The sequence below is a fragment of the Ostrinia furnacalis genome, unplaced genomic scaffold (assembly GCF_004193835.3).
Source record: "Ostrinia furnacalis isolate ACB-3 unplaced genomic scaffold, ASM419383v2 OfSCF1534, whole genome shotgun sequence".
Lineage (NCBI taxonomy): Eukaryota > Metazoa > Arthropoda > Insecta > Lepidoptera > Crambidae > Ostrinia > Ostrinia furnacalis.
Genome location: NW_021131773.1, coordinates 622,889 through 767,067, shown reverse-complemented (window position 1 = coordinate 767,067; position 144,179 = coordinate 622,889). Strand labels below are relative to the sequence as shown.

At 37.3% G+C, this 144,179-nt stretch overlaps 5 protein-coding genes across 8 annotated transcripts; 2 read left to right on the top strand and 3 right to left on the bottom strand.

Moving 5' to 3' along the window:
* Positions 1 to 2,394: 2,394 nt before the first annotated feature.
* sim (bHLH transcription factor single-minded) lies at positions 2,395 to 49,048 on the bottom strand. 2 transcript variants are annotated; one of them, XM_028304834.1, is made up of 9 exons: positions 48,695 to 49,048; positions 18,005 to 18,223; positions 16,153 to 16,328; positions 15,553 to 15,674; positions 14,492 to 14,612; positions 11,373 to 11,551; positions 4,759 to 4,865; positions 4,026 to 4,173; positions 2,395 to 3,453 (listed from the first exon to the last, which is right to left on the bottom strand). In XM_028304834.1, the coding sequence occupies exons 2-9, from the start codon at positions 18,177 to 18,179 to the stop codon at positions 2,838 to 2,840; spliced, it is 1,644 nt and encodes a 547-aa protein (XP_028160635.1). In that variant the 5' UTR covers positions 18,180 to 18,223; positions 48,695 to 49,048; the 3' UTR covers positions 2,395 to 2,837. The 2 variants fall into 2 exon arrangements, with proteins under 2 accessions (XP_028160635.1, XP_028160634.1); XM_028304833.1 differs by lacking the exon at positions 48,695 to 49,048 and adding an exon at positions 20,086 to 20,174.
* A 7,829-nt stretch (positions 49,049 to 56,877) lies between these two features.
* Positions 56,878 to 57,850, bottom strand: Rpb8 (DNA-directed RNA polymerases I, II, and III subunit Rpb8). Its single transcript, XM_028304826.1, has 2 exons — positions 57,454 to 57,850; positions 56,878 to 57,102 (listed from the first exon to the last, which is right to left on the bottom strand). Exons 1-2 carry the CDS (start codon positions 57,744 to 57,746, stop codon positions 56,943 to 56,945), a joined length of 453 nt encoding a protein of 150 aa, XP_028160627.1. The 5' UTR covers positions 57,747 to 57,850; the 3' UTR covers positions 56,878 to 56,942.
* A 239-nt stretch (positions 57,851 to 58,089) lies between these two features.
* On the top strand, positions 58,090 to 61,029 carry Nop60B (dyskerin pseudouridine synthase 1 Nop60B). The gene has a single exon (XM_028304822.1). The coding sequence runs from the start codon at positions 58,300 to 58,302 to the stop codon at positions 59,830 to 59,832; it is 1,533 nt and encodes a 510-aa protein (XP_028160623.1). The 5' UTR covers positions 58,090 to 58,299; the 3' UTR covers positions 59,833 to 61,029.
* Positions 61,030 to 61,581: 552 nt separating this feature from the next.
* On the top strand, positions 61,582 to 65,938 carry LOC114353033 (gastrula zinc finger protein XlCGF46.1). Its single transcript, XM_028304841.1, has 4 exons — positions 61,582 to 62,607; positions 63,187 to 63,320; positions 64,405 to 64,519; positions 65,646 to 65,938. Exons 1-4 carry the CDS (start codon positions 61,708 to 61,710, stop codon positions 65,919 to 65,921), a joined length of 1,425 nt encoding a protein of 474 aa, XP_028160642.1. The 5' UTR covers positions 61,582 to 61,707; the 3' UTR covers positions 65,922 to 65,938.
* A 6,200-nt stretch (positions 65,939 to 72,138) lies between these two features.
* LOC114353010 (uncharacterized) lies at positions 72,139 to 142,049 on the bottom strand. 3 transcript variants are annotated; one of them, XM_028304801.1, is made up of 6 exons: positions 141,875 to 142,049; positions 126,606 to 127,025; positions 90,620 to 91,009; positions 88,943 to 89,167; positions 86,502 to 86,726; positions 72,139 to 72,388 (listed from the first exon to the last, which is right to left on the bottom strand). In XM_028304801.1, exons 2-6 carry the CDS (start codon positions 127,016 to 127,018, stop codon positions 72,196 to 72,198), a joined length of 1,446 nt encoding a protein of 481 aa, XP_028160602.1. In that variant the 5' UTR covers positions 127,019 to 127,025; positions 141,875 to 142,049; the 3' UTR covers positions 72,139 to 72,195. The 3 variants fall into 3 exon arrangements, with proteins under 3 accessions (XP_028160602.1, XP_028160605.1, XP_028160604.1); XM_028304804.1 differs by lacking the exon at positions 86,502 to 86,726; XM_028304803.1 differs by lacking the exon at positions 88,943 to 89,167.
* Positions 142,050 to 144,179: the final 2,130 nt, after the last annotated feature.

The following is a 144,179-nucleotide window of genomic DNA, read 5'->3' as shown; positions in this document are numbered from 1 at the left end:
ACATATTATAAATTCGATTAAAATGTATCAAGTTTGAATGTTAGCAAATTAATGTAAATCGCTATTTTTGAGATGACTATTGTTTCTATGATACAGGGTGTATCAAAATTAGCACATCACACTGACACCAGAGGTAAATGAGCTTAAGACGCATCTAACAAGTATAATTAAGTCCATTTTGAAAAATAACTAATCTCCTATTAATATTATAAATGCGAAAGTTTGTATGGATGTCTGGATGTTTGTTACTCTTTCACGCAAAAACTACTGAACGTATTTTGATGAAACTTTACAGTATTGTTGTTTATGGCCGAGGATAACATAATAGGCTATAGTTTATGACGATCTGTGACAAACTAAATTTCACACGGGTGAAGCCATGGGCAAAAGTTAGTCATATTTAAAAACTCATCAAACTTTACTACGGAAATGAATAAATAAAATTGGTCAAATCTTAAAACTTATTAAACTTTTCTATGGACATATAAAGCTTGTTCGATGCGTCTTAGACTCGGCTACCTCCAGTGTCAGTGTGACGTGCTAATATTGGGACACCTGTCACCGTATTTAAGTACCTTTTTTATAAATGAATGACTGAATGAATGAATGGCTATCGGCATAGTAACTTTCATTCAAAGGTATTATTTGTTTAATTAAAAAGAAACTCACTTGAATCTGTAATGTCTCTTGACACTATTCGGAAATGAATAAGTTCTTGTTTTATTTTGAAAAGAATTCAAATTCAAAGCAACTAGCAGTTGGCTGAAAAACATTATTTCAGGGTTTTTGAGATATTTGTGCTTTGTGAATGGTGTCATTTACGGAACGAAAATTTTTCAGATGTTTATTTACAGAAAAGTTGGAAAATGTCTATGAAAAAGGTGAAAAAAGTTCAAACAAGCGTTTCAGTCAAATATATTATTATTTATTAAAATAGCGCATCTTCAAAATACACATTACGCACTATTTTGTTACAAATATTTCATTAATAATAAAAAATCTTATTTTATATTATCTACAATAATAAAGCTGTAGGTAAATACTAAGTTTCTTCATATTATTATGTACAATATTTACATTTCAAGTGTTTTCTTAAGTAGTATAACGCTAGCAGAGTATGAAGAACTTCGTCGTGGGATGCCAAACATTATGTGTTCGATTTGTAGCTCAAAATTAGAAAGTGAGAAAAGTAATTTTGAAGCAGTTTTATGGGATTATTCCGCTTTGTTCACCTGGGTGAAGAAAGTGAAATTTTTAGTGTCCTCATTTCACCTCCGCACCATTACTTACACCCAACTTTATTTTCCAGGTGAACAGATGCGATGACCTGGGTGAATTAATTCCTAGGTGAACAAAGGCGACCGTTTTAGTCGAATCAATTCACCGGGTGATTTCACCGGGTGATGTCACCTGGGTGATATCACCTGGGTGAAACGGTTCCAAAGTGAAATGAGGACACTAAAAATTCAACTTTCTTCACCCAGGTGAACAAAGTGGAATAAACCGTTTTATATGCTATTACCAGGCCTGTTCATCTCCGCGAGTTTGCATCGAAAACAAAACACGCGCGACTACCCCTCCTGAGATACCAAATCGACAGGACAATCACGAGCGAGTATTGACGCACGCACGTATTCTTCACCCATTTGCATTGTAAAGACAATAAACCATATTATGTAAAAACGGTGGTGCAATTAATACTCTGCAGTATTTTTAACTGCCTGAATAATATTAGAAACACAAAATATAATTCATGCTTATTCATGTATTTCCTCCGCCATTTTTCGCAGTTTGGCACTTCACGTCACACATCATTTTATAGTTCAAAAATACTGAACTGTCCTGTGCATGACATTGACAGTGGGGCGCCACCGTCAATACCGAATCGCTAGTTCCGATTTTTACCATGTTGGAAACCATATAGTTGAACGATGGTAGCGCCCCCCTGTCATTGAGTTTGGCGGGACAGTTCAGCGTGGGTCATCTATACCGAAGTCAGCCCTATGTCTTCGGCGCAGTACCGATCACTGACGTTTGTCAACAAAATGGTGCTCGACTCTTGAGACAAGCTAAATTACACCATATTGTTAACGACATTGAGCATAATTTTTTTTAAATACCTTCGCGAAGAAAATCTTCTGTACGAAGTACTTATTATTATTCTGTGCTATTACATTCATTTGGAAATTGCAGCCTCTACTAGAAAATAAGCTGTTCATATAGACTTGTCATACGGTTAGATCAATCTGCTGGCGTTTTCGTACGTTTTAAGATACTAATAAATACTCTACTTAACTAATACATAGGCAAGTAAAAAATTATAGGAATAATATACGGAACTTAAACAGTTGCCTGTCCATCAGTTTGTTATTTATTTATTTATTATTTATTTTAGTTACAAACTCGCACATATTACAAGAAACATAAAGATACGATTTTGCCTGATGTGCCATAGACATTTTAACTTAAAATTATTCGATTAAATTGTTGCTTTCAGCCTCTAACTGACTCCATAAAATATTAAAGCAAAGTTTCTTTTACTACTAAGGAATAAATTGTTCGTAGAGTTAGTATCCTTTGGTTCTAAGCTCTAGGTTTTTTTTACCGAAATAGGGAAAAAAATATTTTAGCTCACCAGTGCCTTATTGGCTGTCTTTTTTTAATGCCTTCGCCATGACATCAGCTGCACGACATCAGTCAAGGTAAAAAAACGTCTATGGTTATATAACCACGCAGCATATTTTTTCGTGCCAAAATTGTCTAACGTCAAATTTTCCACGCCAAGATGGCGCAGCCCTGGTGGCAAATTCTACCCATTGTCGCAAACTAAACGCGTCTCAATGCACAAACTCGTTGACCCCACCGCCGTGGTGGTGGAACTGCTGCGTGTTGTCAACTATCACGCTCGTGTACGCACCTTCTTGCACCGTCGGGCTCGGCGTCATTTTGCCGAAGTTCCCGCCAAAATTGCCGTCAATCGGGCGGCCATTTTGATTTTGGCCGTTGTGCCCGTAGAACGATATTAGATTCGTATAGCTGTACTGCTGATTCGCGATCTCTGAGCTCTCGATTGAGCTACAGGATGACGAGCTAGCGGAATACGGTCGTTGATTTTGAGGATAGTTTACGTAGTTGTTTGGCAATATCTCTGGGTCTGGATAATTTTCGTAGAAGAGTTCTTGGTAGGAACCGTTTTGTTGGTTGAATTCTTCGTGCGATTCGTACGTTGGGATGACTGGGAGCGCATACTCTGGGTACGTATAACCACTAGAAGAATCGCCGCTGAAATCGCTTTCGTTCAACGTGACGTGGTTGAGTTTGTCAGTCTGTCGTATGTGGGGCATTTGTGGGGACGTAGTGGTGGTGGGGACGTGGGACGGCGCGGGGACTTCGTGGTTCAGCTTCGGCGGGCCTTGGTCGATGTTTAATATTAAATGCTTCTCTTCGATGTCGCTGTAAGGGAAATGACCGTTGTAATTAAGGACAATCAAAGTCGAAGTCTGATTTCGGGATTAACTAAAACTAAATAAGTAAGTTTTCTGGTTTTTCCGATTCAGGCCGCTGCCAACCGGTCATTATGGAAATCATTGGGGGAGGCCTATGTTTAATATAGGTATGGAGGCAGTAGACTTCCTGTGGCTGAAATGTTGATGATATCGGCTGAGAGTGGCGGAAGAATTAAGTCCTATTTGTCAGTCAATTCTTACCTTACCTCCGAACTCTTGATTTATTTTGTTGCAGGTCCAATGACAGTTTAACTTTCCCCCGGGACAAACTTGGCCTTCACTGGTTGGGCTTTTGGCGGTCAAGCTGTAGATCCTGGCCACACAGGAGTTGCAGCGGGGGGAACGAGAGGTGGGAATCTTATCTTATCTTGTTCTGGGCCACGCATGAGTGCAGTGCACTTCGACCCATTGGGATCTTTTGTGCTTTCCTTTACCTTTATTTCTTCTCATCCGCAAAAATCCTATCCAAGAGGCGAATCAAGCGGGAGAGGTGGGAATAGTTCCGTAGTCAATTCTTACCTGAGCACATAGTTGACGGACACAATACAGTGTGGGCGCGAAGACCGTGAATTATGGACGATGGTGGCGTAACTCTGCATCCACACCCAGCCTCCCGACTTGGTCAGGAAGCGGTAGTAGCGCGACGTCACCTGCCCTTTGGTCAGCACTGCAAGGGACACGCTTATGTCAAAAGTCAAAGTCAAAAATCTTTACTTGAAATAGAATAATAAAAATAGTGATATAAAAAAAGAAAAAAAACTAATAAAAATAATCTCGATAGCTTTGCCCCTATTTAGAGTTTGTTTACTTTATCTCAGAAACTACTGGTCTGATTTGAAAAAATATTTTTGTTTTGAATAGCCCATTTATCGAGGAAGGCTTTAGGCTACATAACATCACCCTACAGCCAATAGGGGCGGAGCAGTAAAGAAAAATGTTGAAAAAACGGGAAATACGCGTACGAAGGCGCGGGCACAGCTAGTAAAATATAAATGTAATAAATTATAAGGAGTGGAGTGGAGGCCACGTACCGGAAAACGCAGCGTGGGACGTCCACCCACAAGGTGGACCAACGACCTGATAAAGTAGCTTGCTACATATATAGTGATCTGTGCTGATAAAGGTAGTAGGAAGGCGCTGGATGCAGGCCGTTACCAACCGGGCGATGTGGAAGTCATTGGGGGAGGCCTATGTTCAGCAGTGGACGTCCTGTGGCTGAAATGATGATGATGATGATAAATTACAAACTTACAAGTGCAGTGAGAGTATCGCATGTGAAGCACGTCGGTCCCGTGGATGTAGTGGTACAGGGTCTTCTCGATCAGATCCTGCGGTTCGTACCCCGTGAGAGACGCCACTCTGTTGACAAACAACAACTTTTATAACATCTTTTGCTATAAAAAAGTACATAACAGTAATTAGATTAAATTAAGTTTTTTTCATTGCGGATTTGTTCGTTCGTTCGTTTCAGCCGAAAGACGTCCACTGCTGGACAAAGGCCTCCCCTAAGGATTTCCACAAAGACCGGTCCTGCGCGGTAACTTTACGGTTTAAAATCGGTTAAAATTACGTAAGTTGTAATGAATAGAATCTAATTAAAACTAACGTAAAGAGACTAATTATGATTTTTATGAAATAATCCTTCAGATTTCACCTCGATGATATCCAACTATATCAATACAACTACACTTTGTTCTTCAGTGTAGCGCAAAAAAGGTCAGTCGCCAACGCTTCACATTATTTTTCTTTCTAAAAAAATGCTGACACAAGCACTTTAAAAACAAACGACACTCGATACGTCGCTATAATTTGCTATCGGATCACATGGCCAATTACCTCCGCCCCAACTTAAAAAAAACGCTCTTATTCTATTGTTTCTGGTAAAAAGTGTTGACGCGGCGTGACGTCACTTCCGTCAATTACGCGGGGATAGGGCATAGAGCCAGGGTTGTCGACAGTGATATGCTAAAATCCCCAAAAGCATTGTCGAAATTCCCCACATTAATTTAGAGAAAGGAAAATTAGAATTTTATAAAAAAAGATCACTACTAATACCAAAACGAGATATGAACAATAACATTTGGTTACAATTACATGCTAAATCCTAAAAAAATGAAATTTTTGAGTAATGAATTGTAAAAATCAATCAAAACTAGCAGAAACTTGATATTATACTCCCATAATATTTGTGTTCATAACTTAAAATCCCCGCATTTTCCCCAAATTGAAGCTCTCATACATTCCCCAATCATCTTCACTTTCCCCACAGTTTGAGGAATTCCCCACATACTGGCAACCCTGCGTAGCCCTCAACCCTCAAGGTGGTGGCACGGAAAACTGCAAATAAGGGCGAATTCGAGGGCTTTTTAATGGGACGCTTTTGTTTTTTAATTGACATATTTTTTTCTTTGTTCGGGAGATGTTTTTGAAGTGAAGCTTTTGCTTGGCAGATTTTGATGTCAGACTTTTTTTTATAGAACATTACTTGAATACCTACGGTATAATGTTGGAGACATATTAACTTATGTAGAACATCTTGTTACTTATCTGGAAAGTGGAAAAGCACGTAAGAATGTATGCGCCCCTATACTCAGTGCAAAGCTACATAGGTTTTCACTTTGAAAAACTTTTGGTAATTTTTCCCATCTATGATGATGACGAATAAAGTGATTTTGATTTGATTTGTAATAAGTCTAATAAACTACGATCAAACAGTACGTACTTATTCAGTCGAATTCGGTTAAAAAGCGTACGATTTTACGATTTTTTCAGACAGTTTACAACGCCGGTTGCTCGTCTGGTGTTTATGGGGTGATAGCTTGACGTAACTTGACGAAACCGTGCGGCCGCTGGACTAATTATGATGAACCCACTCTTAGCACAAGCTTTAGTACCACGAGAGTTTACCAGGACTATTAGTAATCAATTTTTACAATATAAATTCATCAAATAAATTGATCGTACAAATAGAATACAAATTGTTATGATTACACCAGCCACAAAAGTGCCTCTTTCATTTAGCAATCGAAGGCAGTGACAGAGTCACACTTTGTATAGACAAGTCTTAGTTATAACAACTTTCTATTGGTGGTACGAAATTCGCCGAGTCAACTACTTTTTTTTATAAAAAAAAATATCAAAAACATCGATTACGAATGAAAATGAAATTGTTATGATTAGATCAGTGCCTCTCTCACGTAGGATCGAAGGTAGCGTCACACAGCTGACGGCTGCTGACGCGCGCGGAAGCAAATCGCTGACGAACGCTCTTTGGCACGTACGCCTTTGGCCAGGGCTGACGGATTTGTTTTTTAAACTCTCACATAGATAGTTTTGCCAAAAGTTTGCAAGCTTTTAGACACTTAAATCTTTTTTAAAAGCAATGAAAAATGTATTTTGACAATTCGTGCATTTGGATTTTTAAAATATTTTTTGGAGATTTCGTTGTTGCTTCTGAGAGGTAGTGTACCAAATTTTAGCTACGGCTAAACAAACAAACTCCTTGTCCCCCGCACGTAGCCTTTTAATTTTAAGAAACTTCTGTATAATAATATTCGTTTCATTTCGCTATCTTAGGGCTGATTCTTCAATAGTCAGATATCTTTTAACTGAAGAATAAGCTTGTCATTTTGACATATTTCCCATACTGAAACTGTCAATGTGCCAAACTTATTCTTCAGTTAAAAGTTATCCGACGATTGAAAAATCGGCCCTAAATTGTAAAAGGAAAAACTGTCATTACATCTATCGCTAAGAAGTCGTGACGTTATTAAAATTTGATAAAACAGAGGGAAATGGCAATTTTCTCATTTTGGTTGGATGTTTTTGTGCCACTCGATTTTTCAGTCATACTCGTATAGTTTAGAGATTTAAAAAATTAAATTTAAATTATTGTTCTAGCCCAAACAAATTATACAACATTAAAGCTTTCATTGTCTAAACATAAAAAATCATTTAAATCATTATATTGATAAATATTTCAGTATTTTTCCAAGTTTTCGGCCAACCCTACCCACGGAGAATGCGCAAAGGCATCAAAACATACAGCAGCAACACAGATTATCCAAAGCAGTACAACAAAGAGATTGTGTTTCAAAATATCGCCACCTGGCGGACATCTGGGCGAATTTGATATCGTCTATATTTGGCGGTAGGAGATTGCAAGCTTGCAACCTTTTTGGTCATAGATGAATCAGTTTTTCTTTTTAAAAACTTAGCTTAGATAGCTTGAGTCAGTCTGAGGTATGGGATATGGGAGCGACTCAGGAAGTTTTTGTGACGTCAAACTCGGGACTTCTGACTTAAAGCTCTGTGACGTCATGTTATTATGTCAGCTCTCCCGTGTCGCTCCCATACTAGGCCTATAAAATGTTTTTCCGAAATTCACCACCTACGGGTATGAAAAGGGGCTCCAAAGTTTAACGTGCGCTACTAGCGTACTGATCAACAGCCCGACCCAACTATCGGCCAACTAAAAGTCGGTGGTCTGTGCCTAGGCTAAGTGCGCACTTCCATGTTCTAACTGAGGGCCTAGTGTGAGTTTTCATCAAACGCGCGCGCACTAGTGAGCGCTTCAAAAAATGACATTAAATGTATGACGGATTGTATAGCGGGAAACGTTCAAAAACTAAAATTTTCATACATTTTTTAAACGCGCTCACTAGTGATTTAAACTCACACTCAGCCCACTGATTAAAAGCCCATCCAAACTATCGGTCGAAAAAAAGTCTGGAGGTAGGTATTCGCTAATGTACTTTAGATGTCGTGGGCAAAAGCCTAAATAGAAGATTTCGGATATAGCAAACTAACATTTAAACTTAAGTAGGCTTTGTAATTTAAGCGTTTACTTAAATAGTTTTTGGGTATAGTAGCTCAAAGCTAAAATTTAAACTAGGTAAGTGCCACCCCCTACGTACGGGTATGACGCCCGTATTCACAAACGATGCTCGCTTAAGTGAAGCAGAAAATCGAACGCATAGCGTTGAATAGAGCTTTGTGATTGGTTCATTCATATGTCACCTTGCGAGTTCACGTGCACTGTGAGACTTCATAGTAATGTTTGTGAATACGGGCATGAAACGGGTATCCAAAGCTTACCTTTTGTAAATAGTTTTTGGGTATAGAGTAACCATTACTTAAACTTAAGTAGGCTTTGTAATTTAAGCGTAGGTGAGTAAAGTCGTCGCGAGTTCCCTGAAGCGCTGAGGTCGCGCTGATTGCCGTGAACTAATAAACGTGAACTTGGCTTGGTGCGGGTCCGTTTTACTGGACGGCACGAGAAAATGGCGGATATAATAGTACGACAAAATGCGGGACTATTCGTACATTTCGTTCATACCGCTGCAACTCCTGTGTAGTCAGGATCTGCAGCTTGATTAGCAATAAAAATCCAAACAGTAACTAAATACCAAATTTGTTTCAGGGCAAGTTGATTGGACTGCCATTGAACCCCCAAAGAAATAGGTAAAAAATGAGCACAATAAAAAGTTTCTTCAATAATTTATTTTTTGTATAGTACTCAGCCCTCAAGCAGTTCCTCTCTGTGGTCTTTTGGCAATTGAATTGGGGGTAAGATAGCCATTTCCTCTGTAGTTGAGGATTGAGGATCATCACTTTCCTTGAAGTGATATGACGTCTGTCTGTCCCCCAATGATTTCCACATCGCCCGGTTGGTAGCGGCCTGCATGCAGCGCCTTCCTGCTATCTTTATGAGGTCGTCGGTCCTACGTCATCTGTATGTTGCAGTAAGACAGTGGAAACGGGCCACAGGACTCGCGACCAGTATTGTTCGTGGACTGGGCTTTCTCGGAATGCTATATAAATTGTTATCGACTGTATTTGTTAGTGATGTTAGGTGTAGTAAAGGAAATGTATCGATGATAGCACATATTTATCAACACCACCTGTCTTATACCCAAAAGTGTGTGAGTGGGCAAAATTTTCAGCTCCGTTTGGTTGGTGGTCTAGTTTCACCCATTTTTATATGTGCACTTTATCAAGACTCACACATTGTATTGTACGTCCATATCCTAAGGAGGTAAACCACAAAGCTGCAAAAAGGAAAACATTTGTCCTTTGCAAAGATTCAAAGATTCAAAGATTATTTATTCACCGAGATAATGTGGTACAATAAAATATGTGGTCTTAAATTAAAAAGAGGTGCAGCTTATCTCACCAGCGTAGCTGGCATGTGAATTTGTGCATAAAAAATCATTTTTGCATTGCAACTTATTAGCTGCTCCCGACGCCATTTGGTTAAGCAACTTTATACATTTAACGAAAAAAAGCGTTTTAATCAAGCATTGAACTGAATCATTCAATTGTTCATGATTTATTAATTTTCAAGCTTTGTTTATTATCGACTGCTGTATCGATATCGATAAACTCCCCGCCCTTGAGCGTAAAATCGTTTCGTTGCGAGCAGTAAACCGCGCGCGTATTAACTGCACAGAAATTATTTATTACTAACGATTGTAGCGTTTGGACGGCCTTTGACTTGTTCGGTGTTTTTGAGATCAATAAATTGTTTGCATGGTTTTTGACCTTGTATTTTTAATCTCCCTATCATCATCATCATCATCATCATCATCATCTCAGACATAGGACGTCCACTGCTGAACATAGGCCTACCCCAATGCTTTCCATGTTGATCGATTGGTAGGGGCCTGCATCCAGCGCGTCCCTGCTACCTTTAGTACCTTTATGATGTTGTCGGTCTACCTTGTGGGTGGACGTCTCACGCTGCGTTTTCCGGTACGCTATCCTCCTATAGATATTCTGATTAATTTCGTTGCGGGTCCAATGACAGTTCAACTTTCACCTGGGACAAACTTGGCCTTCACTGGTTGGGTTTTATTGGCGGTCAAGCTGTAGATGCTGGCTATTTAAGGGGGTCCTGCACAGAATCCTTAAAATTGTCATATTTTTAAATCACGAGTGCTCTGCGATTAGTGACTTAAATACATCAAAGTAACTTGTGTAGGGTAGCCCAATCCTTGATCTAGGTCGCCGCCTTTTCGAAATTTTGAATAAATACATAAAAAATTGGTAAACNATAGAATGGAAAGACGCTACGTTAACAGCCTATTTGAATTGAACGTCTAGGAATAATACTCTTTTACGAAACTTTTTTAACGCCTTTGTTCATCAGAAGAATCAATATTAGTTAGGATTTTTATTGTGTAAGAATTTTCGCAGCAATACCAACAAAAAATCAAATCCTTCCTTTTTCCTAATTAAAGTATTATAAACTCACGTTTTGTTTAGCAAAATTAGTGAAATACGTGTTTTTACTCTGTATTGAGTCTCTTTTGTCTCTACTCTGTAAAGTAGTTTGTGTGCGATCGTGTTAGTTCGTTGCGCCACCGCTATCTCGGCTAGCAAATCGTAATTTTTCGTCGGCGCTGCACCCCCTTAATGCATCTGGGGAGGCCTACAGTGACTGAAATGATGTTGGAAACTTACCTAGCTCCAGGAAAATAAGCCACACGTTGTACGAGGACCGACGGATTAGCAAGCTGAAGTGGCAATGGGCAGGGCACATAGTACGCAGAACTGACGGACGGCCGATGGGGCAGAAAGGTTCTGGAATGGAGGCCGCGTACCGGAAAACGCAGCGTGGGACTTCCACCTACAAGGTGGACCGAGGAAGCGCTGGACGCAGGCCGCTACCAATCGATCAACATGGAAAGCATTGGGGGAGGCCTATGTTCAGCAGTGGACGTCCTATGTCTGAAATGATGATGATGATGTTGTGCGAGGCCCTATTTACTCCATTCAATTATAATACATCACGCATACGGAAACCGCTCACCGCTAGATGGTGTTGTATGCTTTTAACTGGCGGTGGTATAGTTTTTGACTTACCTAGCGTCCAGGAATATGAGCCGCATGTCCAGCGACGCCCTGAACATGAACATGTTGGAGTGCAGCTTTAGTTCTGTCACGGCGGAGGGCGGCAGCGAGTGTCCTACTGCCACCAGTCCCAAAGGCGCCGAGCCCTCGCCGAAGCGGCGCGCTCGGAGGTACCCCGAGCAGTGGATCACCTGCGCAAATATACATCACTGTCAGGTCATTTAGTCTCCAATGCAGTAGCACGATTACCTAAAGATAATTTAATATCAATAAAATGATAATAATCTATTAGGGCCCTGCCACACTGCGTTTTCAAAGCGGAGCGGCCACGCAGCGAACACGCCGCGTGTGTGCGGCGAAGACGTCGTGGATACACTCGAGTTAAAGAACTACGAGTAAGTAAGTTGCTGATTTCTGTCCTATGTTTGTGTGATTATTCTTCTGTGTATCAAAATTGTTTGCTTCCCTAATATAAATAAATAATAAAAAAAAGTAAATGAGACGACGCAATATAGATATTGACCATAAATTACATAGAACAGAGTAGGTACAACACTATTGGAGACATTGTACTACGTACAGCCCCCCTAGACAAAACGCACTTTTTGATCGAATCGAAAATCGAATCCGTCAAAACTCCATACAAAAAAGGGGCTTTTCGACCACTTTTCGACTGGTTTGCGATTATAATTGGCACTTTGTCTAGACCCACAGAAGTTTTACTTCGCGAAGGTATTTAAAAAAATGTATGCTCAATGTCATTAATAATATCACAGATATGGAATAATATGGTGTAATTTAGCCTGTCTCAAGAGTCAAGCACCATTTAGTTGACAAACGTCAGTGATCACTCGTTCGTTCGGCACTGCGCCGAAGCTATAGGGCTGACTTCGGTAAAATAATGTGACGTGAGGTGCCAAACTGCGGAAAATGGTGGAGGAAATACATGATTTAGCATGAATTATCATGAATAATATTAACTACTTATTTGCCTCTCAGTGTCTTGAGGCAACTTAAAAAAGTACATTCTGTGTTTTTATTATTATTTATTCAGTTAAATACTGCACAGTATTCAGTACACCATTTTCTTTATTTTCTTCCATCATACACAAGAATACGCGTGCGTGAGTCAATGTTCGCTCGTATGTGAGGCCTTGTCGAATAGTATCCTGTAGGTGGGCCATCGTGCGTGTTTTGTTTTCGATGTAAACTCGCGGAGATGAACAGGCCTGCTATTACACCATTAAACATCGCTCTGCTCGACTACTACAGGAACCGACTCAGTTAGAAGTTTTGTTTCAGTGAATAGTGACCCCCAGTTAAGAAAAGACACTAATTTACTTACACAACCCTTAAGTGTCATTATCAAAATCACCACAACCTCTTTCCATTCCGAATTATTGAATGGATCAACACTCATTTCCCTTTATTTGCACGCATCAACAACGAAAGCATATTGTTTGAATGTTTACATGGACCATAGAGCATGCACCCCAACTCTTCGCGCCCCAATCATAGACAATGCGGACATAGAGTAGGGTAATTACGCGGGAACAAGCCTGCGGATGTATTGCGTGTGTTCGAAGCGATTAGTTGCCATTAATTTAGATTTTCCCTAAATTTTGGGAATTTTTTTACAACGGGTCATCGTCAATTCGTGCGGAAATACAACTCAGTCAAGTTAACTGCGCACCTGGTGGCTGTGACGTCACATCGACGCTCTGGTACGGACAGGGCGAACGCGGGCAGGTGTGCGGGTGAATTCAAAAATACTCATTTCAGATTAGACCTTAAGCTCAAAATTTTAATCAAGCTCAAATCCCCTACTAATAAATAAATGCGAAAGTTTGTCTGTCACGCTTTCACGCCTAAAGCACTGAACCGATTTTGATGAAATTTGGTAATGTTATATAGTTTGAGCCGCTGGAAAGGACAGTGTAGGATAGTTTTTAAGACAGACCGAATTTCACGCGGGTGAAGCCGCGGGCAAAAGCTAGATACGAGGTGGTTTTTATTAAATTTCATTATTTAGACCAATTACAGGTTTTACAGGCATGGGCAGGGCATATAGTACGTAGAACTGACGGCCACGTACCGGAAAACGTAGCGTGAGACGTCCACCCACAAGGTGGACCGACGACATCGTAAACGCAGGCCGCTACCATCCGAGCAACATGGAAAGCATTGGGGGAAGCCTACGTTCAGCAGTGGACGTCCTGTGGCTGAGATGATGATGATAATGACAGGTTTCACTCCATTTGACTGAAGAGTTCACATTTGAGTGTAATTTTAAGTCTAATTTGCTTGGACTTCTAATGATTGATAGCGATTGGTCCCAGTCGCCATCGTCACGTAATACCCCCCGAATTACCATAGAGCAGGGAATGCAGGGATTCGGTTGAGTGTTAAGGTCTCGTATTAAACAAACGTATACGCGCCTGCTCTAATAGGATTTGTGTGAGTATTATTATAATTGCGAGCTGTGATTATTGGAATAAATAAAGTGCTTTTTTTGTTCTGTTTGTCGTGGGATATGGGTGAAAATGAAATTGTTCCATTTTTCTCCGACCTACCCTATGTAGATAATTGGGTAATGAGGCCTTTCCTTTTAGCGCTTGCCAGTTGACGCCACTATAGCGTAACGTCACTGTCACTAGGACAATAACTCGCGGCTCCGTTTCTTTGGGTTCCGGTTCTCACCTTTAGTAACCTTTAGTACATAACCCACTGGCCGTCCCCATCGACCAGTGGGTATGCGCAAAGCATTTCCTGACGTTAAAAAAAAAAGAAAACATAACCCTCCTTCTGGCGCAGTCGGGTAAAAAGGTCACTGTCACTTGCTAGTTTCGAAGACAGTGGCGCAAGCTGGTGAGCGCTGCAGCGTTAAGAGAAATATCGCTTTTGCACTCACCAGGATGGCCCCACTGCAGAGTAGGGCGATTGAACTAATTCAATCGCCAGTGGTGCCAACTGCTAAGTATAAAAACGATAGCCCTCATATTAACACTTAATAGACGCATGCCAGGCCTTTTCTTCTCTTGTGTGTGTGGTGTACAATAAAGGGTGTTCTATCTATCTATCTACTTAGCACTAGACTGAGACGGAGATGATGTCTATTAAAGCTAGCTTACCTTGTACCCTGCGGTGGTCAGACCCGCGTTTCTCTTGGCGAGGACACACTTCATCCTGATGAAGAAGGCTCTCTCGCACTCGATGTCCACCGTCGGGCCCCACGTGCCCCCCACTGGGTATCTGCGTGAAAATATAACATTAGGTTTGTCGTGAAGTAAATAAATAGATACATGGTAACTTCGAACTCTTCCTATGCTAGAAAAATCCTTTTAGAGCCTCCAATATTTCGAAACTGTTGCAAGCGCAATAAATCTAGGAGTAACTGAAGATCTCACGTTTGACTGATGGTAGCAATCCCGTAAATTATTATTCTAATATTAGTAATCCTATGTTTTTTTTCATTCATTTCGTTGCGGGTCCAATGACAGTTTAACTTTCCCCGGGACAAACTTGGCCTTCACTGGTTAGGTTTTGGCGGTCAAGCTGTAGATCCTGGCTACACAGGAGTTGCAGCAGTGGGTACGAAAGGTAGGAATAGTCCCGTTGCAGTTTGCAAGGCGTAAGCTGAGCTTTGCATTTTGTGTGATCACCAAAAGTAGAGTCAGACAAATCGCGAAAATGTTTGTCTGGAATTTTACACCAAAACAAAATACTAAGTCAAAAATCTGTCAAACTCCATACAAAAAACACTGGTTATGGTTATAATTACGGTTAAAATAAGGTGGTGCAACTCAGCTTAAGAATTAAACACGTGGCTGCTACCAGTACAAGAGATGAAGTGTGATAGATGCGCAGTGGACTTGCGCCTCAGACCTATTACCAAAAGGCGGTAACTAAATAAACTGTCACCTACACTATACACGTGCACTCACAAATGCAAAGCTCAGCTTAGGCCTCGCGAACTGTGTCACGCATGAGTGCAATGCTGCAGACGTCTATGCGCGCCACAGTGACCAAAAAAGTGCCTAAGCACAGAAATTTCAAAATCAAAGCTCGAAAACCATCAATAATCGTGGAACATGCGGTGGTGATTCGGATAGACCTAGTGAAGTAGTGATGCTCTACCTCTGGGTTTCGGCTTGATACTACTTTTTGCGACACCCTGTTAGTTCCAACTCACCCAAGGCCGGCGTGCTGATGGCCCAAGTAAGAATGTGGGTGCTGCAGACTGAGAACGGCGCTCATCTCCTCGTGGTCGGCCTGGTGGATGTACTCGTAGATCGAGTTGCCGGTCAGCTCCACCTGGTGGAAGCATGGAAGCTGTTAAGTCAATGTCCAGGACACAAGATTTTTTGGACGAAAGACCGTAGTGCGGGCGGTCGGGAAGAACTTGGATGCGGGCAGCGCAGACTGGTCTTTATGGAAATCCTTGGGAGGCTTTTGTCCAGCAGTGGATGTCATTTGGCTGAAACGAATGTTTGGCTTTACCATTAAGCCTAATAGTGCCTCTTTTCTAGGGTCGAAACCGTCTACCCGCTTCTACCTTAAGTTTGGACACTAGAAATAAGACATTCCAAGTTCTAAATCTATGTAGTTATGACGAAGTACCGCGGCGTCAGTGCCCTGTGTGAAAAAATATTGTAAATCTAATGTGTGTGAAATCACACGGTCGAGAATCTATAGAGAGAGATGTCAGTAGAGATTTCTCGCAACTCTAAGTTAGCCACTGGTCTACCAGCTCCCTCTAGGTCTTTTTAGCTGCAATCTAAACAGGCCTTACCTGACTCAACCCCAGATGCACCGAGGCCGTCTCACTGATGTACATGATCTTCCCATCCGGCGCCACCACGAAGATGAACCCGTCCAGGGTCTGGAGCAGGTGGGAACCCAGCTCCCTGATGGACAATTCCCGGGGCTGAGGTGGCGGGGGCGCCGCGCCCCACGCGTCGCCTAGACCTGGAAGGGATGGTGGGTTAGTGACGTCATAACACTTGCACAATGTTGGTTATCCTTGGACCTTAATATAGATGACCCACGCTGAACTGTCCCACCAAACTCAATGAGAGGGGGGCGCTACCATCGTTCAACTATACAGGGTGGAAACGATAAGTGATCTCACTCGATTATTTCTAAACTATACAAGATATCGAAAAACTGGTTACTGATTCTGAAAGTGTTCCACAAGCTCTTTCAAACGGTACCAATAATAGGTTACAGAATAAACTGGAACTATCCCAAAATTCAATGTTTCCAGCTTCCATACTAAATGTATGCCGACGACACATTATTAGAAGTGTAATTTATTTTTTGTTAATTAATAAACTTAAAATGTCGGTTAAATAAACTCGTAACTTGCATCTTATTTAAAATTATTAGTGAAAAACATAAGTTTCAGGCTATACTTAGCTAGTGCCATGACTGTGATAGTACTAAATGTATGGAAGACGGAAACATTGAATTTTAGGATAGATCCAGTTTATTCTGTAACTTGATATTGATACCGTTGGATAGAGCTCGTGAAGCACTTTTAGGATCAGTAACCAGTTTTACGACATCTTGTGTAGTTTTTAAAATTATGTAACTTTACCAAATGTATGGAAGCTGAAAACACTGAATTTTCGGATAGTTCCAGTGTATTCTGAAACCTATTATTAGCACCGTTTGAAAGAGCTCGTGAAGCACTTTCAGGATCAGTAACCAGTTTTTCGATATCTTGTATAGTTTAGAAATAATCGGGTGAGATCACTTATCGTTTCCACCCTGTATAGTTTCCAACATGGCAAAAATCGGAACTAGCGATCCGGTATTGACGGTGGCGCCCCACTGTCAATGTCATGCATAGGACAGTTCAGTATTTTGGAACTATAGTATACAACCCGATCGAATTAACTGCGCACCTGGCAGCCGTGACGTCACATCGACGCTCTGGTACGGATGGTGCGAGCGCGGAGAGGTGTGTGAAGGAGAGTCACATTCTAGCAAGGTATGCAGTTAATTGGTCGAATTACATCCAGGTCAGCGTCAAGATAATAAATATTGAGATGTGCAGGAAGACCTGCCCATAGATAGTTCAGCGGAGCTCTCTCCTTCATCAAGGTAAAGCGTCATAGAGAGAGATTAAGGAGTGCATGTCAACCTAGAGTAGTCGGACTTCTAAAGCTAGTAAGGGCCTAAGGGCTTACCATCATGGAAAACTTCTTCAGGTAGCTTGTAAAGCCCATGAAACCAAGAAGTTTGTCCAACTCCTGTGGAGTTCTGTATTCTCCTCGTACGTTGAGTTCTTACTCTTTCATTCATAAGACAGACAGAGAGCGATAGACTGTAACTGTCTTGGACTTACCATCATCACGGAATACTTTGTAGCTTCTCCTAAAAGCTCGCGTTCTTTCTTCTAGGTCTCTGGGAGACTGGTGAAGTAATAATAAACGTCGGAAAGACTAGCTGTGCCGAGAAAGAGCGCGAGCTACCTGCTCGCTCGTCTAAGAGACCAGATCGATGGAAAAGTCTGTCTTGGACTTACCTCGGATTTATATTTAGGGAAGACTTGTAGCATGATTTGTAGCTCGTGTTCTTTCGTCTAAAAGACCCATGTAGGTAGAGCGAAGTGTGTTTCGTTGCTTTCGCTAACTTACCGTCAGGGAAGACCTGTCGCATTTTGAGATAGCTGGTAGTAAGCCGGATGACGGACGCCTTGTCCAGCTGCGAGGTGATGGCGGCCGGCAGCGGCAGCAGCTTGGCCAGCTCCAGGAACTCGGCGTTCTCCTTCTCTCTCCTGGAGCGCGCTGCGTTCTTGCTCTTCTCCTTCATAATGGAGACCGCGTCAAGGAACGGCCGCGCTTCTTTGCGGCTTGCTGCGGAGACGATGGATTCTTTAGTGGTTTAAATAATATTAACGTTGATAATTGGCATACAAGACAATAAAGTACAAAATAAAGTCGCGCCACGATGGCACGCCACCATAGTCGAACGGTGAAGGCGTAGGTCATCATCAACGTCATTTAAGCCATAGGACATCCACTGCTGAAAATAGGCCTTTCTCAATGATTTTCATAATGACCGGTTGGTAGCGGCCTGCATCCAGCGCCTATAAGGTCATCGGTTCACTTTGTGGGTGTACGTTCTACGATGCACTTTACCGATCACGTCACAATCTCATGTGAAAGGATCTATGATGGAGTGAGCCTAAAACACGCAGTTTCACTCGCGTCAATGTTAGTCTGTACCGATAGGTTTCATACTTATTTACTAGTTGACAAAAGAACCCAAAACACTGACCTACGGTAATATAAAAAATAAACTAAGAAAATTATGCATTCAAATAGTAAAAAAATGCACTAACGAAGTCTATGCATATTCATAAACGCTGTAGACGCTGTAGTGCCTTGCTGCCTTCGCCACGCTCCGTGAAAAATTAAAAATCTAGGGCTGGTTTAGGAAAAAAAAGAAAAATGAGGCCATAGGCTTAGGCATAAAAAAAACTCTCACAGATATCGCTTGGCTAGGCTTGGTAGGTACTCTCATTGATGACGCTTGGGCCACGGGCTGTCTTTTTAAAATTCGTCTTTAATTTTTATAGCTGCGAAAATGGATACCTACGTGAGAATAAAATTTTCCTGCTCTATCCTTTTCAATTCAGATTTAATTTGTCCTAAATTCCCGTTTTCTCGCTTTTAAAAACACTTGACATGCAACGCGCAAGCCATTAAGAGGAAAAAATAGTAAAATGTGCAAAAATAATAAAGAAACTGCTGTCGCATTCTTTTCAAGAAAGCAAGTTAACTTTTTTGTCGCAATCCGCGAGAGCAAAAGAACAAATAAACTTTTTTGTAAAAAAAAAATTTTTTCTCTCGTAGCCCTGAAGTTAGGGCGGGAAAACAACATCGAATGAATAATTCACGGCATAATACATACAAATGACCTTCCCGGATTGTATTGGCTGGAGTGGAGGGAGAAAAAACACCTTGATCTAAACTTACACAAGTCTAAAAATAACTTTTTTAATACTTGAGTAACTTTGAATAGTTAAAAGTTGTCCTGAAATCAGGTAACTTTAAGTTTCTGTTTTAGAAGATAAAAAAGATAATGTCCAGATGCATTCAATGTGTTTATGTAGTTACCCGAAGTGATTGTATCAATAAAATTGAAATGTGTTTTTCATTTTTTCAGGAACGCGGTATACTCGTTCTACAGTCAGGCAGAAATTTTAGATTTTTACTTAGGATTTTTTTTCTACAATGGAAAAATTAATTAAGTAACGAAAACAAAAAAAATATGCACGGTGTCTTCTCATTTTTATGATTAGGTTAACAGATTTTTTTTTTATTTTTACTTGGGTATTTCCGGACTTTTTTTTCTAGGTAAAAATAAATTTCAAATGAATTTTAATAGAAACCTAATAAAAGACCTTCTTTTTTGAAGTCGGGTAAAAACATCAGAATCAATAGGGCTTGCGCAATAAAATACAAGATTTGCCGCGACATTCCGAGCGAGGGCGCGTGATTGGCATTCGTGGAGCCGTTCGCAATTCGAATTTGAATCGCGTTCGATTATTTTTGTTTTATGGCGACGCGTACGTAAATAGAAGTCCTAGTGGCCAGTACTGCAATATTAACTTTTAAATAAAAATAGTTTTTTATATTCTTCAGGGTTATAGGCTGCTTTAAAATTTAATAAAAATTAATTGGGCAAATATTTATGCATTTATTTTACTTACGAAAATCCATGTCAAAAGACGTTTTGCTAAATATTTTGCGGCACGGGTATTTCATTATCACTTCTTAATAACTTCTTCGTAACTTCGAAATAAAAAAAAGAGAATTGCACACCTTGCACCGAACAGGTTCAAATGAGCACTGGCTGTACGCAACATCTTTCCTGTGTCCGTTTCCGAAAAAAAAAACATAACGACAGGTACCGAACACAATAGAATCTGTGAAACCATTTTTATTTGCCGGTGGCAAAAATCGGAACTACAATCAGCCGGTACAAATTTTAAAATCCAGGTAGACAGTGACGCCCTCAGTTAGATGTATGACTGGTATCAACATAAAGGGCCCGTATTATTGTGACACATTGACACAACTATTGATTTGTTCCTATTGTGAATAGATAAACTCAACGGTTGTCTGTTTATCTCATTGGATTAACGGACATCGTATTAACTCGTCAGATTTGCACAATACGTGCCTAAGTATATTGGTATAAGACCCACACTTGGAATAAGTAATAATAAATGGAAGAGATCAATTGAAATAAAACTTGTTGGTTTCAGGTTGTAAAACAAATAGGCAGTTGTTAAAAATAAAATATGGTCATTGACTAATAAAACTTTTGAATGAGACTGGCTACTTTTATTACGCAAGCCAATTAAAAAAAAAAAAGAACCACAGATAGTGTTAGCTAATTCTCGTGTAAAAAAAGAACAACAAAAGAAAACAAAATGATGAGACGAAAATAAATAACTTTTTAAAGACATTTCCAATTCAGCCTTCCAAGCCAGCCAAGTAATAATCCGTAGTCTTGTTTATGTAAACAATTGGAAGGTAACTCTAGTCTCCGACTTTTACTTTTTCACGCTTAAAACAAGCAATGAGCTGATTTAGATGAAATGGTAGGTCATAGAGATATTTTGAGACCCATGAAATAATAAGGATAGTTTTATCCCGATTTTTGGGAGTTCACGTGCATAAAGCCTCAAGCAAAAGCTGTAAATAACATGGAAATACCCCCATGGAAGTATGGAAGACCTATTCAAATAATTCAATATCAATAAAACGTCTCGACATTTGTATAAAACATAAAATGTGATTAAATCCATCAAAGGGCATTCATATTTAAATTTTAATTAATGCGTGGTCACATTCGATGTTGCAACAAAAGGATCGATTCATCGCGACGACTTTTCACACTTTTGAATATTATCGCGGCCATCTTGCGCGCAAAAAGGCGCGAAAAAAAGATGAGCACTTCTTTGACAGTTGAATTTATCTTAGGGCGCTCCCCCACTATGCAGGTTGCTGAGTAAGAACTCTAGCTCGCATATTTGACGCAGTTTTTCATAGTGTTTGCATAGCAACTGTGGAAAATTGCTAATAATCAAATTGCCTTTCCAATTGTTTTTTGATTAGGCTGGGTTGCACCATCTTACTTTAACTTTAAAATACGTCAAAAATCTGTCAAACTCCATATAAAAGATACCGGTTAAGGTTAATAGTCACGGTTAAAATAAGGTGGTGCAACTCAGTCTTAGTTGACAATCAAATTCTACAATCGTTAAGTAAGTGTATTTCAGCAAAGACTGTTAGTATTAGCAGGCCTGTTCATCTACGCGAGTTTACATCGAATACAAAACACGCACGATAGCCCACCTACAGGATACTATTCGACAAGGCCTCACATACGAGCGAACATTGACTCACGCACGCGTATTCTTGTGTATGATGAAAGAAAATAAAGAAAATGGTGTACTAAATACTGTGCACTGTGCAGTATTTAACTGCCTATAGTCCGATTTTTAATTCGACGGAATTCTGACAGCTGTCATTTTTTGACAATTCAGATGTAATAAGCCTTTTTTGCTTTGAATTATTAATAAATAATATGAAATGAAATTTCATCAAGTACAATTTACAAGAATGAACTATTTTTTGTTTTGTGAACTCAATGAACACTAATTATTATGTACATTTTAGAGATTAAATAGAAAAAAAAACGTGTTTTTAACGTAGTAAAACAACATATAATATATTATTATCATAAACGAAAATATGTATTGATCATCAATCATCATTATCGTCATCATAATCAACTTGGATTATAAAATTGGCATCTTGTTAAGTTGATTATTTTATGAAGCTAAGATTTTATTAACAGAAGGATTTTCATAAAAAAGGTTTGTAACCCATGGATTATTGGCCAGGGAGACCAGTAATAGAAAAATAATTTCCCAATTTTTTTTGTAACTTCAAAAGTATGATAATAAAAATTCAAATAACTATTTTGAAATGATCGGTACATTTTTAAGCCTTAGTTTTTCAAGTTAAACCTTAAATTCAAGAAAGGATTATTTTTTAATTTATGAAAATGCTCTCCATTCTTAGTGGGAATGTTTCAATGTTGACAACACTTCTGAAATGTCAAAATTCCGTCGAATTAAAAATCAGAGTTTAAATAATAATAAAAACACAGAATGTACTTTTTTTTAATTACCTCAAGACACTGAGAGGTAAATAAGTAGTTAATATTATTCATGATAATTTATGCTAAATTCATGTATTTCCTCCGCCATTTTCCGCAGTTTGGCACCTCACGTCACATCATTTTACCGAAGTCAGCCCTATAGCTTCGGCGCAGTGCCGATCACTGACGTTTGTCAACAAAATGGTGCTTGACTCTTGAGACAGGCTAAATTACACCATATTGTTAATGACATTGAGCATACATTTTTTTAAATACCTTCGCGAAGTAAAACTTCTGTACGTAGTACTTATTATTATTCTGTGGTATTAGTCCAAAGCTTAATTTTAAATTCCAAGCTTAGATTTTTTTAAAGACGAATGACAGGTGCGGGAGCACCCTTAAAATGTTTTATTATGCCGCTGCAGCGCTGTTATGATTTTTGTCTCTATAATAGACTAGCTTTCCGCCCGCGGCTTCGCCCGCGTGGAATTTTGTCTGTCACAGAAAAACTTTATCGCGCGCGTCCCTGTTTCAAAAACCGGGATAAAAACTATCCTATGTTCTTTCCCGGGACTCAAACTATCTCTATGCCAAATTTCATCAAAATCGGTTGCGAGGTTTAAGCGGGAAAGCGTAACAGACAGACAGACAGACAGACAGACAGACAGACAGACAGACAGACAGAGTTACTTTCGCATTTATAATATTAGTTGGGATTGGGATAGTGCTCCAAGAAATGGCTACATACATTTATTTTTATTACAGTCGCCTGGACGATTACTTTATTTTATTTGTCGGGGCAATGAACCTAACGAACTTTATACCTAACGGCATACATAATAAAGTTAGGTATTTGATATGAACGCGTCAAATAACTGCAATCAATGCAAAATGAACACGCTGCATAATTTTGTCGTGATATCTAATTCAATAAACAACAATACAAAATCCGACGCCAGACTGTCTGCCGTTTTCAAACCATTCATTAAAGTCCGGCAAAGGCGTCGCAAATTAGAATGCCTACCTCAAAGGAGTTGACAATCATTTTAAAGCTTTGTTTTTTTTCTCTCCAGTCGTGGGAGTATTTTTTTTGGGCATAGACAATGAAAGCAACAATGAGGTTGTAAAGTTGTTGTGTCAATTATGCAGTTTTTTTGAGACAGGTACACGAGAATGCTAATAGGGGAATGTTCTCATAGGGAAGGACACATTCTTGCTTAGGGCCTAATCATAACAAAATCCTACAAGCTATGAAAAGTGACACTGTTTTACTGTTTCACGAAATAAAGACTTGGATTGAGAAGCATAGTTGTACTGAAAGAAAGAAAATATAAAAAAAATGGTTTCAAAGCTCAAAGATAATTGAATTTTATAATTTCATAAATAGTCCTACAAATCTGGTGTTATTTCGAGTTAATTCAAATTAAATTAGAATTCAAAATGTACAGGTAAGCTTACAAAGAGAAAAGCTCTGGCCTATTTATTGTCCCGGAGCAGTGGTAGGGTTATAATTACTGGGACATGTAAAAGAAAAGTGCTTTTTAAAAGCCTACTTGCAAAAATAAAATGAGTTTTTTTTTAGAAAAAAAATACAAAATTTGAAGTTTTCAGCCATTATCTAAACTCGGCATTTAAGTTTTGATTCTCGTGTTCGCGAACGTGTTAACTGTGTTAGGAGTTAAAGATTAGTAACGACAACATAATAAATAAAACTGAGTTTACTCCTCAAATGTATCTTAATTCCGGTATTCCCCTGTCTTTTGTGAGTTCCCCTTCATGACAAGCGGCCACCGGGCGCGCCCGGATCCACGCACGTGTGTGGGGTAGTGTTACAGCTTGAAAAAACATACTTCTTCTGGCGCAGTCGGGTAAACGGTCGAGATAAATCACTAGATGCTTTGATTGTTGCGTGAGCCGAGGATTTGGAAATCTTCATCTAAGGCTAAGTTGCTGCATGTAACTTTAACGGTAACTATGACGATAATCGGTGATTTTTTTATGAATTTTGACAGATTTTTGACGTTTGTTAATGTTATAGTAAGATGGTGCAACCTAGCCTAAATCTTTCCCATTCTTTTTAAAAGTCAAGGCTCTGCGCGCGTGTACTGCACTACTGCATCATCATCATCATTTCAGCCACAGGACGTCCACTGCTGAACATAGGCCTCCCCCAATACTTTCCACGTTGATCGATTGGTAGCGGCCTGCGTCCAGCGCTTCCCTGCTACCTTTACGATGTCGTCGACGTTGCGTTTTCCGGTACACTACTGCATAGGTCAGTCTAATTATGACTGAGTTGGGCTTTTATGTTTTTCCGGGAAAGTTTTCAATTTTTCTCCTAATCAAAACTTCCTTCGTGCGAATTTTAGTTCTTTTGGTAATCACATTAATGTCACAAATCACAATTAGGAGTTAAGATAACAAATTGCAAAAAAATTGCGTCTGAAAAATAAAAAGTGTAAAAACCATCCTTCATCTGTTTAACACTTTCACTACCTGCGAAGTGGATTACGTGATTTTTTTACTTCCGTTTTTATGGTCTACAGAATTACAGATGTAATCGCATAATCTGTCCGTCTGTAATCGGTTAAACCGAGCTCACCTGAAAAGGTTTAAGAGATTAAGCCGAAATCTGGTTGGAGACATGCCCTTGCGTTTGTCATTTAAAAATACATGTATTTTTAGTCGATTTCTTTTTGAGTTTTAGCTAAATAACGTTGGTTTAAATTTAGATAGCCAAATTTAAGTAACAACAATACAGAGAGATTTTTGTAGTTACAGTTCTTTCCGGATTTGGAGGGTCTGGGTGATTCCCAGGGATATCATCATCATCATCATCATTGCAGCCGTACCGTACGACGTCCACGCTGAACGTAGACCTCCCCCAATGATTTCCATAGTGACCGGTTGGTAGCAGGCTGATCCAGTGCCATCCAGATATCTTTATGAGGTTGTCAGTCCACCTTGTGGGTGGACGTCCTACGCTGCGTTTTCCAGTACGTGGCCTCCACTCTAGTACTTGCTGCCCTATCGGCCATCAGCTATGCTTACTATGCCCAGCCTGCCCATTGCCACTTCAGTTTGCAAATCCGTCGGGCTATGTCTGCGACTTCAGTTCGTTTACGGATCTCTTCATTTCTCAAAACCCTTTGGAGAAAATAAAAAAACAATTCATGGGTAATTGGATTTTAATAAGACTAAAATATTACACGGCAATTTGAAATGCAAAATAACTTTTCATTCATACTCGTGGGAACGAGTGAACTGTCAATTTTCGCGCCCAAACAATATGACGTCTATTGTTTTTTTCTTTACAAAGGAGGCGGGTACTATTGTCTATGGCCGCAAAGGACGCGCGTGTCTGTGCGTCGTTTAGCTGTGTTTTTTTTTTATGACGTAGTGGACACCTGTGGCGTCATTCACAAAAGTTGTAGTAAGCAAATTGGTGATTTGCGAAGTTTACGTGAGAAAATATGTTGTTATAGTGACTGGTTGTGTAAATTATCTTTTCTTTTTCAAATCAGACAGATTCACGATCGAATAAATAACGAATTTAAACAATTTTGTGGAATAAGAAAGAATAGTATTTCGAAAAAGAAAATGAATAATATACTTACCTCGCTATTTTAAACTATGAAGTAATGTTATTGTATGTACTTACCTAGTTATTGAGAAGTTATTGCAGTTTAATACGAGTATTGCAAGATGGCTCACGTAATGTTAGTTAGTTATCAGTTTGTGTTGTTACTTCAATGCGTAATAAATATTATTTAGTAATTTTAATCAAAAGATGTACTATAAACTTTCTACACCGCTTTGCGTTGCGTCAAACAAAAATAATGTGCTAGTTTGACCCTAGATCATGTTGTACAGGCCAAGAGACTCCAATATGCTTACTATTACACGAGAGCTGCTTTCATCATCATCATTTCAGCCATAGAACTTGATATAATCTACCACATTGGTTCCCAAACTTATTTGAGACGCGCCCCCTTTCGACCATACAAAATATTCCGCCGCTTCCCCTCCTCTAGTCAAGATTATTTATTGGTCGTATCGAGCAGTCTGGAATGCATTCGATCGCAGGTTTTTTATACTTAAGTACACAGATGGCCCGCGCCCCCTTTAAAGGTCTTTGCGCCTCCACTGGGGGGCGCGCCCCCCACTTTGGGAACCAATGGGTCACCTTGTATAATTCGCGTCATTTTGATCCCATTGCATGAGTCACGTTTCTTTCCCATAAAAGCCTAAATAAGGACAATGCATCAAGTTGTTTTTGTACATATAAAAGTCAAGCTCAACTGCGAGCTACAAAAGCTACAAAACAAATTTTTGGTTCGTTGCTCACACATTCCTCTAAGCGTAAAGCCAATTGCTCGCACGTGACCAAACTGACTCACGCCCGAAGGAAATCCTGTGCCATTCATGGATTCTGCCCAAAATCCTTTCTCACGACCAGTGTTAGGACCTTTTTTCGCACCTTGTAAAAGTTTTGCGTCTACATTATCTGTGGGACAGTTAAAAACAAACGCGACGCGCATTGTGAAGAGTTTTTATTAATGTATCATTGTAGTCTATGGTTTGATGTAATGAATCTGTGGTGAGAGCCCATTGGCGGGATACTGTCGTCGCGGGAACTCATTTTTTTTTTGTTTTGTACGCGTAATTGCATTATCTTTACAATTAAGTAAATGACTTGCGAAAATATAGCGCTACCTTTTGAAATATTAATGCTTATGTATAACGATTGTAATAAGATTTTGTATTAAAGATTATGGCGCGTTATTTGAATGAAACGACAATAAATAAATAAATAACCCTATTCAAGTCGTAAAAATCTAAGGTTGAGTTGCACCAAATTACTTTAACCGTAACTATAACAATAATCGGTGTTTTTGTATGGAGTTTGACAGATTTTTGACGTTTGTTAAAATTACTTAATGTAAGGCTGGGTTGCACCATCCTACTTTAACTTTGACAAACGTCAAAAATCTGTCAAACTCCATACAAAAAACACCGGATATCGTTAAAGTTACGGTCAAAGTTAGGTGGCGCAACTCAGCCTAAGTACCCATATAAGTTAATTTCAATTCAGGCTGAAAATGAGAAAAAAATCAGCTGATGTTTTAAAAATAGAACATTTCCGACTAATCACCTTCGCGATTACGTATTTTTTCAAAATCCGAACGTTCCGGCGCACGCAGCCAGATGTTAGCGGCGTTAGGATTACACGGCCCATAATTCATGCTTTGGGCTAAACATCGTAATCGCTTAATCCTTGCAACGGAACGTAAAAACCATGGAAGTATTAGAAAAACACAGCTTGATGGAAGCCCTTCCTGAGTTACTGGCTGTAAGCGCACCTATGTCCTTGCCTGTGTTTTCTTAAATAACAAACGGTGACGTTTATTAGTGAAGAGATTTGTGGGTATTAAAACGTATTTTTTTCTTCGAAGAAAATAGAAGATTGTAGAGAAACGTTTATGCCCATATTCACCATCGATTCCTAATTTTTAAGTGACCCCTATGAAAACAAAATTCCTGTTATGTGTTACCATAGGGGTCACTTAGAAATTAGGGATTGATGGTGAAACAACTTTTGGTTTCTATAAATAAATAATTAAACCTTCAGATCCTTACATTAAATTAACGAATCCTTTATTTTTACGACAAAAGGTAGTTTTGAATAACTTTTACTTACTTACATAATCTGTTTACCTATAAACCAAATTCAATGAAAATTTAAAGAGCTTTTATGTTAGTTTTAAGATGTCTCAAAGAAGTTTCCCCTACTTTCATCTCCCCGGATTGCCTGGCAGAAATCGCTTCGCAATAAGACCATCTAATAAACTGTTTCTATTCGGTATTCCTTATGTGTCTATCTATCTAAAATGTAATAAAACAATAATTTGTTGTGAAAATATTAATCGAATTAGATCATAAGTTTGCAAGCGGTCGGCCTTGGCGCTATCTATACGTGAGGTATTTCAAAACAAAAACTTAAGATATGACAAATGAAGGCTAATTTTACGAATGAGCACTCAACCCCAAGGTTTATAATTTCATATACCGTGTAATGGCTATGCTCACGTGACATTGGCAAACGTGGAAAAACAATAGCCATAGAGGAGAAGAAGAAGAATTTTACAAATGTCATTCGAAAAAGATTGTTGAAGAGAAGATTCGAAAGTGTTTCTACATTTAAATGATTTGTACTGTTACTGTACTTTTTAAATAAAGGAAAAAATCTTTTATTTTCTTCCAGCAACTGGGTCCACCTTCAATCAACAAAAATCTACTCTAGAATTTTAGAGTGGGTTCAGTTGCCGGAAGAAAAAATATAAAAAAACCCAATCCCGCGACTAGGCCCGTGGACCAAGCTAAAAGTGGGCCAAGTCACTGGAAGAGTTAATTATAGTTGTTGCAATTCACAAAGGTGAATGAGCTTTACATGTGTGCTTGCTACTGTTCGTTTTCCAAAAGTTTTGCTATCGTTATGTGCATGGATACGTACACACAGAAGTAAAGGTCACTCGCCTTCGTGACTTGAAAGAAGAACTAAGGCTGAGTTGCACCACCCAACTTTAACAGTAACTATGACAATAACCGGTGTGTTTTGTACGGGGTTTGACATATTTCTGACCTTTGTTAAAGTCAAAGTAAGATGTTGCAACCCAGCCTATGTGTATACGTGATTACATCACTTGCTATACCTACAAAGTTGCGCGAACGTGCGCGTATTCTAAACATCACGCGAAAGCACTGAAGGCAGCCTTACAAGAACAATGTTATTTAAAATAAAGATATTTAAATATTGGATTAGATAGGCCATTAGTTATTCAACTAGTTCGTTCGTTCCTTTCAACCAAATGCCGTCTACTGCTGGACAAAGGTCTGTCACTGATTATTCACGAAATCTCAGAAACTTTAACACCTACAAACTTGAAATTTAGCAGGTAGGTTCCTATAGGATGTAGACATCCGCTAATTTTACGATACTCCACCCCTTAGGATATAAAACGGGGTCCAGGCCTGCGAAGTCGGGAGTAGATTAAGTAGCTTATTCTGATCACGAATCAGTAAAAAAAATTGACTTCGAAAAAAAAATTTAACTCGAACTTTAACTTAAGTTAGTCAAAGATTAATACCTATTTACACTACCTATTTTACGTGGCTTCCTTCAGTGGGCTATCCGACATGATAAGCGAGCGATCCGCGTAGCTCGATGGTGCCGCAGTGTAAAGGTATTGCAGTATTGCGAGCCACAGTACAGTTGATGTCCACGGAAAATATTCGCTAAAAATTCCACTTTCGTTTGTAATTTTTTTTGGTGGATATGCGTTTATATAGGTCATAATAGATCACTTAAATAAATATGGCGAGTATTAAAATCAACACCCTGTATATGGCCACTCATAGAGCAACATTGTAACGCGTACGTGTGCGAGCTGTAAACATCGTGTAGTTGGCGCTATATTAAAATAAATGGCGTGTTATTACCGTGCTTACAGCTTCTGTAACGATCGGCTTAGTAAACTTGTTAATATACCAGGTTGAGGTTTACTTACATTGTAAACGGTGAATTATAATCCCACTTCTCGTACCCACCACTGTATGGCCATCAGTATCTAAACTTCTAGACCCACCACTTCAACTTTATTGCCGGATCTACAGCTTGGCCATATATCTCGCCGCGGTAATGACTCATAGAGCGTCTCTTGATGCAGGGAAAAGTTAAAGGCACCCGACCACGTGGAAGATCATCAATGAGATGGACAGACTAAATAAATACCGTAACTACAAAAAAGTGCTCGGTTATCGAATGTACTCGGAAAGCTATAGTCCGCGAGGAATGGCGCCGTATTGCAAAGATCGCTCATCGTGATTTACAATGATGACCACGACCACTGGCAAGAGTGCACCGACTGCGAAGAAGAAGACAGTTTGGCCGTCAATTAAACCCTACCAGTGAAGGTTCTGGAGTCTAAACTAAAGCTCTTAGCTAAACTTAAGCTCTTACTTAAATAACTCAGAACCACCAAAGTAGAGTCCAATATCTAACCATTGTTGCCAAACTTGGCCTACCCTGCACTGGTTGAGTTTTTATTGGTGATCAAGCTGTAGAACCTGGTTACACAGGAGTTGCAGCGGTGGGAACGAGAGGTGGGAATAGTCCCGTTTATTCTTTCTTTCCTTATTAACCACTGCTGCGAAGACGTTTTTCTTTCATAATGTTGAGAAATGTAAAATTTACTCTTGTAGGTTGAACCAATACAAACCCATCAGACTTGAAAAGAAAAAAAATTACTCCGTAATTACCTTTACTCTTTACCGCCATGTTACAAAAATAAAGTAAATTGTTATTTACTCATTTTTATTTGTTTTTACATACTTAGCCTTTCGTGCTACGTCCTAGTGATGTTGGGAAGCAAGATATCGACACGACACTATCGACAGCTCAGTGCCTTCAATACCTCAGTGTCGTGCCTTCGGTAGTGCCTTCGGCGGTTCGCTACATTCCTTATTAAGAATCTTCCAGTGACTTGACCCACGGGCTAAGTCGCTGGATTGAGTTTTCAAATACTATTTGTTCCAGTAACTGGGCCCACCTTCAATGTTTTTATGAATTTAAACACCATATCGACAAAAATCAATCTACTACCACAGAATAATAATAAGTACTACGTACAGAAGTTTTACTTCGCGAAGGTATTTAAAAAAATGTATGCTCAATGTCATTAACAATATGGTGTAATTTAGCCTGTCTCAAGAGTCAAGCACCATTTTGTTGACAAACGTCAGTGATCGGCACTGCGCCGAAGCTATAGGGCTGACTTCGGTAAAATGATGTAACGTGAGGTGCCAAACTGCGGAAAATGGCGGAGGAAATACATGATTTAGCATGAATCATGAATAATATTAACTAATTATTTACCTCTCAGTGTCTTGAGGCAACTTAAAAAAGTACATTCTGTGTTTTTATTATTATTTAGGCAGTTAAATACTGCACAGTATTTAGTACACCATTTTCATTATTTTCTTCCATCATACACAAGAATACGCGTGCGTAAGTCAATGTTCGCTCGTATGTGAGGCCTTGTCGAATAGTATCCTGTAGATGGGCCATCGTGCGTGTTTTGTTTTCGATGTAAACTCGCGGAGATGAAGAGGCCTGCTACTACTCTAGAATTCTAGAGTGGGTCCAGTTACTGGACGAAAAAGTATTTAAAAATTAAATCCAGCGACTTGGCCCGTGGGCTTGCTAAAAGTGGGCCAAGATACTGGAAGTCTCCCCTATAATATGACCAAATATGGAGATAACTGGTTCAAATCACCCCTCATGTCTGTGAACAGGCGCTGCATGAATGAATGAATCAAAACTGTCACGTATTATGTTTCTTTGTCTTGTAGTGCAGTTTTTATGTCGATATCGATAGTCGAACTTCGACAGTTCGCCAACACTTCGCACTTTACCCATTTTACTCGTAATTGGCGGTTACATTGTAGTCCGCATGTAGCTCGTGTAAATACGCTTGGAAATGGCGCTAAAAGGCAAAATATTGTTGTGAACTGTGTGCGAATGTTATTGGCCTGGCTAGTTGATTCAGCTTTCAAGAAATGGAGAGGGGGCACGGTTGTAGACCCCCCAAAACGTCTTTAACTGCGTTTGTTCGTTAGTTTTAGCTGGACAAAGGCATAAAAAAACTACGACATTAATAGGTTCAGCTTCAGCTTCCCCCACTGAAAAAAGCTTACCTAACTAAACTACCTACTTAAAATTGGAGTTAATTCAATAAGTTCTTAATAACTGTAACTATGTAAATGAAGTTATGTGTATTTTATTAAGGTTCGGGTTTCTTAATTTTGTGGTTTATATATTTTATTTCAAGTATACTTATTCCCTGATTCCACATTTCGTTACTGTTTAGAAAAACATTTATAAGTACCTATCAAAATAAAATTTATAAATACAGTCAAGTAAGTATTGGTACGTGACCGAAGAACCATGCCCAAAAATTGCCACCTGTCGCCGTACATATCAATAAACATGACCATAAACGATATATTTGCCGAAAAAAGTCAACACAAATATATTATAGTAATTTGTCCAAAAAAAGGATCGAAAAAATCCGAGAAACATCACGCACGAAAGCCATCTATAAAGATTTGTTGGCCCGAACGTGCGTACACGCAGCGAGCAATATGGCGGCGCTTTTTCGAATTTTTTCGACTTATTTGTTGTTACACAGATTCTATATTTGTTTTTATTGCACCGGAATGCATTTGGGTAGTCACGGATTCGCCATTAGGCGGGATTGTGAAAGAATTTTGTGTATTTCGACATCTATAAGATTTTATATTATTATTATTATTCTGTTTAATGGCTCCAATGGTGCGTATTTGAAGCACACTGGTTTCGCCAATGTCGAGTGTTTAACGAGACACGGTGGACAGTGTTTGAAGATTGCCCGGTGATAATTTATTTATTCCATTCTTCATTGAGTTAAGATTTTATAGGATTTTCAATAAAATTGGGGACTTGGCAGAAGCTGCCAGGCTTTGTTCTCTATTGCGACTGAAAGTCAATGAATTATGATGGACTTTTCAGGGTTTATTTTCGCAATTTAAGAGTGGGCAAAAGATTTTTTTTTATTAGACCGTACTTTCATTGCTTTGTATTTCTTTGTCTTCTCGTAACTTGCGAAAAATACGAAAGGTAATCTTGCAAAATACAAGACACGCTAGGTTCAAGTTACTAAAAGTTACAAAAAGCTGCAGCTATAAATAATCAAATCCTATAGCCAAATCAAGACGTAAAAACGCACTAGATTCTAGGAAAAGCCCTTGACCCTTCAAAATATTGACTATTCCATTCATCTAAACATGATAGTCCGAAGAATCGTGGGCGGGTCCCATACATGCCCATTGCCCATATGGACATGTCAAACCTTTTTTTTCGACACAATAAAACCTGCTTCGTAGAAAAGAGGTAATATCGGGCGGCCATTTGTGAATGTTTGTCTGTGGTCAAGATGGCTACCGCACTGCGGAGTCAATAGTTTGAACTGGTTTTGTGTGCCGTAGATTACAAGGGTTCCGTATTTTTTAAATACTTAAATCGCTTGAAGAAGCGTTAGATTAATTTCGTTGCGGTCAAATGACAGTTTAATTTTCCCCCGGGACAAACTTCACCTTCACTGGTTGGGTTATTGGCGGTCAAGCTGTAGATCCTGGCTACACAGGAGTTGCAGCGGTGGAAAGAGAGGTGGGAATAGTTCAACCGATGCTTAATAACCCTTAGTAAGGAGAAGTAAGTTTAAACTGAACTCTACCAGATTTGAAGTTTTCTTATTGGTATACAGTCTCCGATTAAAGATTTTTCTCTCTTGACTCAGAGGTTCTAGGTTCGAATCCTGTTGGAGCACACATGGTGAAAAATAATGGTAAGTAATAATGTATGTGATAATGTAATTAAACCATTTTGTTTTTGGAGGGCGTTTTAGACGCATAAGGCGGGATTGTCATTTCAAATTCAAATTAGTTTATTTGCAAGTAGGCTTATAAAAAGCTCTTTTAAACGTCCCATTGAGAAGAAGCAGCGCAAGAATTTCAGTCAAAATATACATAGTTGTAAATATTGAAGCAAGCACACAAAAACATGAAAAAAACAACACATGAAAAAATAAGAGGAAAACATTCCAATAAACACTAATTCTTATAAGTATTCGCTCCCACATTACAACTATCCAATAAGATTTTATTTAATGACACAGAATAAAGCTCCTTAACGCCATGTTACGAGCGGTCATTTGCGTGCGGACCCCTAATACAGCTTTATTGTTATTATCAGGGAAGGATATCCGTAACCGTAACCGAAACTTTCGGATATCCGAAATAAAAAAATATCCGAAACCGTAACCGTAACCGATTCCAAAGTTACGGACAGTTTCGGATGTAGGCAGTTTAAGTTGTTTTTTGTATAGCATTATATGTAAAGGCATAACAGCCTGATTTACCTTTTTGATGCCATTATATCAATTTTTATTTTTTTATTACTTTTTATACGATGTAAAGTGTGCGGCTATGAATGAACCGTGTTGGACAACTATTGCAAATTGCATTCTAAAGCACAGATATCCGTAACCGTAACTGAAACTTTCGGATATCCGAAATTATAAAATAACCGAAACCGGTATAATATTATTCCAATATCCGTAACCGTATCCTTAACCGAAACCACATATCCATAACATCCCTAGTTATTATTCTGATCGTCCCGCTAATGGCTAGAAATGGTTGGCAAACTCTGCCTTGTTTGACCACATCTGTGCTTGTTCTGTATGGAAATATCAACCGTATTAACTGGGGAGAAAGTGGAGATTGACTTGAAAAGAATAAGAGCATACTATTGGCTTTTACGGGGATCGTTTTTAAAAAACTACGGTCGCCATGTTTGCGCGGGACGGTATGTCAAGGTGACGTTTTGTTTTTTATTGTAATCCTGAGATGCGTAACGCGTATTGGAGAGAAAGTTATTATAAGTAATTTATTTTGTGGAAATACTAGGCTTTTAAAAAGCGCTTTTACACGTTCCAGTATTGCTTTAACCCTACCACTGCTTAGGACAATAAATGGCCAGTTTCAAAGAGAAGCCTATGCCCAATAGTGGACTACCTACTATAACCTGATGGTAAAATGTAGTACAAAAATAGGTTTTTTCCAAATAGAAAGATTTATGTAATGAATAAAGTATCAAGTCAAATCGTCAAAAAGCAGCTAAGATGACTTTCAGTGAGTGATGAATTGGTACCAATTTAAATTCCTTTTAATTATGAACTTTTTTTTTAAGTCCTAACGAATTTTTTAATAAAAATGTTTTAATTTATTTTAATGCGTAATGGTAGCGCGTTGAAGTCTTTTATACCAAAAACGTAAAAATATAATAAATTACAATTATTATAAAAAAATATGTTAAAATTTAAAATAAAACTCAAGTAAATAATATATTAATGAAAAGTCAAGAATAGATTCGAGCTTAAATTAAGCTATCAAAGAAAATTTCGATCGAGCAAATGCAGCCCTTTATTGCCACTTTATATTCTTATTTTATTATTACTAAATTTTAGAACAGAGCCCCGATTACGGTAACTTTTAACGTCTACAATCCAGACACGCTTCTCGATTCTGCGATACGATTGGTCGTTCAACAGCGTACGTCAGCTGTTTTGACCAATCGTATCGCAGAATCGAGAAGCGTGTCTGGATTGTCGACGTTAAATATTACCGTAATCGGGGCTCAGACCTAGTGGAAGGAAGAATCAGAGATATAATTTTGAAAGAGGTACATACTTCTGCAACTAAAAAAGATAATCTTAAGTTATAAAATCTTTAAGGTAGCCTCTGTTTGTAAGCAGTATTCCCTGAGGAAAAGGGAATAAAATAATTAAAATTACTTCCAGTTCACCTCATCATGGGGACAAGAATCATGGGGACAACAGGAATACAGTAAAATATTTGTAATTGATATTGATGCTAAGGCTCGCAATAAAGCGACATCTAGTGAGTATTGTTTGCCTCCATTCTTCTTCATGTAGAGCACAAAGACATCATGCACTTGAAAAAATATCTTATTCTAAATAACTATGATGAGTGACTAATTAATTTTAGTTAAAACATGAGCTCATAGATTGATATGTTGACATATATGTCCGTCGTGTGATGCATGATTCAACAAAGAAATATGTCAGTTATTTTTAATAGATAAATGTAATCAATTTTTATTTAATTAAGCTTTTAAAAGAAAAAAAATATCCGAAACATTTGACATTCCGGTCTTTGTTTAAAGCGATTGTTCTTCATAGAGTTATATTAACTTAAGTTAAATAAAGTAGGAATAAACAGTTTTGATAAAAAATAAAAATAAAAAAGAAAATGAATTCATCATAATAATAATATTGTCATTCGATGGAGTTACTGGATTCGTGGAATTTTTCCAGCTTATGGAAAAAATAATGTAATGTTTGACCGCAAAAAAAAACACTCCTCCACACTGTCACAAAAAAGAAACTTACCATGTTTTTCGCTATTTCTTGTTGAATATTTAACTTTAGTCGGAGCTTGCACTTTGATCTTCATTTTAGTTTTTTATTTAACAGTTCAAGTTCAATAAAAACACAAAACAATCATAAATATGCACAAAAACGATTACACATTTTATTTACACACTCCGTGAATACAAAAGAGTTCAAAATAAAAAAGATAATTTTAATTTGTTGCTAAAAGCGCGCGAAACGGCACCCGCGCAAAAATGACAACTGTCAAGAAAAACAAAAGAATTAAAATTTAAAAAGAAAATTGATTTTTGATCTGTTGCGAAAAGCGCGCGAAACGACACCCGCGCAAATGTCAACTGTCAAACGATTGATTTAGTTTTTCCAGGTTATCCGACTTCCTTGTTGTATTCAGTCCAATGTCATAGCAGAGAATCGCGCGGTCAGCTGCGCTTGCGACGGAGGGTGGTATGCTGGAAGCGGTAGAGTTTATCGCGCGGGCCATAAAATTGGTAGATAGCTGCTTTGTTGCAAGAGGCTTTGAAATAAGGCTTCACACGAAAAGTTTACTGATTTTTCAAATGTGTAAATTAATACAGTTTTAACTACTACTTATGTAGGTAGTATAGGTTATAATGCTCTTCATTAGATTTTGCCCGGGGCTACGCTCGCTTGAAGTTCGGTCTCTCAGAAAAACTATCGCATGCGTCCGCGTTTGCAAATCCGAGCTAAACAGAGCTAAACCAAAACCCCGAAGTATAACATTATTCTGTATCTAAACCAAGTATCATCTAAATCGCTTAAGTGGTTTGGGCTTGAAAATGTAACGGAAAGATAGACACAAGTTTAAACTTTCACATTTAATATTGCAGGCAGTACGGATTAAATACTAGATACCTTACCATCAACAATGTCTCTAGAGTAAGGTCCAGAGCTAAAAGCTCGACTATTGTGGTGAGCTCACTCGTGCATATTTAGCTTAGTACGAGGGGCTAACGGGAGTATTAGTAATTTGTGCAATAACAAATTACAAATATCTTAAAAAAGACTCAATTAGTTTTAGTGCACAAATTCATCTCTATCGATGTCAAAATATGCCCCCGAGCACATTGTGTAGTTTCAGCGCTATCCGCTGCAACTCGTGACCTCAATACACGAGTTATGTGAACACAGCTTTATTCTACTAATTATTCACAGCTTATGAAGGTCAGTAATTACTTAGTACAATACATTTTAAGGCTTAGTAGTTGACACTACTTAACTACATCATCATCTCAGCCATAGGACGTCCACTGCTGAACATAGGCCTCCCCCAATGCTTTTCATGTTGCACGGTTGGTAGCGGCCTGCGTCCAGCGCCTTCTTGCTACCTTTATGCTAATGGGCAGGACACATAGTACGCAGAACTGACGGCCGATGGGGCAGCAAGGTTCTGGAGTGGAGGCCGCGTACCTGAAAACGGAGCTTGGGACGTCCACTTACACGGTGGACCGACGACTTAACTACATAGCTGATTGAAATTTTCATATTTTTAAGTATAGGTATCGTATGTGTGGGGTTCGAACCCGTGATCTCTGGTAGTACAGAGCTCTCCACTACTTCTTCTTATCTTTCAATAAAGATCGGTCACCAAATACTATAATATACAAACAAGTGCAACTAGGAGTTATCGACAAACGACAACTTTTGTAATGACAATAAACCGATCCCACGGCCGTTTGGCGAGTTACGACCACAGACAAGACAAAGGCGGCCGGGCATAGACAATCCAGAGACGTGTGGCTGAATAATTCGACGCCTTCGCCTTTGTCCTGCCGTCGACGAGTGTTACACCAATTGCACAAAGGTTTTACACAATTTAATTATTTGATTGGCACATTTGAATTTCGAATCGTTTGCGTAACTGCCGTGGGTCAATAGGTGTGAAGAAAACACTATCTGTTATCTATGGCTGCGTTAAAATAGTACAAGTTTTACAAAACAATAAAACTTGTATTATTGAGCAGAGACGATGCACAGCATCTGGTGAGAGATGCGTCTACTTCCGGTGTAGTTTTTTAGCATTTTATACCTTAAATGACGTCATTTCCGCAATTATTTAATAGGAATTGATTTGACTTACTTCCGTTTGCCGCCATTTTAGTCACCTGGGGGCGAGCTTGCTCGGAGTTCTTCATAGAGAGCTCACCAGGAGGCCTTCTTGGGATGCTGTGCATCGTCTCTGCTCAATAATACAAGTTTTATTGTTTTGTAAAACTTGTACTATTATTCGGCATGTGACGATGCACAGCATCTGGTGAGAGACTTGTTTATTAGCTCCTGGTGACTACTTACCAATGGCGCTATGTGATGAAAGTTTTCGAGTTTCTGTAACAGAACTAGATTAGAACATGATTAATTTCAGGGTATTAACATGTTTTGTTCTAAATGCACAGTGAGAGCAGCACTAATATCACAAAGTAGGAGGGTTTGTACTTTTGTATGTTTGAAATGAATAAACTGGAAAGCTACTGAACTGAATTCAGAAATTCTTTCCTCATTAAAATGCAGATTGAGTGTGTATTGATATAATTTGCCGTATTTTGATTGGTAATGTTTGCGATTGGGGCTGACGGGGCTGCCGTTAAAATTGTATAAGATGGTTGTGGGTACGTTATTCAATCTATTTATACAATATAGAGATTCGCGAGAATGCTCATTTGATCGAAAAGAGTGTTAAAGCTATCAGAATCCCACGTACCTCGTTTCATCCGTTTTGAATCTCGCCGGGGTCCGAGTTTCTCCGGTATCCGACGCTCTGGGTCCACCTGCTCGTCGTCCGGAAGACACTCGTCCCCTTTGGCGCCGACCACCATCACGTACATGTCGTTCGCGGTCACACACGCGCGGTCAATTGCACTTTTTAATTTTAAACTTAGTATTAGAACGTTGAGAAATAAATTATTTCAGTAAAAATCTGAGCAGAGTTTCTGCTTACGACGTTGCTAGTTTGGAAGTTAAAGACGCTATGAAGAACTCCGAGCAAGCTCGCCCCCAGGTGACTAAAATGGCGGCAAACGGAAGTAAGTCAAATCAATTCCTATTAAATAATTGCGGAAATGACGTCATTTAAGGTATAAAATGCTAAAAAACTACACCGGAAGTAGACGCATCTCTCACCAGATGCTGTGCATCGTCACATGCCGAATAATGTGTAATTGTCTTTGGTAATTAATCTCTCTCTTTAAATAAGGTATTTATTAATATTTATTTAACGTATTAGGTTAGGTAACACTGTTAATAATAACGACCGCCCGCGGACTTCGTATGTGTGGATCCCGTTTTACCCCCTTAGGGGTTGAATTTTGCAAAATCCCGTCTTAGTGAGCACCTACGTTCTAAGAAAGGGAATCCCCGTGCAAGAGACTCGTAGCACTTGTAGTTTGTAGTATGAGTGAGTCACTTATGGTCCTATGTCCCCTAGATGGGGCAGAGGGTAAAGACCTTTCGCTTTTTGTATAGATTTTTAGTTACAACTTCTCTAAAATAGGTCCTTTCCAGGGCGCTTACTTATACATTATACATGTCCCAAATAACTTGCCCTACCACCACTTCGGGACAACATGGGCTGGTGTTGAGAAGAAGTGGCGGAAACTCAGTCAATATTCAATGAATGGGAGTGGAAGTATTAATGAATAATACTAGATCCTTATTGTAGGAGGGTTACAAATAAAGATTAATTATTTAAACGCATTACGTAGGTAATACGATTAACGCCATACTGCATAGAGGTTGCATTACAACAGAAAAATAAATCAGCCGAACAAAAAAGGTCGGATGCGATTATTGTCTATGGGCGGACGTGCCGCTGAAAGCGCTGGCCGAATTACGCGGTATCGAGCGGTGTCTATGACCGATGTGTTTTGGCGGGAACGACTGTCAATTGATTCCCTAACCTATTTTTGTGGGAGCACTTGGAGCACTGTTTCTTGGCAAATAAATAGCAATATTTGGCTATTTTCAGAAACCTATGAAAATAGTGTCTAGCACTTAATTGAGTCAATGCCTGAGGTATGGGAGCGGCACGGGAGGGTGTTTTTGAGACGTCAAACGTCATCGAGATTTCATATGCTCTGTCTTAAATACCCCTCCTGGAGAGACTGGTAGTTCAGGGCCAGGTGGAAGGCAAGAGAGCACGCGGTCGATCGCCAACCCGCTGGATAGACGCCGTCACAAAGGCCACTGAGTCTGAGTACATTATGGTCCAGTGTACTCGCGACGCCTCTAACCGTCAGAAATGGAAGCACATCGCCAGGAGAGCTACCCTCGGAGATGACATCACCCCACCGTGTACCTCGTCAGCGCAACCACGACCACTCTGACAAGAGTGCCCGACTAAGAAGAAGAATATCCTTCCCGAGCCGCTCCCATATAGGAGCACTGACTGAATTAAACTTAGTTTGTCTATTGATTTTAAGCATAAACTGCAGAAAACAGTCAGAGCTAGTGACAAGCTATACTTTCAAGTGATTTTGAGTCATAAAAAACACCAAATCGAAACGGTATCGTAGGTGGTCTTCACGCAGGAAGCGATCTCTTCCAGATAACCCCTAGGTTAGGTTCTACCTATAGAAGGAAATTGTTTTATACCCCCTGTATGTAAAACAACGGATGTGTGTGATTTTACAACCCTTTCTAACTAGTTAATTATTCAAAATGCTACATCCGTAACGACATTCTAAGCATCCGAAAACCCTTTTATAAGATGAATGCGTGGGAACTACCCCATGGGGCGAGAGAACACCATAGACAAGCTTTGTGATGTCACGTTCAATGTAGGTTTGTTGCAGGATGATTAGACAAAAGCTGCCAGTACCTATTTGCTACTGCGGTTAAAAGCCATTAAAAATAAAAACTCTATCGCGTTCTACAATCAAATTTTCAAAAATTTATATTCAGAATTTCAGTATTTTTTTCCTATGATGCGTTAGATACTGGATAGTTTTCGAGACGATATTATTATTTTCATTTTAAAGTTTAATTGTACCTTAATATTAATGCAATGTATGCCTGTATCTCTTCAAATTATTAAATTTACATAAAACTACAAGTGTTTTTTAAATAGATGTCAAGTTAACCAATTAATATTGCTACAAAAATGCTAATGTATTTTTTAATGAAACGAATTTTACTCAAAAACCAGATACTATTTCTTTGCCAAATTCCACAGTCATAATAGTACAGTCAACATCTGCAAATGAGACTATTTTTTGTTGCAAAATGTACCTATTATTTTTATCTAAATATAACTCAAAGGTGACTGACTGACTGACAGAATGACTGACTGACTGACTGACTGAATAACTGACTGACTGATTGAATGACTGACTGACTGACATAGTGATCTATCAACGCACAGCCCAAACCACTGGACGGGTCGGGCTGGAATTTGGCATGCAGGTAGATGTTATGACGTAGGCATCCGCTAAGAAGGGATTTTACGAAACTCCACCCCTAAACGTTAAACGGGATCCACGCGTACGAAGTCGCGGGCGGCCGCTAGTCTCTACATAAAATGTTTAAAATGATCTGTACACAGTCAGTTCAGTCGCGAATGTCCGCCGGCCGCGGGGCGGAGCCCGCGCCGTCACGCCCTCATGATCTATGCCTTTGCCTGCTTTTAAAAAGGTGTCTGAAAAAAAAGACATAATACGCCTATTTCTTCTTTGAATTTTAGACAGATTGTGCCTAAGTATAATGCCTTTGCCTGCTTTTTGTAAAGGTGTATGAAAAAAAAAAAAATAAACAGAATACGTCTATAGTTCCAAAATACTGAACTGTCCTATGCATGACATTGACAGTGGGGCGCCACCGTCAATACCGGATCGCTGGTTCCGATTTTTGCCATGTTGGAAACCATATAGTTGAGCGATGGTAGCGCCCCCCTGTCATTGAGTTTGGTGGGACAGTTCAGCGTGGGTCATCTATATTTCTTCTTTGAATTTTAGACAGACTGTGCCTAAGTATATTATGCCTTTGCCTGCTTTTAAAAAGGTGTCTGAAAACAAATACACAGAATACGTCTATTCCTTCTTTGAATGAGTTTGAGTAATAGACTGATTGATGAGTTTGAGTAACTGACTAGATAATAATATGCCTTTGCCTACTTTGTGTAAAGGTGTCTGAAAAAAACAATGCCACTGAAAATAAACAGAGTACTTTCTATGTATCAGTCTGTGACTAGTCTATGCCCTTGTCTATTTTTAGAGAGGTGTCTGGTCTGAAAAAATAATGAGACTGAAAATACACAGAATACGTCTATTCATATGTAACAATTTTTGTTGTTAAATGTTGTTGTCTTCATAAAAGTTCCTTTAAAAATCGGAAAAACTTTGTATAGAAAAATTAATTTTTTATTTTATTTTATTATTAGGAAAACAAACAGCATTCTACTATAACACATATAGAGTTACCAATTAAACTTCACATTTGCCAAAATAGTTTTCACAAATAGTTTATATGTTACGGTTAATGTGATAAATTGAAAATTATTAATAATAACCGGTTATTATGAATAATTACCGACAGTCGCGGTAAAAGTGATAAATTAATCACATTTAACAGTGATTATTTAATAATTCAACCTTAGTACTAACAAATTTAATAAAAGAGAACAACATCTTGTGTACATGCTCCTGTACAGCCAAACTTTTGAACGTTTTGATATCATAATATTAATTTAAATTTGGCATAATAAGTTTGGAATGTTTTTTGCATAATATTACTTTTCCATGATGCCTATAACATAATGTTTTGATTTAAAGTGAAAAATAGGTTAAGGTGCGGCGGGGGGGGGCCTTGGGCCACCCCTAAGCCGCCTATTTAGTTTTATACACACATAAATGACCTCATATTAATCACATTTACCAAATCATGCGGTAATTATTCATAATAACCGGCGATTATTCATAATTTTCACATTTATCACTTTGACCGTAACATATACATAGGTATCGTTTTATAAAAATTGAGTAAACAGAAACAGAAAAAGAAAATATTTTTTTCTTTAATATTCTCCATACAAAACGCCAATTTCATACTTTAACACCCATCCTTTGTTCTTTTATTGTTTTTATTTAATTTTTAAATGGAATAATGAAATATTTCCAGTTTACAGCTCCCTAAGTTATTGCAAGTAATCCTGCAATCCTGCTCTAGTCTCCCGTAATCTCAGAAAGCACTCGACTGAGCGCGTGCAGTTAAAATAACAGGGGAGTTTGAAATATGGGGGTTGGAATGCTAATGCTGCTTGGTTTTATTGATTGGGGTTGTTTTTTGTTACATTCAGAAATATGAATAGTTTTTTTATTGGTAATTCAGTCAGTGTGTGGCAGTGTAGAGCTGATGGCCGCTGGGCGAGAAAATTTCTCCAGTTCATGAGCTGGAAGACATAATTATGTAGTGTGGGCAGGCCTCCCACTAGGTGGACCGATGATCTGGTTAAGGTCGCGGGAGGTGCCTGGATGCGGGCGGCGCAGGACCAGTCTTTGTGGAAAACCCTGGGGGAGGAGGCCTTTGTCCAGCAGTGGACGTCTTTCGGTTGAAACGAACGAATGTCAAGTTTAGTTCGTTTACGGATCTCCTCAATTCTCCTCATAGAAGTGTTCGATTCTTGCTAAACATTATGCAACCATTATGTTTGGTGACATTGACATTTTCGGTTCTGACCGCGCGCTTTAACTGGGCCAGCAGTGCTTGGGATTGGGGTCGAGTGTCTACTTCATGAGTCATTTATTATTACATTAGTGCCAGTAGAAATTGGCAATATTGTGAATCATAAAATTCAGTCAAATTCGAAGTTTTATTATTCAGTACTTAGGCCCTTTAGGGCGCTTAAATACAAGTCCCAAATAGCTTGCCCAACCACCATTTTGGGACAACTTTTTTATTTATTTATTTATAGGAAAACCAGGGTTTTACAGTGTGTAATAATTAGTTGCACAAATTACTAATAGTCCCGTTAGCCCCTCGTTCTAAGCCAAATAAATATTAGGCAGTTCGATTTTTTCATGTTATTTAAATAATTTTCAAATAAATAATTTATATGCTTCAAGTATCACTAATGAGCTCATCACAATTTAGTCGAGCGGCAGCGGGGATCGAACCCGCGTTCCCCGGATCACGAGTCGGTACAGTCCGACCCCTTCACCGTTCGGCTGTCGTGGCTTCAAATTATAGGCTGATGCTGAGAAGAAGTGGCGGAAGAAACTCAGTCACCTTTGTCAGCCACTTTTTCAATCAAATTACAGTAAATTATGTTATAACTACAAGATATTATGTTAAGGATATTATGCTGTTTCAGTATCCTCGTGAACGAAATAAGTATGAAACATCGTTTTTATTCAGCTTTTTTTGTTACAAAAATTGTGAGACATTATTGGCGCGTTGTTACTATCTTTGGAAATTGATTTGTCATCAAATTGTTAATAGTGAATACAAATGAAGCGAATTTACCTACTACTATAATAAACTAATCTAGCTTGCATCAGCGGTTTCGCCCGCGCTTTAATTTAGATTTTCAGTTTTTCAGATTTTTAGATTTTCAGTATTTTAGAATGCCTTATTAATTTATGCGTGACCCCTGATGAAACACACTTTTTTCCCACTATGAGAAGGCCCTTGAGGTATACTACTTACTAAATGAGTAGTTAGGCTGAGTTCCAGCATCTTATTTTAACTGTGACTTTAACCGGTGTTTTTAGAGTTTGACAGACTTTTGACGTTTTTATTAAAGTTAAAACAATTTATGGTGCAACTCAGCCTTATAGTTTTTTTAAATAATTATGTTGCTAACCTGTTTTTAATCTATACTAATATTATAAATGCGAAAGTAATTCTGTCTGTCTCTCTTTCACGCCTAAACCACTGAACCGATTTTAATAAAATTTGGCATAGAGATAGTTTAAGTCCCGAGAAAGGACATAGAATATTTTTATCGCGGTATTTGAAACAGGGACGCGCGCGATAAAGTTTTTCTGTGACAGACAAAATTCCACGCGGGCGAAAAGCTAGTATGAAATAATGATAATAATTTCTCAAAAATTCAAAACGATTCGCGACTGGCTGAAAACGGCCAAACAAAAAAAGAAATACAATATTCAAATTTGGAATCCGGCACCTATCCATCAGTTCCATAATCCTCAAACAAATTGATGTACTTTCGGCGCTGGAAAGGGCACCTTTTTAAAACGGCAAACAAATTTCGAACGCCCTCGGATTGGGTGGGGTGGCGTGGAGCCGTTGCGATTGGCGCGGGTCGGGGTGGCGCGCCGCGGCTCCGGCCAATCACAGAGCCGGGTGCTCCGTGCCCTATCTCCTCTCACCCTCCGATCAGCAGTACTGTTTGCGCTGCATTCTGTTTACCGATTTAATTGATGTACCTTTTAAAGGTGCTTGATACGAGGGCTTTTGTTGCATGCAATTTGATATGTTGGATATGTAGTTGTTGATTGAAATTGAATTGTTTTTTTAAGTCGCCATTCTTTTCCTACTTAGTGAGAAGCAGTGGCAATTTAAAAACAAAAACATAATGTAAAAATGTAGAGTAACTTTCAAATTACGACAGCCTCTTTGTGGGTGGATGGAGTATCTCACAAGTCTCACAGCACAAAATAATGTAAAGCCAAAATTATATGCTTTTCTTAATAGTCCTGTTTTACAATTAAAAAAAACTGTTTTTGTACGTTCTAATTCTATAGAAACTAAAATCTTTCTCTCATACTTATTTGGATTTTTCTTTTTTTAATGTAAATATTATGTATCTCTAACGGGTTCAATTTAAGCATTAAAAATATTCTTAATATTCCAATTGGTATCTACCAACAGAATTCTTATACGATCGTACGTATCTAAATAAGAATTCTAATTTTCCAATAATTCCTTCCTAAAAGATAATAAATAAATGCTCCTGGGAACCACGTTGACCTAAAATAAATACTAAAGCAATAAAAACCAAAGCAACATAATAATCACAATTTCCAGGGTCACCTTAAAAACTTCTTCTTACTAAGTAAGTAAGTAGTTATTGTTGAATGAAATCTTATATTTTTCCATGAACATTTCTCATTTTTCCAGTTGCCCTCAATCCTCGTACGGCCAGCAGTATACACCGATAAATGTCAATACCCTGACAAGCTTTATTATTAACGGTCACAAATTCAAACAATGGACAAAAGTAATATTTCAAAATTCGAACTGGCTGGCGAGAAACAAAGGTTTTGTTTTAACTCGACGAAACCCGACGCTGTTGTGACGGGCCGCGCGTTCCAATTTTAAAAAATATATTGCCCTCTTATTGTTCCGTTGGTACTGGTGATGTCAAAGTTAAATGTGGAACTGTGTGTTCCTTTTTCAAATTCTTAGGACACAGCGAATTGGCTTTATGTATTTTTATCATAGCTTTTTAACCGACTTCAAAAAGGAGGAGGTTCTTGCACTTATAAAGACCTAATTCTCATCGTCAATCGTCTTTCAGATTAAAATAAAGTCATAAAGAGTCCATAACGATAAAAATTACAAAAAATGCAATTTTAATAAAGTTCAGTATTGTCGGTTCAGTACCGGCTGTAAAACATTATTTATCAACATAGAGTCAACGCAGTCAAGGCAAAAAAGTTCTCGAGGTGACCACGGGCCGGAAGACTTAGTAGCAGCAGTAGCAGGCTTCCCACTAGGTGGACCGACGATCTGGTGAAGGTCGCGGGAGGTGCCTAAATGCGGGTGGCGCAGGACCGGTCGTTATGGAAAATCCTTTGTCCAGCAGTGGACGTCACATCAACAGCCCTTTACAGTCCACTGCTGGACTATGAGCCTCCTCCACTATAGTGGAGGGTTTTGCCATAATCCCCACGCTTGGCAGGCGGGTTGGAGATCGCAGTTTAAAAGATTGATGTTTTTCAGAGAGCGCTGCTGCCCGTTCTCTGTTTGATGTGTAGTCCCTTAGTCGCCTCTTACGACACCCGTGGGAAGAGTAGGGGTTGGTGACAAATGTATTCTACTCTGCCGTCACCATACGGCTTAGTGGACTTAGTTAGTTAGTAGGCTTAGTGGACGTCATTTGGCTGAAACGATAGAGTCATTGTCAGGCGACGCCACTTAAACACTGTGGAATTTTATTTAGTTGTACTTATGTAATAAGATTTTATTTTGCAAAATTATGTAGGTATAGTTAGAAAAAAAAAACAAGAATAGGTATAGTTTGAAAGAAAGAAAGATGACCTAAAGCTCTATAAAGAATAGGTATAGTTTGAAAGAAAGAAAGATGACCTAAAGCTCTATAAAGGGCACGTTCTTCAATCGACTGTAATTTAGTCCATATTTGTGAATTAAACACCGAAAACAAAATTTTTATTTCATATACAATATACTAATTTTAAAAAATCATTCTCTTGATTCATTCATGCACCCTTAATACGGCGCACCGTATATTTTATTAGGCTCTAATTAATTTTAAAACTTAATGCTTACTTTATCAAAACACATTTTATCTTATATTTAATTTAAAAAAAAAAAAAAACTAGCGACCCGCCCCTGCTTCGAACAAGTACAATGTATTATACTTACTTAAAAACCCTCCTCTTGAACCACTCTATCTATTGAAAAAATCGTATCAAAATCCGTTGCGTAGTTTTAACGATCTAAGCATAATAGGGACAGACAGACAGACAGGAAAGCGACAATAATTAATAGTAACATTTATGTTGTAATGATGATTCTTCTATACATAATTATATCCATTCAAACTGAAAATATCAGCACTGTTAACATTTAACCATAACTGAAATAACAAAAAAAAAAAAAACAAAACAAAAAAGTATCCTCAATTACCAGCGTCAAAGACTGCAGACTTAAAAATAGAGTAATTTCTTCCAGTGCCGCCGGTCTTTGTCTTTATGAAAAGGCGCTTCAAAAAGAACGATTTTTAGGTAGAGTTATGGAAAAAATTAAACATTTTTTATTCAATCCTCCCTATTGGGGGAGGCCTATGTTCAGCAGTGGACATCCTGTGGCTGAAATGATGATAATGCAGATTTTTTTATTAAACATACAACTTACCTTATAAGAATCCAATAGGTCTTGAAGGTTCTGATGAAGGCTTACAAACATTCCTATTCATTTTCATTTTTTTATTATCACTGGAATAATAGTCTCAAGAAAAACGGCGAAAAACTCTTTTTCAGTATATTCGAACGCACACATTTTCAAAATCATTCGATATTTAAATTATCACATTTTAAACTAAAAAATATTTCATACACTAAGGAGTTTTTAATTCAAAAGTTTATCTCACTTCACAAAAATAGAAAACACAGGCACACAAGAAAAAGAAAACAAAAAACCATGATGGCGGACACCTAACTTTTTAATGAGCACAGACAATTAGCGATCGTACGCGCGTTATGTCATCGCGGCCGCGGGCGGGTGACTGACGGCGTCCCTCTCTTCCAGAGGGAGTCTGAGGGAGAGGGGGTGGTCCCGTCTGAGGTACACTCCGCGCTGGTAGAAGCTGGCAAGTTTTGTAGCAAAAGCTAAATGGAATAGTAGGTATTGCCACACTATTTTATGCAAGAGCCCTTTTGCGAAATCTATCTAAATAATATAACTCAATGGTGACTGACTAACGGACTGACTGACTGAATGACTGACATAGTGATCTATCAACGCACAGCTCAAACAACTGGATCGGGCTGAAATTTGGCATGCAGGTAGATGTTATGACGTAGGCATCCGCTAAGAAAATATTTTACGAAACTCCACCCCTAAAGGGGTAAAACGGGATCCACGCGTACGAAGTCGCGGGCAGCCGCTAGTAAACTGATAAAGCCTATTCTTTAAAATTCCTATCTCTAGTTTTTTTCCTATTGATTCAAAATACTTACAAAACTTTCTAAATCAACTTCTTACACGTACCTAACACAAAATAATCTTGATAGTTTCAAATAAGAATTTTTATAGGGGTCAATTTTCAGCCCCCAAAATCAGTTACTTGAAGTTGACTCCTGGGAAAAACTGGAATAGTGGTAACCACGGACTGGAAATCGCAATGTGGGTAATCCTCCCACTCGGTGGACCGACGAGAGAAGGTCGCGGAAAGCACCTGGACGCGGGCAGCGCTGGACCGGTCGTTGTAGGAATCCTTGGAGGCCTTTGTCCAGCAGTGGACGTCCTTTGGCTGAAACGAAAACCCGAATAACATTTTTTTTATGGTTTTATGGTTTTAGATATTTATTTTTCTAAAAGAATACAATTATATTCACTTATAAGAAAAATACAGAATACACTTTATAATAAATAAGCAGCAAGTGCACGCAACAGACAAGCTCGTTTCATTTATGTATTAAATGAAACTAGGTACAGAAAATAATGAAGTTAAAATAAAATAAAATAATAACAAACCGCTCAAATGCTATATTTTTTCAAATTCAAGTGTAGTTTTATTCTTAACCTACCCACACTGCAACTACAAAACCAGCAACCTGCTTGGCTTCCATTACGTAACGCTCAACAGTTGCTATCACAGTTGCTATGTGACCGGTTTTTTTTTCTTACATTACGAGTAGAATTTTTAATAAAAACGCGAGAATGTGAATGAATGAATGTGCTCGTACAATGAACCACATTGATTTTTTTTTTCACGAGAATTCTAGATAGTGTTTTGTAATGTAGTGCTTTAATTTCTTTTTAAACGAGAAAAAAGATTGCGTATTTTTTATATCATTTGGCAGCCCGTTAAATAGTTGTGCCCCCTCGTACATTATATTTTTCTTGCCATAATTGGTTCTGGGTGACGGTAATTGAATATCGTAAGGTCTTCTTAAGGAACGCTTTTGTGATTGTGATTTTGTTATAAATGATAGTTGTGTGTGAATAGTTTTTCTTTTTTAAAGATTATTAGCAATTTGTACTTATTGCACAAATTACTAATAGTCCCGTTAGCCCCTCGTGTTAAGCTAAATAAGCTTGTGTTACGAGTGGGCTCACCACAATAGTCGAGCGGCGGTGTGATTCGAACCCGAGTTCCTCGGATCTCGAGTCGACCACTCCGAACCCTTCACCGTTCGGCTATCGTGGCTATTACATTGGCATCGAGCTGCCTTTTGCCCTCAGTGGGAATCTAACCAGGGACCTCTGAGTTTAAAGCAAGTGATCTTGTATTATTGTCAGTTTCTATTGACATGAACTGTACCGTAGCACAGGAATGTGTTCGCTTATGACAGGCATTTAACTTTATTACGAATACATAAAGTTTAAAATCCTATAAAACGCTCACCTTAGCTGCTGTATCAAATTTTTTCACGTACAAAACGGCTTTGACGCAGATGTTCGGGCCAAAGCTTCAGATAAGCTTTTGTTATTTTTTTTCATTAAAATGTACACAGAACTATGTACTTAGAACCTGTTCTTATTTAACTATAAAATGGTGGAATTCATTTACCTACTTACATAATATTATCTTGACCTAAAAATAAATAAATATTTTCAATTCAGACTTGATACGTTACTAAGCGGCCGCCCCGGTTTCACACGGGAGATATCTTTGCAAAAATTTTAAAAATGTTATTTAGAAAAAATAATGGACTTTAGAATCCTGTTTTTTTCTGGTGAACATTTTATTTGCAGACAAGCCTGAAATGTATCTGACAATCTGAGGACAAATACGCGAAATACGAGTCACTCTACATTTTGTATCCTATCAAGGAATCGAACCCAGAACTTCTGTGTTGAGGCTTGTTCCTTATCTGTTTTCAATTAACTCATGTTGGAAAGTTAGAAACTTTTTGGTAACGCAAGCATATTTGAATATTCAGAATATTTGAATTTGGCACTCCGCTGTCAATGTAAGGTTTCCAGACTTCTGGATCAGTCACTCGATCTCATGTAGTCTCTGTGTGCTGTATGTTCTAAAATAAATCCGTGGTAATCTTCGTGGTCTTTTCCTTCTTACGCTCCAACTCCAACATGGCATCAAAATCGTGAACAAAAATCTGATCTTAATAATCATCAAGGTAGAGTTCGTACTCCCTGTGAAAATCCTTAGGCTGACTAACAACATCTTACTTACTTTAATTTTAACAAACTCAAAAGTCTATCAAACTCCTACAAAAAACGGTTATAGGTAAAGTCACGGTTAAAAAAAGGTGGTGCAACTTAGCCTTGTTTGTAGCTAATTAATGTATTAATTCAATCAGAGTAACTATTGTCTTAGTAAGCCTAAATAATAATAATAGCCCGACGGATTACCAAGCTGAAGTGGCAATGGGCAGGGCACATAGTACGCAGAACTGACGGCCGATGGGGCAGCAAGGTTCTGGAGTGGAGGCCGCGTACCGGAAAACGCAGCGTGGAACGTCCACCCACAAGGTGGACCAACGACATCATAAAGGTAGCAGGAAGGCGCTGGATGCAGGCCGCTACCAACCGGGCAACATGGAAAGCATTGGGGGAGGCCTATGTTCAGCAGTGGACGTCCTATGGCTGACATGATGATGATGATGATGAAGCCTAAATATGAAGTCCATTTGATTCATGTTTTTGGTAAAGTATAATCTCTACCCAAAAAATAGCGTAACCCAAAGTACGAGGCTAAAAATTGCTAAGTAGAAAATAATCTGTCTGTGTTTGAAGCATTTTTTGAAAACTGACATAAAATCAGGCCATGAACTTTTACGCGACGCTTACGAACTTTAAATCAAAATTAAATCAATATACTGTAAAGTAAAACCTCTTTTCTTCACGGCCGTAAACATAAAAAGTAAAAATAAAAATAAAAAGCAAAGATCAGTGCCGCCAACATCGTAAAGGTGCGCCGTATCATAGCGCGCCATTTTAACGAGCGAATATTCTGGAGTCACTCGAGTTTGTCATTTTTATTTTATAACTGACCCGGCGAAATTCGTACCACCTTTGTTCATCAGAAAATTCAGAAAAAATTTAAGTGTAATAGTAATCTAAACGGGATAGAATTTTCCAAATCAATCCAGTTTTTCTATTCACTAAAAACTGGAAAACAATAAAAACTTTCCTCTTTAAAAATGTACACTTATTGCATCCATTATTGAATGATGATTGTGATTGCAATTTTTTCACATTCCACGTTTAGATTATTCCCTGTCAAAAGCAACTGAAACTTCAGCTTAAAAAAGCTCGGAAAAGCTTTATCGTGAAAAACTGGCCACGTAAAGCCGCGCTACGGAGCTTTGTAGCTTTTCTTTTTTCGCGATTAGCTTTTATAGCTACAGGCTTTTTTGGACGTTTACATACCTGAGTGAGCTTCAGTGTTGGGAATCGATGACTGATTTTAACCTAATCTAATTAGAAAAGCTTACTAAATTTACATTACTCTACGTACGTAAACTTAGGTACCTACTTTTAAAACAAAACCGCACCTTTAGCTCTATGATATGATTCAATATACTTGGGGCTATAAATATGAATACAATTATTGAACCTGATATGCAAACAAAGGACTCACCTTGGTCATTTTAATGCAACAACGAAAATAATTTGTTCGTTTCAGCCAAATGACGTCCACTTCTGGACAAAGGATTTCCACAACGTCGTTGTTGACCGGTCGTTGTGACAACGACCGGTCCTGCGCTGCCCCCACCCAGGTACTAAGACCTTCACCAGATCGTCGGTCCACCTACGGCCTGCCCCACTACCGTCGTCTTCTGGCCCACCGAAATCAGAACAACGAAAATATGTCTTAAAATTAAGATAATGCAAATAATTTTCTCGAGCGATTCCAGAGTAGGGACCGACCATAAACAAACAAGTCAACGCGGAAAACGAGTTTATAAAAAACGTCATTTGCATCTGCGCGCCTCTTCCCGCCTCCGCGCCGTGATTGGTCGCCGCGCGCCCAATGGCTGCCGGCGTCGATTTAAATTTCGAATCATTTCCCTTTTTCCGCGATAGACAATGAAGGCATCATTGTCGTTTGTTTTGATTTTAAATTTAGAATCTCAATGATAAGATGTGACAAAAGAAAATTATTTGGGGACCATTTTCAATCTTACTTTTATTTTGTAGAATGAATTTATTTTTTTGTACAGAAAAATGGATGTCCAGCAGTGTGCATAGTGGACGTAATTTGGCTGAAACGAAAAGAACTGGACCCATCTTCAATGTGCATTATGAACAAAAATCTATTTTAGAATCTTAGAGTGGGCGCAGTTGCTGGAAGAATAATAATCCGGTGATTTGGCCTGTGGACCAAGCTAAAAAAATGGGCCAAGTCGCCAGAAGACTCCTCAAAATCTCAATTTTTATAATACAAAGATAACGATATCCATTAATTTAATAGACAAAATCATCGAACTTCAGTCGCTCATTAACAGCTCGAGCAGTAATCGCTCGTTAGCGCTACAAATTGAACTAATTACCACCCTCGGGCGGTGACGCGCGAAAGCCCTCTATGAGCAGTGGCGCGCTGGCCTTGATAAAGATTGTATTCTTGGTCGGGACAAAATGTATTTTTCAGTTGGTTGCGCCGGGATATTACATCACAGAACAGTAACTTACTTCGTTAATATTTGAAATAAGTGTGATAATTCCAATCCGTACAAGAAATCGTAAGAATTAGTATGATTTGTTAAAATTTTGAATTGGATCTCAAATAATGAGCCTCTGTATCTGTAGAAATAGAGGTAACAAAACACTATGAAATAACAAGTTAAGTACAGTTTTTTATTTTTAATTTGAGTTTTTTGAAGTGAAATTTTAACTCTACCTACTTTTGTCTAGAGTGTCTTTGTGAGAGCCACACTCTACTAGACAAAGCCTGCAACACGAAAGAACAATAAGTGGTAATGATGACGTAACTTTAGATTACCAATCGTTTTCGTTACTTTATTGAATCCATATCTTTAAAACGATACTTACGTTCTCAATAATTTAGATTATAGGAGGCAAACAGCTAAAATAGCTTATCTCAGTTAAAATTAATAAATCTGTTTGTTTATTTAAGTAATTTTTTTATTCTATCGATTGACTTTCCCATGAAAGAATATGCTGTCCTAGCATGACGTCTAATTTGCAGAAAAAGGAGGAACAAACTTCAACAAACGAGCCGAATATGGAAGTCAACGCGCGACTGCACGACTGCACGCAGCGCGCACGTGCCCGTAACGAGCGCGTGATTGGCTTTGTTTTAGTTTAGAAGTTGGGCGAAGACTATGAAGAATTGGAATGAATAAATTGTAACAAATTGATTTGATAAGAGAATTCGCTTACGTTTTTGAAGATTACGAAATAATTAAAAAAAAACCTGGAAGAGATTACTTCCTGCCGATAAAAGCTTTCATTCAATGACGATAAGTAAGTTATCCCGTTTTTTGCAGGAACTGTTTTTTTTTTCAAGACCCGGTTTATTAGTAATACGTCCTCTTTGCAGTGTCCCGCAAAAATCTGTTAAATTCGATCTCGGAATTCGAAATTGAATATGACAGCCCACTTTTGCGGTATAGGTACTGCATTTACTGCATCCCGTAAAACTGGATTGGTATGGGATTAAGGGCCCAGACTACGATGATAAATTGTCTGCTTAGGAATTATGTATTTTTTAAACTGTTTGCGGGACTTTTGTCTCCTAGATTTCTGATATGCACCGCTTCTAGGGAAAGTTCTTATGGAGGGTTATAAAAATCCAAAACACCCTGAGGCCTTTTCAAATTACTTTAGTTATGCACATTTGAACAAAAACAGAAGGGATAATGACGCGTTATGAACCCGTGTTTGGGGGAGGTTTTACCCGTGGCATCACTCGCTAGCGCAGCGGTGGTCCTGGGAACTTGAACGCTGTTGTTATAATAGCGTCACAGCTTTTAAAGTATACCTTACGGCTAAAATGCAGAACAAGCGAAAGATACCATAATAACTATTGATAAGTATTATTAAAACTGTTGAATTAATAAAATTTGTATTATAAATGAGAAATTTTGACAAATAAACCGAAAATACAATTAAACATTGCAACAGTAAATTATTTAGTTTAATAATTTAATTGATTTACCTACTTTTTTTGAAGACGAACACTTGCTAACGCCATCTACCGTAATTAAAACGAAACCTTTAGTTCTTCTACTTCTCGATAGAGGGCAGGAATAGTTTCATAGTAGTTCATCTTTTTGTCGCTAGATGGCAGTAACTGGTGGACTTAATTACTTATTTGCTCAACAGATGGCAGTGTAATTGAATGATAGTTCATGATTGCAATAAAAGATGGCGTTGTAAAAGAATACTTGAATTAGTTTTTCTACTCACCACTAGATGGCGATAGTAAGTTGATTAGTCTTGTTATTAGTTACTAGATGGCGTTAGTATTTTTGCTTAACTAGTTTTGTGCTACTAGCTTAAAAAAATGAACACCAGTAAAATTAACTGATGATAACTGATTTAAAATAGATAGCAGTAAATCAGTTATTTTTTTGTCGGCCGTTTGGTGTAGTGGTTCAGAACGGACTACTATACCGAGAGGTCCCGGGTTCGATTCCCGGCCGGGCAGAAATTGAAATGATGAATTTTAATTTCTGTGACGGGTCTGGGTGTTACTATGTATAATATGGTATGTATTTAAAAAAAAAATTATATAAGTAGTGTATCCGTCAAGCTAGCACCCATAACACAAGCATTAAGTTGCTTACTTTGGGGCTAGCTGGCGCTGTGTGAAATTGTCCAAAGATTTATTTATTTATTTTACGTTTTTAATCAATTAAATCTATAAAAAAGAAACGCAGCTATGCCATAAATTACTTTTCATGTAGGTATGTATGCCATATGGTATGGACTTTATTTTTTCAACCTGGGTAGTTTTATATTTTCATTTGTAAGTTTTATATGCTATCTAAGTACATATCTACAAACTAAAAAGATTTTATTTCATGATTTAGTTGACTCAGATGAAGCATTTCAAATTCGAACGCATGTATGAAATATTATTATGTAGGTATGTACTGGTAGTTATTTGTTATCGTAACTGGGAAATCAAGTAAAACAACCAGGTAGAAACTTACATAATTTTAATCTTATATTACATTTTAACAATTAACCTATTGTAACTGCTGTAGTCAATATTGTTTTACACTGGAATTTCATTTGAGGTCTCAAAATGACGAAAAATTACAAAATAGTTTTTAAGACTAACGCCCATACTACTATGAGGTCTCACAGTGCTCATGGACGCACAGGGTGCCACACGAACCAATCACAGAGCTCTATTCAACGCTGTGCATTAGATTGCTTCACTTTGTTTGTGAATGTGGGTGTATTTGAATTATTTTAATAACCTAACACTATAAAGACATTAAAAAGCTAGTTTCTTCATGAGAAGGTACATGTGCTGATCCACTTCGAATCCGTGCAAGTTGTTTGCGTCTCCTTGCAGACGCATGAGGAGTCCGCCGAATGAGACGTACGCTGCGAGCCGGGACGCTGGCTCCATGGCCGCTTCATCGCCTTCTATCCTGAAAAGTTATAACATAAGTTTAGCAAAACAAAGAACATTTAAATATTTTTATTACGTGGTTTCACAGATGGTAAGACTGAAAATGATGAGTTTAAACAGGGTTAAGGAGATGATTATTGTAAATGAATATTGATTCTGAGTAAATCGGACTGTTAAGAATTAAGATATCTAACCAACACAACATCATTGTTCATTGAATCATTCCAACATTGAGATTCTAAAATAAAAACCGTTTGTAATACCATATTTATGAGCACTTGCACTTCAATCATAAAGTCAAAAGGACTTGAGAAACGCTACTTTTTTTAGATTATTTTTGCACAATAATAAACAAACATCGAAAACTAACCTATAAACTTTCCCCGACATGACATACTCAAAGCTGTCGGCGCGGTTTCCCTCCGTCTCCAGAGGGTTCCATTCCCCTCCGTCGGGGTACCCGTTCTCCCTGAGGGTAGTCGCCAACACCAACCGAAACTTTTCGCCCAACTCCATCGGATAAATCCAGGAATTAATGTCCAAAATAAGATCCATTTTGAACGATTCTGATTCGCAGTGTAATCGACTCACGCGATCGAATTTCTTGCCTTCTGGATCCATGTCTTTAACGTTGAATATATCTTCAAACAGAACGCCTGCCATTTTTTGATATTTCAATACTTTTTAGCGCTGTAAAAATGGTACTTTTTAATTTTTTCATCAGCCTCGAAAAGATCGCGAGTTTTTGTTGACGAGGAAACGTCAAAATTGACAAATGCGCTACATGCATTATTTGAACGTTTATGGAGCGTTTAGTATTTCTTTACGACTAAAATTTTATCTTGAGAATTTTACGATTTATATTTTTCAGCTTATCAAAAAGGTTTTTTTTATTATTTTTAACGAATTCACTTATTATCAGTGTGTTAAAATCCTAATTAAAGCATTTAGTCTGATTTAATTACATCATAATAAACGCCCATGCGTTTTGTTAGCTCAGCTGGTTGTTGGCAACAATCGTCGAAATATGGTCGCGTTGCTACAAAATTAAAAAACTAACCTCCAACAACGCGCATTGCACGTGTCTCTTCTTTGTTTGTGCATTTATCGTGGTAATTTACATACAGTGCCCTAAATTAGGGCACTATATTGTTTGTGTGACTCTTCAAAGGGGTCACGAATATTATTTGCGTTGAATAATCGCGAATAAACCGCCATGACGGACGTGCTACCACCCGGCGGGGAAGTCTTCTCCGAGAAGAAAAAGAAGAAAAATAAGGAAGGAGTGTCGCTGGGAGCCTACCAGAAGCTTGGGGACTTCAAGATCGAGCCATCGGAGAGCGTGAGCAAGCTAGACACTGCGTATTGGCCGCTGTTACTGAAGAATTTCGACCGACTCAATGTGCGCACTAACCATTACACGCCTCTGCCTTTCGGCCATTCGCCTCTGAAGCGGCCCATCACCGATTACATCAAGTCTGGATTCATCAACGTGGACAAGCCGAGCAACCCAAGCTCTCACGAAGTCGTGTCATGGATAAAACGTATTCTGAAAGTGGAAAAAACCGGGCATTCGGGCACGCTCGATCCGAAAGTGACAGGTTGTCTGATCGTGTGCATCGACAGGGCGACGAGACTCGTAAAATCCCAGCAAAACGCCGGAAAAGAGTATGTTGCTGTCTTCAGCTTGCATTCTGCGGTGGAAAGTATAAAAAAAGTCACACAAGGACTGGAGAAACTCCGTGGCGCGCTGTTCCAACGGCCTCCACTAATATCGGCCGTGAAGAGACAGCTGCGAGTCCGGTCTGTGTATGACAGCAAACTACTGGACTTCGATCAGGAACGTAACATCGGTGTGTTCTGGGTGAGCTGTGAGGCTGGTTCGTACATCCGTACCATGTGTGTGCATCTGGGCCTGATGCTGGGCGTTGGGGGCCAGATGATCGAGCTTCGTAGAGTACGCTCTGGCATCCAAGGCGAGAAGGAAGGTATGGTGACGATGCATGATATTTTAGATGCGCAATGGGCGTATGAAAATCACAAAGATGAGACGTACATTAGGAGAGTTATAAAGCCACTGGAAGGCTTGTTAATTGCACACAAAAGAATTTTCATCAAGGACAGTGCGGTGAACGCTGTGTGTTACGGAGCGAAGGTGCTGCTGCCTGGTGTACTGAGGTACGAAGACGGTATAGAAATAGATCAAGAAATTGTAATCGTCACCACCAAAGGCGAGGCTGTGGCTCTGGCGATTGCGCTTATGACCACATCAACGATGGCTTCGTGCGATCACGGCGTCGCAGCGAAGCTAAAGAGAGTCATCATGGAGCGTGACACGTATCCCAGAAAGTGGGGCTTGGGACCCAAAGCATCCCAGAAGAAGCAGCTTATTTCGCAGGGAAAACTTGATAAATATGGAAAGCCTAACGAAAACACGCCATCGGAGTGGCTAAACAGTTATGTCGACTACAAGCCTCCCAAGAGCAAGAGTGAAAACGCTGAAAACGGTGACGCAGAAGAAGAAACTACGAGGAAACGGACAGCGAGCACTGCTAATGCTGACGACCCCAACAATTCGACTGAGCTGAAGTCAGAGAAAAAGAAGAAAAAGAAAAAACGCGACCAAGAGGAAACAGCAGACGGTGATGCGACCATGGACGGCACGACAGAAGACGCCGATGACTCTGCACGTAAAGAAAAGAAAAAGAAGAAGAGGAAAGACAGGGAACAAGAGAGACAGGACGAATGAAAACTTGAGTTAGTTATGTAAGTATATTGTTTTGACGTTTTATAATGTGATGGAAGATGGAGTCAATCAGTAAATCAGTTTGCACGAGAAGTTTTATTTTACTTAAGAAGATGTTCTTATAATAACAATTTTTATCCTTAACTAGCATTTTCACTAGACTAGATTATAGGGAATATCGTGTTATATCTCTAGAATACATTCTGTTGGTAGATGCCAAATATATAATTGTTTTAGAGCTAGACTATTTAGAGACAACCGTAAAGATGTGACTAACTAAAGGTTCAAATGTAACGTAACATGTTATTTTAAGTGCCTATTGAAACTATATTGTAAAATTGAGTGCTAAAAACATAACAACAATCTATATGCATATAAGCTTTATATAAAACATATTGAATTATAGCATTTTTCTCATATAAAATTACATTATATTAGCAAAGATACATCTCCTATTTTTATAGTGATATGTTTTGTTGAAATTCTCAGGTCTGTATTGTGAAATTACACTATAAACTCACACATAGAAGTCTAGTATTGGTTTAATTTCAATGAATGCTTGAATTAGTTTAGTAGATTCATACTTAGGTATCATTTTATAATACAGACCTTATACGATGAATGATGCATATTTTATAGGTGTGCTAGTTAAGCTACAATTTCCTTTGTAAATACGGGTTCGATTCGTTTAATAATCCCATTCTCATAAGTTGACACTAATTCACAATTCAGCGCAATGCCACTGAATAATATTCATTATAAAAACTTCAGAAAAACTGATTTTAAAAATCTAGCAAATGAATTATTTTGAAATTGGGATTCTTCAGATCGTTTTTTGTATAAAACGCACGTTTTTTAAATCAGTCGAATGTTTTTTAATGAAATTGTGTTCCAAAAAACACCTTTCTGAAACAGTCCCTGAGAAAAACCTAGAATTAAGTAAAATGTCAGTCTTGAATCAATGTTACATTGTTACGTAAAATTATAACTTGCATATTTTCATGCACCGCTTTGAATTGTAAATAAGTGAACTATTATTAGTATAAGTTAGTTCTAAGTTAAGTTGTTACTAGCCATGAGGGCTTGGTACGATAAATGTTGATCAGAAGGCTTGCAGGACGGATTGCCATATCTTAGTTCGGTGATTTTCATTTGTACTGTGTAAGACGTGTTGCAATCAACATTAAATTGAAATAAGGATATTTGTGTTTGATTTTCTTCTAAAACAACCCTAATAATAATCCTAGTATTCTTCTTTAGGTAGGTACCTAACAGACGCACGTCTCATAGTTTGACTAGACAATAACCTTCTCAGAACTATACTTCTGGTTTTGTGCATATTAATGAGTACCTAGATATGCTATCAAATTCTTATCAAAATGTTTACAGTCCCCTAGTTTTGTGGAAGCTAAGAATAGGTTATTCCTTGAGCTTGCGGCAAAGTAAAGCAGCTTGCATAAAATGCATCACATCATAATGATTCCAAATTGCACTTATAATTTTTAATCAATGATTTCATTTATTAGTTTTGCGATCAGTCCTAATGATGTACTTACGGCACCTACCCGTTTGTATTATGAATTAGCCATCTTTTAGGTTTGAGTAATCGAACCTTGATCCACGGTATACAAACCAACCACTCGGTATTTGGGTAGTATAATTTATTAAAAACTTTTTTTTGTCATTCGTTTCGTGAAACGTGCGTGGGACGGAACGTGTTTGACAACCATCAAAATTGACATTGACGGAAGCAGATAGCAAAAAAAACAGGTTTTTTGTGATTTTCGTAAAATGAAAGTGCTTCCTTTAGCCTTATTTCTTTGTTATTTGTTTGATTAATGTTAGTAAAATTTGTGTTTATTACACAATCCTGTCACCATGGCGGTCCACATTGAATTGGACAGCGATTTGTATACGTATGAGTACTTTCTGCAAGATGATGTGTGTAGATTGTGTTGGGGCAAAGAAGCTGTATGCGAGATTTTCGCGAAGCCTTCGGAGAATCAGCAGATCTTGAAGAATGTGCTACTAGAGAAGATAAGAGAATGCCTGGAATTGGACATAAAGGAAGGCACGCACCCGTACAAGGCTTGTTTAAGTTGTTACAGTAAGATAGAGGAGTTCTATATGTTCAAACAAGTGTGTAAAGAAACAAATAGGCGTTTGCACGATATATTCACTAAACACAGTAAATTATTAAATGAAAATATCGATTATAATGTCAAAATTGAAAAAGATGATACCGATTACTCAGATCTGGAGACTAAAGCAGACTGGATAATATTTGAAAGCGTTAACGAAACAGACAATGATAGCGACCACTCCGATATTGATGTAAAATCAAAACCGTTGAGAAAGAAAAAAAAGAGTTCGTACAAAAAGTTACGAACTCCCACGTATTGTAATATTTGTAGGCTAGATTTGGAAACGGTAGAGATTCTCGCTCAGCATAACGAGCAAGCGCACGGTATAGAGGAAAAGAGTGGTATGTTCAAATGTTTCGGTTGTGATAAACGGTTTAAGCACCGTAAGACGAGACTGGGACACGAAATAGCTGTGTGTAAAGGTTTGAAAGATGGTTACAAGTGTCCGAAATGTGATCGGTATCTGCCCAAGCGAGGGATGTACGAAGCTCACATGAGGGATCACCGGACGCAGCCAAACGTTGAGTTGCCAGAGGATATATTTCAGTGTTTCAAATGTTTAACGTATTTTAAGACTAAAATAAGTCTACAAGAGCATATGGCGCAACATGAGCCTAAGAAGTTTGTTTGTGAAGTAAGTTATCAAGCAACCATTCAAATAAATTAACAATATAAAAAAAATTAGTCTAAACAGTTATGCTGTAATAGTAATCAACCATTATTAATTGATTTTTATTATATTTTAATAGTTTGTGTGGAGTTTTACCCAAATTTTCGTCAAATTCAAGAAACATGCTGTAGAGATGATACCACTGACTCTGGCTAACTGCCTTGTTATGCATAAAAATAAATAAAAACTGCCTGAAATCTTTAAGATGACAGTTATCCATTCAGTGGCGGCGTAGCATGGGTTGGCACCTGGGGCGATCACCCCCAGGATTTTGGGGTTACGTCATTTGAAAGACAATCGCACCCCAGTATCATGACATAGACCGCTGATTTGCCATCCAGATGCGCCAGTGAGTACTAATCTGCGCGACTTGTGTCACCCCCTGATGCTTGGCACCCGGGGCGGACCGCCCCCACCGCCCCCCCCTTACGCCGCTACTGTATCCATTGCAAGATAAGAATCAATAAAATAAATGATAATGTTATTAACACTATTTTGTGATTGTGAAACAGTTTTAAATAAACAAGTATCAAATGGTTACAGACGTGTGGCCGAGTGTTCTCCAGGCGGGCGTACCTGAACCTCCACAAGCGGATACATACCGGCTCCAAGCGGTACTCGTGCGAGCTGTGCAACTATAAATGCGCACAGCGGTCTTCCTTCAACGTACATATGAGGTAAAGCCCGTGAGCATGTAGAATTTTGTCCAATGACCCCAAGCTACCCATTCTTATCGCTCGCGCGTAATTATATTGCTGTCGCGACTGTGCAACTGGCACCCGCAGTGAGTGTGCGAGCGCGATAGCAACATAATTACGCGCGAGCGATAAGGATGGGGTCATTGGACAAAATTCTACGTGCTCACGGACCAGACTATAACTGTCTGTTATTACTTCCTTCGTTTCAGCCGAGAGACGTCCACTGCTGGTCAAAGGACTCCCCAAGGTTTTCCACAAAGACCGGTCCTGCGCCGCCCGCATCCAGGCACCTCCCGCGACCTTCACCAGTTCGTCGGTCCACCTAGTGGGAGGCCTGCCCATAATACATACCCAAAGATTACTAAATACTCAAACCCCACATTAGTAAAAAGTTACACCTAGCATGAACTTTGGATTAAAATGACATAATCCATACTAAATGACAATTTAAGCCAGAGTTCAACTAGGGTGGAACTTTTATTAATAAATTGGAAAAGATCCTACCCGAAATACCTATCGATCTATTAGATCTAAAGCAGTTCATTTTTTGGTTTCCATTCATTTTCCATCTGCAGGAAATGGCAAAAGCATTCTGTCATAAAGAATAAGTAGAATATGCATTCCTTTTTATTTTATTGAGAAAACCAACAGCGTATTCTATATATATATAAAAGAAAGTCGTGTTAGTTACTCCACTTATAACTCAAGAACGGCTGAACCGATTTAGCTGAAAATTGTCAGGAAGGTAGTTTAGAGCCAGGAGAAGGACATAGAATACTTTTTATCCCGTTCGAAATAAAAAAGTCTGCTTATTTTTTGCCATTAAGGCGGAACAAAGTTCGCCGGGTCAGCTAGTTATTTATACAATTTTACCATACATAAATTTAAAATACAATATGGCCAATACAGGTTTCCCTTAAATTATTACCAATAGTACTAGTAAAGGTTGGAATGCTACCAATACCTATCCACACAAGTTCACTTTTTTTTGTTTTATCTTAGTTTTTGTGAAAAAGGCAAAGGCATATTATGATATACAGCCTGTTATTATTATGTTCCACAGAAAGCACACCGGCGAACGTCCGTTCGCGTGCGACATGTGCCCGCTGCGATGCGTCTCGAGTTCCAACCTCAGGGCGCACCGTCTGCGACACCTTGGAGCCGGCCCGCAGTACGAGGTAAGGCCCTATGCCAGGGTTGGCGAACCAATGGCACGCGTGCCAATGATGGCACGCGACATAATATTTTGGGCACGCCACCAATCACAAATTCAGTAATTCAATAGTAAATAATGTGTTTTGATTATGAGCTATCGTATTTGCCGTCATCAGTTAGTGCCACTGTAGAGTAAGGTCGTGTCACTCACCAGTGGTGCCACTTGATAGCATTAGGTGTTAATTTAATGGCACGTGTCTATGACTACTTCAAATATTTTTTTAATAGTGGCACGTTCAAACTTAAAGGTTCGCCATCCCTGCCCTATGCAATGCATATTAGAATAGGGATGTTTCCTGGGTAAAAAAGCAAGAGTTTTAATTAGTCCGTCATCAGTTAGCTTATCAAAAAAATACTCGACACACATTTTTCACTTTTTGAAACTAATGAAAATGTAAAGAGATAAAGCGTGCCAAAGTTCTAAAGACGTGTGCCCGTGACGTCAATGAGTGCTTAAAAATGCAGCACTTTGTGACGTCGCGCGGAACTTCAATGCACCATAACTTTGTAATTTTTTGTTTGGTTGATAATTAAAAATATACGTGTACAATATTTTTCGATATTAAAATTGACGGACTAAAAATTTTTTTAGGTAACAAGCCTATTGTGTTTTAAGATCACATCACACATGTTATGTCCTCTGCGAGATTCGAACCCGCAACCATAATGAGAAAAGAAATCAAGATTGATATTTTTCTTCTTGCAAGTTTTCAACAGTACAATAGGCCACAGTTGTGGCTACCCATTCGAGACTAGCAAGAAAAACTTTCGAGTTCGAATCGTTTGCCTATTCGACAAAATTCGATATTCAATCTTTGGAAAAAGATCAATTTAATTAAAAAATTAAACGATAACCATTTCTCATACTAAGTTCACTTTACGACACGTTCACAAGGGCGTTGTTGTAGTTTTCATACTAAATCTTTTGATGGCGATTCGAATACGCAAACGATTCGAACTCGAAAGTTGGTCGTGCTAGACGTACGGAAATGGGTAGCTGGAACTGTGATTGTGTGTGATTTTTAATTCAAAATAGCATTTTTGTGTGCTTTTCCATACTTATCAACATTAAAATCTCTTTCTTTACAGTGCTCAATCTGCAACAAAAAGTTCGGATACAAACTCAGTCTAGAAGAGCACATAGCGATCACGCACGAGCGTTCCCAATCCTTCCGCTGCTCCGAGTGTGGCGCTAGTTACTGCCGAGTACGCGGCTTACGGCGCCATCTGTTGGCGAAACACGGGAAACAGCTGAAGTACGCGCGCGACAAAACTGAGGCACAAGATAGAATAGACACGCAAGAGAAAGAGATAGAGGTCGATAGAGGGTTGTCAGAGGATGTTATGCAGAAAATTTATCAATAAAAGTATTTATATTGTTGTACATGTGTTTTTATAAACAGAAAATGCGAGTTCGACTCGGTTGATTGTTAAAGTGTTTTTGTACTTTATGGCCGAGTTGCACCAACTTAACCGTAACCATAATAGCTGTAATTTCCTACTAATATTATAAAATGCGAAAGTTTGTATGGATGTCTGGATGTCAACATGTTTGTTTACTCTTTCACGCAAAAACTACTGAACGTTCCCAATTCTTCAGCTGCTCCGAGTGTGGCGCTAATTACTGCCGAGTACGCGGCTTACGGCGCCATCTGTTGGCGAAACACGGGAAACAGCTGAAGTACGCGCGCGACAAAACTGAGACACAAGATAGAATAGTCACGCAAGAAAAAGAGATAGAGGTTGATAGAGGGTTGTCAGAGGACGTTATGCAGAAAATTTATCAATAAAAGTATTTATATTGTTGTACATGTGTTTTTATAGAACAGAAAATGCGAGTTAACTCGACTGTACCTCTAGTAGGAAAAACTTTCGAGTTCGTTTCGTTGCGTATTCAAAGTGTCATCGAAAAATTTTGTATGAAAAATTAAACAGCGCCCCCTAGGGCGGCTATAATGTAGGGGGCGCTGTTTAATTTTTCATACAAAAATTTTCGATGACACTTTGAATACGCAACGAAACGAACTCGAAAGTTTTTCCTACTAGAGGTACGGACTGCTTAAAGTATTTTTGTACTTTATGGCCGAGTTGCAGCAACTAAGACCAACTTAATCATAACTGAACTTATGGAGTTTGACAGATTTTTGTCATTTGTTAAAAGTAAGATGGTGCAACTCAGCCTATGTTTTGTACTTATAGTAATAAAGTAAAGCCATTTTTAATGTTGATAGCGTGATCATGCAGTGCCTTAATTCACGTATTTTGACAGTCAAGATCTCGCTGACGTTCAGAAGTCGTCCCATTGAAAAACAGTTCTAAATCCGTATTCACAAGGGTCATTTTGATAGAACGATTACTCGATAGGATCGCAACTCAGTGTGTTGTCGTTGAAGTTTTGTTACGTGAATCTGAATAATCAAACATTCGCATTTTTAAAAAATCAATAGTGTATCATCATTATCATGAGATCATTTAATCTCCACTGTAGGAGAACTTTAATCTTCTACAAATTTTAGCTTTTACTACCGACTCTAGTTAGAAGGGTCGGAGTTTGTGAAAAATAAAAATAGATACATCCAGATATTGAAATTAAACTCAACATGTTATTTACAAGATATTTATTTCGCTATTAATATTCAAAACAAAAATAAAAGTTCTCTATAATATTAAAACATCTCTATACCGTACAGAGGCTAACATGCTGGAGTATTTACATTTCACATCAATAAGAATTTCGTGTAGAGCGTGGAAATAATTGAGTTTTGGTGGATGATAAAACACTGCTAAGAGCAGCATGGGAGTAAAAAAGCATGCTTTAATTGCTTGCACTACTCCCCGATAGATGTCGCTAAACCCAATCTTGGGCACGAAGGGCATGGGGCCAGCTTACTCCTTTTAGAATCACGCTGAATCCAGCAGTTCAGGAAATAGAACAAGATTTCTTCATTAAAATGACAAAGTCATTTTATTATGCTCTACGTTTATAGGTTTTACACTTTGCAACGGGGTGGTTTTGTGTAGAATTATTGTATTATTTATTGATCATCAACATTCTAACACCACCACTAATAACCTTGTCGCACTATAACCGCGATTTCTTTATTTCAACCACCACACTGATTTTACATAGTGTCTGTTGGTCTTTGAATGAAATGATGAATTTTGTAAGTGCTGCAATAATTAATATCCGTTGCAAAATATAAGAACGTCGCTTAAAATATTGACAATAATCATAAAAGTTACCGAGAGTTTAGGTATCACATAACACAACCAGATTTTTACACTTAACGTCTTGACTATTTTATAAGACGATTATTTTACTAAAACTTTATTTCATATCAATAAAATGATTGACCACTGCCCGTTTCCTTAGACACTTAGGCAAGTGATAAGACCGTACCTACTCGATAGCGGCGTCAACTGGGCGCAATTGTGGAAATGCTGTATTAATTTATCTCTCAGAGCAATGATCTTCAAGTGGTTAATAATGAAGTGATATTTTATTTTCTTGTTAAATCATAAGCTCTAAGATACAGGTAGAAACCTGGGATGATTTAGCTATGGATTTATTTGTTAAAAATATTTCACAACAATACACTTTCGGTATAGGTCTAGGTAGTTAGGTTTATAATACGGCGGTTCTAAGTACTTCCAACCGAGTCACTTCTACATTCAGAGACCCTAATAAATTCATGAAATGTTTATTAATACATTAGAATTATCCGATTGACATTTTGTAGTGTAGACTAAACCCTACAAATATTTTTGTTACAGAATATCTTAATAATATCAAATTATCAAATAATTATAAAGAAAGTAGCACACTTTTCAAACCGGAAAGGGAGCGTAACCCGTATCAACTCAAGGCGGTTCTTTGTATGGCGCGCGAAAGGCAACGACGGCTCGCGAAAGGCGATACGGTGTTGATCCCTTTCCGAGTTGATAAGTCTGCTATGACCTTAGCATTATATTTTTCAAGACGATTTGATATGTCACCTAATAATTGGTGAACAAATTGAAAACATTTGTAGTAAATTAGCTTCACATGAATATTTATTATCCTAAAACACGTAGACATCACAAAGTTATACTATACACAAATATTGTCAAAGAGGAACTTCAATTTATTGCATAAACGTACACAATATTGTTTCACATGGACTATTCAGATATTTTTACAGACACGACAATTTTACGTGCGCAGTGCGCCATTGTTAGGCCAGTTGGTTTCATCAACCAGTCAGAGAATTACATAAATAGCCTCAAATTTTTAGGGTTAAAACCGTTTGTATGCACATATCACCTTTATCTTAGCATAGAACAGCGAAAAATCCGAAATACGACTTACTGCCTTCATCCATTCATTTTTCCGTTAGCAGATTTGACTGTTACTTTGCTTCGTTCAACTTTTTGTAACCGCTGTCAATTCAAAGTGTCGATATTAATCTGAATAATCCATGGCAAATACACAACTATTCTATTAATACTTATCCTAATTAAGTTTTAATGATCTTAATTTAATAACATTTACTTAAACTAATAAATATTTGATAAACAAATGATATGAAAATAAATTATAGGTAACTTTGTTATCGAAATGCTTTGAGCGCGTCCATTAGTGCACAGAGAAAAACACAAAAACACTTAATTAATTATTTTATTTTATTTTCTGCAGTGCTAAAATTTTATGAAGGCCGTTGAATTCGCGCTCTCCAGTTGGCGCCAATTAGTCACGCCAGAGGCGCCAAGTGGTAAGCACAGCCCTGTGTATTTTTTTTAACAATTGCCACTACTTAGTACCACTACTCTCCGCTAGATGGAGTTAAATACTAGTTTATCGAATGTCGGTTATCTGCTAATGCTACAGAGAACGCAATTCTCTAAATAAATATAGCACTGACATTACTATTACACCTATTCAATTATTATTTCATTTCTACGAGTATATACAAAAGGCAAAGTTATTGCTTTAGTTTAAAATGGCTAGTTTTACAAAATTTTACATCTATAAATTACATCATACGTGACAAGGGGTTCCGGTTCCTAATTTTGTGACGCCTTAATTTCAAAATCTAAGGCTGAGTTGTACCACCAAACTTTGACCGTAACTATAACGATAACCGGTGATTTTTGTATGAGTTTGACAGATTTTTGACGTTTGTTACAGTCAAAGTAAGATGGTGCAACCCACCCTAAGTAATTTTTGCAAGTTTGGCGAAAGTTGGATTTTCCAAATTTAGGTTTTCGCAAGTTAGGTTTTCGCGAGTTAGGTTTTCGCAAGTGAGGTTTTCGCGAGTTAGTTTTTCGCGAGTTAGGTTTTCGCAAGTGAGGTTTTCGTGAGTTAGGTTTTCGCGAGTTAGGTTTTCACAAGTTAGGTTTTCCAAGTTAGGTTTTCGTGAGTTAGGTTTTTGGCAAGTTAGGTTTTCCAAGTTAGGTTTTCGCAAGTTAAGTTTTCGTGAGATAGGTTTTCACAAGTTAAGTTTTCGCGAATTAGGTTTTCGCGAATTAGGTTTTCGTAAGTTAGGTTTTCGTGAGTTAGGTTTTCGCGAGTTATGTTTTCACAAGTTAGGTTTTCGCGAGATAGGTTTTCACAAGTTAGGTTTTTCAAGTTAGGTTTTCGTGAGTTAGGTTTTCGCAAGTTAGGTTTTCGCGAGTTAGGTTTTCGCGAGTTTGGTTTTCGCGAGTTTGGTTTTCGCGAGTTAGGTTTTCGCGAGTTAGGTTTTCGTAAGTTAGGTTTTCGCGAATTAGGTTTTCGCAAGTTAAGTTTTCGCGAATTAGGTTTTCACAAGTTAGGTTTTCGCAAGTTTTCGCGAATTAGGTTTTCGTAGGTTCGGTTTTCACAATTTAGGTTTTCGCAAGTTAGGTTTTCGCGAATAGGTTTTCGCAAGTTAAGTTTTCGCGAATTAGGTTTTCACAAGTTAGGTTTTCGCAAGTTTTCGCGAATTAGGTTTTCGTAGGTTCGGTTTTCACAATTTAGGTTTTCGCAAGTTAGGTTTTCGCGAATAGGTTTTCGCAAGTTAAGTTTTCGCGAATTAGGTTTTCACAAGTTAGGTTTTCGCAAGTTTTCGCGAATTAGGTTTTCGTAGGTTCGGTTTTCACAAGTTAGGTTTTCGCAAGTTAGGTTTTCGCGAATAGGTTTTCGCAAGTTAAGTTTTCGCGAATTAGGTTTTCGCAAGTTAGGTTTTCCAAGTTAGGTTTTCGCAAGTTAGGTTTTCCAAGTTAGGTTTTCGCAAGTTAGGTTTTCCAAAGTTAGGTTTTCGCAAGTTAGGTTTTCCAAAGTTAGGTTTTTCCAAGTTAGGTTTTCCAAGGATAGATTGTCGTAAGTTAGGTTTTCGCCAGTTATGTTTACCCAACCTTATTTTTCAAAGATAAAAGGTAGGTAGGTTCCTGTGTCAACGTCTTGAATGTTAGGTCCGGTTATAATTACCTTAATGAGGTTTTGTTTTGGAACCTAGAATTTCAAGGGACAGACTTAGGAAGTTTGGTTTTCGAATTTATAATCATTATTATTTCGTGTGACGTAATTTATAGATGATCTTTCTTCATGATAGGTACTATCTCAAACAGCCGCCAGTTTTCTAATTCAATGATGCTTGATGACGGTTTATAGTTTTAAAAATTACCCTACTACAACTTACCTACTAATTTTTAAATTACACAATACTTACATTAGTATTTTGGCAAGATGGAGTTAAAACTTCACAAATTACTTATTATTTGCAATTTGAGAAAGTCATAGTACATACTGCATATCGAGTAACTTAAGTTTTGTATAGCCGTCGATTTGATCTTAATAAATACTTAACCCGGTCGAGTTAACTGCGCATCTAGCAGAGGTGACGTCACATCGCCGCTCTGGTACGGGACGGGGCGAACGCGGGGAGGTGTGCGGGTGAGTGCGAGGAAGAGTTGCATTCCAGCGAGGTGCGCAGTTAGCTGATTGGGTTATAAGTGTCCCATTTTGGTTTTTACTTGAGATTAGGTATCTGCTAAAAGTTAATAGTGCCACTTTATTATAGTTAGTTTTATTCCTCAGATCTAAAAGTTGACACAAGTAATCTTCAAAAAGGTTTGAGGATTGAATCTCACATAGAGATTTTTTTATTTCGGAGTTAAGATATATTTTTTTTGCGGTTTTGAAAGAAAGAAAACAAGACACTGGCCATGTGGTTTGCACATGGCCAGTGTCTTGTTTTCTTTGCGCGAAAGAAAATTTGACAGTTCGCGAAAGCTAAGGCGATTATCACACCGCACCGCGCTCCGCCGCGGGACGACAGAATTAATCATTATAAGCAAGTACCTCAATTTGTATAGAAAACACGCGCGGCACAACACACTGACTACGCCACGCGGACCGCGGCGGAGCGCGGTGGCGGTGCAGTGTGATAATCGCCTAAGATAAAAAAACTTGACAGTTGTTTCGCAAACCCTTCGCTCCGAACCTTGGCTCCGACGTTTTTTGACAGGAGGGCGCTACTATCAATACTGGGTTATTAGTTCCGATTTTTGCCACTTGACATTTCAGAATCGTTAACCTACCCACAAGTTGTCCCTCAAGAAAGCTTAAGGTACTCCCGGCAAAGAATGCTTCCCTCAGAGTACCTGCCAATTTATTGGTATTACCATCTAAATAAAAAGCCTAATACGGCAAGTTGTCCCTCAAGAAGGCTTGCTTATGGTACCCCCGGCTGAGGCACCGGCCCCACCAGGATCGCTTGGTGCAGATCTTCACTGGTTTCAGCACGAAACACTTGGTCTGGACCACGTTGAAGAACAGCTTGCCCACCATGTTGGAGACTGAGGTGTCTGCCAGCTTGAGACACGCGCGGAACCTGAAATGATGGAGAGGGTGGTGAAACTTGGTAATACGAACAATCTAAATCTAAATCTAAAATAACTCAAAGGTGACTGACTGACTGACTGACTGACTGACATAGTGATCTATCAACGCACAGCCCATACCACTAGACGGATCGGGCTGAAATTTGGCATGCAGGTAGATGTTATGAGGCATCCGCTAAGAAAGGATTTTACGAAACTCCACCCTTAAGGGGGTAAAACGGGATCCACGCGTAAGAAGTCGCGGGCGGCCGCTAGTATTACATAAGCTAGTTTTTCATCGCCAAAGAGGATTGAACTACGGGACCATTCCCACCTCTCGTTCCCACCGCTACAAATCCTGTGTAGCCAGGATCTACAGACTGACCGCCAATAAAACCCAACCAGTGACGGTCAAGTTGATCCCGGGGGAAAGTTAAACTGTCATTGGACTCGCAACGAAATTAATCAGAAGAACATAGGAGTTCGAAGTTAGGGTTCGACTTTCAGTGCAAAGAGAAAGGAAGGTCATTCTGTAAAATAGAGTGCTTTTCCACCTCTTTTTGCCCTCTTTATCATTTTCTCTCGACTCGTTGGTGGAAACAGATGATAATGCAAATGCAATCAAAATAAAATGTCCCGTTATCCCTACCTAGAGTCAGATTAACCTTCTTCCCAAATATTAAAATGTTACGATGCTGACACAGAATCTGCGTGCGCGTCTCCATATTAAAGCTGTCATAATGTCACACCATAAAACTTGAAATAGGAAGTGAGTTATTCGATTATAGAAGGACATTTACGACACATTGTCCTATAAAATTTGCATTATTAAACGGTCTGAGGCAAATCAAAAACACTGTGGCATCAAGAGTAAAAGCGGTATTCACAAAGGATGCTTGCCTAAGTGAAACAGCAAATCGAGCGCATAGCGTTAAACAGAGCTCTGTGATTGGTTCGTTTGTGATCTTGTGCGTCCACGCGCACTGTGAGACCTCATAGTAATGTTTGTGAATATGGGTGTCAGTATCGTATGTAAGTACATAAGCCGGAGTGCAGGTGCGGTTTTGTTCCCCAGTCGATGAAGCACCTGTCATGCCCTGAGTGCCCAAGCAACTGCACTCAGGAGGATTTGATGTATGCTACTGACAACGCCGCTCTTGTGGCGGAGTTTTGGGCTGACACTGTGTAGGTTTGTTGTCGACACGAAAAGAAGAAGAAGCCGGTTTTCTTTAATTAGAGATTAATTTAACCAAAAATAAACTATAATTTCGGGTTTGCCCGCCTCTGTATTCAGGTAATCCTCACTTTTAAACAGTTTCATAGAGTTCTACTAGTTAATTTAAGAATTTAACAATTACAAGATTTTTCTGCGACAAAGCAAAGTTTTTTATAACTTTTAAGAGTTTGAGTTTTGGAATCATTAAAAGTACCTAATTATTATTATAAAATATGTCCCTGGTTGACGCTCTTTTCAAGATTGTTTCTACAGAATATCAGCATTCATGTTCTGAATGGAACATGATATAAGCTGAGTAGGAGCTATTTTGGTTCAATAAATTATCTATATTATTTAAATTATGTAAAACGTATCATGTTTGAATCAAATAAACTATTTTTCTTTCTTTCTTTTTAAAATAAATTAAGCGCTACGTGAAATCCGCCATTTTGCGCGCCAAATCATAGGCAAAATAAATCCAATAAAATCAGACGCATCGTAACTTCTCTGGACATTATCGTTTGATGGCACACTAATATTAAGTGCGAACTCTTCAAAATCGATCATATTTCTGGTTTAGATTCAGGCTGGCCGGTTTATGGCGGCGCCGTGTGTCATCGCTTCCAGCCTTTTTATTGCGTTGCAGTTATGGCTAGAGATGGGTAGTGGGTAAAAACCCATTTCACCCGATTGGGTTAAAACGGGGTGATTTGGGTAAAAACCCGGTTTTTACCCATTATCACCCATTCTGGAGGGTGAAAACAAAAATAGCGTTTTTTTAAAGTGAGAAGTGGTATTTGTTGCTAAGGGGGCGTTCTAGTGTTACGTAATGCAATCTGGGGGGAGAGGAGGTCATGAAAAACGTTACAATGCGTTACAGTGGCGGAAGGGCGGTTCGATTTCAAGTTTTTAAGCAGAAGTACTTTGTAGTTCGTGTTGTTATTTGTAACTTTATACGGTAATGTCATCAAAGAGAGAGTTTGGCATCTTTGGCATTCCCCCCTCCATGTCCTTGCCATGATCACAAATTATTGTGTTCCTACTAAATTTATTCTAAATCGGTTCAACGATTCTTGAAATAACACCATTTTATAAAATAATTGGTCACATCATCATAACGTCATCAATTTTACGATTTGGCCACGATATAAATGCATATTAGTGTTAAATTTGACTTATTACTTATTAATCAATAAACTTAAATGAGAAAATTCAATAAAAATAAAGAAAAGATACCAATTGAAATAATTATAAAATTATTTGTTTTCACCCGGTGTAAACACCCACGGGTGGAATGAAACGGGTTTTTATTGGGTTTTTACCCTCATGTGGGTTTTTACCCGGGTGGAAACCCATCTCTAGTTATGGCGGCTATTTTACGTTTAAATCTTGAGACGATTTTCCTGTGTTGCGGATTTAGGCACGCGTGCGAATCCAATCCGCGTGCGTGTAAAATCACGCTGGTTGCACGCAGGACAAAGATTTCGCATTTAAATGCGCCCGCGTGCCGAAATCTGCATTTCAGGAAAAAGGCACTAAAGCGCTTGAAATGTTCAAAGACTAACCCCCTTACTAATAAAAAGTTACAAGTTACAAGTTGTTGAACACTGTTTTAAAATGACATTTCCATACTAAACGTCACTTTAAAACACTGTTCAACGAGCGTGTAAGTTTTATTAGTAAGGGGGTAAGTATTTTATAGAAAGAAAGAAGACAAAGTATTAACCATTTGGTTTTTACTAGACATGCTTGTTGTTCTAAACAAAAAAAAAATAGTAGATTCGTAGGAAATATCAAAATGAGAGGACACAATTTAGGCGCTCTTGTAGCTAGGAAAATCTAAGGACAGAATTTAGACTTTGGTGCTTCAAATGTTTTATTTATGTAAAATTCTAAGTCCCGAATAAAACTAAGCTGAAACTGAAAAAAAGTTTTATGTATCTTTGTGTGTGTTAATAACGTTTTTTCATTATTATTTTTAAACTAATAACGAATACCTGCCACAGACAACCTCCTCAAATACCCTCATTGTCTATGCCTGGCTCTGTCCGCGCATTAGGGGAATATATTACAGGATGCACCGCGGCAAGTGGCCTGCGTTCGACAGGTTATGGCAGCGCGCCATTTTTGACGACATCTTTGTTTTGGTTGTAATGCAATGGCTGATAAAATAGTGAAATAAAAATTAGTAATTTCATTTGATTTTTAAAATGTTGTCTTATACGTCAAAAGTCTGTTAACTACATACAAAAAACACCGGTTAAGGTTATAGTTACTGTTAAAGTGAGACAGTGCCACTCAGCCATAGTAATTTTTAATTGTTTCGCGTACTAAGTAAAGTACGTAAGTTTGCCGGTCCGTGGAATGCGCGTCCCCTCCCCCAACCGCGATTAAACGTAATTAGTTAGTGATTCATCATCATCATCATCATTTCAGCCATAGGACGTCCACTGCTGAACATAGGCCTCCCCCAATGCTTTCCATGTTGATCGATTGGTAGCGGCCTGCGTCCAGCGCTTCCCTGCTACCTTTACGATGTCGTCGGTCCACCTTGTAGGTGGACGTCCCACGCTGCGTTTTCCAGTACTAGTTAGTGATTAAACGCAATTAATGTATCTTATTTTACGCAAATACACAATTTTTATCAATAATAATAAATACAAAATATTCTAAATATAGTTTGAGAAAGTTATAGACGCTTCCCTTCGAGTGACGTCATAAAGCGAACGGATAGTACCTATTTTGCCCCTCTTTTAGCCGATGACAAAAAATCTAAATTCTAAATTTAAATCTGCGTTCCAATCAAAAAAACAAAAGCAAAAATATTTTTTCGGCAATCGTACCCCTACAGTTCCTACTCTGCCCCCCACAGCCGGGCCTAATGTCATATCATTAATACACATTAGTTCTGGTGCAGTCAATAGACTGTCACCCCTCAGAATTATCGTCACGTTCTCTGCTACGAGATGACAAAAAAAGGAAAATTAAACGCGCTCAATAGTGTTTTGTATTATTTTGCACAGTGCAACAAGTATTTCAAATCATAGCATAATACATAATATTATTTTGTCTTTTGAAGCAGAGAATTCGTAAATTATTATTTTGATTATGCCATAGCTTAATTCGTAATAATAATTATTATGTATTTTTAAACAAAACAGAGACAAATAATGCGTATATTAAATGCTTTGTCAAAGCGTAACTAATCATGCGTAAAATATTTACAAAAAAATTAAATTAAATTTAAATAAAAAGTTACAATGCGTAAAATTATTTGTAATAGAGCCATAGGGGTTAAAGTATGAAATTGCCGATTTTCTCTTAATTTTTATTTTATTATGTTTATGACTAAAAATAAGACTGTAAATTCGATCAATTTTACATAAAACTTATTTCATATTTTCCCACGCTCGACTCTGAGCAAGTACCTGCATAAATTCTTTAGCTTTATTACTAGAAGTAAGGAATATATTTATAATTATAAAAAGCATATTTTTCATAATCATAAAATCTACTATTAATAGACTAACTTCGTATAGCTTACCCATCGACGTAATATTAAATAGCGTAGTTTCCCGCGGTCATAAACCATTTTTAAGTTGGTTTTTGAATCCTACGTAATTCAAAATTTAAAATAACTTAACAGCGTTTCCCGCGCATTCTCAATAAAATTATTGTACTAAAGATTTATAATTGTAGTACCTATTGAAATTTATTCACGTGCAAATTGCTTTAATAATAAATGTTTACAAAACTATGGTAGAATTTTAAGACAAAAAATTTACATAAACCTTTGCCTATTTTTAATTATTTAGGTACCTAGTAAGTACTATTTTGTCAGAATATTGTACCTACTTAGGTACAATATTAAATATTGAATATTGTACCTACTTAGGTACACATTAGGTACAATATATAGTATATTATAATAAATAGTGACTGAATCTATGGGACTCGTTTTGACAGTTTTAAAAAGTACGTCAATTGATTGATGGTGTCAAATTAATGCCGTATCCGTATTAAAGGTTACATTATAGGTAGATTTATTTAATTGTAACGAATAGTGGTTGACTTTGCCTCGAGGGCTTCTTGGCGGAATATTCATTTCTGTGACAATAAACCCGCCATTCTTCTGACGTTCACATAAAATTTTCCTAAAACCTTAAACAAAATGGCCATCGTTCCAGCACATTGTATTAATTACGTACAAAATGGCGTAGTTTTGCGCGGGAAAGCCCGTTTGATCGCGGATTACTGGCAGCTGACAAAGCTTTAACTTATATCGCACTTAACGAACCCTTACCTACTGGTTTTGCTCTTTGTATGCACTCAACTAGGCACAGAGTAGCCACGATTGTAGAGAGTGCGGCGAGACGCGAGAGAAATGTTTTTTTTTCCATTGAATCCTAAAATGTTGAATGTTGCCTGTGGTAGCAGTTGACCGACCTAGTGCAACTTGTTAGAGAAGCAGTTTCAGAGCAACATAACTTACAGGAATTATTTCGATGTTTTTTTTCGGGATTACCAAGGAAACTTTCAGAGTTTGCAAATTCAAGTTTTTGCAAACTCAACTTTTATGGAATTCAACTTACTGCAAATTCAACATTTTAGGAATTCAACATTGTGTACCTAAAGGGCTTTTTCCAGTAAAAATAAAGTTTCAGGCATAAAGAAAATAAGGCTGTGAGGTGCTAATTGTACTGACTTAAATTAAAAAGTTCGCGTATTGAGGAGATAACTAAAATATCTTTCAATGGAATGGCAATTTCGAGAAATTTCAAACACGTTTACAACAATATAACCGGCATGCGTTGCAGTGCCACGTGTAAGTAAATATTTTGAGTTAAACCAAAGTTAAATAAATGTTTTTCTTTCTTGTTTTTCTTTCAAAGTTTCATTGATTTTAAGTCATTATTTCATTTTTGTAGTAGTCTAGCCCTTGGTTGCATCATCTTACTTTAACTCTATACAAAACTACCGGTTAAAGTTATAATCACGATTAAATTTAAGGTGATGCAACTCAGCCTTACTGGTTTTGTTATTTTATTTTAGGGTGTAGTCGACAAAACGCAAAAGACACCACATTAAATAAATAAAAAATAAACACCTAAAGTGATTTAAACCTTTGATTTCTAACATCTTATTTCTCTAGCCGCGCAGCTGCTCTGCACAAATCGCGGCTCGCTCTCGCTTCATTTGGTAAAGTTCTGGTCAAGCTGCCCAGTAGGGCAGCGCGGGTTTATCGATATCGATAAACGTGTTGTTTATATTTTTCGATAAATAAACAATTTTATCTATAAGTTAACCCAGTGTACTGTACCATAAAGTATACGTACTTCAAACTTCTAAAATATTCTTTTGATTCAATTCTCCGATCCGTTCCTAAAACTTTCACGAATTCATAATGCTTTAAATAGACAGTCAGATCGAAGAGGCATTCCCAGGGCAAGTTTGGCAAGCATTGTGACATCAAATGCAAACCCATAAAGATTGTTTAAAAAAAAGAAATGCGTATTTTTGTAGCAGCAACAAAGCAGAAACGTCAAGCCCATAACAACGTCTGGTGGGACAATTTTACTAATTCTTTTTTTAAATGTTTGTTGAAGCCCAAGGATGGTTTTTACGGCGAGAAAAATTCGAATCCCGTGCGAAGCCGCGAGCGGAAAGCTAGTGTAACTATAAAAAATTGGCATTAAAAAGGTTTTTCTATATTTTAATTTCCACGATTTTCTTCCAATCGCGCCCCTAATCGACCATTACACCTCACTACCGCCCGCGTAAGCCTTAAGTGGCTTAGTTACTACAAGTGCCGCCAAATAATGCGGGTAGAACAAAAGGCGGATTACAACCACCCGAAAAAGAATTAGCGAAAAATACCACTGCCCAAGGCGGTGGATTTTGTTTTTTTTTACGTCAGAAAAAGGCGGGATCAGCGGAAAATCATGGCTGATTTATTGGACCCGCATGTTCGACGTTTGACTTTCGAACTGGTTAGTTTTTAAAATTGGAACTTTGCAGACAGACTTTGTTTTTTAATAGCTTTAGGTCTTTTTATATCGGTGCTCTAACACGTCTTGTACTAAGTCGACAGCAAACACAGAGACTAATTTTTTATTGCAAAATAAATAGCATTTATTTCAACTGCATATTATGTCACATTGCAGATTTAGCTAGACGTGTTGTCGTATGTACTATACAGGGTGTTAGGTAAATGGGTATATGAGCCGACACTAGCCCATGTTAACATGGTCATATAAATGGTATGGTGAAGTCAGAAATTTGATATCGTCATTTTAATTTTTTAAATTTTCATACAAAATAAATTTTATAAAATCCGATTTGTATAAAAATTAAAATAATTAAAATGGAGATATAAATTTTCTTACTTCACCATAGCATTTATCGGCCATTCTCAGATGAGCTAGTTTTTGCGTGTCCGGGCTGTTAAATCGTTACAAATGACAAATTAGAAACATGCAAGTATTTTTATATGTTACTTCACAACCCTATCCAGTTGTGTATTAAATCATAGGCCTTTATTTGAAGTATTTGTGTCTAAATTAATTTCATGAACCTCTGTTCTCTAATTACCGTTACGTGTCCGCACACCGACTTAATGTTAAAAGTTGGCTGTAATTTTTATGTCGTATAGATTTNGCTTTGTTATGCATGTATATAAAAAAAACTTCGTGATATGCAATGGATACTGGGCAGAAGAAGCTTGGAGAACAAACTAAATACAAATGCATCCTAAGACCCATATAGACATATGGCATCGACCGGTTTACAAAGTCCACTGAAGTGATACCAAACGTCAAAGAGGGTGTAAAAAATTCCTGTAAAGCTTACAAACAAAGACTAGACCGTCATGAAATCTATTTGCTGCATCCCTTCTAAATTCTGAGAATTCTGCATTCAGGCTCAGGAGAAAGCGAATAGCATCAATCTGAAAACTTATTGTAAAAGAATCGAGGTGACAAATCATGGGATATGCAGAGCTGGAACTGTCATTATTACAAATTCAATTTAATCTGTTTAAGAGATGGCTGATCACAGATAGATTAAAAAGAGGAAAAAACATTAATATCATTAATACATTTTTCGATATAAAATATGCATATCCGAAAAGTCAAATTTGTGAGACCTCCTGATCCATTATCTGTATCCATCGTTTGTACCACATTTAAAGCAAATAAATGATGACTCAGATTCTGATTCAGCTAAATGCTCTCATTTTAAATGTGACACATAGCCCCTTTTTGCTGAAACTAAGTGTTCCTGTTATAGCCTCGATTCTTGCAGTAGGTACACTGAAAATATCATGATACAATAAATAATAGAAATTAGTGTTTTTCTTTTTGCAAAGGGTTATTAAGAGTACCTACAGCCTTTTATATGACGCTTATGTACAAAATCAATGCAAGATGTAATTTTTTTGCTATTTTACATATCTTTTCTAATTACCGTTAGATCAAGTATTAGCCTTATCTAATTACCGTGACCATAAAATTTTTGGGTCTCATTTACTCGAAAACCGCTTTGAATAATTTGACGCCTTTACGATAGTTAAATTTGTACTTTTCATGTGTTTTATATTTCAATGCGTTTAAGTCAATTAAGTCAAATTTCAAAAATAATATGGTAATTAGGCTGAGAACGCCTAATCGTGAGAATGGCCGTTATATGACCATGTTAACATGGGCTAGTGTCGGCTCATTCATATACCCATTTACGTAACACCCTGTATAGGTAACTTCTTATTCTCAACACTGGCCCATTTATTGTCCTGCAATGGTAGAGTTATACTGGGACGAGTAAAAGTACTTTTTATAAGCCTACTCGCAAAAATAAAATGAGTTTTGTGTATTAACAGAAAAAAAAAATTACAAAGAGAATCTTCGTGGCCAAATAAAACTTTGAGATGTCAAAAAACTATCTAGGCTAGGTATGTTAAGTAACTTTTTTTAATTTTTCGATCTAGCAGTACAGTTTTTTTTTCTCCTTTCATGGGGAAGCTAATACTACGAGTCAAGGCATTTTTTCATGATTAACTTTTTTTTCATTTGTATTTATTACAAAAAAGTTTTAAATTAGTTTACAGGTCCTGTACCGCTTTTATTTTCAATACAAAAGGGAGAGTTTGTCTCAACAATAACTCATGCACGACTGGTTTAGAAAGTCCGTCTTATTTTGTGCAGACGAATCTGCAATCGCGATAGGATCGCCGCCCGGGGCCCTATCTGGGACTGCACGGGTTTCCAAGTCTGCTGAAAGATAAATAATCACTTATTTCCTTACTTTGATTTAAGTCTATTTTATGTCTCGGCTGTTGTTATTCCCAAATAAATAAAATGAAACTTTTAATAGAAACCACTTAAATAATACTTAGTAAAAGGCAGTTTTCTTAGTTTAGGTATTCTTCCTTTTTGAAACATGCAACCTAGTTCGTTATTGTTCAATCGTTTTACATGAAACGTCCTCACTAGTGGGCGCGTTTGATGTAAACTCACACTAGGCCCTATAGTACTTCGCGCGACCATATCTAGGTAGATATTAATCTGTCATTAAAAATCTAATACTTGACTTTTTATTTTGACACTTGGTTTTAGCCCTTTTGCCCAAAAATAAAGAGTCACAAATGGCCAAAGAACTGAAGGAACTAAGCACACAAATCATCACCGTTTGAGAAGGCGGATCTCTCAAGAAGACCAAGGTTACATCTCAGAAACTCGAGGAACTGGGAAAATCGGTAGACCATGAAAGTGTGACGTCACATGTCACTAGTGGATGCGCGCCTGAGTTTGAGAGCCACTGGCCTAGGAAGATCACCCACGCAGAATAACGGTCCGATGCCAGATCGGCCATTATGCGGCGATATTGCTGTTTGCACGTGAAAATTGGGACAAAAATGTGCATAAAGTTTAGAAACAATATAGCATTTAAGAAAAAAGGATTTTACGACAATATGACAAAATAGCGGCATTCGTAATAATGGCGTTCGTTGTTAAGAACTCAATTGATTTTAACCACTTTAACTTCGATTGATTTTTCAGGAAGTTAAACTAATATAGTTCAAGGCTAGAATGAAGTTCAACTGCATCATGCAGGTGGCTAAAGAATATTTTGCTACCAGTTTCCCTTGCTATCGTTTGTGAAAACGCATCATTTTGAAAAACATCCCCCAAATCAGCCCCAACTTATCTCCCTCACTCCATCTACCAAAGAGAGAGACACTAAATTTACCCGATACAATTGGTAGTTAGCGCGCGCCGTTCGAAATTCGAATTTTCGAACTAATGGCGTGGAAGCCATAGACTAAACAGGTGGTCTGTCGGCGCGAAAGTTCGTTGCAGATTCTCGGATAAACTGGGTCAGGTCTTTACCTAACGTTTAAATACTTTTCAGGTATTTAGTCCTAAGTTTTTTTACCATAATATTCAATAATGAGCTGAAACTAGTTCAGTAGTAACATTTATAAATGTAATTCGTAAAGGTAGAGATTTGGAACACATTAATGATCCATAACCTTTTATTTAATTTAAAGAAATCGGAAAGTTGGGTTTAGGACTTGTGATAACAGCACACTGACACTGTTTTTGTCCCGTAAAAAAGTAAAAACGAATCCAAACCGCTCCCAATTTGACAATAAAACACCTATTTTTCCCGCCACAACCGCTGTCACTTTGACAGCCGCCGCCATCTTTTATGGCTTCGTTCCGTTATCGGCGAGCTCCGCGGGATTTATAATGTGTGAATAATACGCCCTACGAGGTTAAATACGTTGTCTGACAATACATAAATTATGAACGACGTAGGGTGGAAAGATGTTGGTATTCTTCGGGTGAGATAGCTATTTTCTTGTTTATCGGGGCGGAAAGGTCTCTTTTTGTTGTCACCACAATGGCGGGGTGTCATGACAGTTTATTAGTAGGTGAGATTATTTTATTGGCAACAGTGGGAGCGGCATTCAGCTTGTATGTTGCCTACATTGTACGAGATATAAGATAGAGTTAAGTTAATTTTCTCGTCTCATAGGAAAACAAAACTAAAGAAAACTGTGCAAAAAGTTATTTTAATTAGATTTTGAATTAAATTCCTTTCTTCCTTTAATTTAAAAATAAAATGATTTTGCTAAATGATAATAAATTTAATTCATGACATGACAAATAAATAATATTATTATAATTTTTGTTTCACCTCAGTGTAATAACACCATCATTGAAATAATATTACTGGGAAATATACTTATTATTTTCAATTATGTACATATTTAGAAAATAATTGAATCGGCTGACTAAAAAAGGGTATTTACTTACCCAATGAATTTTAATTTAATTAAGCTGAATGAATGGTTTTGACACATTTTAAAATTATGTCAATAGATTCGTTATTGACAGGAAGTTATACCTCGGACAAATAACTAAAGATTTTTTTCTTCGTGCCAAAACTTATTAAGCTTGAATTTAGAATTGATCTATTACAATAAAAAGAACTAAAACAGACCTATTATAAAAATTTAATTAATCTTGTTATAAAAAAGCCAAGTTCCAGGACCTACCCCAAAGTCATTCGGACCGTGAAAAAGTCAATCTGTTTTGTTTTTTTTTGCTTTCGACGGTTCCACAAAAGGTATTTTATAATGCACAATCCGGTGAGTATCGATAGTCCCGATCTCGACTCGATAAGGATCGATAAAAGCTAAGGATCGTGTTCGAGCCTTTAAGAGTTTTTTATTCGAATAGCTATAAACACCTAGTTACTGTTAAAGTTAGAATACGGTTGTTTTTTGTCAATCATTATTAGATACCTGCTTATTTGACTGTGGACCGACGATCTGGTGAAGGTCGCGGGAAGTGCCTGGATGCGGGCAGCGGAAGACTGGTCATTGTGGAAATTCTTGTGGGAGGCCTTCGTCCAGCTGTGGACGTCATTTGGCTGAAACGAACCTGCTTATTTGAATGTTTCATCTCTACAATTGCCGTTTTCTGTAGAGAATTTAAGGAAAACTTATATTTCAGTTCAAACATTTCTAGGTTTAATTGCCATCAAACAAAAGAAGAAGGAGAAAATTTGCAAAATTTCGTGGTTAAATTGAGAAAACATTATTTTAAGTGTTATTCATTAAATTGAAAAATCTACTTAGAAACATGGAAATTGAAGCCACTTCAGATGCCTTTTTGAAGATAAAATACTTATATTTTTAAGCTGAGTTGCACCACCTAACTTTAACGGTAACTTTACGATGACCGGTGTATTTTGTATGGAGTTTGACAGATTTTTGACGTTAAAGTAAGATGGTGAAACCCAGCCTTAGTATAGAGTCTATACTAAAACAGATGAGAATCAAACTAGAAAACAATGAATTAAACAAAATCAAGTCATATTTTTTACTTTTTTTTACAAAATAACTCAAAATATCTACTTAATTACTACCGTCTTTTCCCACTTGTTTACAAACTATCCTCAGTATCGTACAAATAAATGATAAAGCCGAGGTTTGGATGTTTCTATGGAGTTAATTTATGGGCACCAATTAGAAGGCACGCCAGTGATACTATCGGATAGCCCTTTTATAATTGTAGGAAGTGCGGTGGAGTCGAACGATGAAACTTTTTTTTTGATAAATTCGACTTAACTGTAACGCAGCATATGCCGCTATTCAGAATCAGTTTCACACAAACTTATGGCATTCATGGGAAAAACTTATCACGAATTATTTTTTAAAGTATAAGACCAACTACTTATATTGTTTTAAGCAAATATTTAGCTTAGGCGCAGACCACCGATTTTTAGTCGGCCGATAGTTGGGCCCGATTCTAATTTGTATGAAGAATCATTCGTCGGCCGTTTGGTGTAGTGGTTCAGAACGGACTACTATGCCGAGAGGTCCCGGGTTCGATTCCCGGCCGGGCAGAAATTGAAATGATGAATTTTAATTTCTGTGACGGGTCTGGGTGTGACTATGTATAATATGTATGTATTTAAAAAAAGTATATAAGTAGTATATCCGTTAAGCTAGCACCCATAACACAAGCATTAAGTTGCTTACTTTGGGGCTAGCTGGCGCTGTGTGAAATTGTAAAAAAAAAAAACATTCGGTGTAATGGGCGCACTTCCAGACATGTATGTTACGTCATGTCGAATTTATAAAAAAAAAGATTTATCCTTCGACAAATTTTATTGATATCTTAGTATTTCTTTGGATTTTCACAAGTAAGTTTATAAGTATAAGTATAAGTTTTGTGAGAAGATTAAGATTAAGTATTGACAACAGCAAAATCATTTTCTGTTTCAAACTTAAACTTAATAAAAATACAAAAAAAAAAAAACAATTACATAAGCGACTCTACCCCACCCTGTCCCAAAAACCTTATCATGGCGACAGCCGCGGAGGTGATACTAGTTTTATTTCTATTTATTTCATTTATAACCCATTTATTTTACGTTTTTTTGCCCCGCCCTAGGAAATGACTCTATTAATATAATGCGACTGTATTTTGGGTACGATCCTTGATTACAGAAAAAAATGTGTAAACGTAGCAAATTAGAGGTTGATTAGGCAATTATGATGTTTTAGACGATAAAATATAGTTATACGTATTGATTAGAGTAGTAAATATTTTAAAAATATCATTGTTAAACTAACATTTAGGTGATTATAAAGAAATTGTTCACAAAACAAAAAAATAAGTACGTTAACAGAGCAGTCTAAAAATAGAGTAGACTTTTTTAAACATCGCGCCAAAAAAATCTGCTAGTACTGGCTGTTATTAAAAGAAAGAAAAAACGCAATATACCATCGCGCCAAAAAAAAACTGCTAGAACTGGCTGATAAATAAAAGAAAAAAAAAACCAAGTGCCCATTAAAAAACAACCAAAGCAAAGACATCACACCCATGCAGCCTTACCTTTCGTCACAGCGACAATGCATCAGCGTGTTTACGCGCCAATTGTACAGCCCATACTTCTTCTCCATACCCCCGATCCAAAACGGACACCTTAGGTCGTGGACCCTGCAGCATCTGTCAGTTCTTGTATACCCTCCGAGTTGAGAATACCGCGTGGCAGAAAAACCCTTGCCACACCATTTGGTACCCGGTACTCGAAGGAGTTCCATCGCGTCGCGTTTCGGTCTGTTGAGGTTTGACGTTTTACTTTTTTTACGGCCAGGGTGGCGCGATGTGATGACCTCTTTCGTTTTTGTTTGCTTTTTTTTTTGTTTTAATGGCTTTGTGCCACCGACGAAGATTTTAATAACTGCCAGTTTTAATGTCCGATTCAAAAATCAGAAGAGACAACCAGTAATAGTGATGTTACTGGATTTTTTTTTCTATTTTTGGACTAGCCTTTATAGGCGAGAAATATAGCAGTAAAAAACCTTATGACCAACTTAATAATATATTTCAAAAGATACCTAGAAACTTTAAAAATAATATTGCTCTAAAATTTCGTAATTGCGTAGGCCAAAAGGCGACCACCAACGGATTTTTACTACAAAAACCATAAACACGCCGGTCCACGTAAATCCGTCATAGACCATAGACCATAAAGTCGATAGATCATTGCGCCGAATGATCCATAGATCACTTTTACAGCTCCAAGCGATTGGTAAAGTTAATTAGGATTATTGAGGATGCGAAGAATTTCTTCAGCAATAAAACTTTAATTACAATGCAGTTATACTTGATAGCATGTCGAGATAAACAAAGATGTACATTATGTCGTTGTGATAAAGTGCGAATTTGCAATCAAAAATATCTTTGAAAATTACTGCTACATTATCCCGGTGGATGTAAGTGAAGTTATTTTACTTGCGTTAAAAGCAAAAATGCATTAAAATAACTGTATAGATGTTTAGGAAATAAGATTTAGCATTCGCTTCCTTGTTCCAACTTTGACAAAAAAATAATAAAAACAGAAAATTCCCATTACAAAGAACGGATCGGTTTTTTACGGGACACGATCCTGCAAAAAACGGACGACTCCGTGAGAACAATCTGTAAATGTGAGTTCACGACAGTCCAGATTTGGAGAACATGGATCTAAGGAAATCAAGCGTTCCCAGAGGACTGAGGGCGTTGTGTGAGTTTAAAAAAAATGTATGAAAAGTTTAGTTCTTGAAAGTTTCCGCTAGGGGCGCTGTACAATCCGTCATACATTTAATGTCATTTTTACGCGCTCACTAGTGAGGACGTTTGAATAAACTCACACAGCCCTCTGACATCACGTAGGGATATTTTAACGAGCTCAAATGAGCTATAAACGCCGTGATATAGGATTACAGATCCTTGATATGTTAACGGCTAGTTTACTGGATTTTATTATTTATTATAATTGATGCAATATTTCTAAACTGTTAAGATTTGAAAGGGACGTGATGGGACTTTTTTATGTTTTTGTTTTTTAAGTTAAGTAGGAACCAAGAAATTTTGATCTTATGAGTAACAGGAATATTCCCACCCCTCGTTCCCACAGCTGCAACTCCTGTGTAGCCTGGTTCTACAGCTAATTTAGCTAAGTATACTTTTATTTTTAGCAACCTACGTTGCTGTCTACATAAATGATAGACAGCACAGTAAAAAACCCTAGGAAAATGCATAAATGCATTAATTGCACACTAGCGCTACAGAGTTGTGCTTGCGTCTTTCGACACTTTGCAAGAGAAATCCCAATTAAAAAAATAACAGCGTTAAATTAATTGCCCTGCATTTGTAGTATTTTTTTTAATGTACACTTACCATATTTTGTGTAAAAATACCCACCCCTAATGCGAAAAGCGTTGTATTTGTTTCATTTAAGCCCCATTTTAACCGTAATTTGGTTACAGATCAAAAATACTATCTAAATCTAAATCCACCACCGAAAAATTAAACCACACACGAAAAACACCCAAATCAACATGAAATTAAAGCCTAGGCTATTTTCCGAGTCTTAAAATGGTTTATTTACAAGGAAGCAGTGCAGTTTTTCTATCTACTTACTCTATTATATACATGTAAAAGAAAAAACATGTTTTTTTACATTATTTTTGCAAGCGGTGACAGATTATTCCGTGTTCTACGATCTATGCAGCAAAAGGTCAGTTCAAGGTCCAAGGAACTTTTCCTAGAATTTTGAGAAGTTAATGTAGTAGGTACCTATAGAAATAAAATGAAGATCGAGTCTTTCACTTTTAACATCATCATTATTTCAGTCGTCTGCTGGATCATTGTAATTTTTTTACAATGAACGAATCTAGGATAGGATTTGGCAGCCAATTTTGACATTTTTGAATTTTAAATTCCGTACCCCAATTCCAAAGCAAAAAAAGAAAACCTTCCAAATTCAAACATAAAAAAACAAAACCAACCTCCTATCGCATCGGCAGTGAGACACCGTGTACGGCCTAAAGTTGAAGTAGCCGAACCTCTTCTTGAAGGGGCCGATGTTTCGTCTACAGTTATCGTGTGCTCTACAGCAGCGGTCTTCGTTCCTATGATCGTCCCCCAGTTCGGCGTAGGTTTCGGCCAACTGGCCGGCGCCGCACCACTTCGTCCCCGGCACTATGAAATTTTCACGGAATGACCTGCGCGACCTGTTTTTTTTATTAGTGTTAGTTGCTAGTGAAGAAAAAGTAAATCAAAAAAATAATAAAACTGAAACTAAAAAAATTAAAGATTGGAAAGAAGTAGAAAATAATGTAGAGTGCGAGAACCCAGGAAATAAATTATTATGAAGTGATTGGAAAATTATTTTGAAGTAGAAAATAATAATTAATTATTAAAATAGAGGAAGAAATAGCAAATGAATTGTTGTAAAAAATGACGTTTAGTTGTTTATTAAAGTATTACCACAATCCTTTAGTTTAGCCAATTAGATTTACTTATTAAAATTAATTAGGTAAAAGTAGTTACTTTGTTTAAAAAACGTTACTTTTTAAAAAAATACAGTATTTTTAGTAAAAGTTATTTCAGTTAAATGTAATGACATTATAATATTAAAAACACAAGTGTTAATAAGTATTTTATTTTCTGTACTGTAACTGTACAGGTAAACAACTGTCTATTTTTCGTACGAAATAAAATAAATAAGAATATTATTCTCTTTAAATAGGTGATTGTAAAATAAAATGAAACCCTATTCGTGTACAAAACATTACGAAAGAAATAAATCTTAATATCAAATCGATTGTAAAGAACCGACTTTAACCGAGAAATTAAACGGAAGTTGTTCTCAAGTCGACGCGTATTTTTTTGTTATTTTTTATTTACAGTTTCAAAATTTTCTTTTTTCGATCTTATGTCAGAGAGGCATTGTACAGCCCGCGTCAAATAGTTTGAGACACCCAAAGTAGCCAAAAAGTTCGCAAAACGTCTTTATTACAATTGAAATAAGGTGTTGTTATCAACTTTTTAACATCCAATGTCACGAACTATTTGACGCTGACTGTACCTACTTGACACTGGCTAAAATATTATGTGCAAACCGAAGCCATTAGAAATATTTTAAAAAATGCGCAGTAAATTTTTTGGTGCTCTTTCTGATTTTTGAATGGACGGAGTTTTGAATTTCGAATGATGAGTGAGGCAGGTAATGGTATGCGAAAGAGGTCATAACATCGCACAGAAACCAGGAAAGTACTGGAAAATGTCGATAGATGGCGGTGCAGTAGTTTTGTAAACTTTAATAAGGCTTATCGTATTTTCACTATAAATAGGTAGTATAGCGCTTCTGAGCCAGTGCCTGATGGGAGCGGCACGGGAGGGGTGACTTTGACAAATATTATGGCGGGACAGAACATACAAATCTGAAGATTTGAAGTTTCGCTGAAGAGTGACGTCGCAAAAACAGTCCCATATCTTAGGCACTGACTCAATTAAGCATTAGATCTATAGCATACGACTACGGTCGAGTATAAAGGTGTCACTCGACCGACAGTAGCACCGATTGAGTGCAAATACGGTAGCTCTTATTAAAGGAGAGATAGGTAAAGCTTTTAGCATATCTTCTGTAGATTCAAAAGTTGATTTTAGAGCAGGAAAATTACCTAGCTAAAGAATTCTCTGAGATTTTGTTCCTATTTTCCATCATATGAGCCAGTTCTTCGTGCCTTTGTAGGCATTCCATTTTTAATCTGTCGTAATTGAACCAAGTAGCGACATCTGGTGGCAATCGCTCGCCTTTCCTCAGTATTCGTAATGTCAAATTACCAAATTGGCGGTAAAATTTTTCTTCGTCGTCACTTCTTTTTTTCTGAGTCAATCTGTAACCTTCTTCATCTAAGGCCAGTTTTAATTCTTTTCTCAAAGTTTTTAGGAAGTTTCTGGCTGATTTCCCTTGCGTTATGTATTCGCAGTCTTGCACTTCGCCGTTTGGGGCGTAAATTACTTGAACAAAATGGCGTCCGTCTGTCAGCTGCCGGAGTTTCAACCCGAGTCTGCAACAAAAAAAAACTTATTAAATGGGTGAATATCCCAAACACGTTTTTTACGCGGCGGAGCTGAGAATCGATGGGAGAAATGTAACTAGAGCGATCATTTTTTTTCTGTATATAGTTTATACAGCGTTTTACACGATAGTAAAGTCTTCAGGACAATAGGTAGTTATTTTATGTACTAAAAAAATTTTCAAAGACCCAAAATCTAATAGCGGTGGCGCGTCCTAACTCTATTTCTACTCATAAATTGTGTTATTCCTTCTTTCTCGGGGATTCTAGTAATTTAAAAATAGTATAGCCATAAAATACATTAAATAAGACTTCCAAATGATATGAAAGAAATGTGATATTTCATATTTTAAGTGTTTTAAATAGCCTTTCAAAACTGTCCCACGAAAAAAAGCAATTACAGTGGCTCAATTTCGACACTCTCTTACTTCTCCAAAGAAGCTTTGAGAGACGTAGANAAAAAACGAGTCTTGTTGATATTCACCCAAATACATGAATTCCAACAATATACGAGTAGGTAGGTTAGGTACATACAATAGTGAACATAAAAATATTGCTTTCTTCTTCTATTTCCCTTCTCATTTGAAGATTTTTACATTAACATTATTATAATATTTATTGGTATGGGAAGACATAGAAAGAAGTTAGAAAATAATAATGTTTTTAACCGACTTCAACAAAAGAAAGAGTCAAAAGGAGGATTGAGGAGGAGGAGGTTCTCAATTCGATTGGTTTTTTTCGGTTAGCCAAGTAGGAAAACCATTATGGGACTATTTCCACCTCTCGTTCCCACCGCTGCTGCAACCCTTGTGTAGCCAGGATCTACAGCTTGACCGCCACAACTCAACCAGTGAAGGTCAAGTTTGTCCCGGGAAAAGCACTGTCATTGGACCCGCAACGAAAGAAGACAAGAAGTTCGAAGTTAGGAAAATCATTAGCCAAAGCGTTTTACTACTTATTGGCCAATGAAGTTTTCTTCCCCTCTAGCTCCTTTTAAACACTCGAACAGCTCTCAGACGGACTAATCTTTGTCACAAACACTCACGACCCTCTAGCATAGTATCTACATATTCCCCTTTCTAATATTCTGGCAAAATACTTCAACTCTTTAAAAAAAAAGAACTCTGAAGTAATTAAAAAATTATGTACCATTTCTGGCTTATTGTTAGGTCAAGCTTTCGCCCATGTTAATTTGGTTCTGTCGCAGAAAGTTAAATAATTATGGCCTATCACAAAAAAAAACTGTAAATAAAAACAAAAACAATTGAAATAATAAATAAGGTACTTGATACAAATAAGGCCTACCTAACTTTAAATGCTTATATTTCAATAAATATTAACGCCAGTCAACAAAAACAAGGTTTATTAACTTCTTCCATCCTTTAATTTTTATAATATTACAAAAAATAACACAATTTTTAACTAAATCTATTCAAAATAAGCAAATTACGAAACCACTGATTTTGGCTTTATTAAATCACCTACACGGAATAAGGCCTATATGATTCAAACGCCTGTAGACCTTAAAATTGAGGTTGTATTAAACAAAATGCGGTCTTATAACATTAAACACGTCGATTTGTTTGCGTTATCAAAATTTTACATACCAAGTAAACAGAAATATACTGTATATCTCTAGATAAACTTAAATTCCACTTATTAAGAATAATACATAAATTATAGATAAAATTAAATATTCATAGTAACAAAGTAATGATTCTTTACTTAAATTATCAAAAAAAATATCAAAAACAAACAATATTATTTTTTTGTATAGGGCTTATTAAAACACCGTGTTCGAATAAGGCCTACACATAAAACCTTTTAAATAAATCAGTTTAGGAACATCATTTAGTCTTGATTTTTTGTAAACAAAATGAGATCTCAATTTTTGTTAGAACCAGGGCATAAAAAGGCTTCTGAATCATCTTTACGAACTCCTACACAATCTTTATGATACCACCAAAAGCAGTCCTTTATGGTAGCATATCTGCTACATTGTCTTCGAGACAGGCATGATAATATCAGCTTTAATCCTTTAGAATTATACATACGGCTTTTTTTTCTTATTTTTTATTGGTTTTGTATTTTGTTTCTTTTTTTTACAGGTTTAGTAATTTTTTTTACTCTGTTTTCTTTTTATTTTCTGTGCTGTTAGTAACATTCTTATTAAATAAATATTTAGTTACTCTTTGACTCATTTAGTTTAATGAATTTGTCCGTAATCAGGTGTTGACATAAGTATCCAATATGGCCTACCATGCTGAAATAAGGCCTAGGCCTTATTAGATATCTCGCTCTTGTTGTCTTTAAAAATTTACAAATAATGCATCAATAGCCAGTAGTACAAATTAAGGTAATTATTAGCTAGTAAGAAATATTTAGAAACGATTACTAAGAAAAGATTAATCTAAAACAGCGTTATTTTACCGAAAATTTAAGATGAAATCGCCAGATTTTTATAAGAGAGCACGAAATCACCCACCACCTTAGAAGAACGCGTGCCAATTGGTGCTGGGATCGTGGATCGGGACACTCTTGCACTCTACCGGGTTGTAGGGCATATGAGTACGTGTCCTTGAAGTATTATACCGGTTGGATTTATTTATCTGTGTTTTCTGATGTATAGGCCTTATTAGAACGTAGGCCTTATTTGTATCAAGTACCTTAGTTTAGTTGTTGCAATCCACGAAGGCCAGTGAGCTTTTTGTGTGGTGGCTCGCTCTGTAACTGTTCGTTGTTCAAAAGTTTTGACAGACATTACCTATCGTTATGTGGTACACGTACACAAGTAAAGCTCACTCGCCTTCGTGAGTTGCAAGAACTTATACTTAAATTATTAACAAACTTAGAACTCTATGACCCTCTAATATTGTAATAAGTTAAAATGTAAGTAATACGATACTAAAATAATTCGATTATTTAACAATAACAGTATCCATTTGACGTATCTATTAACAACTTTGGGGTGACATTGAGACTCGGGGGAGGATGGATGGTTTAATATGAGAGTGAAACCATTTATATTAATGTGAAACTGTACTTTCGAGCTTAATCTCTATGAAAAAAAGTTCAGTGACTACTCTATGATGTGCTTTTTTTTGTTAATTAACGGTTCCACAATGATCTTATCCTACTGACCATGACAATGTGTTCAGTGTAAGCAAAATCAAAAATATTTTATTCAGTTTTGTTGACCAATATTCGATAAAGATAATTTAAAGTTTTATTTACATATTTCTACACTTTACCCACATAGTTTATTTTTAACCTTTCAAACGTGAAAAACTGAAAACAACGTCAACTTTTTCATCTTTTTTAAATAAAATTCTATTTATTCTATTTTATGTAAATTATGTAAACTGTAGTTGTATCTTCAAAATATACAGAGGCGGCGTAAGGCGTAGGCGACGTGGGCCACCGCCTACGGCCTCGCGGTACAAGGGGCCTCGCGCATCAAAAATTTTGAAAAAATGTATAACAAGGTGGAGATGACAATATCATAATACGAACATTGACTATTAAATATAAATTCTTGATAGCTAAACAATGTAGTTAAAAATAAAAATATATTTTTTTCCAAACAAATTCAGCCATAATCAGACAAAATTAAGCAACAACACGGTTTTAAGTGACGAACATTATTCTTTGGCGCAATATTCCTTTAAAAATAATCACTGAATCAAGAAATCAGAAACTGTCAATGTATAGACCTTTGACCCTTTTTTTTATTATTTCATTATTATAATAAATCCGTCTTCAGGTCGCCACAGAACAGGGCCTCGCGAAATCTGTCTTGCCCACATCAAATTTAAGTCTTGCCCCGCCTCTGAAAATATAAAATTACATACACCTAAATAAAATGACTGGCTGGTTCCTTCTCGCGTAAACCCTATTAAGTGAATCCATAGAGAATCCATAGAGTCGTCACCGATACGTCAGTAATGTCAGATAGTGCAGGGATGCGGCGCCCTTGCGTTGTTAAATTGTTAAATTGAGTGTGAACAGCGCGGCCTGCCACTTCCAATTTGTATTGTAGTTTGTATTGTTTGTTTATTGTTAATTGTTCAGTAAACCAATTTGATCTGGATTTTCGTACAGCGACAGCCGATATTTTTGTTGCAAAAAAACTTTTAGGCTGAGTTGCACCACCTTATTTAACCGTAACAATAACAATAACCGGTGCTTTTTGTATGGAGTTTAACAGATTTTTGACGTTTGTCAAATTTAAAGTAAGATGGTGCAACTCAGAGCCCCGATTACGGTAGCTTTTAACGTCTACAATCCAGACACGCTTCATCGATTCTGCGATACGATTGGTCAAAACAGCTGACGTACGCTGTTGAACGACCAATCGTATCGCAGAATCGAGAAGCGTGTCTGGATTGGAAACGTTAAAAGTTACCGTAATCGGGACTCAGCCTTAACTATAGTGGTTCTAGGCCTTATTTGACACTTTTGTAGCAAAAAGAAAAGCTTACTGTGGTTCATACTAGGCCTTATTTTTAAATTAGGGCTAAGTAGGATAGACTTTTCCTTTTGATAATAGCGATGAATTTGTGTTTTCGCCACCTTTCATCATAATATCATAACCTTTCCCTCGTCTCACTTCAATGCATAAAGATGACCGGTAATTCTTTATTTAAATGGCTTGTGCATTGTTATTAAATAAGGGAAATTCATAAAATAGTGACCAAGTACACGGATGGATTGAGGACCAAACTCACAATGTTTCTTTTTCTTTTTTAAAAAGCAAAAACACGCCAATGTTTAAAATTTTTGTATAATAATATTTGAAATTTTATTAATTATATTTGAAAGATCTTTTTTTAAACGTTTAAAAAGTTTTCTTCAACTTTTTAATTGCTCAATATCCAGCCAGTGTCATTTCCGGTCAATCAAAACAAATAAACTCTGATTGCATGTTACGCAACTTAGAATCCATTTTCAATATCAATAAATAAATAAGAGATCTCTATGCTGCAGCCTTATTTGGTAAAATACAGACGTCAGCACGTCAAGCTTGACCCTGTAACCTCTATGTCGTTGACATAAGTGTTATTTTTCAATAAAAATGTGTAGGTTTATGTGCAGTTTACTTTATAAGTTCAGCTTGCCTTGCAACACGGAAAAGGCGTTGCTTTTACCGAATTGGTGCAATAATTTATGTTTTTGTTGATTATAATGTTAAGATCTGATTGCTGATGAGTTGATAGAGCATTTATTTACATAAATAATTGACCCATGATCGCTTAAAGGTAGCAAGAAGGCGCTAGATGCAGACCGCTACCAACCGGGCGACGCGACGTGGAAATTATTGGGATGGTCATTATATTTTGCCAACTCAATTATCTAACTTTTTTCAATAACAAAGCAACCAAGTCTTTTACAGTTGATTTCAAATTAATTGAGTTTTTAAGACCAGAATGAAGTGTCTTTTAAAAGTAGTTGTGCTGCTGTAGTTATTGATGAATGGTGTCAAATACCCAATCGGCTATGCACCCCAGCACTCTGCGTTACAAACCGAATATGAGCTGTGCAATTAATTGAAGTTTTATTGGATAAGGGGAAGTGGCCCGGGACAGTCGAGCTAAAAAGGATAAAGACGAAAATAAGTCTAAAACAGTCGAGTGAGAAAGGAAAACTAAAAAGAACGAAAATACGTCTATATGTATTTTGAAGGCGAGAAATAGTAAACAGAAATAAAATTTTGACAAAAAAAGACGATATTTCGACTCATTTACGAACTGGTTAAGTGTTACAATAATGTACTTAGGCTGAGTTGCACCATGCAATGCAGTGCATTTTGTATGGAGATTGTCAAAGTTAAAGTAAGATGGTGCAACTCAGCCTTAGTTAATAAATTCTTTGACATTGGTTTTTGTCGGAAAAATAAGAAACACAATAGTGAAAACAAAATGAACCAAAAATTAATAAAAGATTTTTGAAGGGATAGATTACGCTTTCGTTATACAATTGACTTGACAACCTTTCAAACATAAGTAGATATAGGTATCTTTAATTTATCCAATCATTATTAAATGTATCGCCGATCGACACTGGCTTTTAACGTTAGCCACTTCTGACACCGCCTGTACCCGCATGCATGTCAAAATGTCAATACAAGTGTATTTACGACGCGTTACTCAAATGATCCGTGATTGGCCCGTGGGGAAGATACCCCATTTGAGATGTCCATTGCAAAATAAATACATACATTATGTTGATTAGAACAACTGTGAATTTTTTTTTCTCGATGTTTTTCAATAAATCTGTGATTTCTAAACTAATACGAGAAAGAGAAAGATTTCAATGTAGGCATCTTTGTTTGAAGTAAATAGGCTCAGAAGTTACTGGCGCGATTAGAAAAATTCTTTCACCGTTAGAAATCTAAAGAAAATCTGCTGAACATAGGCTATTCGCGCCAAAATCATAACCCTTCCTTTGGCAGTTAAAAACACTATTCATCCTAGTCCATCGAAAAATAGAACCATTAGGCTGTTCAATCTAATGCCTTTGCTTCTAAGCGGTAAAAAGGTTGTTTATACTCCACAGATTTAGCGCACTTCCGGCGAAGTTGTGAATCCCAACTCCCAACTCAAGTGGCGCCACCTATACTGCAGACGACGCGCTAATCTTTATTGCTTACCGCAATCTGTGGTTGGTGTTCTACCAAACTGCTTTACGCTCTAAGTGAAGGCGCTAGAGTTCAAATTACGTTCTCGAGTGCTACGGAATTGATGTAGTGATTTCAAATTCGTCTCCTGCGTTCTATGGGCGCCTGGTACTTTTAGTCTGGTCTAATTTGTTTTTCTTATTTTAAAATGGCTTTTGGAAGAAAGAAAGTAAAATATAAGGGGGTAAAACGGGATCCACGCGTACGAAGTCGCGGGCGGCCGCTAGTTATATTAATATAACAAGGAATTTTACAAGGAATGTGAGGAATTTTTTGAAAGTATTACATACGTTAACTACTTGGTAATTTAATTAAAACTATCAGCCCAGAAACCAAAACAATTCGATAAAAATCACAAACATGCATGCATTTCACAATGTTTACCCAAAGAAATTGTGGCAAAATTAAATCGTCCGATGGAAAGCCATTTGCGTGTCCACACTCCACACGCACCGTAGGAATGTGCTGGGAACACGGAATCGCTTGCTGTGGCCCTGGTGACTGATTGACTCCAATATCATGTCTAAGACCTTTAATAAAAGCAAATAAATATTGGCTCGCAACCATAAAGTTATCTAATAATATGCATTCCTCGGAATAGAGCAACAACCACGAGCTGCCAAACGAAACCAATTTTGGATGACATGTGTGTCAGTGAACCAGTCACCACGTTTCTGAAGCACTTTTCTCACGTAAAATCTGAAAATTTGAAAGTCCAAATTTTTAGCGTGCCAGTGCCACTACGTGCCTCTGAACTGTCAAATAGTTGCAAAAATTATTCTGTTTGACGTGACGGCGACGGCATCTCGTATCTCTTTCACGTTGGAAAAGGGGTTGAAAGTTTGAAGGGAAGTCCATAATTTTTGAATTATGAAACTTTGTTTTTAGCCTCCCCAAATTAAGCGAACAAAGCCGCGGGCAACAGCTAGTTAATTTAATAAAAATAATACAACAAGAGTATCTTATGGATCCCAAATCATTTGAAGTGAATATTATTAATGATGTACACATTAGCATTTCATTCGATCGATCACGCGTATCAGGCCCGTTGGTCCAGGGGCGCGCGTTGCACATTCATATCACGGAACTATTCCCACCTCTCGTTCCCACCGCTGCAACTCCTGTGTAGCCAGGATCTACACCACATTTGAAGCCACGATAGACGAGCGGTAAAGGCCGACCCCTTCTGGCCGACTCATGATCTGTACGGCTAGCACGAAAAACTTTCGAGTTCGAATAGTTTGCGTATTCGAATCGCCATCAAAAGATTTAGTAGGTACGAAAACTGCAATGCAGCGCCCTTGTGAACGTGTCGGTGTCGTAAAGTGAACTTAGTATGAGAAATGGTTGCACGAAACTTATTTTTAACCGACTTCTGAGAATCAAAATTGTCACGTTATCGTTTAATTCAAAGGTTGAGTATCGAATTTTGTCGAACACGCAAATGATTCGAAGACGAAAGTTGTTCATGAACAACTCGGGTTCGAATCCCGCCGCTGGACTATAATTTATAGTGAGCTCACTCGTGACACAAGCATAGTTATTTAGCTTAGTACGAGGGGCTAACAGGACTAATAGTAATTTATACAATAACAAATTACTAATAATCTAAAAAAACAGCTTGACCACAAATAACACAAATCAGTGAAGGTCAAGTTTGTCCCGGGGAAAGTTAAGCTGTCATTGGACCCGCAACCAAATTAATCAGAAGAACATAGGAGGAGTTCGAAGTTAAGGTTCTTATGAGGCAATACTTAGTTTATTTATTTATGTCTTATATCTGACAGCCCTAAGGAGTAGAATTCTCACATCACTTACAGTAATTTTGTTGATCGACTAATGATTTGTGTAATAAATCACTGCATTTGTAATGAATTGTGAAGTACAGTCACAGACAGAATTACAATTACTTTGATAATCTGGCTTTCTTCAATGGATATCAAAACCTTAGGCTGAGTTGCACCACCTAACTTTGACCGTAACTTTGACGATAACCGGTATTTTTTGTATAGAGTTTGACAGATTTTTGACGTTTGTTAAAGTTAATGTAAGATGGTGCAACCCATGCAGCCTTAGGCTTCCTGTAATATTTTAATGGTGAAAAAATTAAATAAGAAAAAAATACGAGGAACTCTACTTCCAAATAAAATAATTAAAAAATTGTCTAATGGTTTATCTAAAGTGAAATTGGCTCTAGTTTAGATAAAAGAAACTTTATTATCTCAAAGGAAAGAACATTACTGCACTTATTGATGGGACAAATGAAATATTCATAATGCGTTACATTGATAATAATAAAGAATTAGAATTTAAATGAGTTCCTTAACATCATTTTTACCAGTGAAAATCCGAGATCGGTCCAACAATTTCAGGAATAAGCCGTAACAAAATAAGATATTTTGACACTACAAATTACAAACAGACACTTTTATTTCAGTCTACCCACTCTAATCCAAGTAGAGTAAGAACAAATGTTTTTTCATTACTTATTAAACCAATTACAGCAAAATAATAACGGAAAAATAAATAACGGAAACGCAACGATCACCATCGGATGATTCAAGAACGTGAAAGTGTTAACTGTACTTGATTGTACACCACACACACATAAATGTATAAATTGTTGTTGAAATATAGCACTTATTGCAAAGCCATAAGATGCCACAGTGTAAAGCTTGAGTTGCCTTCTGATGTAATGCGTGATTGAATGCAGGGGGCGTGAGAGTCGCAGGCGCAGGTCACAAATGAAAGAGTGAAAAAATACCTCAGAGATAGTTATTTAATTTTAAGCGTTAAGAGTTGCATCTCAAACTAATAATAAACTAATTTACTAACTAATATAATAAATAAGAGCAGTCGCCCGCCAAGCGAAAGGTCGCGGGTTCGAATCCCGCCTTAGGCAGTTTGATTTTGTCAAGTCAACCTCAGAGATACTTTCAAACTATCATTTTTTTATCCACAATGAGGAAGCTCTTGACCTGCAACCGCATCTCACCTGATGGTAAGTGATGATCAGGCCGAAGGTGGAAGCGAGCTTCACCCGGAATCCTCAACCACAAAGGCTAGTTTTCCCTTAAGTATAACCTCTAACTTATAATGTACATTGTTGTTAAGGCGACAAACTTGGGTAAGATGGTGGTAGCTAGCCAGGCGGACTTAGAACAAGCCCTACCACCAACCAAACCTAACAGGAAAATGGGGCAGCCCCAGGAATTGAACGCAGGACCTCTGGATCTGTAGCTACTGGATCTAGATCTACCACTAGACCACAGAGGTGGTTAAAGTCTTATAAAAGTAAGTAAGTCATTTTACTATTTCTGCGGATCTGATGAAATTTTTTACTGGTCGATTTCCTAACCTCGGAAAACGCTTCAGAGCGAACTATTCCACTTAGATCACCTGAATTTGATCACCCAGGTGATCAAATTGGACTCCAGGCGACACACTTTGGTGGCCTTTGATCACCCTAGGTTATAAGAGTTGACTTCTTATCACACCAAACTCCAAAGTATAGCTTGTAGTTGTAGTCCACTTTGATCACCTAGGCTGGGTGATCAAATTCGGTTGATCAAAGTGGAATAGACCTTCAGAACACCCTGTATAGTTAATTTTGCGACAAAATTCGAGAAAATTAGTTTGCCACAATGTATCGGCCATTTGCATAGTTCAAGTTAGGTTCAAGTACATTTTATTTGGCAACACAATGAAATGCATTAGTAAATTAACTAAGTGAGTACCTATTAATTTATTAAAACATGTATTGTTGCAATTCACGAAGGCGAATGAGCTTTACTATCCGTTCGCTTTAAGTTTGCCGCTGGCGATATGACTTCACTCGAAGGGAATCGTCTATAACTTTATCAAACTATATTTAAAATATTTTTTATTTACTATTATTGATAAAAAATGTGTTTTTGCGTAAAATATGACACATTAATTGCGTTTAATCACTAACTAATTGTGTTTAATCGCGGTTGAGGGAGGGGACGCGCATTCCACCGATCGGCAAACTTAGCGCGAACGGGTAGGTACTCCTTGTGTTGTTCAATTCGCCATAACCAGCATTATATCATAGTGACGTAATAATAAACTATTAATTATAAGGATTGTGCTAAATCCAATAAACCGTGACTAATTGTAGAGAAAAATGATGCAATTGTATGATCCACTTTTGGCGGGAAAACAGTACTTTACTCGTAATGGCGGCCGGGTGCTGAGCATGAGCTATGGAGCTTGTTTTCATTTTTAGGGTTTCGTAGTCCTGACAAGGAAACCTTAGGTATAGTTTCAATATGTCTGTCTGTCTGTCTGTCCGAGGTTTTGCTTGGAAACTATTGGCACTAGAGAGCTGTAATTTTATGGAGGTACCTACTCGTATGTAACTATATTAATCACGCCGAAAAAACGGTAAAATAAAATTTAAAAAAATAATAAAAGACTAATAATTTTAAAATGAATTGCTTTTAAGGAACCTTTACATGTCTCTTAATCTTTTTACCCTACCAGCGCTTCGAGACCAACATTTGGCAAGTGCAAGAAGAAGCGCCGCAACAAACTCAATCACCACTGTCTGCCAGATGAAATAAACTTCTCAAAAAAGTGCGCACATTGCACAGATTTGATATCTCGTACAATCCTCATACGATTAGAAGCCGACCAAACTGAGTCCTCCAGCGACTTGGCCCACATTTAGCTTGGTACATTATCGGTAGATTCTTAGATTTAGGCCAGTTGCCGGAAGATATAATCGGCTGACCAAATTTTAATTATCGGCCGATAAAAAGTATGTACCTAGGTAAGGTAAGTGCCCCCTACTTCGGTATATTAAGGCTCTTACGACTTTAACATTTTATTTAAAAATAACTAAGCATGATATCAGTATGAAAGCTTTTGTATGCTAAACTTTGGTCTTTTGACAGTAAGTTAATATATAATTTATAGTTACATAGTTTGAACTTTTTTTTATATTAATTGTTCTGCGGACCTCTTGTTTGGATCCTGTTTCGTGACAAAATTTTGCTCTGTTTCTAAGTTCGTGAACTCATGTCCCCTATTTCGGGATAAGGTTTTATGCATACAGTTAGGATATTTTAATAATGATTAAGGGTTTAATAAATTTAAAAACGATAATAAAAATTTAGAATAAAATAATTATGTGAAATTGACGATATTACTTACCTGAAATATTCATAAGAAATAATGTGTCTAGTAAAATATTTTGATTTGTTAATTCTAACAATATGTGAAAATATTTCTATAACCATTAGAAATGTAGGGGGGGGGGGGGAAATACGGTTCCTTGTTTCGTGATACTGATTATTCCAAATTCCCCAAGTAAAATTCATGGATTATTGTCAAAATGTGTCAATTAACTATTATCTATCCCATATACAATACAAATAAACAAAGATAAATAAAACAAATCGAAATAAAACCAAAATTATGCTGGTACTACTTATGCTAATTTATCTTAAAATTGGTCATATATGTGAACTTCAAACTCGTGTCGTATAAATTCTAGTGAACGAAACATATACCGAATTTAGGTCATGAGAAACTTAAATAAATGCATTATTTGTTTCATAACTTACATTTAAATTATCATAAATAATTATTTAAAAACCAAGCATCAAAATGTTATCCATAATATCCTTGAATCGGTAGTGTTACGAAATAGGGGACACCCGAAAAATAATATGTACGCTATTTCGTGAGTCAATTAATCGCAATTTTAAAGGAATTCTACGTTTTCATATAACTTTTTTCTAAGCCAAATCAATTGTCAAGGAACACATGAAACCACTATTACAAGTTTTATTTAAATGGACGTTCCTTCGCCTTTTTATAAGCTTAAGAAGTTGGAGCGCTAACCTTACGGTGAAAGCAACCTTTGCAAGCCGCTCGGCTGTTTTTGGCTCTCTGAGAGTTTGAAGCTTCGTATTGCTCTCATTTTTGGCGCCACAATGTTGGTACTTGGTTTTTTAGATAGCTTAAATAATAGAGTTTTTGTAGTAATGAAGAATTTTTATAAATAATATTCTATTTGCTTATTATTTGAGCTAGAAAAAAAACTTACGAACTTACGTACTATCACGAACTAGTAGCCGTTTACCTTAGTCTGCGAGTCTCAAAAATAGGTAAATAAACTCAGTGACACAATAGCCAAAGCTCATTCGAGCTTTTGGGTTCAAAGCCCCCGGTTTTTGCGAGCTTTTTTGTCAAGTTCTAAAGATACTTATTATACTATAATAGCGGTAGTCAATGGCGAACTTTTTGCTATGTTATTGAAGTGATTCATACCAAACGGCGCTTAGACTGTTTTTGTTTTGTTTTCAATGGAAACTACCAGAATTAGTCATAATAAGACTGGGTTGTACCATCTTACTTTAACTTTAACAAACGTCAAAAATCTGTTTTAGAAGAGTTACGGTTAAAGTAACTTGGTGCAACTCCGCCCACATGTCAATTAGTAAAACTAAAGTTAAACTTTCTGAAATAACCGCTTGTGACTGTAAATTTGCATGAGTGTAGGCAAATGAATTGCGTATATTTGAAATAAATAATTTACATGGAGCCAGTGGACAAAATTGGAAACGCACAGAACCATACTGAAAAAAAAAAACTAAATAAAAGATGAAAAAAATGCATTCTCCTTATCGAAATGACATTTTGTTGTTCTATTTTTGTTGCATTTAAATTCAAACACCTAAACACTAAACAAAACAGGCACTTTTAAAGCCTAGTTCAGTCTAGACCTCAATGCAAAGTTCGCCAACAAGATTAGCGGGCGTCCATTACCGCCATTTTGGACAAACGTCAAACTCACAAAATGGATTCCGACGGGATGGCGCGAATCTGCGAGCTACGGCGTTAGGGTTGGTGTACACTGATTTGATTCAAATTCTATTACAAATCATTCAGATGAGGAAATTCAGGGTATTTGGAAAGAGAGAAAGAAAAATTATGAACACAAAATTACGAGAAAAAATACCGTTTCTCGAATTAAATAACATAAGATACGGATGATTTATGGATCAAACGAATAAGAAAGGCTGTTTGTCACTAACTCACGAGTGATTTTAGCTGCCAGATACATATTATAATCTCTAATCTAAGACCTGTAAAAGTAATAACGTAAACTGTAAAAGCTTACTTTTGACAGACAAGTTACTTCTTCTAACTGGACTACCTACTGGGGACTTTATGAGTGGAGAAACAACCCAACAAAAATAAGGAATAATTTCTAACTACATAATTTATAAAAGCCCCATTGTCAAGTCGTCAGTGGGCGCCAAGCCTAAATCGTTTTCCCAATTCAGTAACATCTCTCTCACTCCTCCTGAGATGCTATGACGAGTAAAAGAGACGGCTAGATCCGTCAATTCGAGCATCGTCTTGAGTAGCCCCCCTGCCCCTGAGACGTTGCGGTTGGAACTAGTGTTCAGTCTGAAGACTTGAGACAGCTCCCTTGAGTCTTGGTTTCAGTAAGATCATATTTTTTGACTAAGGCCCAGAACAGACGGAGAAAAGCAACTGCAACTGCTCTAGTTACTTTTGAGTTGCATCTAAGTTTCTGCCATAGCGTCCGTTGAGGGACCACACATGACGTTTCATTCATCAGAATCATCATAAAGTTGCAGTTTCGTTGCAGTTGCGTTTCACCGTCTGTTCTGGGCCTAAGTCTATACTAATACTAGCGGCCGCCCGCGACTTCGTACGCGTGAATCCCGTTTTTCCCGCTAATTCCCGTTCCCGTGGGAATTGCGGGAATTCCTTTCTTAGTGCACCTCTACGGTACCTAAGCTACGTCCCTTCCAAATTTCAAGTGCCTACGTTTAGCCGTTTAGGCTGTGCGTTGATCTGTCAGTCAGTCAGTCAGTTTCTCCTTTTATATATTTAGATTATAAGCGCGTTTGTTAATACGGAATGAAAAGCAAAGCACGTGTGGACAAACAAAAAAACTATTTTATTACGAGTAAGTAAAATAAGGAAGTTTTGGAAAATACAACAAGCAAAAAGTTATTGCTTCCATAATTTTCAGAGAAATCAGTGTCTATTATTATTTTAAACCAAAACAGCCCTCTTTTCCAACGGTGGTCCTTCGAGCCGGATTTAATTATCTACCTTTATCAGAGAAGAGGTGTGTTGAAAGCGAGATATAGCCGCTATAGGTAAAAAGGAAAGGAGCTGTTTTGTCTACGCAAGAATACCGTGTCTAAAATAATAGGGATGTTTCCTGGATAAAAAAGCAAGATTTTGAATTAGTCCGTCAGTTGATTGACAAATAAAATAAATTTTATACGTGTCCAATATTTTTTATAATAATAGACGGACTGAAAGTTATTTTTTAGGAAACTAGCCTATTGTTTTTGTTTAAATTGTATTTTTTTCTTTGCGTTAAATTTTTTTTTCATAAATATTCTTTTCACTTTGTGGCCCTCTCGGCAACCGAAGCGGAGTCTCCAGGGCTACGAACTTTAAGAATCACGTGTCATATCAACAGCAAATCGTGACAGCAAATTCGTCTCCAAGACAATTTGTGCATCAATTGGTTTGCGCTCGCGTGATCAATTGGCGGGCTATTAAGGCCGGGTAGCAGAGAAAATGGCGAAAATGAGGTTTTCATTTTTCATTTTTGAGGTACTAAACAGTAAAATTAAAGGCTAAGATTTTTTTTGGGCATAGTTGAGGATATTTTCTAGGGCTATTAACGGATGGAAACACGATTTGATGAAGTTGACTCGATAGAATAAATTCCCAAAGTTACCTCTATTCGTTTTCTATTTATGGTTTTATTTTTAAAATAAGCGATTAGAGATTCTGAATCTTTTACTAAACTAAAGTTCAGAAATAACTTGAGGGCTTTTAACGGATGAAATTTTTATATTGCGTCTTATTTAGTTACTATGTTAAAAAATTTGGAAAAAATCGCCCATGACGGCTTGGACAATCTCAATCAGTCGCGCGGTGGCGCTTACGGNAACACCGTCAAATTACCCTTTCGAATTCAAGACAGTGCAGTTTCCCATCAGTCTGCTTCGTAATGACTATAAACAAAGCTCAAAGTCAAACTCTAGGGACCTCTGCTTAAACTCCCATGAGTGCACAGAGGTACGCAGGTAACCGCGTGTGATGCTCATAGTAATTTTCGATACAGAACCCCATACATATGTCATACATATTATAGAACGAAAACACCCAGACCAATACAAACAAATATGTTTCTGCAATTTTAGTATAATATTTTTATTTATTAATAAACAAAGAGACTGAACAAAATTGATGCGTGTACTGATTAATGTTATTAACCACATGCAAAGCTTCGTGAATTGCAACAACTATAATTTATTATCCAAGCTCTAAATAATCGCTACTAAGAGTAACTTATCATAAAATATTTTTCCAATCGCTCAAGCTCCCAAGGGCCTACCATTAGGTCGGGTGAAGTAATCTTGAATTTCTTTAAGCCGGCGCAGAACTTCCAGCAGGTCGGGCGCCGCCACGGCCACTTTGAACCGTGTTTACTTCTGCAGATATATTTTATTATATTTATTCAATTCTAGAATATATTCCCAAAAAGACTGAAAGGTGTTTTAATTTGTATCACTTGGATATGATTTGTATTAGAAAGTGTTGTGAGTGTGACGCTTGAAAGGAAGGAAGTCAACCTAACCTAACGAACTGCGTATTTCTATACTGTGTAGCTGGAAATTGTGGCGGGAGCTCTTTGGCGCGCTGTCTTCGGCGAAGAATTGCGCGCGCAGATTTTGACAGCGCGAAATACCTACTTTAGAAGAAATACCAAGCCTTAACTTGACACGGAACAATTTCATTGTAAAATAGAATTTATTACAACGTCATAAGACACTATAGTATTTAGTTGTGCTACTTGACACGGAGAACAGTGGACACAAGAGGTACACATTTTTAGTGCAAAGTGACATTTATAACGATTGTAGTAAGGTGGCATTTCTGTCTTGATGTGCTGATGGCTGTACGTGTCGTTTATGAGCGATTAAAGTTTGTTACCAGCCAGTTATTTACACGCAAAAATGAGGAAGAGAGGTTTATTTCTATTATTGTTTTTTTTTTTTACTTTGATAAGTACAACACTATAAATTTTCGATTCCGCCTCTGTGGTCTAGTGGTAAGACCACCTGCTTCAGACGCAGAGGTCCCGGGTTCGATTCCCAGTGGGGGCAGATTTTTCTGTTTGGTTTGGCTGACTAGCTACCATCATCTCACCCAAGTCTGTCGCCATAACAACAATGTTAACAGCATTATTGTGTTCCGGCAGTTAGAGGTAAGATAGCCAGTTCCTCCGTGGTTGAGGATTCCGGGTGAAGCTCGCTTCCACCTTCGGCCTGATCGTCACTTACCATCAGGTGAGATACAGGCCAAGAGCTTCCTCGTTGTGGATAAAAAAAACAAAATAGCATTTATTACAACGTTTTATAGATGTCCAGTGTTTTGATTGATGTGTTGACGACTGTACGTTTATGAGCGACGATTACAGTTTGTTACCAACCAGTATTTCCGCGCGATAAAGGAGATTTTTTTAAAGTTTTTTTTAATGTGAAATAGTAATTACAGTACAGTATCTGTGCAGCTTTGTAGGACTTTTTGGCGGGAAAGTGAAGCGTCATGATTGGCAATTTTGTTTTTCATTTTCTAATGTATGGTTTTCCCTTTCTCTCAGTTATTTTTAGAGAGAATAAAAAAGTAAAAACACAGTTTATTTTTTCTAATTAAGTATTTGTGGATTTATGGCTTTTTCAACAATTATTTTCAGCCAGGCTGCATTTAATAGATATTTTAGTTAATGCTGGCTGAATGTGCCATGATCAAAATAAAAATTGACAATTCGAATTTCGAATACAGAATGCTGTGGTCAAAGTGCACTACCAAGAATAGCAGCTCAATAGAACTAGGAAGTGGACCTCGTCAAGCTTATACAGCGGAATCTTATACCATCGTATTAAGAGCTATTTTCCAACAGAAAGTATAGTTTGATGTGCTCCAAGCTTTGACTGCCGGAGCAGGTGAACCTATAAATAAGCTCGCAAAAGCATTGGCAATGAAATGCTCACGTGGTTATGATTTGTATTGTAGGATTTGTTTGCCAATTTTAGTCGCTATGGTCTAGTGACTCAGACCCAAAGGTACCGGGTTCGATTCCCAGTGGGGGCAAAATTTTCTTCTCGGTTTGGCCGTTTTTGTAGTCTAGTAATGTCATTCCCTATAGTTCCCGAAAGGTGGTCCGCGGAACCCTGGGGTTCCGTGGAAAGGCCGCAAGGGTTCCGTAAAAAATATTATCCCACGTTTCGTGACCGACGCCGTTGTTCGCGCGCACCGACTTGTTTACAAATAATTGCATAAAAACTTTATAGGTTTTCATTTAAATTTCCATTTATCAAAGTAGGGTTCCGCTAGGAAAAGTATAATCAATTAGGGTTCCTTGGCAAAAAAAAATTGGGAAACCCTGGTCTAGTGGTAAAACCTAGTTCCCGGTTTCGATTCCCGGTGGGGTAAATTTTTTTTGGCTCGATTTGACGCGCAGCCGTCACTAGTAAGATCACCCAGGACGACTAGGGTTCGATTCCCTGTGGAGAGAAATTTTCTACTCGGTGTAGCCTCTGTTTGTGCCTCTGTGGTCTAGTAAGACCACATGTTTCAGAACTAGAGGTCCCGGGTTCTATTCCCAGTGGTGCCAAAAGTTTTTGCTCAGTTTGGCTGCCTTCGTGGTCTAGTGAGATCACATGTTTCAGAACTAGAGGTCCCGGGTTCTATTCCCAGTTGGTGCAAAATTTTCAGGCTCGATTGGACTTCTGTGGTCTTGAAGATCACTTATTTCAAAACTAGAGGCCCCCGGTTTGATTCCCAGTGGGTGCAAAATTTGCTGGTCAATTTGGCCGCCTCTGTGGTCTTGTCAGAATATCTATCTTAGACTCTAGAGGTCCCGGGGTCGATTCCTAGTGGGGTCAACATTTTCTGTCTCGATTGGACCTCTGCTCTGTGGTCTTGTAAGATCAATATTATTTCAGAACAAGAGGCTCCGGGTTCGATTCCCAGTGGGGGGAAAATTTTCGAGTGTCTCCGATCCGGAGGTTCTGGATTCGATTCCCAGTAGGGGCAATTTTTTTGCCCGGTTTGATTGGTGGTATGGATTGCTCTAAGTCACTAGCTTTTTCCGCGGCTTCACCTGAATGAATTTCTCTCTACTAAAGCTCCTTTACAATATTATAGTATGGTTGAAAAAATAATTAATACATTTAAAAAGCATTTTACATTAACACCAAAGATTAATAGATCGCCGCCGATGAAAAGAATCCGAACGTTAATTAATAACAAAACAAAAAAAAATGGTCAAGAGCGAGTTAGAGCTTGCCACGAAGGGTTCCGTATAAAATTACCATTTATTCTCCTGAAGGAGTGGTATAAGTAAAAGGCCTTTATAAAAGCCTACTTGCATAAATAAATGAGTTTAATGAGTTTTTTTTATAGTTTTTATTTATTTTCTCTTTTGAAAATAAACAAAGGCCCGTATTGGAATATAAGTGTACGATAAAATTAAAATACTGGCAATAGTAAAAATACGCACAAAATAAAAATTATTAATGTTTTTTTTTATCAGAAATGTTGTGATTAGATAATTGTCTTCTATATCTATGCGTGGAGGGCACGGAAACGGGACATATATTAAAGACTTCATAAAGCCTTGAAAATTATTAAAACAGGCTGACAATAGTGACTGAGTTTCTTGCGCTGCTGCTTCTCAGCACTGGCCCATTTATGGTCCCGGAGCAGTGGTAGGGTTAATACTGGGACGTGTAAAAGTGCTTTTTAAGCCTACTTGCAAAATAAAATGAGTTTTTTGGGTACGGGCCCCTAAAAACCATCCATTAGGCGCGTCAATTCGATATCTAATGAATCGATTTGAGTACCGATGCGATCGGTATTCCGACTCCCACGCACCGAGACAATCGATGCATCGGTATAGCGAAAGTGTACCATGACTTGGGTTTTTTGAAATAATTAATTAAAAGTAGGTGTTTTGCAATCTTATAAACATAGGGTGTCCCGAAATATACGCAAGATTTTAGATGTAGAAAACACAATTTTGTATAGTCTTGAAATTTTTTTTTATGAATCATGAATTTGATAGAACGGCTTTGCTGGCACATATACACGCACTCTAAGTCGAAATTTTTCATGACTATTTAACATAATATTTGCTGCAAAAAACATTTAAAAAAACTTAGTGTTTGGTTACCACACACAAGAAAGCCAGCGATATGTTTTCATATAAAATATCTTTGAGAAGTAAGTTGTTTGAAAAATGTGGAGAAGAGTTCAAAAATTCTAAATAAACTTCTAGTTAGGGGTGGAAGCCTGTGCAGAAATCACAAATTAATCTTAAAATACATACTAACTTATGTTTCAAGACTGTGATCAGTTGAATTCCAATATTTATAAAAGATCAATCAATCAAAAGCTAGAAATACGTTTTTGAGTTTCATACTTTAGTGACGTTCCATATTTATCGAAGCCAACTGTGACCGATTTCACCATATGGCGTGTCATTACGGGCATCTATGCCTTTGCTTACTGTACTCTTGACACTGGCCGTATTTGGCGTTAATTAAAAAAGAAAGTACCTACGCCGGAAACGTCATTTCAAATTTGAACGGCGCGTTCCTAATTCGAATTGACGTTTTGTTAGAGCGTGCGGGCGGGAAAATTGTAAGATGGCACAGAGTATAGATGGTTTGGGAGAATGACAAATCTTGCAACACACGCATCGCCATTTTAAACTAACAGATGGTTAAATTATTACATTCTGCCCCCCTAGACAAAACGCACTTTTTGATCGAATCGAAAATCGAATCCGTCGAAACTCCATACAAAAAAGGGGCTTTTCGACCACTTTTCGACTGGTTTGCGATTATAATTTGCACTTTGTCTAGACCCACTGGATAGTGGATAGTGATTGTCACACACAGTTTATTTAGGAATAGTATACATTAGAGAATACAATGTTTTTGTAAGATTTGCATATCAGGTACCTACTAAAAAGCACTTATGTGCAGGATTTGATTCTTCAATCTCAGATAGCATTAAGTCCGACGTATCAAAGCGGTGTGATCAGAAAAGTATCAGTAAGTATCATTCTGAAAATGTTTCAGCGTTTTCCTGTAAGCTTATTTTAGGAATTACACAGCAAGTCTCATTTACTTTTGTAAACTCTTCTTTCGAATAAAACGCAATGGTATACAAAAGTATCATTATATCATAGCAAGGAAGTAAAAAGTTATTCCCTAGCCTATCAATAAAAAAAACCTCGAACAAAAAAGAAACAAAAAGCATCTTTGATTAGTATGCAATTATGCATTTAAAAAAGTAAAAAGTCAAACAGCGCACAGATAATTCATTACTCTCACCTGTGAGCGCAGTGTTTTGTTTGGCGGGACAAAAGCGCGGGAGAACGGCCATAGAGTCGGTAGGGCAGAAAGGGGAGACTTTGGCCGACTGCAAATGGAGGGAAATGTTTGTTAAGCATTTTTCTTTATGTTTCAAGATTTTTATCACACTATTTGACCTTCACTAGTTGGGTTATTGGCGGTCAAGCTGTAGATCCTGGCTACACAGGAGTTGCAGCGGTGGGAACGACGAGAGGTGGGAATAATCCCGTACCATCATTGACCTTGCCCGACGGATTAGCAACCTGAAGTGGCAATGGGCAGGGCACATAGTACGCAGAACTTATGGCCGATGGGGCAGCAAGGTTCTGGAGTAGAGGCGTACCGGAAGCGCAGCATGGGACGTCCACCCATAAAATGAACCGACGACATCATAAAGGTAGCAGGAAGGCGCTGGACGCAGGCCGCTACCAACCAGTCAACATGGAAATCATTGGGGGAGGCCTATATTCAGCAGCGGACGTCCTATGGCTGAAATGATGATGATTGGTTGACATGTTACCAAAACTTCGATTGACGTCACAGGCCATAGCTAACGCATGTCAAAGTGACGTGACGCGTCTGCGCGCTAATCTGTGCCGGCAGCGAGTCTAGGCCGTCGCAGTTGACCGCGCGCGCGTTTTTTGTTACAGTTGTCTTAGCGTGGACATGACTTTGATATTAAATGTATAAACTATCGTAATTCTCGTTATTTTAAAAATATAATTATGCCACAGTCCCTACCCAGAGCACTCGTACACGCTCCAATCCTAAATATAGGTTACTTGCTACATATTTTTTTGTAACGGGAATACGTGGTCATCTTGTTCCAAGCTTTTGAACGTATTGTGACCGCAACTTTTTCTGTTTTTAGACCGGCAGATACTGACTGACTTTCGTTTCAGCACTTGAAAAGCACATAAAACATGGGACATTTAGCCATAATTTAAATTTGACTCCTCAAAAACATATTTCATTTCACGATAATATGTAAGTCCAAAATCCAAACAAATAATTCGATTTCATTGATTTTTATTATTTCAATGAAACGCGATTACTTAAAAAAAATAGAAACCATGTCCATACTAAGTTTCCAGTACTCAGCGCAGTTCCTAATGTCGCCACCGTCGCGCCTCGCTAAACACTTTGTAGCGCCGCTAGGGGGCGCTCTTCCGCTTTTTAATCTGTACTCGGCACTATCACTTTTAAGTTTTAACTTTTAAGTACCTATGTTCGTCTGGGATAAATAACTAGCCTTTTCCTGTGGCTGTACTTGTCAGACTTACTTGTTCAAAGCTGTTACGTACTACTTAATTATAACAAACCAATGCTAAGGCTGAGTTGCACTACCTAACTTTTACCGTAACTGTAACGATAAACGCTGTTTTATGTGGAGTTTGACAAAATCAAAAATCAAAATCAAAAAATATTTATTCAGTTTAGACCACAAGTGGCACTTATGAACGTCAATAGAAAATAATAAAAAAAGAAAAAGGTAGCCCTTATGGGGCACTTTACATGTCTCCTTATCTTTTGGGCCCTACCAGCGCTTCGAGACAAACATATGGCAAGTGCTGAGAAGAAACGCCGGAACAAACTCAGTCACCACTTATTGCCAGGAATTATCTAACGGTAAGAATAGTCAAATTTAAGTACATCAAATATGTGCAGACTGAACTGACCACGCATCCTTGTCATCAATATAGTCTCGAACCTTGTAGTACCCTTTGGACATAAGGGTATTTTTTATATGTATCTTAAATTTGTTTATTGGCAATTCGACAAGGTTGTGTGGTATTTTGTTAAATATGGTAATACATTTCCCCAAGAATGAATTACCTATCTTATGCAACCTAAATGATGGAACAGCAAGTTTATTCTTATGTCTCGTGTTAAATGAGTGGACGTCACTTTTCTTAGTAAATAAATGTATATGTTTACGGACATACATAATGTTATCAAATATGTATTGCGAAGCCACAGTCAATATATTGATTTCTTTAAAAACTTCTCTAAGCGAGTCACGTGGTTTAAGACCGTATATTGCCCGAACAGCTCTTTTCTGTAAAATGAAAATTGATTCTATGTCTGCTGCTGAGCCCCACAGTAAAAGACCATAAGACATAATACTATGAAAATAACTAAAATATACAAGCCTTGCTGTTTCAACATCAGTCAAGTTTCTGATCTTTCTCACCGCAAAGGCAGCTGAACTAAGTCTTCCCGCCAAGGCAGCAATATGGGGGCCCCATTGTAATTTACAGTCTAGGGTAATACCTAGAAAGACAGTAGAGTTTATCAGTTCAATGCGTTCATTATTTACTGTAATATTAGTATTAACTTGTTTGACATTAGGCATAGTGAATTTTAAACATTTGGTTTTTTTTGCGTTTAATAGCAAATTATTAGTTGTAAACCAGTCTAATACTTTGGAAAGAGCATTATTCACGTCGTCAAATATTTCCTGACGCCTGTCAGTTTTAAAAATTAAAGAAGTGTCATCAGCAAATAATACTATCTCACAAAGGTCCTTTGAATAAAAAGGTAGATCATTTATATAAATCAGAAAGAGCAATGGTCCCAGTATTGAGCCTTGGGGCACTCCCATTTTTAGGGGGGCGCCCGAAGAGTTAGTTCCGTGAATATTTACTTTTTGTAATCTGTCTGAGAGGTAAGAGTGTAATAGGCTTAAGGCCTTGCCTGATACGCCATAATGTTCTAGCTTAAATAACAGAGTTTGATGATCAACACAGTCAAACGCCTTCGATAAGTCACAAAATACACCAATAGCATCTTTTTTCTCCTGCCAAGCATCGAAAATGTGTTTGATAAGAGCAACCCCTGCATCGGTCGTACTTTTCCCTTTTGTGAACCCATATTGTTTTTCATGAAACAGTTTATTTAAGTTAAAATGAGACAGTAGTTGATTGAAAATAATTTTTTCAAATATTTTACTGAGCGCAGGTAGTATCGATATAGGTCTAAAGTTGGATGGGTCACTTTTGTCTCCTGCTTTAAATAATGGTATGATTTTACTATGTTTCATCAGGGTAGGGAACTGACCTTCGTTAATACATTCATTAAAGATATGAGCTAAATGGGGAGCTATAAGAGGAATGATGGGTTTTATTATGTCTGTTGATATGCCCCATATATCCTCTGTCTTTTTTATATTTAGTTCTTTGAAAGTTTTTATAATAACTATGGGGTCTATTTGTCTAAATTTTAATGGGCTATTGCAAACATCAACACAACCCTCGAGAAGAGACATTGCCTGATATGAACATGAATTAAGATTGCTTGTTGTTATGATTGGTACATTTGAGAAGTAACCTTCGAATGCGTTTGCTACCTTATCATTGCATTTAATATACTTATTATCAATTTTTAATGCGAATGTGTCATCCCGAGATATAATTCTACAAGTTTCTTTATTAATACAATTCCAAGTAGCTTTAATTTTGTTGCCAGAGTTTTTAATTTTGTCACGTATGTAAATAGATTTTGCCATAGTACAAACTTGTTTAAAAACTTTTGAGTATTTTTTTACATATTCTATAAAGTCCGGGTCGCTACTATAGGCTTTTCTACCATATAATTCAAACATTTTTTTCCTACTAATATAAATACCTACTGTAGCCCAGTCACTGAATTTAGTTTTATTGTTTTTAATAATAATTGTTTTCTTAGGAAAAATTTTATTGAACTCATTTTTAATTAATTCAAATAATTGCTCATATAAAATATTTATACTACAGTTAAAGTAATGCAAAAGTGGGACCTTATTAGATATTTGAGATTTAAATTTGTCTTTCTGGGATGCAGTGACTGGTCTATATTCTATTTCCTTGCTCGATGGCACAAAATGGTGTTGAAATGACGCTATTTGACCGCAATGATCAGAATTAACAAAATTTATTATTGATTTCTCTAGCACTAAGCAGTTACAGAATATATTGTCTAAGCAAGTAGCTGATGTTGGAGTCACCCTAGTTGGTTCAGAGAAAAGATTTAACAAGTTAAAAGATTTGAATAAATTTAAAAACCGTATTGAAAGAGAGGAATCTTCTATTATATTGATATTAAAGTCTCCACATACAACTACTTTCTTTGAACTATTACACACTCTTCTAAGTACCTCTTCCATTGTGGTTTCAAATAATTCATAGTTACTAGATGGGGGTCTATATACACATACAATAACATAGTCGTCCAGTTCTGCACATGACAGCTCAATAGTTCGCTCAACAGAGAGAGATACAATATCTTTACGCTCTTTACATTTTAATTTATCATTGATTAATATTAGTGACCCTCCACGAATAGCTAACTCTCTAGTGAATGAACTAATAAGCTTATAATTATTAATGCTCAGCATTAGTTCATATTGCCTGAGCCAATGTTCCGTTAAACATAAGACATGAATATTCAATTCTTGGATAAATAACTCAATTTCCAAGTCTTTGCCGGAGAAGCCTTGTACATTTTCAGACGTTTGTTAAATTCAAAGTAAGATGGTGCAACCCAGCCTAAAACTAGATTTTATTTCACTCATAGATTTTGTCTTGAATTTGGTGTAACTAAATTACCTAATTTATTTATTTTATTTTACTTTATTCGGAAAACAAACAGTGTTAATTGACTTATTAATTATCTGAGTATAAAGCTATACACCAATTATACCTATGTTTTCGCATACAATAAATGATACTTCTTACGCTACAAATTACGCTGCAAACTAAACAATAGGTATAATTAAAGATATAATATAAAACAGGAACCTTTTTGTTCTCAATTTCAAAAGACCCTCAATTTTCTAGTACATACTTAGAGTCTACAGAAACTAGCAATGAATTATTTTTACAAAACTGGCATTTAGCATCGTATGAGTCAGTTCATGAACCTTAATTAATAATTTAATTACCGCGCATGCTGTTTTTATAATTAGATCAAAAGTTTGTGAAGCTTTAAAAGTNATCTCCCCTACACCTCGGTGGCGATAAAAACACAAATATTATTATGTTGGTAGCATTGCGGAATAAGTGAAGCGTTAAGAATGTACATTTTCTAAGTCTTAACGCTATAAACAAACCTTTAGTCTGTGACGGTGATAAAATGATGGGAATAAGCAGAAACTCACTTCTGAAGACTTGGCTGTATGGCCATTTACTTACTCGTATGTCTTTGCCTTTTCGTCCAAAATAAAAAATAAAACAAAAAGCCACTCATGCCACGCGCAGTGTAGGGTTGCGTAGTTGTCCTTCGTTACCACAATATATTTCAGAGGCAAGCAATTACTTCATCTAAAGTCACTTTTAATATTTTCTTCCAAGGATTTTTATAAGGTAGGAAATTTTGACACAATACATGACTTAAACGACTATTACCAATGATATTATATAAAAACAAAAGCAGATATGTTATAAGCGCTCGCGCTGTGAATACTCAAATACGTCCCAATTGGGACGTCTTGTGTTTAGTCTTCGTGTGGCCTGCGTCGTGCGCAATCGCGTGCGTACCACACCGTAAGTTCCTGTTCTTACCAAAATAAATAAAAAATGCCATCGTGTGTGTTTCGAAAGTGTATTAATTATGACTCTAAAGTAAACAAAATACAAGGGATCTCTTACCACATGTGATTATGCAAAATTATTTAGTATTTATGTTACGGTTAATGTGATAAATTGAAAATTATTAATAATAACCGGTTATTATGAATAATTACCGACAGTCGCGGTAAAAGTGATAAATTAATTACATTTAACAGTGATTATTTAATAATTCAACCTTAGCACTAACAAATTTCATAAAATAGAACAACATCTTGTGTATGTGCTCGTGTACAGCCAAACTTTTGAACGTTTTGATATAATATATTAATATAATTTGGCATAATGAGTTTGGAATGTTTCTTGCATAATATTACTTTTCCATGATGCCTATAACATAATGTTTTGATTTAAAGTGAAAAATAGGTTAAGGTGCGGCGGGGGTGGCCCTTGGGCCACCCCTAAGCCGCCTATTTAGTTTTATACACACATAAATGACTTCATATTAATCACATTTACCAAATCATGCGGTAATTATTCATAATAACCGGCGATTATTCATAATTTTCACATTTATCACTTTGACCGTAACATTTNAACAAATTTCATAAAATAGAACAACATCTTGTGTATGTGCTCGTGTACAGCCAAACTTTTGAACGTTTTGATATAATATATTAATATAATTTGGCATAATGAGTTTGGAATGTTTCTTGCATAATATTACTTTTCCATGATGCCTATAACATAATGTTTTGATTTAAAGTGAAAAATAGGTTAAGGTGCGGCGGGGGGGGGCCCTTGGGCCACCCCCAAGCCGCCTATTTAGTTTTTTACACACATAAAAGACTTCATATTAATCACATTTACCAAATCATGCGGTAATTATTCATAATAACCGGCGATTATTCATAATTTTCACATTTATCACTTTGACCGTAACATTTATATTTTCAATTATTTATGCAAACAATCAAGACGTCATGCGCCATGTTCAAGTTAAGAAAGAGAAAGCGATCTTGTTTTGACGTTAGAGCGATAAGGATGCGTGCGCTGCGGACATAGATTAGTTAGTGCAGAATCGTTAAAACTATTGTTTTCTCTTTCATTTGCGTTATATTTCTTCTCTTTTGTTTTACTTATCAGTTACATTTGTCAATGTGTGCAATTTGGAATAGCTCGGCACGGATTCAAATCGTAATTTCTATGAACGTAACATATCTATAGTTCTTTAATATCATTGACTATTACTCTTAATTTAACTGATCTATCTTAACCGTTATAGTTTTCCTGAAAAGTTTATAAAAAGCAGTGTTATTATGAATTTTCCCTGATTTTTCAAGCCTTTTCAGTTTAGTATTAGAAGGGGGGGGGGGACGCCCTACTCTAACAAAAATTGGCATTTTAAATTTTAATATTTTGCAAACGGACCTTAATTATATACCTACATACTTCCACAAAATTACAGCTCTCTTGTGACAATAGTTTTCAAGTAAAACCTCGGACGGACGGACGGACATAACAAAACTAGGGTTCCTTGTCAGGACTACGGAACCCTAAAAAGTAGATAATGACTATTTACCGCGAAAAATATGATCGTTAAAAAGTCATTATGCACTAAGTAAATACGGTTGAAACATGCATTTATCCTGCTCTTTAACCTCAAACGTGTAAATGCAAATGCATAATATCATGTTTCACTATTTTTTAAATGTTCATATTCTTATTATCTATTTTGCTCACTAAACTAAATTAACAGATACCTAATGAGGGTATTCGCGATTGAAAAATCCGCCAGATGGCAATACACGCGAGGTCCAAATGCTGCATGATTGGTGGAGTTTGACATATCTGTCAATGTCATGTCAAAAATAACCATTTGGACCTCGCGTCTACGTATTGCCATCTGGCGGATTTTTCAATCGCGAAAACCCTCATTCTGTTAATTTCGATTTACAAGGTCTAATGCCCGTTTTCACCATCAATCCCTAATTTTTAAGTGACCCTTATTATTATTATTTTTTTATTATTATGGGGTATTCCTTTATTTATATTTTTGTCTTAATTTTAATTTTTTTTACAATGTTAATTACTAAAACAATAATAAAAAAAACTTAAAACTAGTTTATCCGCTGGCAGCGGAGCAGGGCCCAAGCTAACGGTGGTCAGAGTCAGTTATTTATTATTATTATTATTACTAGACTGTCGATATTACTGGATATTAATGGTGTAATGTTTTAGAATTAATAATAAGTACACTTAACATCAAACAAATCGCACCTTCCGCGACGCGAATTTTAAAGATTTTTTTCTGGCACAATAATGGTGCCCCAACAATATTGGTGATATTTGAAAGCCCAATAAATATACTTAAAGATAAACACTTTAATTTCTTGATAAATGATTTTTTTTAACATGATGACTAACATAATTATACCGTAAATGTGACTTGAAAAAACAAAAAACCCGACTGCGTAAAAATTAAATAAAACAAACCTTAGTGTTCACAAATGCAGTCGGAGGCATCAATGACTATTTATTTTGTTGGTGATACTTATGTATTTGATGCCTCCGACTGCATTTGTGAAGGCTTGTTTTAATCTTTTTAGTTGTTTTTTACGCAGTTGGGTTTTGTTCCCCATACATAGATAGATACTATCCGTTCGCTTTAAGTTTGCCGCTGGCGATATGACGTCACTCGAAAGGAATCGCCTATAACTTTAACAAACTATGTTTAAAATATTTTTTATTTATTATTATTGATAAAAAATGTGTATTTGCGTAAAATAAGACATATCAATTGCGTTTAATCACTAGCGGTTGGGAGAGGGGACGCGCATTCCACGGACCGGCAAACTTAGCGCGAACGGGTAGTACCCCACTCGATAGGTTTTGAGAAAAAAAAATTTTTTTTGAAGACAAGATGGCGCCTGTAATCCGCTATGTGTGCTATCGTGTATATGTGTGCTATATATATTGTGCCGCTAATTTGTTGCTAAAACTTACTAAATTAGGAAGCGCTTAGTAAATAAACTTTTAATCGCCAATTCACCCTTGACCGAAGTATTTTCAGCAGTCTAGTAACAAAATTACATAACGGAACAAACGTACGGACGCAAAGTGCAATTGCTGGTGAATTAATTCTTATTACAAAGCAATACGTTTCAATTTGTAAAAAAACAACTTTTAAAATTGTTGTAATTCACCTCAAAGTGAAATACAATTTTGTATTTTAACAGAAAGAAAATAAGGTTTTATTTAGTTTGGATGCGCAAGCGCTTCCTATGTAAAAATAAATAAATTTCGTGGCTAAGAGACGCATCAGTTGCCAAGACTTGTGGCGTGACTAAAAGGGTGACGATGGGTTAGGAAAATTTAAGTACATTATTCATATTATCATCATCCTTTATGATATCGTCGGTTCACCCCGATCCATCCGGCCCACAAGGCGGACAGAAGTACATACATTATTTCGAACTCAAAACTTGATTCAGTCTCGGGTATTTTAAACTGATTTAAGTATTTTAAAATGGGACAATATTATTTGATCCTCTAAAAACTAATTGATCTTTTTTGTATGTGCACTTTTAAAAATAAATGATGTTTTTTATTATATTTTATCTTTATATTAATTATTGGGTCTATATCAGTTGATCTACGGATAAATTATGAATGATCTTCATTAAAGGTAACATAATATTTATGTTTAACATACTCTTTTAATATTTGGTAAACAAAAATAATATTTGATCCTCTTTTTTAGTTATTGATCTTTAATTTTGTTGATTTGATGATTTTTATATCAAGTTTGACTTTTAATATTGATCACCTAATAAATACATTTCGATCTATGCATAACTTAACTTTAAAATATATTTGATCTAATAAAAATATTATTGGTTAATATTTTTAATTAAAAAATATCTTTTAATTTACGCGGTACTTTGTGGTTGAGTGACAATCGTCCGTCATTGGTTACTGAGTTGGCCAAGGGCTTAGCGGCCAATTAGCAAGCAGAATGGTACATTGCCATGTTTGTTTAAATTAAAAGCTTTGCTTAGTTTGGGACTAGAGGCGCTATGTAAAATAATTTCTTACTTCTGACATCCCTGAACGCAACATAATTTTTACCTCTTTATTTTTTTCAAATCGCAAGGTTGATTTTCTCTTAGTATACCGATCTCGACCGTGATCAGTGACCATAAAGTCATCTGTCAACGGGTCGATTAGACACGATAAAAGCACTAAACGATATGTTTACTTTTAGTGCGACATCGGGTCGTAAGGACCTGATAAGTTTTTTTTTTCCAAATATTTACTGTGTTTGACGAAACAACTGCAAAACAATATTTTATCTTTCGTACTACTGAAAAGACCGAATATATCCATCCCGCACCAACGCATCCAGCACCTAAGGTCAATTCGACCCGATAACGCAGTGTGAATGTGTTACGTATGCTTTTTTAATAAAAAAAAATCTTTGAACATCAAATGCCTTTAAATAGTTTCCATCCTTTGACTACAACTTAATAAAAATAAGTACCATAACATAATTATTTTGAAGATTATTTGATATAGACAAAAAATAATTTATACAAATCGAATTATTTAAAAAAGTATCACAATGTTGAATATTTGGTGCTCATTTCTTTTATGTTTGAGGACCAACAAGTAACGATCAGATATAATTTTTACATCTCAAATTTTTTTTGCGTAGTTCAAAAGAGGTTAAAATATCGATCGATTTTATTTATTTTATGTCTCAAAGAAAGAGGATCAATCATTAAAATAGATGACCCTTTAGATTTTTTTATTTGCCATTTTTGCTAATTTAAAAAGATCATTTAAATACATGCCTTTTAAAATCATTGGTCGATTAGAAATTTCAACCAAATTCAGAAAAAGTCCGTCATTTCGTAATATACGTGACGTAAAGTTTCAAGAAAGAAGTTCAAGAAAGAAGTGTGGTAGAACAGAAAACTAATTTAGAAGCAATTTAATATTTATTTACAGTGTGTACATTGTCAGTACAGTCCTGAATTGTCTCCGAAAAAGCAAAACCATGGCGGCCCTACCCTTCAGACTAGTCGTTTGCCGGCTTGTTAATAATAAATCGTCTGTGTTCGACGATTCATTGACAGTCGCAGCTCAGAATCACCTGCTTTGACCGAATGACCCTGTTGGACTGTGGACTTTTTCATCCGTGCGAAAAATCACGAAAAAGTTTCATTTTTTCATTAGTAATTATTACTTCAATGCATGCAATTCTTAGGTTATTATTTTTCAAACTTCCCGAAAAAGTAATAATTAAACCATAATGTCACAATAAGACCTTCATGTCTTGTCACTTTTTTCTTTTTAGGTAGAGTTAATACTTTCAGCAGGCTGCACATTAGTAAGTATGCCTATGCCTCAACTGTTTATTAAAAAGTTTAATTTTAGAATCGGATGGCTTAACTTTTTTCTTACGAATTAAATTCGAAATTTGATTTTGGAACTTCGGAATGTATACTAGTGATGTCACGACATCTAGTCACAGCTAGTATTTATAGCCAAAAGAAACAGCACTTTACAAACAAAATGTTCCTTGCCCTGGGTTTTGGGTTGCGCCATCTTACTTTAAATTATAACTATAAAAACACCGGCTAAAGTTAAGGTAATGCAACTGAGCCTTTATTTTCATTGGGTCATTACTTATTTATTTTTATTTTATTTTAAAATAACAATAACTCATTTGCTATTAATAATAAATAGTTTGCCTGTTCATTGACGTCTCAACAAACTCATCATCAGCTGGCTTGACACAATGACCCACTGCATTGTATCCTCAATGAGATTCTGTAAATAACTTTGTCATCAACTTATGGAAGTTTCCTTAATTTAAACTTAAATTATAAAACTGTAGAGTTTGTTTGTTTGAATCTTTGAATACGCTAATCTCAGGAAGAAATGGTCCGATTTGAAAAAATCTTTCAGTGTTAGATAGCCCACTTATCAAGGAAGGCTATAGGCTAATAATGTCATCACGCTAAGATAAGTAATTATTCCACGTGGACGAAGTAGTACCTAATCTTCAAAAAATACTAACCTAGGCCACCCGTAGGTATTTCTGTCAGTCATGAGTTTGAGACAAGCTGTCGTTGACGAATGATCGATGACGTAAGAGTGAGGTTAAATAGTGGTAATTTGGGTTATTTTGCAAAAATAAAGATAGTCTGATATTCTCTACTGCTGACAGGCTGTCCTAAAATGAGATATCGCTTCTTTACTTTGTAAATTGTAACAGGTGCCCAACATCTCTTTCTACATTAACAACTCATTTAGGGGAAAGTAGTACGAGATGATCCCCTTAAGCGGGAATCGCTGTAAAATACATATTTTTCAAGGTAAACCAAAAATAAAGACGATTACTACTAGTATATTTATCTATCCAACTTTCCTTATACTCAAAACCAGAAATTAATTAAGGTTTCATTAAAATATTTCATTTTTTGCAAAACCTTACAAAGTGATCATCTTGTACACCCCTGTGGGTAAGATGATCCCCCAGGTAGGGGTAAGATGATCCCTATGATTCTGTTCTATGATCTATTCTTTTCTGGTTATATTCCTTTCGGAGTACATAATTATGCGAACAAATCGTTAAAAAGTTAGAAAAGAAAAACATTTACGAATTAAATAACGAAAATAACTGATTCTTTCTTAGTACCTGCTAAAAAACATTTAAATAATTGAAACGCTTTTTGGCTGGAGCTGTGTTGAATATATCACAAATAAATTCACCTGCTTCATCACCCTCTACCCCACCACATTCTTTATGGCCCCATTTTCCACATGCATAACATTTTATCCATCCTTCACCCTTGGTATCGCTTGAAAACTTTTCTGTTCAGTACAGCCATTCAGTATCATCTCCTTCAGACTCAGGTGAGTTATATGAAGTTCTCTTTCTTTTATTTCACTTCCCTTTACCTACTCCATTGACTTTTTTGTTTTAATTCCCAGGGATCATCTCGTACATATAGGAAGGGATCATCTTGACCCAAGTCCCACTTTTTGTAAAATATTTGCTAAAATAATCTACAAGTACGCGGCTACGTTTTTATAGCCAAAATATTAAAATTAAACTTATTAGAAAGCCTAACGACAGCAGTAATTACATTAAACATTGTTTGAATAAAAGTAACATAAGCTCAAAGTCATGCCTATTTTAGATCAGAAGTACACAATTTTTCTTTTTTCTCATCAAATTCGATGTATCGCTCACGCCACCATTACGATTTGACTGAGGCGGGGATGTGTCCAGAGCTATGTTTTACCAGTGAAAGAAACTAAATGACGTTAGTGGTTTCAGCACAATCGCGAAAGATCATCTTACCCCAGGGGATCAACTCGTACTACTTTCCCCTAATTTTCGTAGTTTATGAACGAGCTAGTTAGAGAAGCAAAAGACCTGCGCGAGTGGTTCGCGAAATGCGTGTCTATTTGAATTTTTTGAAATTAGTCACAGCATTCAGAGTTCGTAGTTTTGTTTAATGTTTTTATTTTATTTACATTAGTGTCATTTAAAAAAAATCGGTCGTCAAATATTAGCAAATTTTACGTAAAAATTGTCAAATAATATTTTTTATCTGTTAAAAAAAGACTTGTTGACAGATCGATTGGTAGCAACCTATAATGAGGGCAATCAATATTATTTTTGGATGGCTATTTTTAATTCGTAGAGAGCGGGATCCATCGGTTCACAAGTGCAATGTAAATATTGTGGGTTTACGATACCGCTAAAGACGTTAAGTAATACTTGGGGAGTAGTAATAAAAGGATTTTAAGACTTTTTCATTCGTTCGCCGCGTGATTCCGATAGAGATCCTCCAAAAGTTGATGTGCCCTTACTAGGTCCACATTGTATTTAACTGCTTAATTTGTAAGACCTAATGTGAATATAGTTTGTTTCAGCCGAAAGACGTCCACTGCTGGAAAAAGGCCTCCCTCAAGGATTTCCACAAAGACCGGTCCTGCGCCGCTCGCATCCAGGCACTTGAAAGAAAGAAAGAAAGAAAGAAAAGTATTTATTCGATGCAACCTTCACCAGATCGTCGGTCCACCTAGTGGGAGGTCTGCCCACGCTACGTCTTCGGGCTCGTGGTCGCCACTCAAGAACTTTCCTGCCCCAGCGGCCATCAGCTCTACGAGCTATGTGCCCCGCCTACTGCCACTTGATTTTAGCGATTCTAATGCAATAAAACAATGCAATGGAGGACTGTTGTGGACGTCCTCTGCCCCAACTAGGGGACATATTAAAACTTTAGGTCTACAAATTCAAACAAAGATTGTTATTAATCAACAAGGGCAAAGTAATAAACTTAACAAAAAGACAAAAAAAAAATCAATGACTTATTGAATTGGTTTCATCCACATACCTCAATGTTTAAAGGAATCTAAAGATACGTGCTTATGTCATCCTGGACGTGTACAAAGAATGTATTATAAAGTTATAATCGCCACTGTTTCAAACGATGATAATTTTAAACACATTGGTAATGACCGATGGTATTTAATAGTTATATTAACCTTAGCTTTACATAAAAAGTCGTTAGGTTGACTTTACTCTTTACCGAAAAAATGACATTTTTAACCGAAATCAAAAAAGAGTTTTTTTATCCAGACGCGACGTCGCCTTATAGTGCCAAAAAATGATGGCAATCGTTTTGGCATCGCTGGCGATTGATATGAGTATGACCCTACTCTAGTGGCGCTATACTGGTGAGTGCAAATGCGATAGTGCTTCTACCACTTCAGTGCCACTGTCTTCGCCACTAGCAAACAAGTGACAGTGACCAGTCCGCCAACTGGGGAGCGCTAAAACGATGGCCCTCAATAATAAAAAATAAGTTAGAACTTACCCGTCAGCCCCAACAGATGTCTCTTTCGCCGTGATGCCGTTAAAATGGATCCGATTCTCCACTTCACCATCAACAAGAAAATCCGTCATCACAAAGTTCACAATCTTCTTATTCAACCTCCTTCGCAAATATCTTATGTCACTTAAAACCTCCTTGTCACTAAAACTGACGTTCACATTAGGCAGCACATGTGTATGCTTATGCCTCCACTTCGGTTCGTTTAAAAAGTTATTTGAATTTGTAATGTTTGATTTTGGAACTAGGGGCACCAGTTCGTCACTAGAATCACTGTCGTCACAGCTAGTGCTGCCCAAAAGGAACAGCATGAGTATCGGCGCACGGAACATTTTGCCCCACGACACTAGCTTCGCGAAGCTCGACTTTTTCTTCGCTTTCGGTGATTTCAACTCCATTTTTAATCTGTGAAAAAGAAAAAGTTTTTATTAATCAAGTAAATTATAATTATCTTGTCAAATAAATTGTTTGAACACTTCGTTGGCTAATAGGCAAATGATTGCCTAGATGATTTTTTTGCCCACGTACTTAGAAATAAGAGATGTAATGTGGACATACTCGTAGTTTCATTCTGGAGTCGGTAGAAAATTAATCCACACCACCTGTATGGATTTTAATTTTCGTGAAAGGAACATCTTGAAAATTGATGTTAGTTAAAAAACAGAACAAAAAAACACGAGTTTTATTTTTTGGAAATTTCTTCATTAAGAAAAGAAATCAATGCAGTTTTAAACTTAACACGCAAGAAATCACGAGATAGTAATTATACCTACTTAAGTTTCATTTAATTTATCAATTTAAGGTAATGTTTGCCATAAGATCAGAAGACATTTTAAGACCTGTCTGGACCGCCATCTTGTTGTTCACCTTGCTTGTTCAAGAGAAATTCGTGCGGTCATTAAAAATTTTATGTTACGTCAAAGAGCCATTTCTGAAACATTTTTGTGCGTTAATTATTAGGAATTACCTACCGCATGTTCCAAGGATTCATTTGAGCTATACCTTTAACCTTTTCTGGTTTTTACTGGTAAGTAAGGCTACCTGTCTTACATCCAGAGGCCCTGGGTTCAATTTCCTTGGTCTGGTTGGTGGTAACCTTGCCTAAATCTGTCACCATAGCAACAATGTACAGCATTATTGTCTCGGCAGTTTTAGGTAAGTTAGCCAGTTCCTATGTGGTCGAGGATTCTATATGAAACTCGCTTACACCTTGCCTGATCATCATTTTTAGGTGAGATGCAAGCCAAGAAGCTTTTCTGTTGGGAATAAAAAACCTATTAAACCTAGGTCGCGGGAAGTAGGTGCAAGCAGCAGGACCGGTGGTTATGGAAATCCTTGGGGGTATACCTAATCCTAAACCCTTGAGATTTTGTCTCTACCAAAATTGGACCTGCAACGTTAACCACCTTATTATCCCAAATATTAGTTCCAAAAAAATATTTTTTCACGCGTACTTTTTCTACCAAAAATATCGAGTGACACCACACTCCGGGCCTAATCAAACACAGCTAGTGTCACGTTACGACGCGGTCTCATTTACTTGTGAGGCGAAATTAAAAACTATGCCGACTCAGTGTGTTTGAGATGAAGGAATTCGGTCAAGAGCGAGCGTGATAGATCACCTGAGTCAAAAAATTGAGATCTTCCTTTTTGAAGTAGGTTAAAAAATTCAATAAAGCAGGCGACAAAATCGATCTTTAGCAGGCCTGGCTCACTCCGCGTGGTACATCCGATAATTACCTACAGCGAAGCGCCCCGCCGGCGGGTATTATATCAGTCGAGTGTCAACGCGCGCGCCCGTCGGGACTTCATGTTTTGCCTTTAATAAATAATTTCTTTTGAATACAATTTATGATGTTTTAAGAATTTTATCGTTAAAATATTAACTATTACCTTTCCGTGTAGGTAAATGAAACGGAAGAGTAACATCGATACACCAAATTACGACAAGCTAGTTCTTTTACCATAATGCATAGGTACCCCAACAATATTTAGTAAAAAATAAATTGTTGCCAAAGTACCGCGAGTAACATTAGATAAAGTTTGTGCAAAGCCAAATACAAATATGATTTTCGGGTGTAGCCTTTCGTGTTTGCGTAGTAAGTAGGTAGGCATGATGACGTCATTCTATCTTCTGTGATAGTAGGTATGTTTAATTTATTTGTCTTATGTTAAAATAGGTATGAATGAAGACATTTTATTAAAATAAGTACTTTTTATCCTAAGTAGGTAAATATTTAAAATGTTATTTTTACAAAGGTAAAATAACACTAATGTCCGTGTTGCACCCACTCCTCTGAAGGTTGGAGACTCTACACTCGAAGTTGTTGACAATTATGTATACCTGGGACAAACAGTCCAGTTAGGTAGGTCCAACTTCGAGAAAGAGGTCAATCGTCGAATCCAACTCGGATGGGCAGCGTTCGGGAAGCTTCGCCATATACTCACGTCCGAAATACCGCAGTGTCTTAAGTCGAAAGTATTTGACCAATGCGTGTTGCCAGTGATGGTATACGGATCTGAGACGTGGTCGCTTACTATGGGCCTCATAAGAAGGCTCAAGGTCACCCAAAGGGCGATGGAGCGGGCTATGCTCGGAGTTTCCCTGCGTGATCGAATCAGAAATGAGGAGATCCGCAGGAGAACCAAAGTAACCGACATAGCTCGCAGAATTGCTAAAATCAAGTGGCAGTGGGCGGGGCACATAGCTCGTAGAGACGATGGCCGTTGGGGCAGGAAAGTTCTCGAGTGGCGACCACGGGCTGGAAGACGTAGCGTGGGCAGGCCTCCTACTAGGTGGACCGACGATCTGGTAAAGGTCGCGGGAAGAGCCTGGATGCGGGCAGCGCAGGACCGTTCATTGTGGAAAACCTTGGGGGAGGCCTTTGTCCAGCAGTGGACGTCATTTGGCTGAAACGACGAGGTCTAACTGTAAAGGTTGATGCAAACTAACTAATATTATTCAGGTTCAATTTACCACTATTATTATACTACAAGCTGTGCCCGCGACTTTGTACGCGTGAAAATAGTTTGAATAACATTTCCTGTTTTTCCGGAATGAGCAGATCCGTAAACGAACTTAAGTCGCTGACATAGCCCGACGGATTAGCAAGCTGAAGTGGCAATGGGCAGGTAGTACGGATAACAGACGGCCGATGGGGCAGCAAGGTTCGAAGTGGAGGCCGCGTACCGGAAAACGCAGCGTGGGACGTCCACCCACAAGGTGGACCGACGACATCATAAATGTAGCAGGAAGGTGCTGGACGCAGGCAGCTACCAACAGGGCAACATGGAAAGCATTGGGGGAGGCCTATGTTCAGCAGTGGACGTCCTATGGCAGAGATGATGATGATGATGATGATGATGATAAACATTTCCCGTTTTTCCAACATTTTTCTTTACCGCTGGCTGTGGGGTGATGTTATAAATAAAGCCTAAAGCCTTCCTCGATAAATTTGCGCAAACCAACACAAAAATATTTTTTTAAATCAGTAGTTCCTGAGATTAGCGCGTCCAAACAAACAAACTCTTCAGCTTTTTCGATTATATCGTTCAACTGAAAAACATTGTTTCAATTTCAGCTAAAAAACCTTGAAACGCAGTGTTCATGAAATTGTGATTGACACATCTTGAAAACAATGCCCTGAAAAAACATAATTGTATAATTTTAGGTTGTAACGATCAAAGTAGTCATAGAGACTTTCATTCTTAATACTATGTAAATCTAATATCTAAGGAGAATCAGGTTTCACTTCACTGCTACCCTGCTGCACCGGAATATGCGAACTCCTCCTATGTTCTTCTGATTAATTTCGTTGCGGGTCCAATGACAGTTTAACTTTCCCCCGGGACAAACTTGGCTTTCACTGGTTGGGTTATGGCGGTCAAGCTGTAGATCCTGGCTACACAGGAGTTGCAGCGGTGGGAACTAGAGATGGGAATAGTCCCGAGCGCCGGAACATAGTTCCTCTCTTTTTTTAAGTAGGTAATAAAAAATTGAAAATTTAACGAAATGTAACGTAACGTTACATAACTGTCTACGTGGGGCAAATCCTTGCAGTTTTCTTATCTGTTACATGAATTGAGAAATCAAACAAATCGCGTCATTTTTTATCTGATAATATTTAAATATCATCTATCACGAAAAATTATGTTAGGAACACGGCCTACCTTTAAACTAACTGAAACCCTTCAAAGGATTTTAAACCTTATTGTCATTATTATAAGAGCTAAGAGTTTACGTTACGATGTGCTAAATGATAATAATTACGTTCACGCACTTTTCTAAGGGCTGCCGGAAGATTTGAAAATTCAAATTTTTGAATTGTTCTAGAACGTTCTTTTGTTTGGCAAAAAGTTTTGGATAGGAAATAGTCTGTTTGGCCAAATTAAAAATAATAGGGCAGTTACTAGTTATAGTTGACAGTTGGCACCAACCAGCCCGTTTTGTCCCTAGACAAAACGCACTTTTTGATCGAATCGAAAATCGAATCCGTCAAAACTCCATACAAAAAAGGGGCTTTTCGACCACTTTTCGACTGGTTTGCGATTATAATTTGCACTTTGTCTAGACCCACAATACTTTATATGCGCTGTCAAATCGCTTTGTATGCCAAATTATGAATGACATCGCTTTTTCGCATCTCAGTTGGTAATAATTTATCAATTTCAAAGCTTAATCTTCTTTGAGTTTTGCATCCCGTTTTTGTCAGTTTTTTATTCGATTGGCAGCCCTGTCAGCAACCAGAGGAGCGCGTGCGCACATGATTTATGCGTTTGACGCCGCACAGCAAAAGCGCTCGGGTTCGCTCGCCTTTTTGTGGGAAGTACTTAGCGGGCACGGTAATACCGTGTAGTGGGTAAGTGGGAAGTAGTTAGTAGCTGCAGTTATTTGTAAATATACAGACAGCAGTACATTTGACTATGCATACGGAATTTCAGAAATAAGAATCTGCAAGGAACGCCACATTATTGGCACAATTTTCCTCTATTTTCATCCAGCCGCTGCCAGCTTTCTTTTTCAGATCGTCAGTCTATCAAGTAGGTTACATCACGTTTGCTAAGACAATATTACAGTCAGCAGGTACATAAATTGTAGTATATCACGCTAAATACTGTGGCTTTAAGCACTTGTTCAAATTTTCAGTTTCAAATTCAAATTCTTTATATCAAATGACGTAAATTGAGCCGCTTTTTTCCACTGGAAATAGCCATTTTTTTGTTCTTTCGGCCAAATTGGAGTTTATTAATTAACTAGCGGCCCACACTGGTTCAAGAAACGATAAAAATGGAATTAGCGATTTATTCACTTTTTTCGATGGAATCATGTGTAGAATGTTATAAAAAACGTTTTGTTTAAGTTCTATTTTTCTGAGAAATGCGTAGTTTTTGCTATATTACATGTTTTGTGTTTTATTTGTATGAAACGTTTCCTTCACGAGGCTCTTATTCAAAATGTTAAAATTTGTTAAAGATGACTACTTAAAGGTTTTAAAGAGTTATACTAATAGAAGCTAATACAGTAACAACTTTGTCCCAGTGCGTCCCCGTTTAGGATATAAGTGATATTTTCTAAGGTACGAAAAAGTATACAAAATATATGGATATAAGGCAACTTAATGATAATTTATTGATTTTCTAAAATAAAAAGAAGCTAACAATCATTCCAATCTTAATCTTTTATTATTCAACATCATCATCAACATCTATAAACTCAAAAGTTTCATCATTATTTGAAGCTAGTAAATTTTTAACTTCATTAGGAAGATGATATTTTGGACTCGCACTCATTTTTGGTCTTATTGTTGACAAAAAATGATCCGAAGAAATAAGTTTATTATTTAAAATATCACGAGGACACTTTTCGGTTAAATTTACGCGTATGAATCTCTCTGATCTTTCTAAAATCTTTATTCCGCGATTGTGCAGCTTCTTCCGATAGTGCCAATAGTGGCATAATATCTAAGTGCAAAGCAAAACCAACTGACATGAATAATTTAACAAAATTAAAACTGATCTTTAAATATCGATACGTACAAGTATGGCCTATCTTCATTGCACGCATGGATAGGGGCTATGGAGACTATATTACACATTGCTTATAGACTAGAATTTAAAACTTGGACAGTAAGAAGAAATAAAAAAAGCAATTATGGAGAAACGAAAACGCGCGATGAAACTGGATTGCTAATAGATATTGTGCAGCAAGGGGCTGGAACAACAAACAACGGAAATACTGCGCGTAGATTTTTTGCAGATCCAGAAAAACCATCCAACATCACTGGAGTTAGTCAAGATCTGATCGCTAGTAGGGATTGCAATCCGGTATCATTTTCAATCCGGCCGGATCCGGACGGATCCGGCCGGATTGCAAAGTTACTTGGTCTAGTACCTATTTAGTGATTTTTAGTTTTGATAATAGTACATAAAAAGAAAAATAAAATAAATAAATAAATAAATCTTTGGACAATTTCACACAGCGCCAGCTAGCCCCAAAGTAAGCAACTCAATGCTTGTGTTATGGGTGCTAGCTTAACGGATATACTACTTATATACTTTTTTTTTTCATTAAATACATACATATTATACATATTTACACCCAGACCCGTCACAGAAATTAAAATTCATCATTTCAATTTCTGCCCGGCCGGAAATCGAACCCGGGACCTCTCGGCATAGTAGTCCGTTCTGAACCACTACACCAAACGGCCGAAAATACGTATTTATGGAAAATAAAGTCACTTTTATTTATATTTTTCGGTATTAATTGTAATTTTTGGTAAGTACGTACTATTTGTCCTAATAAAATTATGAAAATTCTAAATAATAAAGTTAGTAATCAGTCTGACTTATTTCTGTATGTAAGTATCTGAAAGTACTTAAATAATAATACTGTTAAACTCCTATTAATAATTTACACATACTTAAATCAACAAAACAGTCTTTTAAATTTGTACTTATAAATTCAACTTCTGTTCTTTTTAAGAAATAATCTGACTTCTAAGAAACAATAAAACAAGAAGCATTTATTTTTTGCAAAGGAAAATGCAATGTAGTGTCGCGGCACGACTAGCGATCTGGCAAATGCGCGCGCGCTCGACTTTCCCAATTCACGTTCGCATATTTTTTGCTTTACCGGATCCGCCACCGGATCCGGCGCCGACTCACCGGATCCGGTAGGTCCAAAAACACACCGGATCCGCCGGATTACCGGATCCGCCGGACCGGATTGCAATCCCTAATCGCTAGGTTGTCTTTATTATTATGGGCTATGGCTTTCGGTGAGCAAATACACCACCAAAACCTTACTCAATATGGATGGGAAACCGCTGAGTTGTTCGTCAGTTTATACGGTTGGTATTACATACCATCCAGCATGCATAAGCTTCTTATACATGGAGGTGACATCATAAAGCACTTAGATATTATGCTTATAGGAGCACTATCGGAAGAAGCTGCAGAATCGCAGAATAAAGATTTTAGAAAGATCAGAGAGAATCATACGCGTAAATTTAACCGAAAAGTGACCAATCGTGATATTTTAAATAATAAACTTATTTCTTCGGATCATTTTTTGTCAACAATAAGACCAAAAATGAGTGCGAGTTCAAAATCTCCTCTTCCTAATGAACTAGCTTCAAATAATGATGAAACTTTTGAGTTTATAGATGTTGATGATGATGTTGAATAATAAAAGAATAAGATTGGAATGATTGTTAGCTTCTTTTTATTTTAGAAAATCAATAAATTATCATTAAGTTGCCTTATATCCATATAATTATTTTGTATACTTTTTCGTACCTTAGAAAATATCACTTATATCCTAAACGGGGACGCACTGGGACAAAGTTGTTACTGTATTAGCTTTTATTAGTATAACTCTTTAAAACCTTTAAGTAGTCATCTTTAACAAATTTTAACATTTTGAATAAGAGCCTCGTGAAGGAAACGTTTCATACAAATAAAACACAAAACATGTAATATAGCAAAAACTGCGCATTTCTCAGAAAAATAGAACTTAAACAAAACGTTTTTTATAACATTCTACACATGATTCCATCGAAAAAAGTGAATAAATCGCTAATTCCATTTTTATCGTTTCTTGAACCAGTGTGCGGCCGCCCGCGACTTCGTACGCGTGGATCCCGTTTTACCCCCTTAGGAATGGAGTTTCGTAAAATCCTTTGCCGTCTTAGCGGATGCCTACATCCGCTAAGACGTAGACGTCATAACATCTACCTGCATGCCAAATTTCAGCCCGAACCGTCCAGTGGTTTGGGCTGTGAGTTGATAGATCACTATGCCAGTCAGTCACCTTTGAGTTATAATATTTGGATTGTTCCAAGTATATCACAACTTTTCTGAACGTGTGCCAGCCATGGAACTTATCTTAGTATCAAGTGACGTAGGGTATCTTACGGTCCCTCTCGTACTATTAGTAGGTAGGCCTTTTTCAGTGCACTTTTATACGAGTTCCAAATAAAGCTCGCTCTACCACTTCGGGACAACATTATGGGCTGATGCTGAGAAGAAGTGGCGGAAGAAACTCAGTCACCTTTGTCAGCCTTTTATAGGTAAGGGCCGGAAGACGTAGTGCATGTGGGCAGGCAGACTAGGTGGACCGACGATCTGGTGAAGGTTGCGGGAAATTCCTGGATGCGGTCGTTATGGAAATCCTTGGAGGCCTTTGTCCAGCAGTGGACGTCATTTGGCTGAAACGAACGAGGTAAGTAGATTATGTATTAACAAAATTACCTTGCTTACTTTAAATTGTTTATTTTACTGCTCACCTATATGCGTTGTTTCTTAAAGGTCAGCCGAGACAATAGGGGGCCCGATTAGCTAATAATTAATTAAAATGCAGTCAATCGGACGCGTGGCGCACTAATTATACTAATTATGGACGACCATGTCCCGAATTGGTGACAGATTTGAAAATCAATTTTTAAAACTCATGAAACTCATTTATTTATGCATGTAGGCTTTACACGTCTCAGTATTAACCCTATCAATGCTTCAGGACAATAAATGGGCCAGTGCAGCGAAGAAGCAGAGCAAGAAACATTAAGTCATTAAGTCCGCCACTGTACAGTTATATGTGCAAAAGTGTAAATAAAAAAAAAATAAAAAAAAAGAAACTCAGCCACTATTGTCAGCCTCTTTTTTAAGGGTTTACAGACTATAAAATAAACATAGTTATAAATATTTAAGCGAGCTAGGAAGTTACGCATCCCAAACATTTTTATCTTTTAAAATAATCATTGACTTTATATTAGCCCTTTTTATTATGTTTTTTTTTTGCATTTGTTTTTAAAATCTTCGCTTCCCTGGCGTCTGCTCTTCCATCTGAGCTACTTAGACACTGGGTGAACCCGTCGAAATTTTCAAGTGTAATACGCTGTTATGACCAGCGTTTGTTTCATCAAAGTAATGTAGAATCTCGCAAAACTGGACTTTTCGTGTGAATATAAAAAAATATGTGTGTTGGGAATTCGAAACACGGGACTATTCCCACCTTTCGTTCCCGCCGCTGCAACTCCTGTGTAGCCAGGATCTACAGCTTGACCGCCAATAAAAACCCAACCAGTGAAGGCCAAGTTTGTCCGGAGGAAAGTTAAACTGTCATTGGACCCGCAACGAAATTAATCAGAAGAACATAGGAGGAGTTCGAGGTTAAGGTTTGATTTTCAGTGCAAGCAGTGTTAGTCACAACCTATCCATATAGATTGAGGTTTGGACTTTGTCCTTTGGCGTTGCCATAGCAAGATAAGAACACAATATTAGGTGATTTTCCGCGTTTGTAAACCCATAATATACCTACATAATTGCATTACGTTATACTTTATTTGTTATTGTTACAGAGATGATTACATGTGGCTCCGAAACGTGGCGTCTCTAGGTCTTATACAGAAGCTCAAAGTTGCACAGCGTGCTATGGAAAGAGCTATGCTCGGTGAATCAGAATGAGGATATCCGTAAACGAACTAAAGTCGCTGACATAGCCCGACGGATTAGCAAGCTGAAGTGGCATGGGCAGGGCACGTAGTACGCAGAACTGACGGCCGATGCGGCAGCAAGGTTCTGGAGTGGAGGCCACGTACCGAAAATCGCAGCGTGGGACCTCCACCCACAAGGTGGACCGATAAACGTAGCAGGAAGGCGCTGGATGCAGGCCGCTACCAACCGGGCGATGTGGAAATCATTGGGGGAGGCCTATGTTCAGCAGTGGACGTCCTGTTGGGCGACTTTGTACCTATAGACAAGACTAAGGCTGAGTTGCACCACCTAACACAAAAAACACCTGGTTATGAATAAAGAAATTTGAATTTGAATTTGAATTTAACTTTGACCGTAACTTTACGATAACCGGTGTTTTTGTATGGAGTTTAACAGATTTTTGACGTTTGTCAAAGTTAAAGTAAGATGGTGCAACCCAGCCTGAGCTATGTTGTACTACGTAAACTACAATTTGTTTGTAAACATGTTATTGTTTATGTTAACCCCGTTAACGCCAATAACACTTTCTATTTGACCCTTTAACCTTTTGCGCGACGACGCTCTAGTATTAATTTGATATCATTGTAATTGAAATTCATACTACTTAATATCATAAATGCGAAAGTTTGGATGTCTGGATGTTTGTTACTCTTTCTCGCAAAAACTACTGAACGGATTTTGATGAAACTTTACAGTATTATAGTTTATAACCGAGATTAACATATAGGCTATAATTTATGACGATCTATGACAAACTAAATTTTACGCGGGTGAAGTCGCGGGCAAAAGCTAGTAAATTATAAAATAAAAATAATACTACTATTAGTGACCGAGTTTGTGGCGGCGCTTCTTCTCAGCACTTCCCAAATGTTGGTCTCGAAGCGCTCAGGATAAAAAGATTATGAAACATGTAAAGGCTTCATAAGAGCAATATTTCAAGTTTTTTTATTAGTCTTTATAGGTACTGACGACTTTTAGTTCGGCCGACAGTTGGGTCGGTTTCCAATTTTCGTCTTTCTAGACACAAAACACTAATAATATTGTCAGTCCAACTATGCAAAACGTCGCGCATACATCTATAAACTTGTGCTGAAAGCCTCATCTCTCGTTGAGCGACCTATACCAAACATGAGACAATGCTCTTGGCCAAAACTTTTTGGCTTTTAGGACTTCCTAAACATAATTTACCTCCTTGGAAACCAAACCTCATTACTTCATTAGTTGACAGATTAAAAACTACAATCGCTGCCAGCTTTTAAAATTCGAACCGTCTGGCAAGCTCGCGCTTTCGCGGAATTAATTCGCGCCAAAAATAAACGTCATATTATTATTTCAAATTTGGATGCGTTTTGTTGAGCTGTCATGGCCGCACTTCACCCCTGTTGAGTGGTCTCACGTGGAATCCGTGATTTTGTCGTTTAATTGGGGACATTATGCACCGTGTTGTGTGATACTTAATTAGGCAGGATGTTAATGAAAAAGGTTTATCCAAAAAGGTGAAGCGATGTAATTCTATTTGTTAGAATGGGACCACGATCACGAGACCGCTTGCAGAAGTTTAACAGGAACGATGTAGCTAGCGTATTCGATATCCCAAATAAAACAAAGCAGTAATTACAGAGGGCCTATTGTGAGTTTACATCAAACACATTCGATGTCGAGCGCGTAAAAAAGTGACATTAAATATAATTAAGTTATAAACATAGTTTGATAAACTCACCACTCAGCCCGCTGTATCAGTCAAATTCTCTTAAAAAGTCGAGATTTTCACTACTTCACTTCTCTCAAATCCGCGTGGACTCAGTAAAAAAAAACTCATAAAACTAATTTATTTATGCAAGTACGCTTTTAAAAAGTACTTTTGCACGTCCCAGTATTAACCCTACCACAGCTTCAGGACAATAAATGGACCAGCGCTGAGAAGAAGCAGCGCAAGAAAGTCACTTGTCAGCCTCTTTTTAAGGGTTATGTAAAGTGCCACGAAACCTATCAGTTCAAAGTTTTAAGTGAAATTAACGATCATTATCCTGACTATATTTTATAGTGTTTTTCATACACAGGATGTAGTTAAAATAATTAGTATTCATTAAGCGTCCCATTTTGCATTTAATATTAATGAGGTTTGCAAAAAACAAGTAAATCTCACATTTACGTTCATGATAACAATCAAAGACATGGAAAGACTTCTAAATAGGTATAGGAACCTACTAGACAGGCTGTTCAGAATAAAAATTGTGTCAAAGCGTGCCGTGCGCTTTGTGAATCATTGGGGTATACCTTTTGAGCAGTGGACGTCATATGGCTGAAATGATGCTGATGGTGTGCGCTTAACTAAATAAAACAACTTCAGACACAAAATCGAAATCACGCTTATCAAATGATAAAATTGATTAAAAAACGATGACAAGCTTATCAGGCCTCACAAAGGCTAAAAAATCCTCCAGTAGACCTAAGATGCGCGCCATAATAGGCTTTTAAATAAGGGACTATTCCCACCTCTCGTTCTCACCGCTGCAACTCCTGTGTAGCCAGGATCTACAGCTGGACCGCCAATAACAACCAACCAGTGAAGGCGCAGTTTGACTGTCATTGGACCAGCAACGAAATTAATCTGAAGAAATCAGGAAGAGTTCAAAATTAGGGTTAGACTTCCCTACTACATTTTTATCTAGGCATTTATAAACATTTTACGCGATAAACCCATACATTTGTCGTCAATCATCGATGAAGATTTTATCACGGCGCGCATCCTAGCTGGACAGTGATTTGAACTCATTCGCCAATCTGTCTCTACGAAAGTCAAAAGTGGGACAAAACCTTTGGCTGTAGTTTGTTTTTTGTTTTTGTATTAGTAAGGTATACAAGTGTAAATGTTAAAATGTTAAATTCAATAAAGTATTTGTAGTTGTAGGTACAGTCAAAGTCAAGTAGTTTCGTTCTTGACACCCAAAGTAGCCAAAAAGTTCGCACACGTCATAGGTTGTGGTGTCAACATTTTGGCCACGTTGGAAGTCCCGAACTAGGTATTTGACGCTGACTATTATTGTTGACTCAACCGTAATCTATAGGTACTATCTATCTATACTTATATTATAAATGTGAAAGTAACTCTGTATGTCTATCTCGCTTTCAAGCCTAACCCACTAAACCGATTTTGATGAAATTTGGAATAGAGATAGTTTGAGTCCCGGGAAAGGACATAGCATAGTTTTTATCCCGGTTTTTGAAACAGGGACGCGCGCGATAAAGTTTTTCCGTGACAGACAAAATTCCACGCGGGCGAAGCCACGGGCGGAAAGCTAGTAGGTAAATAATAAAAGGTTTTTTTTTATCTTCTTTGAAACGTCTATCTTTCCTTCCTTATTTTATTCATCCTGTATAATCAAACGGTAGGTGAATCATTGTTTATAACTGTATAGTCATGACTGGTGTTTTTTGCGACTACCTACATGTTTAAATGAGGGCAGTAAGAATAGTTTTTGCTAGCTACTTATTGAAGGTCAGTCTCATCAGAACTTCTGGGGCGTGTCAGCGGTGTATGGTGTTTGAGAGACCCCTGCATGCAATTGTGGTCGTATGGCATTTGAGACCCCTGCATGCAGGACCGTAATTAACTTACAGGGGGCTCTGAGGACCTAGTGTGAGTTTTCGTCAAACGCGCTCACTAGTGAGCGCGCGAATTGTACACCGCCCCTGCGCCGGGAAACTAGGAATTTTCATAAATTTTTTAATGTAAACTCACTCATTGTTTGAACTGTTTGATGTAAACTCACACTCAGCCCACTGGGCATTCAAAGGAGCATTTTTCCTAAAAAAAAATTAAATAATTTTATCTTAAAATTATATAACTTTTCCGTAATGCAGACATGACGTCTTTCTTTCATTTTTCAATAAAAAAAAACTGGCGCGGAAATTAAGGTGTTGTGCCTTAATTATAAAAATTGGCCAGTAACATTTTGTTCTACTTATTCCTTTTTACTGAGTCTGATAATCATTTCGAAGTTTGGAAAATTAAATACTTAAATCTTTTGTATTATAAATTAAGAAAGATGGTGATACTTAGTACCCACCTAGTGACTCTAGAAAAATAATAAAATATTAAAATGAAAGTAATTAATCAAAAAGATACTGTGTTATTTTTAATGTCATGATATCGTTTGATTGTAAGTTAATTGGTTTTGCCATAATTTCTAGAATATTGTAAAAATCTTGTTAAAAATAACCGGGTTTTGTTTGTTGACAAATCAATAGTAATAAGTATGACTGTATTTATTTTATCTTTTTTAAGTAGCGTGTGACGTCCACCCACAAGGTGGAACGACGACATCGTAGAGGTAGCAGGAAGGTTCTGGACGCTGGTCGCTATCAACCGGGCAACATGGAATTGGAAAGCATTGGGGGAGCCCTATGTTCAGCAGTGGACGTCCTATGGCTGAGATGATGATGATGATGCAATAATACCCCGCTTTTTGTTATAAATAAAAATAATATGAAAACATTTTTTGAAATAATTTAACATAAATACCAAACTTCGTAACACTTAACCCTTAATTAGGTAAATAGATTATGGCTTAATATTTATTTATTAAAGTAAATAATTATGAATGAAAGTAACTCGGTCTGTCTGTTACTTGAATTTCAAAGTATTAAACCAATTTTGATGAGTTTATATAGGTACCTACTTTTGGCAAAAAAAATAGTTTTTTGTCACTGTAAAAACTTTTTTGTATTTTACTTCTACGATTTATTTTTATGAAAGGCATTTTTTTAATCTGTTTTTGGGTGCTTCGAAATTCATTTCTTTTTTTACATTGATTGATCATATTTTATTACATAATAATAATAGTTTATTGATGTATTTTTTTTAAAGAAATGAACTTGGTTAACTGAATTAAAGTATATTAAATACCTACATGATGTCAGTTTATCTTATAGAAAACCAGTAAAAGTTTCAATATTCTCAGTGAGTAAATAAAAAAATACCTAACTCCTCTCATAAATAAATTAACAGGCAACGATGCAACTATACCATTAAAAATTACTAAAATACATTTTATAATTTTTTTTCGTTAACCTTTTAACATTCACTGCACATTGCATTACTAATTATAGTTTTTTCGATGGAAAGTGCCGCTCTGCCGATCGCATGTTTCAGCCTTAAGTTTAAATTGAAAAAAGTGAATATTAAGTAATTCAAAGACGTATGACTTGACATTCTTATGGCTAATTAAATAAAAAAAAGTTTTAATTGCACTCACCTTTCCAGAGTCCGAAAAATTGAGTAGAACCTCAAAAATCCATGCCACACACAAATGCACAAAAAAAACACACGGCGATTCGGAATTCAAAAACTGCAATGGAAAAAAAAGTTCGGAATTCGCGCGGGAACTTTGACAGACAAGATGGCGACACGCGTCCGTGCTCTATGCTCGCCGGCCGGCACTGAGCGGTTTGGGTTTCTTCGTTTCTTGCGTGGAGGTACGTGGTATCGTACGATCGCCATAAGTTGTCCAAAACCTGATTCTGTTGCAAAAAGTTTTTACTATCGGGAAGCCTGCAGCCACGCGGCCGAATGAAACCTTAAATTAATGAGAGCAGCTTTTGAGAGTGATGAAAGGTGAAGTTAAGAACAAGATACGATGCAATTTTACCTTACCTTACATTTATTGTTACTCATAAGCCGATGATCTTATTGAGAAATAGTTATTTTCCTTCTTTGCTGTAAATAAATTACTGAAGTGTAGTGCAATCTTTCTTTAAATAGCTAATAATGCAACTCTGTAATTTTATCATGTAGTTAGATATTATGTAACTGTACCTACACAGTGTAATTTTATCCTATAGACGCATAATGTTATAAACCATACGTATAAGTAGAATGAATACGGATAAGTTGCAAAATCGTTCCAATTACAATTAAGGCTTGTTCCTACAGAGACATCCCGTTTTTTTTTTGCAGAATCCCGTTCAGTAGTGTTTTAATATTAAAGTTCACGCGAACATCCCGTTTGCAGCGTCCCGCAAATTAGGTCCATTGGAATTTGACATGATTGTGTGTTATTACGATTTTTTTCAAACCCACGACAGTCCAGTTTTTTATGATCCTGCATTACTGGATCACGCAGAACTGGATTGCCGTGGGAACGAGCCCTTACTAGATCGTCGGTTTCCGACAATGCGTCTATTAATAGGAAACAACGTAACATTGACCGACAATTAAATAATTCCACAAAAAACGTGCGCAAATGGTTTCTCGGTATATTCTGGAGCAGATGTTTTTCTAGTAATGACTCTACATTGTATACTTGATTGAGTTCCTGTAAATGAAGAAGGTAAAATTTGTTTTAAAGAACGCTTCTTAAAAGTATGATGAATTATAGGATCTTGTTATCTGGGGATACTGCTTAGGGTAGAATAAGTGTATTTTTTTTATTATTTATTATTTAAATAAAAATAACTATTACATTTGTGTATAGTTTTTAATTTTTGAGTTCATTGTAAATTAATTGTAAATAACTTTTCCAGTAAAGAAAGAAATTTTCTCTTAAATCTTGAAATATTTTCAAATTATTTCCTGAACGAAATAAAATTAAGGGTTAACATTCTTATTCTATTTTTCTGAAATTCTTTACCATTTAAACCATGCGGTCATGTAATCCTCACTACTTGCTTCAAAACACAATTTCTCACTTTTTTCAGCTCTTACTATCTTGAAGTCATCGGTCCATCGAGCTGGATAGCGACTAATATGGTCCTTACATTCATCAGCAAAGCGCCACAAAACACGATTTCCTTTTTTTTCAGCAGTCAAATCCTGGAGGTCATCAGTCCATCAAGCTGTCCACTGCACTTGATGAGACGTTATCAGGATTGAATAAAGTTTGTAACGTGGGACAAACCAAAGTCCAAATAGTCATGTCTTAAGGAAATACATTAAAATATTAAGGTTTGCGGAAAATACGAGATTTGTTGCGCTAGGCAACTGATATGGACGTTTGAAAGGTATTGCAAAAACCCAAAAGGAGCGTTTAGTATTGAAATAACATTTTAAACTTCAGTTCAACACCTGTGTAACTTTTTAGTGAATGCACCTCTGTGGCTTGGTGGTGAGATTATCTGTCTCTTAACCCAGTGGACCAGGGTTCGATTCTCATAGGGGGCAACATTTTCTGCTCGGTTTGGTTGATGGTAGAGCTTGTTTTAAGTCCGTCTGGATAGCTACCATCATCTTACCTAAGTCTGTCGTCATAACAACAATGTTTACAGCATTGTTGTGTTCCAGCAGTTGGAGGTAAGATAGCCAGTTCCTCTGTGGTTGAGGATTCCGGGTGAAGCTCGCTTCCACCTTCGGCCTGATCATCACTTTCTATCCAGGGTGATGCAGGCCAAGACCTTCCCCTTCAAGACATTCCGATTTTGCAAGAAAATAAATAAATAATAAACATAACGACGATTTAAAACAACGTCTTAAGAGTCAAGTCCTATATTTTTTCCCTGAAATATGTAATTATGCTCCAACACCTCTCAATGCGTGGGGTTGATTATTCTTTTGAATTTTAAGCA

What these genes read in the sequence shown, in the direction of transcription:
- sim (XM_028304833.1), bottom strand. Translation starts at nt 20,140, where the DNA reads ATGAAATACCCGTGCCGCAAAATATTTAGCAAAACGTCTTTTGACATG. An exon ending in CATCAGCACGCCGGCCTTGG is followed by an intron (nt 14,613 to 15,552) that starts GTGAGTTGGAAC and finishes ATTTTCACGCAG; the next exon opens with ATACCCAGTGGGGGGCACGT. An exon ending in TCCGTCAACTATGTGCTCAG is followed by an intron (nt 3,454 to 4,025) that starts GTAAGAATTGAC and finishes TTTCCCTTACAG; the next exon opens with CGACATCGAAGAGAAGCATT.
- Rpb8 (XM_028304826.1), bottom strand. Translation starts at nt 57,746, where the DNA reads ATGGCAGGCGTTCTGTTTGAAGATATATTCAACGTTAAAGACATGGAT. An exon ending in ATGTCGGGGAAAGTTTATAG is followed by an intron (nt 57,103 to 57,453) that starts GTTAGTTTTCGA and finishes ATAACTTTTCAG; the next exon opens with GATAGAAGGCGATGAAGCGG.
- Nop60B (XM_028304822.1), top strand. Translation starts at nt 58,300, where the DNA reads ATGACGGACGTGCTACCACCCGGCGGGGAAGTCTTCTCCGAGAAGAAA.
- LOC114353033 (XM_028304841.1), top strand. Translation starts at nt 61,708, where the DNA reads ATGGCGGTCCACATTGAATTGGACAGCGATTTGTATACGTATGAGTAC. An exon ending in CTAAGAAGTTTGTTTGTGAA is followed by an intron (nt 62,608 to 63,186) that starts GTAAGTTATCAA and finishes AAATGGTTACAG; the next exon opens with ACGTGTGGCCGAGTGTTCTC. An exon ending in TCCTTCAACGTACATATGAG is followed by an intron (nt 63,321 to 64,404) that starts GTAAAGCCCGTG and finishes TATGTTCCACAG; the next exon opens with AAAGCACACCGGCGAACGTC.
- LOC114353010 (XM_028304801.1), bottom strand. Translation starts at nt 127,018, where the DNA reads ATGGAGTTGAAATCACCGAAAGCGAAGAAAAAGTCGAGCTTCGCGAAG. An exon ending in TCAGAGAATTCTTTAGCTAG is followed by an intron (nt 89,168 to 90,619) that starts GTAATTTTCCTG and finishes TAAAAAAAACAG; the next exon opens with GTCGCGCAGGTCATTCCGTG. An exon ending in CACTGCCGATGCGATAGGAG is followed by an intron (nt 86,727 to 88,942) that starts GTTGGTTTTGTT and finishes AAACCTCAACAG; the next exon opens with ACCGAAACGCGACGCGATGG.